Below are 144179 nucleotides of genomic sequence, written 5' to 3'. Positions count from 1 at the left end.
CAGACACAAGAGAGTTTGGCTGGGGGCTGCGTCTATGACACAGGTTCACGCAGTCTCGTGGCGTGGGGAGGGTGAGATACACTGGCAGGGGCATGGGGAGGATGGCCCCCTGGGAAGCTGTTCAGCTAACCCGCCCTCTATGACTTAGAGGGATGCTGGTCACACATGGTTCCAAGCAGGGGCCAGATCTGAAGCTGCCAGGATCAGGATCGAGGGTAGAAAGTTGCTCCATTCCCACAACCCGCCTCCAGCAAAGCATTTGGCACTCAAATGCTTCCTGGTCTCTTGGAAGCATCTGCAGATCTGTCCCAGTTTTGACATTTGTCAAACTCCTGGCACACAGACTGAAAACCTCCAGAGAGAATGACCCCCAGGCACGGGCTGCGTTCCACCAAAATCGGTTCTGGGGCAAATGCTTGGTGCAGCAAGCCTCTACCTTATGCCCTCTGGTGAGAGCTGAGAGGAATTTCAACAAGTTGCAGTGACCAACCACTGCCCGGCCCATACCTGGAAGATTCCAACATTAGAGAAGATTGGATCTGCCTGGTCTCATCAAAGACCCTTCTTCCTCACTTACCTTTCCAAGCACCATGGGTAAGAGAGATTTTATACACACATTTTTCTACATCTATTCTTTTTTTTTTTTTTTAATTTGATCTTTTCTATTTTCCCATTTTTTCTTTTCATTTCTATCTTATTCTATCAATGTGTGTTTGTGTGTGTGTGTGTGTGTGTGTGTGTGTGTGTGTGTTTCTTTTTTCTTTTTCTGATATCTGGGATCAAGCCCGTGGACTTGCACAAATTAGGTATATGCTTGGCCTCTGAGCTACAAGTTCAGATGAAAAAAGTAAATAAACTGAGTTCTGGTCACAACCCAGTTCTGCTTAAGAAAAGGGGGAATATAAGCTCCTAGCTAATGACCCATCCCCAGGCAGATTTAGACAGGGAGAGGCTGATGTCTCATTCCTGAGCAGATAACCCCACAGGGAAAAGATACTGACACAGCATCTTTGCAGGTTCTCTGCACTGATCACAGTCACATGTGATCAGATCTCATAGGATCGATAAGACCAAAGATAAGTCCCACTAAGTGTAAGTTGTGAATGCAGTCCCCACCCCTTCCCATGAAACTCCTAGATCTGTAGCAGTCTCAAAACAGAGGACAAAAGCTTTAGGCCCTTCAACATGACTAGAATAACCAGCCTCAGAATCTGTTTTCAAGTAATAGAGCTACAATGAACAGTACCTGTGGAAATCCTTAACTTCTGATATGGACTCTCACTCTCATAGTCAGAGTAACCAAAGATCCCGCATACTCTACATGTGTACATCACATCTGCCTGAAGTACCAGTGTCTCCACTCATACAAGACTTGAGGAGATAGTGGATCTCTCTGACTCCAAAATGTGTGCTCCATACCCCAATTCATGAATCACCACCAAAGAAGCTACAGAGAGATAACACTGGAGTCCTGTTGATAATAACCTCAATATCACACAACAAACCAACACCCAAAACATACTGACAGAAGAAAGTCCCCAAGAAGTCCATCACATAAAAGCAACATGGCTATACATACCAACAGTTGCACAATTCTCAGCACAGAAACACAAAAAATAAGATAACATGAGGTAATATGCCACCTTCTGAAACTAATAACTACATGGTAGTCATATTCAGAGATATTGAAGTGAATAAAATGTTGGACAAAGAACTTAAAAAGAAAATTTTTTTAAGTTCAATAAAATAAAGGAGAACAGAAACCAACTGATTGAATTAAGGAAGACAATGCATGAGACCAGCCTGGACAAATTGGTGAGACCTTGTCAAAAGGGGTGGGGGGCTAGAGATGCTGCTCAGTGGGAAAACACCCTTGGATTCAATACCAGTAAAGAAAGAAAGGAAGAAAGAAAGAGGAAAACAAGAGAAAGACAATGAAGGCAGGATATGAATGATCAGTTCAATAAAAAGTACCAAAGGTAAACCTTGGAAATGAAGTGCTTAATAAGTCATAGAAAACTCAGTTGAAAGTCTAAACAATATATTAGACCAAGGCAAAGACAGAGTATCATAGCTTGGTGACAAGTCTGTGGAAATTCAGACAGGAATAAAGAAAAAAGTAAGAAAGAATGAAGAGAACATGCAAAATCTCTGGGACATCATTGAAAGATCAATATCCACATAATTAGTGTCCAAGAGGGAGAAAAGAAAAATGCAGAGGGCATAGAGAACCTACTTGGTGAGACAATGTTAGAAAAACTTCCAAATTTTGGTTCTTTGGAATTTCAAAGAGATATGACTGGAAAAGAACCTGTCCTTAACTTATTATAGTTATATTGACAAACATGCAGAACAAAGAAAGAGTGTCAAAAGCTCTAAGACAAGTGCCAAGTTACCTTTAAAGTCAAACCCATTACACTAATAGAAGATCACTCAGCAGAAACTCTAAAGTCAAGGAGGCCAAGGAATGATGTATTTCAAGTCCTATAAGAAATGAACTGCCAACCAAGATGACTATATCCAGAAACCTCCCTCAGAATCAAAGAAGAAATGAAGACCTTCCAAGATAAGCGTAAACTTAAAGAATTTAAGATCACCAGAATTAAAAAAAAAAAAAAGATCAAGGGAAAACTACACCCAGAAGATAGAGAAAGATAGACACAATCATGACAAGATGTGAAAGAATAAATCCCACTAGAAGACTAGAAACACAAATGAGACACAGGAAAGAATCAAACATGACCAAGGCAGCAAGCCATCAAACTGTAAGATGAATAAAAGAAAAAACTAACAGAATATTCATAGCAATCATAAAAATTGTCATTGAAATGGCAAGAACAATACAAAGTGACTCTACCTGTCATGACTTTGACTTTCCACTTGAAAGACACAGACTGACTGAAAGGCTTAAAAATCAAGACCCAACAAACTGCTGCATACAAGAAACTCACATAGCTGCAAAGACCTGCAAAGACTGATGTGGAAAGGATGGAAAAATATGTTCCAAATAAATGGAATCCAAAATCCAGTAGACAAAGTTATAGTTTTATTTGACAAAATAGACTTCAAGACAAAATCAGAAGTGACAAAGAAAGTCACTATATTTTGATCAAGGGAACAATATATCAAAATGACATAACAATTCTAAATATATTTGCACTGAATGTCGGAGCACCATATTTTATAAAGCAAACATTAGTAGGTATAAAAGGAGAGACAGGCTGCAATATGGTAAAAGTGGGTGTATTGAATATCCCATTCTCATCAACAGCAAATCATCAAGACCCAATATCAACTAAGAAATTTCAGATTCAAATGATGTGACTGATCAAATGGACTTAACTGACATCTACAGAACATTCCAAACAACACTGTAGAATTCACATTCTTTTCATTAGTGAATGCAACTTCTCCCAAAGTAGATCATATATTAGGCCACAAAGAAAGTCTTCACAAATTTAAAAAACTGAAATAAGTTTTGGTACCTCATCTGATCACTAAGGAATAAAACTAGAAATCAATAGCAAAAGAAATTGCAAAAATTGTACAAACACCAGGAGATTAAATAACACACTGTGGAATGAACAGTGAGTCATTGAAGAAGTCAGAAGGAAAATAGAGAAATGCCCATAATCAAATGAAAAGGGAAACACAATATACAAAACTCTGTAGGAGACAGGAAAAGCAGTACTAAGAGGAACGTTTATAGTAATGAATGCTTACATCAAAAAAAAAAAAAAAAAATCCAAATAAATTACTAAAGTCTTGGAAAATCAAGAACAAACCACAATAAAAATCAGTAGAAGGAAAGTAATAAAGATTGAAGCAGAAATAAATAAAATAAAGACTAAAAGAACAATACAAAGGATCAATGGGACTAATAGTTGAGTCTTTGAAAAAATAAACAAAATTGAGAAATGATAGCCAAACTAATCAAAAGAAAGAGAAAAAATAGCCTAATAAATAAAATTAAGAAAATAAATAGGAGGCATCACAACAGATACCACTGAAATCCAAAAGATCATTAGGAAATATTTTGAAAAATTATGCCAATACATTGAAAAATCTAGAAGAAATGGATAAATTTCTTGACAAATATGGCCTACCTAAATTGAACCAAGTAGACGAAAAACATGAATGAATCAATAACAAATAATGAAATTAAAGCAATAATTAAAAGTTTTCTATTTAAAATAGCCTAGGGTCAGCTGAATTTACTACTAAATTTTACTAGAATTTTTTAAAAATATTTTTTAGTTGTAGATGGACACAATGCCTTTATTTTAATTATTTAGTTTTATGCAGTGCTGAGGATTGAACCCAGTGCCTCACACATTCTAGGTGGGCACATTACCACTGAGTCACAACTCCAGCCCCTTAGTAGACTTTTGATGAAGAACTAACACCAATACTGCTCAAACTATTCCGTACAGTATAAAAAGAATAAAGCCTTCCAAATTCATTATACACAGGAAAAATTACTCTGCTACCAAAAGGTCACAAGAACAAAACAAAACAAAAATAAAACTATCGATCAATATCCCTGATGAACGTAAATGTAAATAGCACACTAAAAACATCATACACGTTGATCAAGTTTCTTTTATTTTATTGATGCAAGGGTGGTTTAAAATATGCAAATCAATAAGCATAATACAGCACATAAATAAAACAAAGGTGAGAGTCAATATTGATTGTCTCAATAAAAAAAAGTCAGAAAACACACCTTTCATGATAAGATTTTTGAATAAATTAGGTATAGAAGGATCATACCTCATCTTAAAATGCTGTATATGACAAACATATAGCCAGCATCATACTGAATGAGGGAAAACGAAAAGTATTTCCTCTAGTAACACAAAATAAGGCTACCCATTCTCATTACTCCTATTCAGTATAGTGCTAGAAATTCTAGCCAGAGCAATCAGGCAAGAGAAAGAAATAAATGGCATAAATAGGAAAGGAGGCAGTCAAATTATTTCTACTTGTTGATGATATGATTCTATATATTAAAAATCTAAAGAATACATCAGAAGGCAATTCAGCAAAATAGCAGGATACAAAAATCAACATTTAAAAATCAAAGGTAGCTTTTCTATATACCAATAATGATCTCACTGAGAAAGAAACCAGGAAAGCAATCCCATTCATGATAGTCACAGAAAAATAACACACCTGGGAATAAACCTAATTAAGGATGTAAAAACCTCTACAATGAAAACTATAAAATATTGAAGATAGAAATTGAAGAAGATTCTAGAAGTTGGGAAGACCTCCCACAATCATGAACTAGAAGAATTAATATTGTTAAAATAGCAATACTACCCAAAGTGGTTCTTATTCAATGAAATTCCCATCAAAATTCCAATGACATTTTTCACAGAGCTAGAAAAAAACTTCGCAGAAATTCATATGAAAGTACAAAAGACCCCAAAGAGTCAAAGCAATCCTGAGCAAAGGAACAATCACAATACCTGATTTCAAAATCTACTACAGAGCCATAGTAACAAAACCAGTATTGGCATAAAACAGACCTATAGACTGAAGCAACAGAATACAGAATCCAGAAATAAATCCGTGCATTGTCACTCAACTAATTCTTGAAAAATGTGCTAAAAACATACATTAGAGAAAGGACAGCCTCTTCAACAAATGATGATTGAAAAACTGGGTTTTCACAAGTAGAAAACTGAAACTAGACCCATATCTCTCCTATCTCTGTATAAAAATCAACCCAAGATGGATTAAAGACCCTAATATAAGACCTAATACCTTGAAACTACTAGAGGAAAACCTAGAAGAAATGTTTCTAGATATTGGCACAGGCAATGATTGACTGAACAAAACAGTAGAAGTTCAGGAAACCAAAGCAAGAAGTGACCAATGGGATTATATCAGATTAAAATGTTTCCTCACAGTAAACAAAACAATTGACAGAGAAATCAAGAGTGGGAGAAAATTCTTGCCAATCATTTAACAGAGAATTAATATCCAGAATATATAAAGAACTCAATAATCAGAACATCAAAAATATTAATAATCTAGTCAACAAAGGGGCAAATGATATGAACTGATAATTCTCAAGAGAAGGACAAATGTCTGATAGATACATGAAAAAATGCTCATGTCTTTAGCCATCAGGGAAATGCAAATCAAAAACCACATTGAGCTTCCAGCTTCCCCAAGTCAGAATGGCTATTATCAAGAAAGTGAAATTAATAAATGCTAGAGAGATGGTGAGATAAAAGGAAACTTTATACACAATGGATGAGGATGTAAAATTAGTAGAGTTATTAAGAAAAACAGTCTGGAAGTTCATCAAAAAGATAAAATAGAACTGCCATAAAATGCAGCTATACCACTCCTGAGTATACATCTGAAGGAAATGAAGTCAGCATACGGAAGAGGTAACTGTGTCCTCACATTTATTGTGGTACTGTTCAAACAGCCAAGAAATGGGATCAGCCTAAGTGCAAGTTGACAGATGAATAAATAAAGAAAATATGGTATACATACACACTGGAGTATTATTCAGCCATGAGGAAGAATGAAATCCTGTCACTCGCTGGTAAATGGATGGAACTGGAAGACATCATGCTGAGCAAAATAAGCCAGGCACAGAAAGACAAGTATTGCATATTTTCTCTCCTAAGTGGAAACTGGAACAAAAGAAGCAAAAACAAAAAATGACCTGAAAGGAGAAGAGGGACTTTGAGGAGCTGGGGAGACAGTCCTGAGGAGGGGACAGAGTGAGCGAGGGCAGGTGGGAGAGAACAGAGGGTGGACGGCAACAAAGCACAATACTTGCATGAATGGAAAGGTCACAGGGAAAACCATTAATCTGTACAATCAATATAAGTTATTGTATAATAATAAAAACTGAAAGTCTTTGAGCCTAAAAGAACACTATCAAGAAATGGAAAATATAATACACAGACTAGGACAAAATATCATAAATATGTATCTGAGAAGCATCTAGAATTCAGGATACACAAATGACTTTTACCTCAATAGAAAAGAAAAATAGTCCGATTTTATAATGAGCAAGGTATTTAAATAGATGCTGATACAAAGAAAATAAACGAATGACTAATAAGTACACGAAATACCTTCAACATCAGTAGTCATGAGGGAAAAATGCAAATCCAAACCATGCACACACAAAAATACTACTTCACACCCACTAGGATGATTTTTTTTCTTTAAAAAAAAAAAGGAAAATAATAAATTTTGATGAGAATGTGAATAAATTGGCTTTTCGTTGTTGTGCAGACATACATCTGAGGAAAATAGCTGACAGAGAATTTATTTTGGCTTAGTTTCAAAGGTTTCAGCCTAGGGTAGGCTGGCTCTACTGTTTTGCGCCTGAGGAGAAGCATATCATTATGATGGAAGGGCATGGCTGCTCAGTGCATAGCTGCTAGAAAGCAGAGAGAGAGAGAAAGAGAGACTGGGAGGAGAGGTGAAGTTAAAGGACCAGGGACACGATACAGTCCTCAAGGGCACACTCCCAGTGACCTAGATCCTGCAGCCATGCCCCACCTGCATCCACCACCTCCCAGTAGTCCATTAAGATTTTAATCCATCAAGTGGATTAATCCACTAATGAGGTTAGAGTCCTCATGATCCCATCATTTACTAAAAACCCCATCTCTGAACATTACTGCACTGGGGGCCAAGTCTTCAAAATATGAGACTCTGGGGGACAATCCAGATCCAAACCATAATAGGGCACTTATATATTTAGGGGGAAATAGCACACTCAACTGCTCTCCAAAACAGTTCGGTGTTTCTTAGAAAGTAAAACAGTTACCGTCTGACTGAGCACTTACCCCCTTATGTATATACCCCAAAGAGTTGAAAACATAGGTCCATCTGAAAACAGGTCCATTCAAAAACATGTATACGCATGTTTGTAGCAGCTTTATTCATAATTAGCCAAGAAGTAGAAACAACCAAATGTCCATCCACTGATGGATGAATAAAGAAAATGCAACATATCCATACAGTGGAAATAAAATTCAGATATAGAAATAATGAAGTACTGATGCACAATACAACATGGATGAATCTTAAAAACATTATCCTACAGATAAGAAGCCAGAATGAAAGCTCAAATTGCATGCTAGTCCATTTTTGAAATGTCCAGAGTAGGCAAATCAGGAAAGAAGCAGAAAGTATAACAACAGTTACTGGGTGAGCTTGGGGAAGCTTGGAGAGAGACTGATAACAGGCACAAGAGGTTGTGTGTGTATGCGTGTGTGTGTGTCTGTGTGTGTGTGTGTGTGTGTAGGGGAGATTAAAATTGTCTATAATTTAGTTTAATTTATTGTGGTTTATTGTACATAGTCTGAAAAAATTGATATATATTCTTAAAATAAATTAATTTTATACTATGCACATCATATGCAAATAAAAATCAAAGCAATTAATAAAGTAAAATAATATTTCTAAAGTGAGGAAGGAAAACAAATCTGAATACCAGACACACACAAAGAATCTGGAAAAAGTTGCTGGACCTTGTCTTAGAAATAAGAATGAAATTAAATAGATACATGTAATACTTAGGTTGAACAAGTTTACTGAAGTCATACAAACAACTCTATTTTCAAGAGATAATTTTAGCTTGCGTAATCCATTTTCCTAAAATGAATTATGTGATCTACGAATTTTGATTTCCTTTGGCAGCCTGGATTCAAACACATGGACAACCAAGAAAGTTGCTCAGTTAAATACCAAAACATACCACAGTACAAAGAACCCAATCAATAAATGGGTCAAGGAACTGGACAGATACTTTACAGAAGAAGACACAGGTAATCAATAAATATTTGAAAAAGTGTTTAACATCTCTAGTAATTAGAGAAATGCAAATTAAAACAACTTTAAGGTTTCATCTTACTCCAATTAGAATGACTATTATCAAGAAAACAAACAATAATAGATGTTGGCGTGGATGTGGGGAAAAAGGCACACTTGTACCCTGATGGTGGAGTTGCAAATTGGTGCAGACACTCTGGAAAGCAGTGTGGAGAATCCTAAGAAAACTTGGAATGGACCCACATTTTGACCCAGTTATCCCAAAGGACTTAAAATCATCATACTACAGTAATGCAGCCATATCAATGTTTATAGCAGCTCAATTCACAATAGCTAGATTGTGGAACCAACCTAAATGCCTTTCAACAGATGAATGTATAAAGAAACTGTAGTATATAAACACAATGGAATATCATTCAGCCACAAAGAAGAATAATATTATGGCATTTGCAGATAAATGGATGGAGTTGGAGAATATCGTGCTAAGTGAATTAAGCCAATCCCAAAAACCAAAGGCCGAATATTTTCCCTGATAAGTGAAGAATGATATATAATGGGGGTGGGGGGTGTGGAGAGTGAGAGAAGAATGGAGGAACTTTAGATTATGTAGAAGGAAATGAGAGGGAGGGGGGTATGAAAAATGGTGGAATGAGACAGACATCATTACCCTATGTACATGTATGATTACACGAATGGTGTGAATCTACATTGTATATAACCATAGAAACAAAATAATGTACCCCATTTGTGTACAATGAATTAAAATGCAGTCTGTAAAATTAAAAAAAAAATAATTTTTTAAAAAAATGTCACAGTAATCAAAAGAATTGTGGTTTTGATAAATATATTAATTACAAAACTAATGAAACAATTAATTATGGAGCTGCCATCCTAGTCCACACCTTTTCCATAGGCTCCTAAAATACCCATGTATAGTGAATATTAGCATGAATGAATCTCATCCCTTGGGTTCCTTCAAACACAGTCCATGGAAGATTTTAGAATTTAAATATTAAGGCAAATAATATACTAGATGGAATGTTTCTTATAATACTCAGTATTGATAATAATATATGTTTTAGTCACAAATAAATGCTCTTTTAGACACTTCCAAGAAATAAAGTCCTAGGGCAACTCATAACTCTGTCAAGTTTTCATATAAGCATCAATCTCCATAGCCATTTTTTCATAATTTTTCCAATTTTTTAAACTTTAAGACAGGATCTCTCTAAGTTCCTCAGGGCATCATTAAATTGCTGAGGATAATCCCAAATTTTCAATCCTACTGCCTCAGCCTCTCCAGACAATGGGATAGAGGCATGCACCACTGTGCCTGGTGCTGGGGTATTTTCAAAGGTGCTGATGAGTAGAGAACTATCTAGAAATCATATACCACCACAGTTTGCGAATGCTTATGTCTCAACAATAAAGGTGTTTTGTACAATCTTTTCTGTGTTTCTGAATTTGTTAAAATGAATACAAACATGTAAACATCAAAGGTAAAAACAGGAAACTCTAAGTAGCTACACAGGAATCTCCAATTTCCAGGGTCAATTTCACAACATCAAGAGCCTCACAAAGGCTTTTATGGGTCATTTCCTAGACATGAAAGAAAATTCTAGAAATTCCAATGTATTCACCATGTAAATTTTCAGAATAAGGAACAGGAGGAAGAGAAAAGGAAATTTCTCAACTTTTTAAATTATCTGTAAATCATTGCTCTAAGGTATTTGTATGGTTTTTTTTCAATACCAGCAGAAAGCAACCATTTTCTAATTTGATATTCTCAAGCAGAAAAACAAAATTTTATCTCCACCTTCTTAATTTATAACATTCCAAACTAAAATAGAGGTAACCACAGACAGTCCTTGTTTTGCAAGGTATGCTGTGAACTGAAACTAATGCACACTGGAGCTGGGTGCTTGCTTTTCCCAGTAAGCAATATCAGTTACTGCAGAGCCCGTGGGAATGGAAGAGAGTGTTCAGATCAATCACATTTCAATTAACATGGTACTGTGCAAAGCAAGGACTGAGTAGATTGGTTTATTTGGTACATTCTGTGGTGATTAAAATTAAAGGAACAAACTCATTGCTGTGAACTGAGTGAGCTATTTGGATATTGCTTTCCCATAATCTAAGGGTCCCCATTTCTGAGAACACTGCCACACTGGTCCAATGGGCCTTAAAAATCTAGCATGTGTTGCTAAGATTCACTCTTTTTTTTTCAAAAGGAAATCCCAGTCTCTTTATTATGGAAAACTATCCATTCTGTGTGGGGACTAGGTCAGAGAAAAGGACAGTCCAGGCTTTCTCCTCCAGGTCCCAACACACAAAGGAAAAGTCTCAAGTTTCTATTCCTCCTTCTCTGGATCCCTACAAAATAGGGGGATCATTTAATACTATTTTCAATGATGAAAACTCTGCAGTTAAAGGTTTCTCCTTGGAACCAGTAACAAGTTTAGGCTTGTATTTTTTTAATGAATGCCACAGACCAAGCCAGAAGGACCTAAGGAAAGTAAGGGTCCTTAAGGAAAAATTCTTAGTGTTCTATACCCGGGCATGTAGCAGGTTTAATCTAGTCTAGGCTGTGCAGGTCCACTAAGAGGAATAATGGAACCACAGACTGGTGATGTCTGAGTAATGAACAGCAGTTTACACAATGACCCAACCTTGGAGGGAGACTATTTCCACCCCTGTCCTATGAGATCTCTCCCTTAAGGAAAGCGTTAGCCACAGCACGGCAGGGTACCTGACAATTCTATGGATGCTTCTTTAAAATCAGAAGCAGCACCCTGCCCACCCTGGAACAGTCAAACAGGGAAAACAAATTAAAGGCTGCAGCCTCAGGCAGCAGGGCCTCAACGGGTGCCTGGAATTGAGAGGAGAGGGAGCAAAACCAAGGCAGTGATCTTATTTGTCCTTCTTGCTTTCCCCAGCTGGCACTGTGGTAAGGGTTGGGGCCACAGACTGCTCCTCTGGGGTGTTGTTTCCAGTCTTTGATATCTTCTTAGATATCAAATTCACGAATTACATTCTCCTCAGAGAAGGTCCCAAGAGACAGCTTGTCCTTTCTTGTCAATCTGTGGCTGCCACATTACCTCCTTGCCACCTTGGAACAGGATCAGGGTAGGGAGTTGCTTGGTGAGGGATGATGTCCTCACTTTGTACCTGGTACTAACATCGGTATAGTGTCCAACATCCACCTTCCCAAAATTTAGCCCTGTACAGTTGTACTTGAGGGAGAGGTCAGCATAGATAGGAGCAAATGATTGGCAGTCATTAGACCAATTGGCAAAGAACTCCACAATCCAAGTGACCCTCTTGTCCCGCTCCAGTTCCTCGTCAATAGTTTTATCACTGAAGTACTTGATGTACTCAGGGTCCATATACAGAGGGGGTTTGCAGGTCATCAGGAACACTATGCAGAGTGTGATGTAAAGCAGGCCCATGCGAGTAGCCAGGCGGAAGAAAAGAATTGTGTTGGCCACTTTACTAAACATGAAAATGTTGCCTACATGTTGCTCCACGGTGATTGCAGTTCTTCATCATCACAATGGCACTGAGAAACATCAGGATCTCCACTTCTCTCTAGTCAAAATCACACGGATTACTGTCTTCGCGTTGGGTGGGCAAACCGTGGCAAAGCGGTGGTAGTTTCCTCACAAGTAGGAAAGCGGCAGAGAGCAGAGCAGAGCAGACAGAAGGCAGTAAGGTGGAGCCAGCCATCATGAAAGCCTCAGCACCGAATACCTAAAATTCACTCTTATTGAACTTTGTACCTATAACCTTGAATATGTGTATGATTTTAAAACCGATGGGTGTGCATGTGTTTATTTTACTTTATTTTATCTCTGAGGTTTAAATGGTATTCAGAGAAAACTTCTGTTAGAAAGTCAGCCATTAGCCATTTAGTACACTGCATGTTCTATAATTGTATATAAATGTTAAATAATCTTATATGACAATTGAATTTTTAGTAATATACTTTTAATCAATTCATACATGGAGGCAAAGATAACCAGCCAGCATTTCTGAGTCCTCATTATACCAAGACAGAGACATCAAAACATGTCAATAGCATCAATTAAGAGTTACCAAATGTCTGAGATTTCTCTTTTTAAATCATGAACATTCTCCATAATGAATTATTAGTATGTCAGCATTCTTTCTCCTAACAGATTCATGCTACTTAGTTCAGCTCTCATGGGAAATTAAACCAACCAAAATTAACTATAAAAAATCTTTCTGCATCATTTAATAATGCAAATTTGAGGTAACAAGGGTAAATAATTGTGCATAAATATGATATGAAACAGAGGATCTCCTTGTGCTCCCAGTCAGTTGATAATTCCACTAAGGGCTTCCATTATTCTACCTTTAAATATTACCATTAGCTTGGTTTTTAACTTTTGTATAAAGAGTATATTCGTTAGTATTCTTCCACATTTTTTTCATGCAACATTATATATGTGATATTTATGCTGTTGTGAATGGTAGCAGATTTTCACTGCAGGGTAGATTTCCATTGTGTGAATGTACCACAATTTTACTCTACCAGTGGTAGATCTTTGGGCTGTTTTTTTTTTTTTTTTTTTTTGCTATTAAGAATACGATAATTGGAACAATTACAGTGGGTGTATTGTGATTCTGCATAATAGTTAACTTTGCATTTCCCTGATGAGTGATGGTGGTAAGCACATTTTCATGTTTAACATTTGAACATCTTTTTGAATTATGTGCTTACTCAAATCTTTGTATTGTCAATCTCAAATCACTGTAGGAGTTTGGAATACATACTAAGCAAGCACAAGGCCCTGGGACCCAGCACAAAAAGTTATTCAAAAATAACTTTTGAAAAAGTTATTTTTATATACTGGGCAATGGTACTTTGCAAAATTTATGTTTTAAAAATGTCTCCTCCCAGTCTAACAATATGGTTCACTGATGAACATAATGGTGTCTTTTAAAAACAATAGTCTTTTATCAGCCTTCTTAGGTTAGTATTCTTTGGAACAATGTTCAGTAGTTTCTTTCTGTCCCAAGGTCCTGAGTATACTCTTATATTTTATTCTTGGAACTACATTTACCTTTAAGATTTAGGACTAGAATGCATCTCAAAATAGCAATTGTATATATAGTGATCAAGATTTGTTTTTATGTGAATATCAACTGATTTAGTACCATATGTTGAAAAAATAATTCTTCTTTCAACTCTATTATTGGCACTGCAATATTGTCTAATTGGTTTACTGCAAGAGAGTAAATGGGTATCTCAGAAATTATTTGCTGCTACTGGCTAAGCTTCCTACCCTTGCACCAAGGCAGCACTCTCTTCATCAATGCAATTTAAAATTAGCTCAATATTTGGTATTTTAAAATTAATTCCTTAGATGTTTTAGGTCCTTTACATTTTAGAATGAACTTGCCACAAGAAAAAATGCCGAGTGCTTGCTTGATTGAGAGACCATGAGATCTACATAAAGAAGGGCAGAACTGACATCTTTTTAAATTTTTTAATTAAAATTTTATTTTGTTCTAATTTGTTGTATATTACAGTAGAATGCATTTATACATTTTGATAGATCATACATAAATGGAGTGTAAGCCCTCGTTTTTCTTATTATAAATATTGCAGGATCACATTGGTCATGCAGTCACGTATGTACATAAGGTAATAATGTATGTTTCACTCTATTCTCATTCCTACCCTTTCCCTTCCCCTCCCTTCACTCCCCTCTACCTATTATAAAGTATCTCTATTTTTCCCTATCCCCCACCTTATTGTGAATTAGCATCCGCATATCAGAGAAAATATTCGGTCTTTGGTTTTTTGGGTTTGGCTTATTTCACTTAGCATGATATTCTCTAACTATGTCCATTTACCAATAAATGTCATAATTGCATTCTTCTTTAAAGCTGAGTAATATTCCATCATATACATATCATATATATGTGGTATACATACATATATGTATAAATATATGAGATATATATATATATATCACATTTTCTGTGAATATATATATCACATTCATCTGTTGAAGGGCACCTATGTTGGTTCCATAGTTTAGCTATGGTGAATTGTGCTGCTATAGATATTGATGTGACTGTGTCACTGTAGTATGTTGATTTTAACTCCTTTGGGTATAAACTGAGGAGTGGGGTAGCTGGGTCAAATGGTGGTTCTATTCTAAGTTTTCTTAGTAAACGTCATACTGCTTTCCAGAGTGGCTGTACCATTTTGCAGTCCTACCAGCAATGTAGGAATATACCTTTTTCCCCACATCCTCGCCAACATTTATTGTTGATGGTATTCTTGATCATTGCCATTCCAATTGGAGTGAGATGAAATCTTACAGTACTTTTGATTTGCATTTCTGTAATTGCTAGAGATGTTGAACTTTTTTTCCCTATATTTGTTGATTAATTGTATATCTTCTTCTGTGTCTGTTCAGTTCCTTAGCCCATTTATTGATTGGGTTTTTTTTTTTTTTTGGTGTTAAGTTTTTTGAGTTCTTTATATATCCTAGAGATCAATGCTTTATCTGAGGTGCATGTGGTAAAGACATCATAATAAAAGTGAGTCTTCCATTCAATGAGTATAGTATTTTTTTTGCAAATTTTTTTGTAAATTTTTTGTAAATTTTTTGAAAAATTATGTTTTAATTTCCTAATTGTTTAACAAAAATTCAATGTACTTTATATGTTTAACAGTGAATTTACTAAATTTGATTATTTCTTTTAATAATTTGCAGACTTTGCACAAATGATTATTATTCTTGCAAAAACAGATATCTTTTTTTTTTTTTTTTTTTTTTTTTGCTCTTCAGGCTGTTTCTTCCCCACTTATCACACTATTTAGGAATGTTAGCATGATATTGAATAGAAGCACAAATAGCGGACATCTTGTCTTGTTTCCAAGTTCAGGAGAACAGTGTTCAGTATTTTGTCCATATGTTGACATTAGGTGTAGGTTGTCATTGTCTTAGATACCCTTTATCACATAAGGAAGATCTCTCTATTACTTCTTAGCTGTTTTAATACTAAAATGGTATTAGATATTATCAAATGATTTTTCTGTATCTATGGATTTAAATCTTGTGATATTTCCCCTTTATTTGATAAGAATGATGAAGTATATTGATTAATTTTCTAATGTTTAACCAATCTTGCATTCCTGGAATAAATCCCCTTGTCTTATCTAGTTTAGGAATGTTCCCTTTCATTTTTGTTGATAAAAGTATTTAGCCTTATTTTACTTTCCTTGTTATGATATGATTTGGGGATCAGTGTTATTCTGGTCTTATATAAGAATATGAGAATAATCCCCTTCTTTCTCTATTTTCTCAGAGATTACATGCAACATTGATATTATTCACATTACGTTTTCCTTAAATATTTGGAGGGATTCACCTGTGAAGATACCTGGGTTTCCTGTTTTTGTGCGTGTCTGGCAAGTTTGTAAACCATAAATTCAATTTCTTTGAATTTTCTAAAATTGTGTTTTTCAAGATTTATGTATTTCACTAGTTTGCAAACATCTTAGCAAAAGGCCTTCATAATATGTTCTTTTGTGATTGAGATATAATTGTCTTGTTTCCAATTTTATCTTAAAGTGTAAGATTCAGTGGGATTTAGAGCATTCCAGGGTTGGGCAACCTTCACCACTATTCACTCTAGAACTTTTCTGCCATCCAAAGAGATCATGGCAGTCACTCCTTGTTCCCTCCCCGCCATCCCTCAGGCTCTGGAAACCACTAAGCTCCTCGCTGTCTCTATAAATTTGCCTTTCTGGACATTTTGTATAAACAGTCATACACGCCATGACTTTTTGAGTCTGGCTTCCTTCACTTAGTGTAATGTTTTTAAGGTTCACTGTGTCCTATCACTACTTTGTTGCTTTTTTAGGATCCACCAATATCCCATTGTAATGGTCCAGCACATTTTGTTTATTCCTTAGTTGGTGGGCATTTGGGTTGTTTTCACTTTCTGAATGTTATGAATGCTGTTCCTGTGGAAACTTGTGTAAAACATTTTGTGTGAACACATCTCTTCAATTTCTGTGATGAATATCTAAGAGAGTTTTCTGAGTCACAGTCCAACTCTGTAGTTAACATTTTCAGGAAGGGCCAAGCATAGCAGCTATCTCACCTTATGTTTCCACCAGAGGATTGAAGTCCTCATTTCTCCACTTCTGTACCAGAACTGTTTCCTTTATCATTTTAGCAGTCATCCTAATAATGTGGCTATGATTTTCACTTTGTTGACTACTAATCCTGAGTATCAAAGCACATCCCTGCTCTATTTTCATTTCTACAATCTGTGGTGGCGTTGTCTCTCTCATAACTCAGCAGGGCAATTTGTATCTTCCTTGTACTTTCAAATTATCAGTCTTGCCGGCGTGCTATCAGATTTTGTCAAACTTTAAAGAGCACACTTTCAACTTTGTCAATTTTCTCTGTTATTTACTTGTTTTTTCTGTTATATTCTGAAATCTCATTCTATTGACTTTGATTTACTGTTTTTGTAGTTCTATGAACTATAAGTTTAGGTCACTTTTTTCAATCTTTATTTGAATTCTACCGTATGCACTAAAGCAATAATTTCTCTCCAAAGCACTAATTTAGGTGAATCTTTCCCTGACCAAAAAAAAAAAAAAAAAAAAAAAAAAAAAAACCTAATATATTTTCACTAGTATTCAGTCAAAAACATTTTCTAACATACATTCTGAATTTTTTTGTTGACTCATGAATTCTTTGGAAGCTCATTGCTTATCCAGGTGTTTGGAGATCATTCATTTTTCTGTCATAAATTTCCAACTTGTTTTCACTGTGGTCAGAAAATATGCTCTAAATAATTTACATCTTTAGAGATATTTTGAGACTTGAAATTAATACCAAACATATAAAGACATCTACAAAATATCTTGAAATCAATGGTCATGACTTTTCATTTCAAGGTTTGAACCTAAAAAGGATCTAATTCTTGTTCTTTACCTCCTTCATGTATATTTATGTTTTTAAGATATTTTTGTAGTTTTAGATGGAGAGAATGCCTTTATTTTATTTATTTATTTTTATGTCATGCTTAGGATCAAACCCAGGGCCTCACATATGCTAAGTAAGTGCTCTATCACTGAGCTACTGCCACAGCTCCTCATGTTTGTTTGTTTGTTTGTTTGTTTGTTTATTGGTGCTGGGGACTGGACCCAGGGCCTTTTTCCAGCTAGGCAAGCACTCTACCAACTGAGCTATATCGCCAGCCCCCTCATGTATATTTAAATAAAAATATAACAATAACAAAACCTGTGCATGAACTCTGTGTTCCTCTATGTATATAAACATCTTTATTAGTTATGATTAGTTTATGATTATTAAAGGGGGATTTATTAGATTAGCTTAGATGATCAGAAGCTGGAGAGTCCCAGAGTGGCCTTCTGAACACTGGAGAGCCAGAGGACCCAGAAGTTGCTTAGTAGAAAAAGTTGGAGCCTCAGAACAAGAAGTACCAACAATGCACCCCACTCTGAGACTAAAGATCTGGGAACTCTGTGGAGCATCACTGGTCATTGTCCACATTGGACTGGTAAAGGAGCTGAAGTTCAATGTCCTCTGGTGATGGCAGCAGTAATCAACGTACCCATTCAGGGAGACTGGATCTTGCATCTGCCTCTGCTGCCTCTTTCTTCTGTCTTGTGTTCCATCTGAATCCTCAGTCTATGGGACTCTGATGCCTATGTTCAGGGCAGGTCTCCCCTCAGCTTGCTGCCCCACATGCCAGTCATCTCTGGAAACACGCCCATCAACACAACCCCAAATCTCTTAATTCTAGGCATTGCTTAATCCAGTCGATTTGACAATCCAGACTAACCATCACACCATCCTATAACAGTTTATCCTATAAACCACAGTGTTCACATCACTTGGGCAAATTTTAATTATTAAAAAGATGAATGAAGATTTTTCTCATTCAACAATGTAATCAAAACATCTGAATCTTAGAAATTATGTGGAAATTCTTTCTATATGATCTGACATTACTGCCAATTTTGTCCTTGAATTTCATCGAGTCAAGGTCAAGACAACACTTAATGGACATAACTGTATACCTTATTCATTGGCTCACAACATGTGTCCTAAGTCCTTAGAAGTCTTGTCCATCTTGTCAATGATTTTCCTATTTTTATTACCTTGTAACAAATGCTTTGCTTTCTGTATTCCTTGTTATCAAATCTACGTAAGAGATGGTGCAGAGCATATCAATACTGATACAGAGAATATATAACAGCTTCAAATAGAAAAGGGCAGAGAAAAGTAAAAGTGAAAGAGAAGCCACCAGTCTCTGTCACTGGTTTTTACAAACTTGAAATCAATCAAAACTCTGAGATTCCTCATTCAAATGACCAAAAAAAAACCTTGCAAAGAAATTGAGTCTTCACAGTTTTCAAAGAATAACATAGATTCTTAATGCATTGTCTTTGACATGGCTAGTGAGTACAAAACATAAAGTATTTCCTTCCACTTCTTTTACATGAGATTCTGATTTCATGGCTAATGTGTACTACAACAGGCCAAGCAGTATTGAGAGCCAGACTCCACTTTCAGGATAGGTAGCTAATGCAATAGAAAATGACACTATTATCTCAAAGGCTTAAAATAATAAGGGTTGTTTCTATTTCTTAGCACAAGTTGGAGAGAGGCTTTTGCTTACAGTATTCATGCAGGTCCAAGCTCAGGGATATGTGTTTCTAAATTCACACTGGCAGTAGAGATGAAATGTGGCGAATCATACAAAGGATATAAATTTTTTTCTCAGAAATGACATGTATCATTTCCACCATCATTTTATTGCTAAATAAAGTCATGTGACCACATCTAATATCAAAATATAGAGATGGCGAGGTACAATCTTATTATGTGTCCAGACAGAGGCCATGTGAAATGTTCGCGGCAGCCCTGCCAGCCAGCCGAGCATCTCACATGGCCTGTACTGCAGGTTTGTTGAAAGTTTATCAAATCATACTACTACATAGCCACAGCATGCCTAGAGTAAAAAGGCTAACAACACCAAACGTTGGAAAGTATTTGAAACCACCAGAGTTCTCATACATGGGCTAGTGGGAGTGTAAAACAACACAACCACTTTGGAAAGAGGTTTGGCAATTGCAATAAAGTTAAATACACAGCTACATGTTTTCCCTCCAATTCTAATCCAAGAGAACTGAAATCATACATCCACAGAAACTCTTGAACAAGAATTATCCACAATCGTTAAATTTATTCACGATAAATCAGATTCATTCACAAATAGCCAAAATCAGTCTACATGTCTATTGACAGGAGGATGGATAAACTGTCATATGTTTATATAGTGGATGTTATTCATTAAAAAGGACCAGACTATTATTATACCCCAAAACATGTGCTGAGTAAAAGAAGTCAAGAAACAAATAGCATTCAATACATAACATTTAGATACAGAATGGGCAAAACTAACTTAAAATGATAGTCATATGGATTTAGCACCAAGGATTTGGAAATTGACCAGGAAGGAACACAAGGAACTTTTTTGACTGACAGGATATTCCTTGTCATGAGTAAATGTGCATATGTTTCTCAAAACTAACTGAGCCATTCCATTAATATTTGAGCATTTTCTCTATGTTAATAATATCTTGATGTTTTAGAATTTAAAAAGGATTCAGAGGACACTTTGTTTATATAATTTTTATTTACAATTTATTTGACAAACAAGTATTCATTAATCATTTCAGGATATTCAGGTTTACTTCAGACTTTAAGGTAATGAAGTTTTTGGGGGACTGGGTTGTGGCTCAGTGGTAGAGCACTTGCCTAGTATGTGCGAGGCACTGGGTTCGATTCTTGGCACCACATATAAATAAATGAATAAAATAATAAAAAAGGTCTAACAACATCTAAAAATTTTTTTAAACAAAAAAGTTTTGGGACACAATAATACATTAATGAACTTATTATCAAAAATATCAACATGACTTTGATGGACTTGGAAGACAGTAAAATTTTCATATACCCTATCTCAAAGTATAAAACTCAGTGCAGTTAGTTGTTTGCTCAAATTTTTTAAATAAGGAAAAACTGTATTAAAAAAGACACACTGAGTTACGTAGACTCTGACACCTCGTGGGCATTTCCACCCTTAACTTCAACTGTGAAACAGCTTTTAACTAGTTACCAGCATCACTTAGGAAAAAGTGATGGAGATTCAGAGGAAGGTAGATGGAGGTTCTTATGTGGATATGCCGCCGAACTATCTAGCAAGATATTAAATTACTCTCCTTTTTTTTTTTTTCATGCTGAGAAATATAGAAAGCACCAAAATAGCATCTGGCACAAAAAGATAAACTGAATGAGCCTGCACTCGGTCTCGCCTCTGAGCACCCCTGATAGACACGCTTTCTCCTCCTCTCATGACTCCGCCAGTTCTTCTTATCCACTTTGCTTTTCATATTCTCCTCTTATTTCTGTTTTCTATGCTTTCCTCCTTCTTATTCTTCTTCTGGCTTTTTAAAAATATGTGACAAGTGGTGGGGACATGAGAGAAAGGCTTATTATAGATATTTATAGAATCTCTTTTCTGATTGCCTTCAAATAGGTTACCTAATATCTTAGTTTTTAAATAGCAATGAATTTGGAAATCATGGGAAATACCTTTCTATGACAAAGATGAATTCTATATAATTTTAAGCATAGAAATTTAAGCCTAGGAGGTTCATATTCAGATGGAGTTTGAACCTTTTCTGGAAATACAAGAAAATTCCGGACATTAACCCTTTGGGGGAAGGAACAAGTAAAGAATCTCTGGGCAGCTGAGAATGGGAAAATCAGTCTCCTCCACCATTAAATCCAACTCGACATGTGCACTTGCTCATTTGTCCTTAGCAAACAGACGTCAGGTCCTTGAGCCCAAGTCCATGACAACTTCTGCATTTAAGTTGTTCGACATGAAAAAAATTTTAACTGGGATCTCCGTTGTTTGTATTTTTAAATGCAGCTCCAATTGTATTATATTTTTCTTCTTTTTACTAACATTGCCTCTTGATGAGAATCACATTAAGCATTTTGGGGAGGAAATTCACAGAAGAGATGCTATGTTGTCATTGTCCTCTTAAGTCACACGTAATTGTCCCATTACTGGCATTAGCTCTGACCGTCCATGAAGGGGGCTCTGGCTGGGTTTTCTTCCTGCTGTTCTTTTGTTTCATTTGTAGGGAAATACTTTGAGACTTGGACACACATTGTTTCTCATTAAGTGCTCACCCATAGTTTTAGCATCCACTGATATTTCTTGGCTAAATTCATCATTATTCTGATTGTTTTCTAATTGTGATTATAACCCATTATTATCAATCTTGTTCAAAATCAATCAAAATGGGTCAGTGGGAATCTCTCCACGTGGATTCCGGGTCCTTCTGAGCCCACCCTCTCATTCATTGAGACTTTCTTTCTTTCTGACACAAAATACTGTTCCGGGTGGTTTTCCCTCCTCTGGCTCTCTGTAAGAGGCCCAGCACCTTTGATGAAGGATGTGTACGAGAAGTCACCATCTAGACAATAGCATGCTCAGTATTACTGGGGTGTTGCTATTCTCAGACAGAGCTAGGGAATGTGTGTTGTGCATACAGGCTTATTTCGGACTACTTTCCAATGTTGGAAACTGTCAGTTTCCACTGAAAGATCCATCACCCCAAGTTTATCCAGTGCGCTCCTTTTCTACTTTAACTCCTGCCTCTGACACTCATTGCCACTGTCCTTCCTCCCCAGTCTCTGCTTCCATCTGAGCTGCTGCATACTGCTGTCCACTGAAGCTCTTCTGGCTCCCCTGATTCCAAAACCAGGCGCCGAGGCCACCACACCTACAGGACTCCTTCTCCCACGGCTTCTCCACCCGGCTGCGAGGGGAGCAAGTCCTCATTCAAAAGTCAAAACCACCAAGTGATTCCCAAAGACTTATTCATCCATGTCCTACAAGACAGAGGCAGGTGGGAAGAGTGGATTGAATATGTTAGGATTTTGTTCAAAGAAATACCTGTGTCAGAGAAAACAGGGAAGAAGCCAGACAACCCTTGGGGAACGGTGGGGGTGCTGCGTCCATCCCTGCCATGCTCAATCATGGGGTGCAGACAGCCTGCGGCAAGGAATCTGGGAGCATCCAGAGCTGCCCAGCTGCCAACACCTCTCAGCAATTACACTCCCTGGGTCTGGAGAAGAGTGACGACATTCTCATGCTGCCCAAACTAATTTAATTTTTCCCTGATGACAGTTAGGTTACAATATTATAACTCAGAATAAAGTCAGCATTCCATTAAAATAAGCCTTCTTACATAAATGATACTTTAGAAGCACACCCAATTCGACACCATTTGCCAAACCATAGGCCCTTTATTTTTTTTTTTTTAATCACAACTCAAAGATGAAGACAATGCCACATTATGTTAACCCTTTCACAAGAAGATTTCTGGAAATGTGCAATTGAGGAACTTTCTAGAAAAGAGTTGTTATTGAATGACAGGATATTGCTTATCCAAGCCCTGAACCACCCGTCAGGTGTTATGAACCAATTCTAAACATGGAGGCTGAGCAGGACTTTCTAAAAGAATTTTTTAGTCAACTTTATTCCTTATCTGTGGCTCATATATTTCAGAACCTGGATCATTCATTTAGAAAGTTGGTGCTTGTTTCGAATCAAACATTACATTCCCACATTCATGAATAAGCAAATATGAACAATGGGCAGATTGTTTACATTTTGAAAAATGTAAGAAAGAGGGAGGGCATCGTGGAAATGGAAAGCTATTCTACGCTGCGAAATTTTATTTGGCACTTTCAGACATAATCCCGGACCTCAGAATTACTATTCAGCATTTTCTACTCTCCTGAATTTTACCTTTGAATGTAATTCTCACAACTTTAACATCAATTTGGATGAAAGCCACATGTTTAAGCTTCACTAACTCCGCTCAAATTTGGCATATACAGGGAATGTAGCAAGTAGTGGTAAGTATTGACATAAAACTAAATGCAGCAGACAAATATATGAAAAAGTAACATACCTGTAATAGCTTTATAATGAAAGTTTTGAAATCTCATTTTGACAAATATCTCTGAAATTTAGTTTATAATTCCAGTGGGAGAAATACACAGGGGGAAAGAATTTGAGAAGATAAAACCTAAGGCCAAATCATTATTCATATGATAAGGGAGAAAACTATTTATAAAAATACTTACAGTTTATAATAGTTAACACTTTGCCTATTTATTTATGTATGTATTTATTTATTTATTTTGCAGTGCTGGGCATTGAACCCAGGGCCTTGTGCTTGCAACTGAGCTATATCCCAGCCCACTCTGCCCATTTTTGATGAGTGCCTACCATGAGTCAGACACACTATTAAGAGACAATAGCCTTTAGTCACATGTATTTATTGAGTCATTAAATGTGGCTAGTTCCAGCTGAAGCTGTACTGCAAGTATAAAATGCCACTTAGATGTCAGAGACTTGAAAAAATAAGAATGCAAAATATGTGAAATAGTTCATTAACATTTTACACTGATTACATGTGAAATGAAAATATTTAGAATATTTTGGGTAAAATTGAATATGGATATGACTTAACAATCTTTTTTGTACTTTCCTAATGTGGGCACTAGATAATTTAGAATTACAAAAATATAAATTCCATCATATTTCTATTGGGAATTTGTGATTAGTTCTATCACAATACATATTCATGATTTTTGCAGAACAAATCCATCTTTCCATCCTTCATGGAGCCCAGTAGGATGGCTCGCCCTCCCTCCCTTTGAAGTTAAGTGTGGCCAAGAGGCTTCCTTGAACCAAAGGGTTTTGAGAAGTGTCACTTCCCAGAAGAGGCTTTGAGAGCCAGTATGCAATTACCTCCCCTGGCTGCCGTTACTGCAGGAGCATGTCGCAAAGAGGTCCCTGTCTTCCCAGCTACCTTGTGACTAAGATCAGAATGCTCCACCTGCATTGTGGGCACAGAGATTGAGGCAGATAAAGGCTTTTACTAAATACTCCAAAAACGTGCAATAGAAAATAGCCTGCCCCAAAGAAGTAAAAAATAATTACTTAAAAATCAATTGTGTGCAGATCTTGGATTCTAGTCCTATTCTCCAATTCTTCCTTGAAGACAGGACTGATTCTATGCGTGAAGGAAGATGAGCCTGCAGCCTTTTGTTGAACTGGAAAGTAAGAAACTGTGCAAAAGAAAAAAACCAAAGCCAACTTGAAGTGCTCCAGATGGCCAGAATTGAAACAATTGAAATAATATCATACTTCATTGTATTTCAAAGTATAAAATAAATATGCCCAAATCCATGCTGACATAAATTAATTGTTGAATAAATAAATGAATGAGAGAGGCAAATTGAGTTTTCCCTACAGAGGAATTCTAAATAATTGACGTTAGCAGAGGTGAAGTTCAACTCCTCACCCCCAAGTGTGGGCCATGCATACTATTTGTGTCCAGATAATACAGAATGGAGACACGCCTGTGGGAAACTTAACTTCACATGGAGAAGTCTGAAGAACACTAGGATTTCCAGGTGGCCACGTTCACGCATCGATTACGAGTCATATTGATGGCATGTGTCCTGGACGGATGTTGGGAACAGTACTTCATCTTCGTGGTCTTCCTTGTCAATAATTATTAATTAATAATCCTAATAATAACCCACCTAATCTGAGGGGAAAAAAACCATGAGGGTCATTCTGTAAGATACCACACTGAGACCTCTCCAAACTGTCAAGGTCATGTAAAAGCAAGGAAAGGCTGAGAAACCATCGCAGCCCAAAGCAAGCAAAGGAGACACAACTGGCCTCTTAAACAGAATCTAGGAATAAAAAGAGAACTTTAAAGAAAGCCTAGTAAGGTCTAAATAAATATATGAGCTCAGTAAATAATGTTATATCATGTATCATATACTCAAGAGTTGTGCCCGTAGCATGTGCCATAGTAACAGGAGATGCTAACAGCGGGGGAGGGGGTGGGGGGGGAATGTGTGTGGTAAGAGAACTTACAATACTGTCTTTTAAGAGCTTTCAGTATATCTGAAACTTCTAGGCTAAAAATTGTATTTAAATATCAAAAAGTTTGTAGCCACTTTGAAAATGTCCTGATTCCTTAACTGTAAGACAGATAAGCAGGATTCAGGTCTTTCACCTCCTGCATGACCTCCTAGGAACTTTTCCTGACCCCGGAGGCAATCGCACGGGTTAGAAGCTTCCCTCATGAAGAGAGAACAGGAGCCTTCACTCAGGAAGATTTGGGGTCTTTGTATTGGTATTTGTTGTTTCAATTAGCCTTGAAAAAAATCACAGAAATCCATAGTTTTTAGGAATTAGGCTAAAATTAGTAAAACAAGAACATATGAAACGATGTTTATTGCCCCCATTCCTTCAGTGGAGTTAATTCCTTCAGCTTTGTTCTGAATCTAATCAAATTTGGATGAAAATTTTGCTGATTTTTACCTATAAAATGAGTTTCAATCCATGCCCCTGCAAATAAACTGGATGATAGAAATGACTTCCCTCAAAGTCACTGTTAACTCATTGGTATAAACATATGTACAGAGTGGGGGTCCTGAATGGATGTTATTTTACATTATGGGGTTAGGATTTTATACATACATTTGCATCCCTAGTCATTCTCATAAAACTAAATTCAAATTCAAATCAAATAACCTTAGGATGAGGACCCCACCATCTTCTCTTTCTTTTTCCCTTTGCCTTCTTCCACCATCCCTCTCTCTTCTTTCTCAAATTTTACAGTTTTTTTCTTCCCAATATTTCTCCATGTTTTGGAGAGAAGCATGAATCGGAGGTTTCCAAGTACCTCAGGGTGCAGGTTGCTGGGTGGGAAGAGGCGGAAGTACAAGCACACCCCCATAGCAAGGTGTGAATGGGCAGCTCAGCAGCAGCATGACCTTCACTGTGCATCTACCAGAGTCACATGTGACCTGCAGCCATTGCTCACGTATTCCGCCGGAACCCTTTATCCATGAGCTAAGAATGAAGGAGGAAATGGAAAAATTACTGTGCAAATTATTTTCCTCAATCTGCTCTCACTCCACTTTGCCTTCAATGATTCGTCTCAAAATATTTTGCTTTCTTTCCATTTTCTCTTTCTGTAAAGCAGAACCACTACTTAGTGTTGGATTCTACATAAATACACATGCAATACCAGAGTTGTACCCACGTTTCCTTCTCTGTGCAGGGTTACCTTCTTATATGCAACTGCTCATTTCTCCTTGTGTGAAATACCTCTAAAACTGTCGTTTTAGGGACTGGAGGTGTTACTTAGTGATAGAGCACTTCCCCAGCATGGTCTCAGCACTGCAAAAAATTAATGTTGTTTATGCAGCCAGCATTCTAGATTCTACAAGATGAATAATTATACACTCTATTTAAAGGTGAGTATTCAGTGTTTGACTAAAATTTATAGTAAATATATAAATGTTACTTTCTTCTACATAAAAACTATTCAGTTAAAATAACTTAGTCAAAGAGAACTCTACATATTCGTCAACAATGTCAGTTTGGAAAATAAAACAAGGTTCAAATTATCATATTATCTTAAAGTTCAGAGTCAGAGAACATTCTTAAAGCAAACAGCTAGAAAGAAAAACAAACCTGCTGAAAATTGTCTAAAATTCACTTTCTCTGGTAAGGTTAAAGTGAATCATCCATACAGAAGTTCAGACCCAAACTATTCTTTCTCCTTGTAAATAAACAGAATAAGTCCTTAAAGAAATTACTCAGATCTAAACCATATAGTAAATATTGTATTATATCAGTGGTTTCTGCACTTTAATTTGTAAATGTCTGCCTCTTAACTCTGCATAATTTTTTCAGTTATCAATGCTTTATTTTCCCAAGTCTACCATATCTACATATCCAGGCTATTGGATTAGGAACCATGGAAGATAAAAAAGAAATGTAAGATGCAATTTCTACCCTTTGGGAGATGACAACATTTTAACATAATATTATGATATAAAAAGAAGAAAAATTCTACTGTCATAAATGTTAAGCAGCTCAGGTAGATCAACGGTAAATCCTATGATCTGCTTATCACACCCTTTTCCAGCCCCACCTACCCACATTGAATAGAAACATCACATTGAGCAGAAATAATGGAAAACTATTCAAATTTTTTTTCCCCATTTATACAGTGACAACACAGGCGTGACCTCCATCACCTCCCCTGGTCCTCTTTCACTCTACATCCAACCTGGAGTGGTGATGAAGGTCAAGGCCCCTGGAGGGTGCCTGGCTTTATCTCTTGGGAAGCTTTGTGACTTTAGATGAGCAATTTACTCATTCTGCAGATCCAGTTTCCTCATCTAGTAAATTATGCTAATGATAGACTTTACAGCATTATTGTAAAGTTTAAGTGAAATTAATAACAATACTTAGATAATGGTGTTTGGCATATATAAGCATCTAAAAAAACAGCGGCTATTGCTTCTGATCTAGGGTTTAACCGCATCCCTGGACTTGGGAACCACAACTTATAAGACAAATGCCCTTTGCTTCTGCAGTCAGATTGCATTAGGGCAGCAGTAGTCCATGGCTTATCACTATGTTCTGGGACAGAGAAATTCAGCAAAAGGAGAATGCTTTCCCAGTCTAGGAGAGTCAGATAAATCTTCAAGGCAATGCAAACCTTTCCCACACAAACTCATAATTATATTAAATTCTACATACACGATGCTTGCTTCCAAATTTTGAAGTAGACTTGCTTTAGATACAAAGTGAAATAACACTTGGAAGCATTGGCCAATGACGCCTTTCATGAAAATAATTCTAATATCTGACCAAGTTTCATCCTTGAAATTTGACTGAAATGTGGTTCAGTCTTGTTCTTTATAACTCACGTTAAATATCACATTGAGTTAGAATTTTGCTCTATGAGCTTATGATTGTGTTTGGCTACAAACAGCCTCAAGTTCTGACCCAAGGGGAGGTGTCACAGAAGATGGGGAATTTGAATGATAAGAATTCTTATTTCTTAGTAAAGTCAGCAAGCAGCAGGTCATGCATAAAAATATGTTCTATTTGTAAATAATTTCAGTTCTTCCAACATCTGAAATAAAGCCACACAGAAGAGAACGCAGCCTTCTCTAAAAGGACAGGCATGGTTTGGCTTTGACTGATAAGGATAATTCACATCAGTTTACAAATTAGCAACCAGTATGAAAAACATGAAGCCAGTCAGTATGTGACATGGGATATTACTAAATAAGTGTCATCTTGTAGTATGTTTAAATTAGTTAATTTGTTTCAATTCATTAATTTTTAAATGAATCGGTTCTATATTCTTTGGCGAAAAAACTGGAGTGATTTTCCTACAGCTCAACATTGCCCTCCCATGGACTAAAAGCCATAGTATGGTGTTTCTAGTATTTAAAAAAAAAGAAACAAGAAAATTATACTCCTGTGGCACAGGCTTTTTAAAGATGCAAAATAACTCTCAGAATTCTGAATAGCAGCACACCACTGTACCTAGCATTCCTACCAGGACTCTCTCATAGCTAAACTTCCTCCATGGATCAGTCTTCCCTGAACATTCCCAACTCTAGACCACCCTGTGGTCTTGTATATGGGCAATTACCACATAAAAATGAGCAACATCATGATAAATCAGTAGTTACTTATTGAGTCTGGTCAATTCTTAAATGGGCATTCCAAAGTAGTTTTGCTTTCTGAGTATTGGATGTTATCTAAGTGAAAAATTTTTAAATACTTGGTGGATATCTGGTAGGTGTGGTGAGCTAGGAAATAAAGTAAATATTTCACTAATTAAGAGAAGAAAAAAAATTTTTGTCCATTTTCTATCTGGAGTGCTAGATAGAAATGAGTCAGATTTTCCTAGGAACCCATGTGAATTTGTTGCAGACTTATATTAGTGGAAACCAGGCCACAGTGCAGATTAGAAATAACTTATGAGTCTTAGGATGGTATTGATCAATCCAAATCAAGCAAAAAGAAAATGGAAGGGGGTTGAGAAATTGATTTGTTTAAACAAAAGACCATTTAAGAATTTCATTGTCCTTTTTTGACATGACACAATTAAGAAAATGTTTGTAGATGATGTTGAAAAATAGTAAGTGATCCATTAGCACCTTCATACATAAAGGACATAAAAAGAATATTCCTTGATCATTATAAAATAAACTACTGATCAATTTGAGGTAAGTTGTTTTAACTGTAAGGAAATTTCCACAGAACCACGCCGGACACGGGAAATCACATAAGGGAGTTTATTAAGCAAACAGTGTCTCCCTGCAGGGTAAGAGAGAAAATGAGAGGAAAAGAAAGGGAACGAGAAAGGGTGCGCACTAGAGAGAGTGGAAAGCAAAGAGGATAGAGAAAGTGAGTAGGACAGACAGAAGAATGGAAAAGATGGCGGGGAAGCTACAGTAAAACAGTTGAATTCCGCGGGGCTAACAGGGGACCAATATCCGAGAAGGATACTTGCAAGCTGACTGATGAACCAATAGCTAGCTAGGATGTTCACAGATTGACAAGTGGTTGGGAGGCGGGGACAATGACTGCACCGGATGGGCTGGGGAGCAGCTTTATACATTACATTAACCTCTCTTAAACTCTCTTTCCTCATCTGTGAAATGGCATTTTTATTCTTATTTTGCCAGTTTTAAGGGGCTGATGAGAAAGAACACAGGCATGTCCTTGAGCACACATCTTGGTATGTTTCTTTGAGACTTGAAATGGTTACTCAATGCATCTGAGATGTAGCAAGGGGCAGACACCATCAGCACCTTCAGAAATCAGCTTCTGCTCCAGGGGAAGAATGAGGTGGAAACAGTGGGAAGATCATCCTTAATGTCACTTTCACCTTTGTTGGATATACCCAAATAGACTTCTTTTCCTAATGCATAAACCCTAGGCACTGTTAAAGAACAAGAAACACTATAATTTATCTCAGAAGGGAAAAGCATTCAGAAACAAAGAACATCCAGCCAATTAGAGGGTGAGAATCCTTGACACAGTCACTGAACCAGAATCTCCTAAAAGACTCATACCCTAAACATAAATCCTGCCTCCAGAAACAAACTTTGTGCCAAATTGGTGCAGACTCCTTCCATAAGGTGTATTCAAAAAATGTTAATAGAAAAATTCTCACCTTTCATAACACTTTTGATAACTCTGATTTCAATTAGATCTATAATGCTACAGGGTGCATTTTAAACATGCTTAATGCCCTTGTGACCCTGAGCTTGACAGGAAACATGGAAAACTACTTGGAAGGAGGTTCCTTGTAACTTTTCCTTATTTCCTCTTCGTTCTTCCTGTGACTTAGAAGGACAAAGTAAAACTGACAGGGAAAGGTCACAGGGAGCTGAGACATGGAGAAGGAAGGAATCTTAATAGAGATCAGAGGAAGAAAAAATGTATTGAATAAAAATGGAGAGAGGGGAAAATGGAGAAACAAATGGGAAAAAAGATGAAGTGACTAAAAAGTCTACCAGTCTCTATTGTCTGCAGTTTTGGATATCATTTTAAGACTTACCAGAGCTGGAATTGGTTGAATGGTCAAGTTTTGGCATCATGAGTTTTTTCAGTTGCATACTTTATCACTTCAAAAGAAGACCCAGATGTAAAGGAGGGCAGGAGGCCCATATTTTTTGTCTGTCATCTGATTTTGAGGATGCCATGGTTAAAAGGGAAAACCAGCACCTAAGATGTGGAAAGAGACATGGTGTGGGAAGGCTGCCACTGACAAGGAAAATCTGGAGAAGCAAAAAGTTCTGGTTATGCTAATTAAGTCTGGTCTTGTACTAAGGTTTTCCAGCTTGTCTGCCAGGCTACTGAAATGGAAATAGAAATAAGATGTAATTACTGGTTTGCCCATTGAGAATTACAGACTTATTGAGATGTAAGGAAAGTAACTGAGAGATCACAAGCCTGAACTCCCTTAGGTCGCAAACCTGAGGGCTCACTGAGGTCCAGGACTTGGATGCAGAAGGGGCCCCCACTGTGGTGATTGGACGCATCTGCATGCCTGTGTCCCTTCACCTCTGATGGGTTTCACCACTTGAGCACCCAGGCTCTGCATTGCCAGGTCTTCTCACTTGTCAGCAGAGACTGGAAACACAGACTCCATGTAAAACAACCTCGTGGGTAAATGCTCAAGATTACCTGACTACAGGCATGAAGGAAAGGTAAAAAGGAGAAAGAGGGGCACAGGCAGCTGTTAGGCAAATCAGGTAAATCACCTCTGGGGTATCAGAACTCTGATGCCGTGCAACATTTCAGAGGTGAAACCTTTGACCAGGGAAGGGAAGGGGCTAGCCTGAGGTCACAGTTACCTAGGGGTGGAGCCAAGAGTCAGGAGGAAGGTTCTCTTATTACCAGCTCCGTGCCCAGCTGGCTTGTAAAGTTTCCAGTGCCCTCACAAATTCACACTGAAATTCATACCGTTCTCTGAGCTTGGCATGGCCCTGGTTGTGTGCTTCCCTGTAGCAGATTGTTTGAAAAGTCTCCAGATAAACTCCAGCTCACAGCCCATATTACTCTGGTCCATCAAGTCAATTTTCCCTCCATTTAGGCCTCAAGTTGGAAGAGAAGGTTAAACACTTAATGTTTTATGGAGGTCCAAAGAATTGAAGTCATTGTAACAGAAATCTTTACCCCATGCCAGGCTTAATGTCTTAGAATCTGTCTTTTCTTTCTGTTAAACACTTTAAAGGGATGGTGCTGAGCTGAATGTAAAACAGCTCCAGGAAGATAAAGATTTATCAAAGATCAGAGTTCTTAAAAATTACTCTGACTTAAATTGTGCAGGTCTGAATTACAGCCAAGGATTCCTTGAGAGAGCCAAAGTTCTAATTGTCAAAAGCATAAAAACGCTGCATGATATGAGGATCATAACAGGTTGAAGGGACAGTAAGGTGGTGAAAAATGAGACCCAAACATCAGTTATCCGGAATATACAGGAATTTCACACTCTTAGGTAGTCGTATTATTTTATTGTACTATAAATATGGTTTCTTTCTGTAGTAAGAAAATCCCTCAAAACACCTTCAATCATACAGGAGAAAAGGAAGTTTTAAGACAGTATTTGAAAAGTAATGATGTAGAATAAATGGAAAAGCATTTACTGATTTCAGCTCCTTCAATGTCATGCTCATTCACCAACAGCCAGAACCACAAGTATCTGTTTATGCACTAGAAACAATTCCTACATATGCCTTTTGAGGAATATTTAGAGAAATCTCACACACAATCATGATTAAGAATCACAACTGATGTAAATTTAAATATTTATATTATGTCTACTTTTGTACCAAAAATATTGAATGTGTAAACATATGGGAGAGTTAGGGAGAGAAATATCTGGTAATACATGAGAACAGCTGATCCAAAGCCCATAGTGCTACTTTCCTCTTGGGGTCTGATGTAGTGATAGCCATCAGGGGTCTCCTCCAAAGCCTTGGAGATTTCAGTAAAAAGCATAAGGAGTCATGCATAAATGGGAAATTCTTTCATTTGCTTCCAACTAACAGAATTGAATCAAGCCAACTCTTCAGACTTGTCTGCTACTATTGATGGCGTTGATCAACAAAACCCAAAAGTTTTGGGAAGGGGAGGACACAAGTAGTATTTACTGTTAAAATTGAATGAGGAAAAGAAAACTTAAAGTGACAAGGAAATGGGATTACAAGTATTTTTTTTTCTACTAGTATTAGTAAACATTCTGCATTTTCAGTAACCAGATTCATTTCCAGAAATTTCATTAGGTAGTACATGAATGTGTTTCAAAATGCAAATACCTTAATCATACCTTCTCCTTGGTTTCTTTCTTTGTTTGGGGTGTCCTTTCCTCTGACCTTGCTCACCTTGGAGGTGGCCTGCGGCTCACCTGTGTGGGAGGCATGACCTCTCCTAGGATGACTGATGAACACAAGGCCGGCCCTCCCCCAGCTGCTGCTCCCTGGGGACACTTGTTTTCCAGTCCTGTCTTTTGCCCAGAACTTAGACAGCTTCCCCTCATGCCCTTCCTAGAGGAAGGATACCACCTAACTGCCTTGGTAAGTTCAGCTTACACATCCGTCCTTAGTAAGAAAAGTCCCTTTCCTGAACCAGAGGAACTCCAGATTCACTCCACTACAATGGTCTCAGCATCTCCCCATGAACACAAGCATGCTTTTATCCAAGTGGACAGAACCACCTTCTGCTCAGTTGCCCGCAACAGAACCTGGCTTCTAAGCGTCGTCTCCGCTCTTCCTTCCCTGCACTACCGATTTCCAATCAATTATTCATCCAGCAATCTCCTGTGCCTACAGCTGGCCAAATTTTCTCATACTCTCATTGGAGCGCCATGATGTTTTCTGAATTTTTGCCATTTTCTTAACTGGATCTCCTTTTCATTTCTTTTTAAAAATCCACTATAATTAGTTCATTTCTGAAGGCAGATTGACCGAAAAAATTATAATACTGGTGATGTTCATCTGCTAAAACTTTAGAAGTTTCCCATGTTCTTAAGGTAAAATTTAAGCCCTCCGTGACTTGCCCTGCTGACATGACCTAGACTACATTTACTATATATATAACCAACTATGGCAACTTAATAATAAGAAAATATTAATCGAATTTCAACTATAGGCAAAAACTTAGGCACTTCTCAAAGAAAAAACATAATGGCCAATGAACACAGGTAAATGTGTTTGACACCTTTATATATCAGGAAAATGCAATTTATTATGAAATTGAGCATTTAACTCATCTATCACCCAGAAATTCCATCCCCAGGTATTTAACCAAGAGAAAAACAAAACAAACTAAACACAGTAGCAAATTAAAACTGAGTGGGAGTTTAAACAAAGTATATGCCACAAGAAAATGTATATAAAAATGTACATGGAAACTTTATTCACAGCCACCAAAAGCAGAAAATAATCAAATCCATGAACTGTGAATTGATAAATAAATGAGTTTTTCATAATGTATTAATATTCAATAGGAAAAAACTAATAATTACCAGAAACACCATGTAAGAATCTTAGAAATATTTTGCTGAGTTCAATAGACCAGGGACAAAGGGGTGTATATTGTATGAGTTCCCTTAAATGAAGTCTAGACAAGAGAACTAAGCAGAAGTGAGTGTTTGTTTGTGCAGAGGTAGTCACAGAACAACTAGGATAATGCTTGAAATGTTTTACATATTAACACAGTGTGAATTATATATATGTATCCAAACTGCAAATTGTACATTTTTAAATCTATACATTTCACAACCTTTTAGTTATACTTCAACTAATTTTCTTTTCTTCATATTATCCAAAATATAATTACAAAGTTAAATGCATTTATTTCTATCAAGCCTCAAATTAAACACAAATATCCATTGGTAAATTTTTAAATAAAACAATTTTTTTACTTTTAGCACATCTCAGTTATTAATTTATATTAATAAACTTCAGTGAATTTTTATTAATTTGGTACTGAGAATTGAACCCATTGCCTTGTGCATGCTAGGCAAGCCCTCTACCTCTGAGCTACATTTTTAGACCTATTAATGTTATTTTAATGAGTTTATACTTTGTACATCTTAACTGAGTAAAAACAAACCAACTCTGGTAGGTCTGGGGGTTATTGCTTCCTACAAGACTTTGAAGAGGCCCCCAAGTAGCAGGTGATATCACTTGCTTTGGCTCAACAAGGGAGATTCTTCTACTAGTTCTGATACTCAACTCCTGCCCTTCCCCTTCCTGATTGACAGAAGCTGACAGAAGAGATTAGCATCATGCTGTGTAAAACAACCCACAAAGTAAACTTCTGCCAGTTAGAGATTTCCTTGAAATTTTGTTATTGTTTTCTATAAAATGGGATTGGCTGCCCCAGCCTCAGTTCTCTGATTCCTAAGAAGCCTTCTGAAATAAACTCATCTTGAGGCAAAACAGCACTTTTCATCTGCTGCCCTGAAGAGCAAATTTAACAACCCACAGCTCTTGTTTTCTGAGGCAGGCGCCTTCTGAAATAGCTGGTGTCTCTCATCACAGATGATTACCTTTGGAAGAACAGTAGCAAACAAAAACTGGGTGAGATTTAAAACAAGAATATGAAGTGGTTTCATATAAAAAAAAAATGCTATATTGATTATTCAAAGAAAATAAAGCTTTTCACGCTTGCCTGAATCCAGAGTATCTAAAACACCACATCTTTTGTTCCATTGTACATGGAGGTACAGAATCGAGGGCATCTTCACAATCTTTTAAAATTCCATTCTCCATAATAATAGGCTTTTCATCCAAGACTGACATGGAAATTCCAATAGAAGATTGGAAATTGAATATTTCCACTTTGCAGTCTCAATAGGGGAAGAAGAGAAATGTGAGCCCACATCTGCCGGTAAACTTTGACATTTGGATGATTTCATGAAGAAAGAAAGATGGCTTCAAAACTTACTACCTAGGAATGGAATTCTTCCTCACAAATGTAGAGCACATTAGCTTTTCATAAAGTAGGCTTTCGCAAAAGTTTTGGTCCCCACTTAAAAAAATAAAAAGACAGGAAACAGATGAGCTATGTAAATTGTTTAAATAAAAATATACTGTGGTGTATGCAGAGTTCTTTACAACAGTGTCCATAAAACGTTGTTCTCCAGAAAGGACAGTTGATCTCTCAATAACACAGGCCATATGCTGGTCAGATGCTAGATATATCCAGACTTGACCCCAAATGTGACTGGGCTGTTACTGTGGGCAAACTGGAATTACTGCCCTCTACACTGTATTTAACCTAGGCTTATACATCTACAAGTAATGGTACTCTATGTCTCAAAAATGCATGGATGGGAAACCCCAGGATGGTCTGCGTGGCACAGATTATGGGCACATGGGCTGATGAGTTTCTCCAGGGATAAGCAGTGGTGAACTGAGGCCACAATTAGAACTAGATTATAATGTGATAAAATGTGTAATGATTACCTTTTCAAAAGTGGATTCCTGGTCAAAGTTCAAGACTTGTGAATATAAACTTCCTCCTCTTGTTTACTACCTTTTGCATCCTACATATAGATCAAGGCATCAAAAATTCTATGACTCTTTTCTAGAATCATTACTCTATTTTAGTGAATCTGATGTTCTAAACTAATTTGTAAGCAACATTTGCACTTTATGTTCCAGATGTCAAAATCTTTGTTGTCAAAAGTTAAATCATTTTTTAAGAAACACATATTTTGCTCTGCATTTCATTAATACAAACTTATTAACCAAAAGTCTAAAGGGAAAGAGATGAAGTCTTTTGAATTATGTCCAATTTTAACAATTAACAATGGGAAGCAGTTAGGAGTTCAATCAGGAGGATGAGGTTCCATACATGAGACATTGTTATGTGCCCCCAAATTATAAAAATTGTTTTCTAACTAAAAGAAGCCAGAAGTGTAAATAAATGAGGATCCAGATAACACCTTCCTAAAGACAGAGGTTATGTCTCTAATATAAATACAGCACAGGGACACAGCCTGGATTCTCACTGTAAATCCAGATTCTAAGACTCCCAACTGCTCTCCCACAAATAGACCAGAGTTTGAAAAATGAAGGCAGAGAACATTTTTCTTGAATGAAACTTCAGAAAGATGTCCCATTATACAATGTCTTGTTTTTCTTCTCTGTCTTTATAACCCCAGGTTCTCCCAAAATGCCTCTTCTTTCTATAACCACATGTCTGCCTATGAGCAAAACTTTAAAAAAAAAAAAATTTCACAGACTGCATTTTGATTCTTTGTACATAAATGGGGTACATCATTTCGTTTCTATGGTTGTGCACGATGCAGACTCATACCATTCGTGAATCTTGAGAGGTGATTAAAAGGGAAAGAAAAGGTTAGAACAACTTTACATGCTCTGAGTCATGTTGAAGATGCCACAAGAAGAATGTTTTAGAATGCTCATGGAATAATAGTTCTATATTTATTTCTGTTTAAAAATTAGCAACAAATGAAACAGCTGACAGATAATCCCTAAATCCGTTCAATTATCCCTTGGGAAATCCTAGTACATGAACCTATCAGAGGCCTCAGGAAGTCCTGCTGTACAAGAAGTTTAGGGTGCCAAACATTTAGCACAAAGTTTCCCAACTTTTCAGACACTGGAGAACTTCTGTTTGGGGCAGTGTACTTGGGGAATTGCTGAGAATGATAACTTAGAAATGGGAAAATTGTTTTCTGACAAAGTCGACATGTTAAAATGTCAAGAGTATCACGGCCGCTACACAATCACTACACAATCATGAGATCTCCACAGAATGCTTTCAAATATACTATTTTGTTTTACTTTCATAAACATCTCTGAACTACAAAGGGCACACATGAAGCTCACCCATTTTGAAGACTAAGCAACTTACGTCCACTAAAGTACAGTGAGGGTTCCAGATCTGAGGAGGGTGAGGTGAGCAATTCCACTGTCACTCCAACCTGGTGGACTCAAAACTCCTCGCAGAACCTGTGGAGCAGCCATACAAGGACTCTGAAAATAAATGGTGGCAGGTGGCTCCGGGAAGAACTCCAGAACCCAAGTCCCAACAGTCAGTGAGGAGATTCCTTTTCTTCCCTTTTTCCATCCATAGCTCTTGCCTTTGAGTCAATGCATAGTCCAGAGGAGGGCACCAGGTATGCACAGGAAGAATTCCAAGAGACATTCCTCCTTTTGGGTCTCTGTACTGGGAAGTAGAATCTCTACAAGGCAGAGATGAAGGGGGGAAAGTCCTTGACCTTTTCTCTCTCAACTTTGCCTCCAACAAACCCTACTCCCAAATCTGCAACCTGTGGAGGCTGGGGCAGTGGCAGTCAGACAGGTACCCAAAGCTCTGAGGAAGAGAACGGTGTGTCCAAAAAACATGGAGGAAACAGCCTTTTTCTCTCTTCCTCCTGCTACTTGGTTCTGGAGGCTGAAAGAGTCTCAGGACACACAGGGCACATGAGGCCACTAACCAGAAAGCCAAGAAGGAGGGACCCTAGGAGTAAGACAGTCTATAAGAGATTATGGGGAAGAGAGGACTCAAGAAAGGAGAGCCTCAAAAGTTTTATATGAACCTTTGGGCATAACCCAGGGTAAAGTGGTGGATCTGACTCTAAAGTGCGTACCAGAATTGTTCTGGGAGTACTGAACCATTAGGTAGTCCACCATCCAGGTCTCAGACTATTCACCAGGTGGCTCACATGCCAAGGAGAGCTGAACAACAAACACAGCAGAGAATTTGAAAAGCACAACTGACCTTTGAATCACTGTCCACACAAGGCAAGACAGAAATGGTACCCAGAACTAACTGGATCAGTTGCCTCCTAAAGCAAATAAAACAGGAACAAAGCAATCTCCGTAAGAATTACTTCGGACTCAGACTCATAACTCAATATTTAAAATGTCTAGTATCCAATCCAAAATTAGTCAACATATAAAAGACCCAGGGAATTCTGACCAAAAAAAAGAAGAGAAAATAATTTCAGTAGACATCAACCCAATACGAACCAGATGTTGAATTATCGAAGACTTTAAAGAAGCTACCATATATATAAAGCTCAAAGAAGGAACAATAAACATTCTTAAAGAAAATGGGAAGATATAAAGTCTCATCAGAGACATTGGTGTCATGAAGGAGAACCAAATGGAAACTGTGTTACTGAAAATCAAAACTGCTAACTTTTAAGTCTTAATTTAAAAAAAAAAAAAAGGATGGGCTTAACAGCAGAATGGAGACATTAAATGAAAGAGTGAATTTGGAGCTAAAGCAATAGAAATTATCCAACTTGAACAAAAGAGGGAAAAAATTGAAATAAAATGAATAGAGTCTCAGGAACCTGTGGGCATTACCAGAAGGTCAACATTTGTGTACTTGGAATTCTAGAAAGGTATGAAAAAAACTATGGTGCAATTGACAAAATTTTTTTTTTCAGTGGTATTGAAGCCAGGCCCTGAACTCTTGGGCTCAGAGATGCCCCTGCCTGAGCTTCCCCCTCCTGCCTTAGCTTCCTCCTGCCTTAGCTTGCCTCAAACATTCTAGGCAAGTGCTCTGCCACTGAGCCACACCCTAGTCCTGAGTATTAAAATAACACTTTCTACCTTTCAGCAATATTCCTTGTTTCAACATTTTCAACCAAGTGACTGCACTTTCTCTTACTGAAGGTTCCAGGTTTATTTCTCCAACCTTTTCCTTGGGTTTAGCTGTATTACTTGCTTTGGCAAAAGAAGAAGGTAGACGTGATCATGTGGCCGTTTCAAGCCTAGACCCAACGAATCCTTTTATGTTTCCACTTGTGCTTGCTTTTCCTCTAGCCATGAGGAAAACATTGCCAAGGTTATTCAACCAGGCCTGGGAGGGAGACAAGGGGCTTAGAGCAGAGAAAACCCTACGAAACTGGGCCCATGGACCACCGACACATGAGATTAAATTATTGTCATTCAAAGGCACGGTGTTTCATGGTGGTTTTTTTATGTCGTCTTTTGTGTGGGAGAGTCTAACTGGTATTTTTGTAAAGTACAAGTTGATTGACTTCTCAACCCTAATTGGACCAAAGTCACAGGGTAACAGTTATGAGAATTAAGATACCTCATAGGGCAATCAGACAAAAGGGATGGGACGAATCCAGTTCGAGTTAGTGCAGTGCAATGTATGTCCATGAAACAGACCTTGGTTAACACATCTGCAAGGAAAAAGCCACACAAGCTCCAATTCTTTACTTGTCACTTGGCCTTTTGAAACCCTAACTCGTGGAGAGCACTAGAACTCAGTGTTGAAAGCAGGACTGAGCCACTTGGTGAAGTTCTCATAAATACAGAGAGACAATCTGATGGGTGATCAGGGAGAGAGGAATGGCTTTGGGGCAGTTGGAAGAGGCTTCCAGAGAGATGACCCTCAGTGTCTCTTGAGCTGGCCATCAAGGGACCTTAGTGATAAGTGTTGTGTAAGATTACAGGAAGTTTTTCATCATTTCCTCTAAGTGCTTTCTGGTATTTCTTGTCTTCATTTTCAGAATCTTAACATTATTCCTTTGACTATCTAATTCATCTGAAGTGGGTGTGACTGATGCTATGCATATCAGTTTATACTTTTAGATCATGAAATAGTGCCTTCCAAATCACACTTCACAATCATCGTCAACATACTCAGGATTCCAATAACAGGGGTATCGTATGTGGGCTGCTGCTTGCCTTTTAAATCAAGGGCTAATGGTGTCAATTTTTATGAAATTTTATTCACTGTACTGCAGACCATCTTATCAACTCTGGAGAAGAAAATGATTCTGCCCAATGACTAAGGGGTGCAAATTTGAAACACTGTGTTTGTTCCTGTTAACTCTTATGCAACACTGTGATTGATTTTAGATGTGACAGATGGAAAGTTTTCTGCCAAACTTCCTGAAACAGTTCTTTTAACAGCTGAAGGATATCAGAAGTTGGAGTAATAAAAAAAAATGTTTATTTTGATTATGTCTTATAACTCTGTTTTAAGTAAAAAAATGAACCAAGTTTCATAGCATTAAATCTTGTTTTATTTGGAAAGATTTTAAATTTGGAAAAGTCACTTTTCTATCCTGTGTAGTAGGCTATATTATTAGTTATTGCTGATCATTCAAGCCTGTGCTCTGAGTGATCTTAAAATACTTTTATTTATGGTTCATATATCCAAATTATATTCTACATAGACTAAACAATATACAAAATGTTAAATTAAGTTAATCCTCATGCTCTTTCAAAACTCTTTCCAAACTTTTCTATGTTACTATTAAAAAAAGTAACTTAAGGGTTCTAACTTTGTTAGAGTTTGACCTTAAAAAATTGTATTTGGATTGGGCCAGTAGTATATGCCTGTAAGGCCAGTGGCTTGGGAAGCTGAGGCAGGAGAATCACAAGTTTGAGGCCAACCTCAGCAACTAAGTGAGGTTTGCAACTTAGCAGAACCCTGTGTCAAAAAAATAAAAAGGGGTGGAGATGGGACTCAGTGATTAAGCATCCCTGGTTTCAATCTCTAGGACCAAAAAATAAATAAATAAAGATATATTGTGTCTGGAAATACTGGAAATACTTCAGCAGACATAATTAGAAAAGTGCTTTCATATTTATATTCTATTTAATCAAAAATTATATTTACATACACTTTGAGAGTAACTGCATATAAGAGGAAAACTCATTTGGTTGCACATTAGAATAACTGAAGCAACAGAAGAACAAACTGGACACAGCTTTCCTATGTGAATATATGACCAGTATAACTCCATGTACCATGTACAACCACAAGAGTGGGAATTTATACTCAAAAAAAAAAATCACTGAAGTACTTTTTAAAATATCTGTTCCTAGGCCCTACCCCCTGAGAGTCTGGTCAAGACTAGAAAAGGATGTCTGTATTTTTGTTAAACATCTCCAGCTATTCATGTGCAACCTGATTTAAAACCATGGATTTTTTAAATCATTGTGGTGTGACACCTACCCAAGATGAAGAAGTCGTAGCTTCATTTCTACAATGATAATTCTTGGCCGCATGTCTGCACAGATGAGGGAAGGGGTTCCTGTCAGAGGGATGGGCTGGCTGTGAAGTAAAAGCAATGAATTTATCAGAAATAATGACAGAAGACAGAATTATCTTAAGAACAGGGACATGACTGAACTATCCAAAGGGGTCTGACTCTAACAAAGGAAGGAGCTTGCATTTGCTTTATTTATAGGGTACAGATCAAAAGGGACCGGTAGGAGCTTCTTCTTCAAAAAACAGGATGCAGGGTGGAGGTAAGCAAGCCATTTGGCTGTAGCGGGTCACTCCCACATCCGACGCTTGCATTTGAACTTGGATGGTGAGCTAACACAGGATAACCACATGACTCAGGCGTTCTTGAACAGTTATCAATAACTGTGAGTTCCTGGGGCCAGAAACTCCTGGTTAATGGCTCAACTATGCTTGGTTCTCATACAAGCCATGGATGGCTTCCTGCAGATAATGACCATATCGAAGGAGGCTACCAGAGCCATTGCAATAGCCAGGTGCTTCTGTGTCCTACTCCAGGAGGCACGCCGTCAAGTGTGATGCTGACTCAGGAGAGATAAGCAGGGAGACCTAAGGACATGATGGTGACGTGGCTGCAAAAGCCCAGAATTGTTTATCTTGAAGAGCAGATTTAGGAAGGGTATAATCCATTGCTAACAGAAGAAAAGGCACTGAATTTGATCTGTGTTCCTTTGTGAGGCAAAACTTAGGAGCCAATGGAAGGCAGTCAGGAAGGCAACTGATATCAGGAAGAGCATTCTGATAACAAGAGCCTTTCAAGTCCAATGAAACATCTGCAAAATGCTTGTGCTGAGCCCAAGTGTTCTGCTATGGACATGGGGAGGGAGGCTGGACTATGTGATCTTTTCTTTAATACTGCAAAAATAATCTGAAAGACCATTTTTAAACTTTGCAGAACTCGGTAAATCATCAAATTGGGGTTGGTCTTTCTGAACAGTTTGTAAATTAAAGAGGTACCATTGGGAAAAGCTTGCTCATCATGTAGAGAACATGAGCCAGAAGGAGATTGGCAAAATTATGCTGAGTAAAAGAGTCAGCTTTCACAAAAACTGCAACAGTCTAAAACTACAATTTAAAACCAGTAAGGTGAAATTTAATTTAATAGCTTTTTATACTTGACTCAACAAAAACAAGAAAGTAAGTACTGTGAAGTGAAGTTATGGCTTACCAGTTTCTAATATGAAGCTGAACAAAATTTTACCTGATAAACTGCAAATTGTGGGCAGTAAAATAAAATTGACCACCCCCCACCAAAAGTAATTTGATATGAAATTGTATTAAAAATATAAAACATGAGTAACTCTTCTCTTTGTTTCTGTATCATCTACATCTAGCTTTACCTGGTGTGTTGAATGCAGATCTGACGATACTTCCTTGAACACCCTGACAGAGCCATGTGTAAAGGGGCCTGAGCTGATGTTAGCACTGTAAAATCAGCAAGCCACACTTAGGCAGAAGGCGTGCCCAATGTGTGCAGAGACTGGCAAGGAGTATGAGGTTTCTAAGTGGGGAAAAAAAGATGGGGTGAGGCATAGGAGGGTAAAGGGAAGAAGGAAATAACTATGACTTCTGCTATTAGGTATACTTAATCCCATATTAAAAGGCTTTAATTTTTTAAATATCATTCCAAAATGTACAAACATAAACTTTAAGTAGAAGTCACAAAAGACAGATTTCAACAGTTACCAAAAAAGGAGTTTCCTATCAGACGTAACTTTCATATGTTCATATATGAATACATCTCCAGTGAAACTCCACATCATGTACAACCACTAGAATTGGATCCTAAATAGAATAAATAATACTCCATGTATGTATAATATGTTAAAATACATTCTACTGTCAAGTAGATCTAAAAAGAGAAAATTAAAAAATAAATTTAAAAAAGAGTTTCCTGCCTGCCCTACAAGATGGCATCAAATTCACATTTAAAACCTCAGGTACAATGATGGACAGACACCCAGTAAGCATTTGCTAAAGGAAGTTTTCAAGGGGAATCTGAATGGTCAATAACTAGGAAAGCTTGAAAAGGGATTTGTTTAAGGTGAAGGCAGGACAGAGCTTGTTCTACCCAGCTTTTAAGACCATTTCCAATCATCAGATTCTGTTGTTGATAATGCAAATTAAATCATGAAATCATAAGATAACCCTAAGATTTTATTATTTGAATATGAAGGTGTTTCTAAATCTATCTTCTCTGAAAAGTTCAGAAGTTCCTCAAATAATGACACAGTTGCATCCCAATAAACCCATCATAAACTGAAAATATTCTAAATTGAAAACACATTTAGTATACCTAACTTACTGAGTAACATGGTTTGCAACACTTACTCTGTGAAGGATCAGTTATTTACCCTCAAGATGCTGGCTAGGAGTTGTGGCTTCCTGGGGCTGCTCAACAGAGAGAGTATTGCACTGATTGTCATTAGCCTGGTAAAAGAAAAAATTTCAAAATTTGAAGTAGAGTTCAATGCATATTGTTGAATGCATATTGCTTTTCTAGGTCAGAAAGTTAAAAAAAAAATTAAATTGAATTATCTTCACCATGGACTGTCCCTATGAGTCTTCTCATACCTGTGATTGCCATATTAGGTTAAATGAAGTTGTCTTGCAAGTTTATGGCTTAACAAAAATCTTAATTTCTCACACAAATCTGTGTGGTCCTGGAAACTCTTAAGGGCAACACCTTCCAAATAGTGACTCAGAGATCCAGGCATGTCAAGATACATGCTTCAAGGGTCTCTAAAATGGACTTTTAAGTGGTTGGCTTCATGCATGATGCATATCACTTATGTTCATTGGCCACTGGTCAAAGGAAGTCAGTTGGCCCCACCTCTCTAGAACTGGACAGAAAATGTGGGAAGCATATGTAAATCATCATCTAAGATTAAGATCCAGGACCATAAGCATCTGAGAGTAGACACCAATTAATTATGTCACAGAGACAAACACTTATTTCATAATTCTTCTTCTGCCCTACCCATAAAAAAGTGTAATCCTAGGCTAATATTTGCAAGAAAGTCTGCTGGAGGATGAAACTGTCTGAAATGTAGCACAGACACTATGATGTCCAAAAATAATAACCTGAAGTCAATGCTCCAAATTACTAGATGAAACCTTTCTCACCAATGCCAAGTGGGCGTTGGTGTGTGTCCATTCTTCGTATAGTTACTTGAAATTATAAAATTTAAACCCTGTTATTTATCCCATTTCTAAGTATACAGAAGAGGTGTTAAGATGATGTTTGATCTAAATCAACAGGCCACACCCAGTAAGCAACGTGATCCGTAACCAGTGTAAACACAGGACAGGGCCACACCTCCCCTCTTCACTTTCTACTGCTATAGAAATGTTTTCTAGTTGAAAACTAAGATAAAACACAGAATTTTTTTAAACTCACTGTACAGACATAACAAAAACAATCTGGTGTGTTAAGCACTCAGAGAAAGAGGACCCATCAGGGATGCAGTAAAGACAGTGATTTCTGTGCAGTTATTGATCGCTGTGTAACAGAGCACATGGAAACTGTCCTTATCTCTTAAAAAGCTCTGTGGGCTCCCTGGGATCAGCTGGGGGGCTTGCATTGGGAGGGGGTCTCACATTGGATGGTAGGCAGATGTTGATAGGAACTAAAATCACCAGAAGGTCTGACCAGGCTTGATGTCCACTTAATTGATTCCTATGGTGGGACTAAGTGCGAGGGCCCCCCTCAGCTGCTGGCTGCTTGCACGTGGCCTTTGCATGCAGTGGGGGCTCATAGCAGCACAGCAACTGGGTTCAGAGGGAGGGAACACCCTAGAAGTGTTCCAAGAGCTCACAGCCACGAGGTCTCCCATAACTGACGTGGGCGGTTACACAGAGTCATTTTGACTGCAGTATTTACTTACTGAGGGTCCACTGGGAACTATCATGGTTTCTGGAGGACGGTGTTTGGAGACTTGCTTATTCCTAGCACCAAATCATTTCACTAAAACACAATTTCCATTTCCTCTCCTCTGGGCTCATAGAAGATCAATGGGAAAGCTGACCTGGACAAAATGAAAGCTAAGGATTCAGACCGGCAGCCAGGGCACAAGACGCCCCATGGGAAGGAAAGAGTGATCAGCGAGAATGTGTGCTCAACATTTGAATTTTATAAGTCTGGCACAAACTAGAACTACCTTAGTGAACCTCCTGTTCCTGTTTCCTGATGTTCAATAACATCAGGAAAAACACATTTCACTAATCCTCAAAAAGTCAAAACAGAAATTACAACTTTCAGTACCTGAATCACCTCAATATTATTATTATTATTATTATTATTATTATTATTATTATTTTTGCCACAGGATGATTGTCCTCCATGGGCAATCACCAGTCCTGTGTTGGTTCTGAAGTAAAACAACAACAAAAAAAATGTGATTTACTTCTCCCTGACACATGGCAATTAAAAAAAATTTGTTTTTATGATAGAACCCTGTGGAACTGCTCTAATATTTTGTTGTTATTTTGTGTACTCCAAACCAATTTGCTTTTTGCTTATAACCAGACCTACTTGTATACTGATTTTATTATTAGATTATTAGATACATTCATATCTTGTATTTACATGAAACAAACCATTTCATCAGAATTAACTGGAAATATACTAGCTACTCCTTATTTCAGGAACAAGGGGCTACAATTCCTCCTTTTAAAATATTGTATGAGGGCTAGGGAGATAGCTCAGTTGGTAGAGTGCTTGCCTTGCAAGCACAAGGCCCTGGGTTCGATCCCCAGCACCACAAAAAAAAAAAAAAAAAACAACTACTACCCTAAAATATTGTATGATACTGCACAAATACTAAAAAAGAATCCCTGAAATAATCCAATCTTTATCATTTTTACTTGTATTAGCCTTCAAGAACATTTCTGAAAGCATTTGAAAAAAAAATCTTGCATTTTGTTTAAAATTTAGACTTATTAGTATCCATTTTGACCACAAGGTGGAGCTATGATGTCACAATTTGGGGATATTTAGAAAATACATTAATTATGCAAACATAAATAATTTAGTAAAACAGTTTAACAAGATAATTTTTCAAATGTTATTGTGAACTAATTAATCATTAATTCTTCACAGAAAAATATACTTTTAATGTGTCCATTTCTCATTAAGCTTTGTCAAATATAAACCTATAGTGAGCAGGTATGGAATCAGTGTGTGATGCCTTAGAGATTTTTTTCTCACACACCACATTACATTCCCAAAGGAAGTCACTAAATGTTAGACCAGTATTAATAAGAATGTCTTTAAAAATCATTTTGCTAAAATTATTGAATAAGTAAGCACATATTAGTTCATTATCCATTCCAATATAGATTTTTTAAAATTCTTCTGGTTGCTTTAATTCTATTTTGTAATCTAACAATTACTTTTGGGTGAGAATTTGAAACAAACTATTTTCTTTGTTTCTGTCATGATCTTTTCCATTTCATCTGTTACATTTTGAAGGTGATTTCTTGTGTGTTTTAAATAAACAAAAATCCTTTTTATTTTTGAAAAGAATGTAGCATTCAGATTTTTAGCCAAACATTTTACAGTGAGAATATATCAGCTTGCCAAACAAATCATTGTCACTTATCAAATAAATATTACCACCACCTTAGTCACACCTGTCAGTAATGAAACCACTTTTAGAAATAACTGTTTTCTAACTTAGTCAACTATATTAAGAAGGAAACAAACATATTAAAGCTAACCATTAAAATTTTAAAAAAGAATGTTGTCAGGGAGATGTAAGAGTTCAAAGTCCACAAATCCTAAGGTTATGTTTTCATCCTTCCAATTATTCTAATTTTGTCAAAATAATTTACATAGTACATTGCATTTTTAAAGCATATCCACATGTATTGTTTTCTATTCTCTTCATTACTTATTTCCTTTTATCCAAAAATTCATTGCTTTCATTAAAAGCTTTCATACATTTCCCTCCATTTTTCACCCCAATGGCTTTTTCTTAACAATTATTCTAAAAGAAGCTTGTAATTGCCATTTTCTAAGAGTAATGAAAAACTGCTATGTGACAAAGTCTGAAGACCTTAATTTTCCCAGAGTCAACACCGGGTCCAAGAGAGGCATTTACAGAATCTCAACTGGGAACAGAATTTTAAAATTCTACTAGACTTTTCTGCAACTTGAAAAGATCTAATGTATAAATTATGCCATATTCCAAAAGAATGGCAGTTCCCCCAAATATCATATAACATAGGAATTAGGACTAAGGAAGCCGGAAAATGAATAAGTGCATATGCAGGCAGGAAAAGAGAGGAGGGAATATAGGGTCATCGCTAAGATGGATGAACAGTCTCACACATGTAGTCCTTCCCGTGTTTATATTCCATAGAGGGCATTCACCTCCTAGGTAAGTTACCAGTAACTGACTAGTGTTTTTCAAAGTTGAAGCAAGATGGAGACTAAAAGACTGGATTATTACTGAAATATCTATACTAGGGAAAAATATGCATGTTGTATATTAAGAATAAGAAAGAAAATGGGGCTGGGGGTGTAGCTCAGATGCCGGCTCTGTGAGGCCCTGGGTTCAATTTCAAGCATCGAGTGGGAAAAAAGATACGATTAGGAAAATTTGCCAGAATGGTGAGTGTCTACAACCCTCTGGTAACATACCCCCCGCAAAGGAATGGTTCCTATTGACATCCATGTACTTCCACTTATTCAAACTTAATTATAACCCCCTTTTCTTTGTCCTCTTCTTTATTAAATAATTAATATCCAAATAAATTTCCATAATAAAAGATTTCAATAACCCAGAAGTACAAAATGTAAAAAGCATAAATTCTATTTCCCCCTTCTATGAGGTCACACTACTATTCAGAATATGTTCTTTCCTAGAAAAGATTCTTTCCCAGAGATAGCCGATTGTGGGCTTTATACATTTAATTCTTTCAGAAGGCTTTTCAATACCCTGCAAAGTGAGTGAATTCTACCACAGACTTGTCTCCTGCTTCCAGCTGCAGTTTTCTCTTCCCAATCTACTTGTTTCCCATCTTTCAAATTTTCTGATCTACTTAGGGGAGTTTTCCTCCTTGTTCTTCACTAATTATAAATCCTCCTTTTTAAAAATGCATTTTTTATATTATTTCATGGAATCTGAGATAAGAGCAAAGATAGAAAAATGTGCTCAGTCCACAGCCCTGATTCAATTTCTGGAACCGGGCATCAGATGACAACAGTTACAGTAGGTGGCCACCTACCACGCCACAGCTGAAAAGTGCTGGCCTCTGGTGGGCGTCTCTCCCCTGAAATTCACCTCAAGATGTGAGGGTTTGTGCTGCAGGGACTCCACCTGTTTTGCATCCAGAGTCACTGTGACAGTTTGGCATCCACTAACAACACCCCACTTGCTATCCTGAAAGTACAATTACGTAATTCACAAACCATCAGGACAATCATTACTTAAGTGTTTCCTCACCTTGTTGATGGATAGGAATATACTCTGGGTATTAAGGAGCACCAAAGAGGAGAACAGAGCTAGACCCCAGCTTGCTTATTTCCCAAGTCTGTTTCCCAGTGAGAGAGCACCTGGGTGATCCCATATGCTCACCTAGCCCAGAGCAGACACAAAGCGCCACCAAATAAACACTTAAATATTGAACAATCATGTGGCCTCTATTTCCTCACTTGCAAAACCAGTCCCACCAAATCTCTAATCATCATGAGACCAAGATTTCACAATTAATTTATAATCCAATTAATAGAATTTTGATGCTATATTTTCAAAGATTCCAAACAAAATGAAAAAGAAAAAATGGCCTTGTGTTCAGAGGTTCTTTCAGGCTATTCCACCATTTATTCACTTCTAAAGATAAATCACCAATAATAAAGAAAACAACACTTTCTTATTTTAAATAACTTTATTTTTCAAAATTCTCTAACACATGGTGTTAGAAAAGTGAATTTTGGCACCATGATTAAAACTTCAAGTTTAACCTTTAAATTAAAAACAGTAGCTACAATAAGAACATTTACACCTCACTCAGATAAACGGTAATAAATGAAGTCAACAAATTTGCCGGGGGAAACGGGGTTATAAAGTGAGATAGAGAAGAACTAACAGACTAAAAAGAATAAAATAGAGATTATAGCCAGAAGGAAAAAGTAAATAACCCTCCCCCTAAAAAAGATTAAGGAGAGAGACAAAGGGCAAAAGGAAGAAACAAGGCTCAACAACTTTATTTTCCTGATAAAAAATTCAAGTACTTAAAAAGGTTTATAAAAATCATAAAATGTACTAGTCTCAACAAAAATTTTCTTTTTCATTACCATTTTCCACAATTAAAAAAAAAATGAAACTGACAAAAACCCTGTTTTGACATAAGGACACTTGCGGATTTTAAGTTGATACTTTATGTACTTAAGGAACACAAAAACTGGGAAGTTTTCCTAGATTCGGTGTCTACTTAATATTGCCCACTTTAGCTGGTCCGTAGGAAGGAACACGGGGTTCACGGGTTTCTAATACAAATGTCAAGTCATCTAACGCTCTAGACAACAATGTTTCCAATGGATTTGCTCTTGGGTTGCATTTGCACTGTTTCTTGAGGAAAACACTGATATTTTCCTTGTATCATCCCAGTAACTTCTACAGAAGGGACCCGCATAGGTGATCAAGAAAGTACTTACATAATTGCACACAAATTCAGTTAGATTCAGATTTTCCAGATTTCAAAACTTGCCAATTTTCATTTATACCGTTTGTTCTACATTTCCCCTACGTGTTGATAAATAAAATTCTTCTCAGGCTCTTCTTAAATAAGAAAACATTATTAGGCTTATTTGTTACTTGTACATTTGTACCTGAATATTTTATCAACTTGAAATACAAATTCAGAAAATTGTCCTTATTCTCAGAGACAGTGAAGCATAGAAATAAATATTTTCTTTAACTTTTTTTCTGTCTTTTCTTCTTCAACCTGTGTCTTAAGGCTCAGAGCAGACATTAAGAACTTTTTGTAAAAAGAACTCTGTGTAAGAAGTTTTTTGAATGTTTGGCCCAAAGTGAAGTTGTTCTGTTGAAGTTATTTAAATATTCCTCTCATCTTCTCAAGCACAACTTCAAAGGTGTGTTTGTGCCAGTCATCCATTCCAGAAGAAAATTCAATTCAATGAAAAGTAAATAACTTAGGGATCTATAAATGACACTGCGATGTATCTTGTTCCATTTTTAACAGGAAGTCCTTCATGCAAATGTGTGAGCCTCCCAGGATGCATGAAGCTCCAGCCCTTTCTCGGGGATTCAATAGAGCAATTGTATCTTAGAAATTTGCATCCACCTCCCTAAAAATGTAAAAAGAAAAAAGTATCTGCTTATTATTTTCAATTTTTAACCAGAGGTAAAATTCAAATTACAGCATCTTAGCAGAATCTAAGAAAGAAACAAATTCCTTTTCAGAACACCATATTTAGTTGGAAAACTCTAAAAATGTGAGTCATGCTTACCTGAAAATCTTCTCCCACATTATTGAGAGCAATGTTAATAGTAAATGTTGAGGCGTCGTGATGAGGGCGGAGAGACCGCTGTCTATCCGGGGAGTATTTCACTACGAAATTCAATAGTGCAAACCCCTAAAAAAGCAAAGTCGGTCAGGAGATTTGCTTAACAATAAAAACATAAAAAACGTATTTTTGTAGAAAGGGTCAGGGAGCAAGCAGGAGGGGTGGGAGGATAAGTACCCTTGTATAATAGCCTGCAAAGACCTTCAGTGTAACCGGTGCAATAAACTCCCGGATAAAATGAAGCCACACATTCTCCAGATCAATTTGCTTCATGTGGATATCGTCGGTCGGGACATTTTCATAACCACCAGATATACGGCTATCCTGGAAATAGCATTGAGGCATCATAAAAGGTAGCTCATGCGTAATTCACATTTATATTACCTTGGTATTTTTTTTAAAACACAGCTCGTAATAGAAAATAAAAATAACAATTGCTCGGTTGTGGTGTACCATGCACTTTAGTTATACAATGGTCAAAATTACTTAGATAACACAGTTTTGCAAATGCAACAACGATGAAGCAAATTATTGCAGGGTCAGCAGACCCCTTTCCTACATACTAAATGTATATGTGAGGTTTAAGCTCAAATCGGCCCTAAAAAATGACTTTTCATCATGACTCTTCAGGGTCTTGGCTGCTCAGTGGGCACGCATTCTGCATATCTGTCCTCTGGATTACCAACTGTGGCAAACAGGTTTTCCTGCTTTTGTTTTGCGAAATCCCAAGTCTTTCAATGATTTTCTTCCATTATCCCACAAGAAACTGACTTCAAGTTCCTCCTTATATTGTGAACTTTTCTCTCCCTCATCAAGTAAGTAGCTGGGGGATGTTAATTGGACAGAGGCAGTAATATTCCAGAATGTTCCACTACAATCCCTTGGTTTTGTTAGGAGCTGGCATCAGGGTTCTCAGGGGAAAAGAAACACATGGAACCAACACCAGTAATAATCCCTACCAAGTCTTCATACATGAACATAAATGCAGAGCAGGATTACACTGAAGGCATTTGAAACCAATCCTCCTTTCCATGTTTACTCCACACACACACATACAAAAAAAATGTTTGCATTAGTATTTTTACTACAGCTCTCTGTGAAAATGCAGGGAATAAAAGGTGGACTTAGGAAGCATACCAATCAGTAACTCGTTTTACCTAAGCCACTCCAGCACTGGGACACTGAGACACTGGCCCATAGGGACCAAATCCTGTAATTACATGCATAAATGAGAAACTGAGGCCCAGACAGATAACTGACTTCTTAGGTGTTAAAGGATCAGCTGGTCGCAAGGCAGGCTGAAAAGAGGGTTTTCCTGATAGCCTGACCAGCTCAGTTAGGTCAAGGACACAGATGCATGACAAATGGGATACAGCTCCTTTGAACTTGAAGATCTACCCAGACCCTCCCAAAACAGACACGCATTCTAGGTCTTTGTGTGCAACTTACATGATGCTTTCCCCCAGACCACTGGCCATAGTGCTCCATTTCTTCCACCAACTCATCACAGGCTTTTTCAGAAAATATGGGGAACCAAAAGACATCTGGACAAGGCTATAAAACATGGCGCTACCATCAGAAGACATAATAATATCTGTGTCTTGATAAGTTTAAACAGCTCTATGATATGCATAAAAGTTTAAAAATTTAAACGACTAGAAAATATTACCACAGTTTAATTTTTCTTTCTCATGGTACATAAAATAATGGAGTATCTCTGAAATAATGATAGCTGACACTCTTGAGAATCAGGTATGAGTCAATTTTGAACACTAAAATAGAGTTTATTTTTTAAAAGGTCTCTCAGAGAAAAAAATCTCTTAGAAAGAGTGCCCAATGTCTTTCAAAGATAAACTTTTACTGAAAGAGTTCTATACCAGAGATCTTTCAATGATTTCTTATTTTTCAAGGTATCATCCAGCCAAGAAACTTAGGAGTATGATTTAAAAAAAAAAAAAAAGTATTATCTTAAAATATATCTTTAATCTCCATTTTCACATCTATGTGATTCTGAGGCTGCAGAGTTGGTAATAAGCAATGTGAATTTTACACAAAGAAAAGTTTCTCGAATTTCACATTTTCCATTAAAGTACTCTTCCACTAGAAATGCTTCCTTCTGGAAAATACAGCAAACTGCTCTACATGTCACGGTAACTATTAATACAAACCTGCTCAACTATATTTTCTGTGAAAATTTTTGGATATTCACGGTTTATATACTTCTCCTTCCAGTCCTATCAAAAAAGAATTGCATATATTAACATAAATATCTTTTTCATAAATACTTCACTGGCAAATAAGAGGTATATATTTTTCATAAATTGAACAATTTGTAAATGTTTGTGTATGATCAACAAAACAGAAGTTTTCAGAAACTAAGCTTATATTCTAATCTTTGCCTAATTCTGCATATGTTCACATCATTCCAGGGGACATTTTTTAACTTATAAATGTTTCATGCTTCAGAATAGTAAGACCTGAATAATCTTACAATGACTAGCATTGCATACTATATTTTATGCATACACAGAGGAGTTACTAAATGTGTAGCATTTAAAAATTAAAAATAGGGCTAGAAGTTTAGCTCTAAGGTTGAGCACAAACCTTAGCCCCAGCACCAAAACAAAGGATAAAATAAGGAACAAATTTCTACCAATAAATAATAGCAAAAAACAATTAGTGAATTAATTAACTGGGGTATTATTTATTTTTTATAGTGAAATCTTCTAATTTTTTAATTAATTTAAAATTTTTGCCTTCCCTTGAAATTTTAATATTTATTTTAAAAATGATTATGGGATTAGTAACAATTTCATATCTTTCAGCTAACAAAGTTAAGGATTAGGTCCTTATATTGAAAATGGTTCTTCTTCATCTAATTAATAAATTTTATTCTCTTTGACCAATCGCTGGCATAATTGAGAAAGTTTATGGTAAAATACAGAGTGCGTAGGTATCCCTCCCAATATTTTCTTAAATGCACTTAGACTATTTTGAAAAATTCTTAATTTTCTTTTTTATAAAGTACAAAAATAGGAAGCCACAGCATAAGAATGGGCTCTAAATAATTCTAATCAAAACATGTTTCCAGAAATATTTGTATTAAATATATCTTTGAGTCTGGATTTCAGCAGAGCTGATAATTTATATCATGCTAATTTATATGCCATTCTTAATTTTGCACATTTATGTGGAGCCTATTTTTGATAGAGAAGCCAAAGCTATCCTCAAATTCTTTAAGGAATGTCATTTAAGGTGTACAAATATGAGGACACAATTTCTGTATTAGTTCATTATTTTCTATAAGATTTATTCACTTTCTGATTCTAAAATATGAGAAAAATGTAAACAAACATGAAATTTATGAATCTATTTTTTCCTATCATTTCTTTTATTTCTTCAAAGTTTAAGGGAAAAAAAGTCCCCAAAAGTTTTACATGAGAGCATTAATAGTAACTTTTCATTTTAGACAGTCTTTCAAGTCACTGAGCAAATTGTGATTGTACTAATTTCTTGGGAATTCTGATAATGGGTGACTAAGTATTTTGCCACGAGACAGCTTTCAGTGTATCCACAATTAGACTAATTTACAAAAAGAAAAAGAAAAAAGAAAACCATAGAAAGAAAAGTAATTTCTGTTCAGTTCTGACATTTTCATTCTATCCTCTCCAGAGACCAGAACTCTTACACAGAGATGCAATTCAGGATATAATTAAGGGCATCTTACCAGGAAGTTAACCTGGTATTCGAGAAGCCAAATAATTCTACACTCAAAACACTAACAGATTCAATAAACTGTGAATTCCACCCTCACATAAAGGGCCTCTTTTCAATTCTACTCCTGTGAATGACGAAGACACACAGCTAAAACCGGGCAAAAGTACTTTAAAAATACCAAAATGTCAAAAGGCATTCTTTCTTTATGTAGCAGAGTATTCAGGAACTATTGAATTTACCATTGCTGGAACTCTGCTATTCCCACAAAATAAAAGACAATTTTCATCAGGCGGAGTGAGTCTTTATAATTGAAAACTTTTACTACTGTCAGGGGGAAAATCTTAAACAGCAGACTAACAGAAGGTGTCCCTTGAATAAATGTGTGGAGCTTACTAAAAGAAAGAAATCATTGTTGTAAAGCAAAAACAGAAGCTCATTACTATCTGATCAAATCTTTAAGAAAACAAGAACAATTTTTTAGACTTTAAAAAGTAAATTCTTTCTTCAACTTAAGACTTTCTTTTATGCTGAAGGCAGTTTTCTCTGGCTCCCTCAGGTGTACATTCACAAAAGTGTCAATACAGATTAACCAAGTGATGAGATACCGTGTATTTTCCTTAGCTAATTCTTGAATTTTCTTCCTGAAAATCAAAATATTGTACATAAACCATTTGTAAACTTTTCTCTGAAATTGTGATTAAAGTTACAGGGACCTTCTGGATATATAAAACAAAATATGGGAGAAGCCAAAGAAACTGATAAATAAGTTCCTCAAATCTAATATATATCTTAATGATGCAAGTTCTTGGTCAAGTTTAGATCTACTCTATAGATCATTAAATACAATTAACTATTTCATTTTTTAAATGCCCCTTAAAGTATTTTCATATTATTTGTCAACTCATTTACATCCAGTTAGACTTACAGGAAAATAAGTAATAAATGAAGTTGAATATGAAACACATACCACAGGATTTTCAAAAATCTGCCAGAGGTCATTGTGATAATGGGAAGTATTGTAATTAGCAGTAGATAACAGTCGTCCAAATTCATGTCTATTAGAAATGTACATAAACACACCCTATATGCCAAAAAATAGGAGTGTTAATCTTAGAGGAAGGTACCAAAAATAAACTTAACCATAGGAAAATATATATGTAGGATATATTAATTTCAACTTTCATAATTTCATTCAAGAACATGCATTTCATTTTTTTCCAATAAAACGTGCATGATTTAAAATAAAAGAAATAAAATTTTGATTATAAATTCAGACACCACACAAAACTAATAGATAGCACTGACACTCAACTGAAAAAAAGAAGAATGGATTGTTTTTGTGCCTTTCTCTTTGCTCCTAGATGTAGACATCGGGAAAAAAATTCCTGTTTGAAAGCAGAAATATTTTTGAGACATCAAAATGCAATGAATTAGACCTTCTTTTGGCTTCTTTCCCTTTCAAAGGAGACAATGTTACATTTTTAAACACATCTATAAAATGTCATTAGTAGGGCATCAATGCATTTCATTCTCTTGTTGTTCTAATGTTTAAAAATAGAACACAAAAATGAGTCATGCATTATAAAGCCAGCTAAAAAAAAAAAAAGAATGAGTCTCATATCCTTGCCATAAACCAAATAAACATGGCAAATGCAACTGAGGCAAGGATGTTGCTCTTTGTACCTGTTTTAATGGTAAAAGGGTTAGTGATTGATAGAATAAATCAAGAAGAGCTCCTAATACTCATTTCTTTAATCAAGATGCATTTTATATCTACTTGTATTCCTTTTCCCCTGTCCCCCCGCCCACACACACAAATAAAACCCAAAAAACTTAGTGCAAGAAACTTGGATTTAGCTTTTTCCCTTGTCAACTCTAAAATATAAATCAGCTCAAAGACCCAAGAGTTAACTTCCAATACCCTGCTCAAAATCGCACGTATCACACACGCACATTCAGATTACTAACCAGTGAACACCAGCATTACATCAAGCTAAATGCAAAGAAGGTTCTTAAATAAACTTTACTTCTAGGCAATGTACCATATTTAATATTAATTACATAAACAAAAATAAAGAAAAAAAGAAATAAAAATAACACCTTTGGGGGGCTGAGCATTTGGAATGTTTCCGGAGTAGGGGAGTCTTTTTCCCTTTGTAAAGTCTAAAATGAAGAGAAGCATTGGGTAAGTTGACTGCACACCCGCTCTCTCAGGTATTCTTTGGTAAATAAAAAAAAAAAAAAAAAAGCGGCTTTTGATGAAAAGCTGACATTCTGAAATGTCCTTCACAGACAACATGCAGAACGAGCAAAGCTTATAGCGCACACAAAGAAACATGTCCAGCCTTTTCTTTCCTTTTTTGGGGGTGGGGGCAGGGAGGATCAAAGACACATCCAAGCTCATTCCTAAGCAAAACTCATTAGACACATATTTCAGACAAAGGAAAAAATAAATAAGAGGCCATTCCGGGATGCACTGTTGAGTGAAATTAGCCAAACATGAGCACAAAATACAATCACAGGTACTGAGGATATTCAATAATAACAATGCACATAGATTTGTAGGAAAAAACAAACAAATTCAAACAAATCATGCTTTGTTAAACTAAGAAAAAAATACTTGCCAACTTTTCTGATTTTTCTGAAACCACAAATGCTTGTATAAATTTGGGACAAAAGTTAACTCAATCGTTTCTAAACTAGGAAATCACATAAATCCGTTTTGAAACATCCTGAAAAGCAAACTATTTTCTATAACTGTTTAAGATTTATACTGAAAGCATATTTGTAGAATAGCAACGTATCATTAGTTTTTCACATTAGATTAAATAGTCTACATATCTTGACCTTTCTCCCAGTTCTGTGATAAGGAACCTGCTTTTTTTGTTGTTGTTGTTCTTTTCAGTTATACATGACAATGGAGTCTATTTTGACATACTTATACAAACATGGAGTACATCTTATTCTAATCAGGATCCAGTCTTGTGGTTGTACATGATGTGGGGATTCACTGTGGTGTATTCATATATGAAATACACCATATCTTTGTATTTTGTATATATGAGAGTTATGTCAGATTCATTCCACTCTCTTTCAAAGAACGTGAGGTTGAGAACTGTAGTGTACACCTAGCTAGAAAAAATATGGGCATCACTTTCTAAGCATCTTAAAGGTGTAATGATCATTTTACCTAACTCTTAACTAATTAATTTTAAATAGATTGAGTGAAAGGTTTAAAATTTCAAATGGAAAAAAGGATGTATTCTTAAGAACAAAGCTGATCCATAAAAATTCCATCTGTATTTCTAAATCTCACTATGGCGGGTTTGAGTCAGCCTCATCAACATTTTCAAACCAGTTCTACAGGTAACTGTTCACAAATGATTCCCCAAAACCATTCTCAACTTTTTCAATGTAGTACCAAAAAAATTGGCTAGTATTTACAAATTAGAGAGAAAAAAAGGTATGAAAACATAACTGGCCAAGCAAGTTGTCTTATGAAAACATTCGAGGAAGCTGCCATTGGGTATCTTACCATTTCTCTAGCGTTTCGGCAAAGAGCCATATCAGGATCCAATTTATCACGAACAAAATAGTTCCTTTCATTCATCTCTGAACGGAGTGTTTTTCCTTTAATTAAGTACACGTTAGCCATGTATGGGACATTCCATATTCCTCTGCAAGTAAAAAGGACACGCCAAAATACCACAAATTCAAAAAATATGTACATGTTTTTGTTTTTTTAAAAAAAATTCTTTCTGCATGTTTAGGTTTTGTATGTATAAGTTATAGGATCAATGCACAAACATTTAATGTTATTTAACCTGAGATTACTTGGTATATGCATTTTTTATGAGATTGAAGAGATAAATCACTAACTCAATTTAAACAGGGTGACAGCAGCTTGGCATTTTTGTCTGGTCACAGTTATGGTTGTTAGATCACAATATTTTATTTTATAGAATATGTGTCTATTTAAGATTGAAAAGTTTGATAGAGAAACAGACGCAAGATTGCAAACACTGGCCTCCAAGAGCTGACTGTTGGTTCCATGTCCACGGTTTGTGATTTCACATTGGAAACTTGAATCAGACAGGACAGTAGGTAGAATTTCCACCACATAAATGGGAAACGCTAACGTCGGGGCACTCCCCCATTCCCAAGAGCCAGTTGTTACTAGCACACCCTGGCGTAGGGCCTAAAATTCCCTAAATAATATTCTCTTGAAGTACAGTAAGCTGTGTCAAATCTTTTGGGGAAAAGGGAAGATATGAAGAAATACAGCTGAAGTATGTGAGTGTTGGGAGTCTCTTCCATGTCATTCTTTCCAACACCTACCTCCTCACCCCGGACATGACTCATTTCCTAGGAATGCAACAAAAATCTTTGCAGAAGGACTCTGCCTGTTACTTTCAGAAAAAAAAAAAAGGAAGATCTTGACCGAGGAGATGGCGTTGGACATTAAAGAAATATAATTTGTCTTATTAGATCAGCCTGAAAGAAAACGATCTCAAGAGGTATGCAATCCGTTAGCTGAACTTGGAAATTAACCACGGCTGGAGTGGGCAGTGTCCGTTTGAAGGGAAAATGCAGATACAGACATATACATATGGAGACGACATTCCTTCCCACAGTTCTTAGAAGTACCCTGTAACATGAACTAGATCAAATGCCTCTACCAGACTCTTTTCCTTATGCTTTTGACGATGACAGGAGACAAGACAAGAAAATCACCAGTGTCTGAAGCAAAAATAACAGCATGCAACCAGAAACCACAGACATGAATTCTCTGTATCTGTTTACCTTCATTTTCGCTGTACCCATGAGTCAAGCCGGACACATGTTTAATATAGATCATCTCAGAGTCAGTAAAAGTACTTTGAAGCAATAACATATTACCTTAATACTGTTTTGGCAACCTCACATGCTTTTTAAGTACAGCTAGCAAAAGCCTTTATATATTTACATCATCCAAATATTAAGGTTTTTATGCCAATTAATATTTTCACAAGGAAAGCATCTTTTCCAACTCAGCTAACCAAACAAAAGGTGGGATTTTTAAAATGGCACTTCTTTTTAGTTATGAAAATGCTTCCCCTTTTCATCTGGTTGACATGTTTGGGAACTAAGGCAAAGTAAAAAACATCTCAGTCCACTGTCTGTATGAAAAAAAAAATGGTATTCTTCTCTGTACTGCTTTAGCAAAAACCTATTTCAGTTGTGATAACTTTTAGTTTTAAAAATGTCAACCAGAGTCCCTGAAATAAATATCACTCATGCAAACATTCTGCAGCACGTATATTTTTGCCAAAATCTAGAAATGGAAGTCAGATATTGATGAAGAAATCTGTCTTTAAAGTAGAAGATGAACTATTTCAAGTAAGAAACAAAACAGAACAAAACAAAAACATATAATTGGGAATACTAGAAAAGTTTTGACTTTATGTTATTACATGCTTATGTATAAAATTTAAAGGTTTATATATGAATTTTTAAAACTTGCATAAAAGTCAAAGAAACCCTTAATCACATTAAATAAATTAGCTAAACTAAATTTCCTTTCCGATACTAAAGAGTATTGCTCTGACATCTATCATAAAATACATGTTAACCATACATTATTGCTTAGCATTTTCTTCAGTAATGACTTTGTTCCTTTAAAGATTCAGAAATTCTAAAACAACTTATTAAAATATTAAGTTTTCCACTAGTGCTTCAGAATCCTATGTGGTCTCAAATTTCCACTAAACATAGAGAAAAAAAAATGATAAGTAAAAAATTTGAAGTATATTAACAAGCCCACATTTCTAATTATGGAATTATATGATAGAAGATTAAATCAAATAACTTACACTCTATTCCCTTGAACAATGTCCACGTAATCCTCAGATCGGGCATAATACCCATCAGGACTCAAAGCTCCCCAGAAGTTGGACCACAGCTTTCCATGACGAGTTACCAGCGGAGCGATGATCTTTCTAAAGGGAGATCCATCAACATCACTACCTATTTTTAAATGACCACAGTGTTATGTGTTCTGAGCTTAGCATGACACCTAACACAATAAAGTGCACTTAACATACATGTGGCTGATCTGAAAGACAAAATAAAATAAGAAGAGAACTCTGTTTCCAACATCTTTTCTTAAATGCGAACCTGCTCATTTTCAAACAGTTTATAAAAAAGTGCAACAAAAAGGAAAGTCATTTAAAATGTTAATGAAAGCATAAAAATGACTTTTAAAGGACTTTACATCCTAGAGAGTAAAACTACCTTATGCGTGTGACTATTATTTTACTTTTATTCCAGTATTTCAGAAACTATACTAATTGAGGTCAAATATTTTCCTTCTTATTGGACAGAGAGAGAAGCCCCTGGGGCATTCAGGTAGCCAATAAATATTTGTTGAAAAAAGAAAAAAAATGAGGATGGACTGAGACATTTTGTAAATAGGCCAGTTTTCCTAAAATTAAGTCCCAAATTGCTTTTAAGTATGTTTCCATTTTTTATGACTTTTTAACATGGGTTGTGGTTACACTGAACTACCTGCAAAGGCCTGTACGTCCTCCCACAGAACTCATGCTGAACTTAAGGGCACTGAGATGGCCCGCACGGGGATCCTGAGGTCAAGGGCACCGGCCCATGAATGCCTGAGGGGCCTGGTCTTGGGAGTGGGCTAGCTGTGAAGGGGGAGGTCTGGCCCGTGTCCACCCTCCCTCTCCCCCTCTCTCCCTCTACTTCCCTCTGCTCCTCATCTCTCTCTCAAGTTCCCTCATCAGGGGATGTCTTCAGTCATGTTAAGAAGGAGCAGGAAGGCCCTCAACAGATGCAGCCTCTGTGTCTTGAACTTCATAGTCTCCAGGGTTGTGAGCCAAATAAACTGGCATTCTTTATAATACTCCGGGTCTGTGGTATTTTGTCACAGCAGCAGGAAATGAATTAAAACACTAGCCTGCTTTTCCCTTTCTCTATATACCAGGAAAGTGGTTCCTTTGAGACCAGCACACTTTATGAGTTCAAAATGTGCCAGTTTTTCACCTAGAAAAACTTAATTACAATGTCAGTGTTTTCCAAGAGAAAACAAAACCTGAGGTTCCTCTGAATTACTTTTTATTTTATTTATGATATATTTATTTATTTAGGTATTAGGGATTAGACCCAGGGGTGCTCTACCACTGAGCTTTATCCCCAGTCCCCTTTTTAAGTTTATTTGGAGACAGACAGGCTAAATGGCCCAGGGTGGCCCCAGACTGGCACTCCTCCGCCTATCCAGGCCCCTGAGCTCTTGTGATTACAGATGAGCACAGTCATGTCGAGCTGCAGTTACTGTTTTATTTATTATTATTATTATTATTATTATTATTATTTTTAGACTGCATTTTGATTCATTGTACACAAATGGGGAACATCTTTTTGTTTCTATGGTTGTGCACGAATGTAGAGTCACACTATTTGTGCAATCATTCATGTACATAGGGTCCTGACATATGTCTCATTCCACGATTTTTCATACGCCCCCCCCCCCCCCCCGCCATTTCTCTCTGCTTTTTAAATGCAGTGGTGCTTTATAAGAAAAGCTCATACAACTCCTCCAAGAAGTTTTTGGGCCAACCATTTCTCACACAAAACCTCTTTCGCAATACTCCAACCTTGCGATGGGCTCTTTCTCCTATATGCACAAAAGTTAAATAAAATAAACACATGTCACTTGGCGTGGTGGCACAGGCCTGTAATCCCCGTTACTCAGGAGGTTGAAGCAAGAGGGTTGCAAATCGGAGGCCAGCCTCAGCAAACTTAGCAAAGTAAAATTTTAAACAAGGGTTGGGAATACAGCTCAGTGTTAGAGCACTTGCCTAGCATGTGAGAGGCCCTGGGTTCAAACCCCAGTATGAAAAATAATAATAATAATATTAAAATAATAAATTACATATAATCACACAAAATAAAAATGTTGATTTATTTTTCCCAGTACCCTTTAAAATAAAAGATTACCAGGAACACATTTTTGTTTTGTTTGGAATACCAACAATATTGGAAATAATAACATGGATTAGAAGCTATATATATGCTAATTTGGGGAATAATTCTTCAATGTCAATAACTGACAAGCTCAAGCAGAAAAAGAAATTGCAATTTATAATTTCAGCTGCCTTCTAAAAAAGAGTTGGACTGAGAAACCAAGAAAGCCAAAATTCATGTGCAGTGGTCCTCAATGTTTTAAGAATGGATATGTAAGGACCACAGCGGAGAGAGAGTGAATTTTCTATGCAAATGAAGGAGAAGAATTTGAAGCAAGGAGTAAGAGGCAAAGATGGAGAAAGGAGGGAGAAGAGAGCTGTTGGCACACGAGAGAGTCGCAGCCTGCCCCTTGACCTTCCATCAAGTCTCCTGTATCTCACATGTTTTGCTATGTGCAAATTTCTTATGGAAATGCATGCTTGGATACAGAAGCCAGCAAGCACCAGAGGAATCCCTGGAACCTGCGCCTTTGGTAACTAACAGGAATTCACAGAATTGGAAGCAGTGAAGCTGATTCTTCCAAGAGGCAAGGACTCCAGATGTGAGTTGAGTTCCTTATGAAGGAATCCTGTCAGAAGGTTAAAAACCTTCATATCTAAGGTCATTTTCTATATATAATAAATGTTTATTTACATATTAATATCTATATATTAAATATATCTTAAATATATGGTATGCTTTCTTTAAATAGCTCACAAAAGGAATAGTTATTAGGTATCTGCCAAAGTATCATAAAATAAAACACATCTAAATATTACCAAAAGCATATGTGCATTGCACATTATTGCATTTCAGATTGAAAGGATAATGATAATGTATATTCATGAAAATATTACTGAATTTCACCGGTTTTAAAGAGTTAAAACCAATGTTCAATCTCATATCTGTATGATATAGCACTTGCTTTTCCTTGCTAAATGATCAAAACCTTATTTATGTTTTCAGAAGTCACCTGCAGCTTATAGTGTTTAACTTCAGTAAGTATCTATGGATAGTTATATGATGGGATGCATATGCAAATTACTACTGAGTGAACTTAAAGATTCTGAATTTAAAACTAAACTTTCAAGTCAGTGCATTCTAGTGATGCATCTGTTCTCTATGAAGTGGGTTAATATAGCATAATACATTTAGTTGGCAAAATGAAGAGTCATTCTAACATTTCATCTATTCTACTTATTATGGAAAATAATTATGTTAATGCATATAAATGTACTTGAATACTTGGTACTTAATACGTACTCTATAAAGGTGATCTATTAGTAATATTAACAACAATAATATCAGTAGTGGTAGCAAAAGTATTGACAAATTAAGATTAATATCATTATAAATGGGTATATGCAGTGTCTTTTTCCCATTTCAATTCAATTCAGTGGAAACAGGGAGTGTCCAGTGATAACTAGTTTAAGAGTAAATAAAACTATGAATAAAACTGAAATCATCTGTTCCTCTGAAATTTCTTTCAGATCCTAAGAACTACATCTCCATGCACTAACTTTTTAAGTCAGAAGTTTTGTGAAATTCTGCTTTAAAAATATAGAGAAAATAAAATGGTTCTAAATTTTACTAGTATCAAATATATCAGAATTTCAACTAGCTTTAAAGAAACGACATAGGTCAAATGTAAACTGACAAACGACATTTGTGATTGTAACTATTATTAAATATTGCAAGTTACTTAGGTTGTTATTTATTACTCCTTTAAATGGAAAGTAATTAATTAGAAGCTTATGATGTATAGAAAAGAATGTGACTTACCTCAATATACTAAACACAAGTAGTACAGCATGTCCACAGTGATGTGGAAAATTATCATTTAGTAATAAATTGATATCTAATCTTAGTACCTGTTTTGTTCAATCAAAATCTGTAAAGTCTTTGGATTTGTCAAAACAACATCTGCATCCAAACTAAAGTAATAATCACACTTTTCATCCTGACGGCAAAAATCCCTGAGGTTGAAGAAGAAAATGAAAAGAGAGATAAAATCAATATCTCCTGGTTGAAATATGTTAACACTGCATTTGCACATAAGATAAGGCTTCTCTAAACACATTTTCCAATGTGAATTCTATTTCAGAATGGTTATCTTATTAACACAGACATTCACAGGTAGAACAACACTAAAATTGTAGGCCTGGCAAAATATACTTTAAGCCACTGAATTTTTTAAGGCATAAAATATTCAGTTCCAATGGCAATTTGCAATTTAGTATCTAATGCTTTCTAATATTGGGGAAAATAACTTACCCCAATGTATTTATCCTTGTAAAGTTCTTTTCTCACCAATCAAAATATTTTTTGCATGCACATGCACACACATACACACACAATATGAAATTGTGCATCACTCAATTTTCAGTGAATTTTGTGACACAAGTGTATGACTCTTGAGGTATCAATACTTTTAAAACTTGATTTGCATGGAATTCTTTCTATAATGGTTATTCCCTACATGCTTATCAGACTGTGATGTCTGCTTTTCCAGCTGGTCTGTAGTGTTATGAGCAGGAATACCAAAGAAGAAGATGCTCAGGATACCACCATTACATGTGAACTGTTCCACATGTGAAGGCTTTGGCATTTGGGGTCATCTCCTTCCTAGGTCTCAGTTCCACCCCCTCACTGTTGGTCCTTCTTATCACCTTCTGTTCTTGTCACTGTGTATCTCCATACTACAGTTTTTTCTAAGCAATTATCAAGCAGGACACCAGAAAGGAAAATCTATTGCAATTGTGCTAGAGAGAGAGAGATAGAGAGAGAGAGAGAGAGGGGAGAAAGTTCTAAATGTGTACACCAGACATTCTCCAGTGGATAGACTATAGAACCATTAGTAAGAGCATCTCTCTGGTTTTTAGAGTCCTCTTTTCCTGCCATTCCTGTTACCCCAAGCCTAGAAAGAATCATAACTCTGCCCCTGAGCCTGCACAGCATAAGTACTAAGGGCCAGTAGCAGACAGGAATATCTCCTGTATCTCTTGATGGGAAGGCACCATGTCTTCACCTTATTATTTCTTAAAAACTGCTGATTTAATAACTCACTGAATAAGTGGTGGTTCTTACCATAACAGAGTAAATAATAAAAGAGCTAAAGAAAGGACCTACAATGGGTCTACCAAGGATTCCAGGCCTGTCTAGATCAGGAGGCAACTGGAAAGTGGGATCCTCCTTTTCCTGTTTTGAAAACATGGTTTTAACACACAACCTTCAGACACTGAAGTCGAATGCAACGGTCTTTGCCATAGAAGTCATACTCTTCATTTATCTGGGCTTTTTTTCTTATTTATATTGATCTGAAGTTCATTTCATAGTTTGATTGAATACGTTGGCTCCTGTCATTAGAAGAAAACTGCCAATAGCTTTGGTCGCCTTTCACATGCAAATACACACAAACCCAGAGGTCTAACAGGAGGCTCCTACTACTATGCCCATAGCACACGTGCAAATATCTGACACACGGATTAATTTAGAAAAAAATAGTGTTTTTTCTTAAAGTTTCTTTAGGAGAATAGTTTAATTTATTTAACTTAAACATAATAAGACGTACATTCCCATGTTTCTGGCTTCAGCTTGACTTAGATTTTCTTCTGGTCCTACTATTTTTATAGTGTTGATTTCGTGTTTTGCTTTATCGAAAAACACCTTGATGTCCTTTTCATGATAAACTTCCTGTAATGTATTTTAAAAATGAAAGATTAGAAAATAAGATGACTGAAATATGCATATGTAGAGACTGCTTCACAAAGTCATATATTCTAATAATTTAGAATTCATTCAATTAGACAAATTGATAACCATATTAAATATGCTGTACTTCATTATCACCTAAATATCATATGAAGACTCTAAAATACATATGAATCAATATTCTCAAAGAAGAAGATACTTTATAATTTGAAGTGCCTAATCCCAGACAAGTTCTTACATAAATATTTAAATTCTCCCCAGGTCATTGCATAAATACCTAAATCTTGGGTAATAAATAATGTTTTTAATTCACAAGGAAAAAATGGCTTATGGCCAGAAAAACTTAGGCATGTGTTCTAAAATATTCAGAAATGTCACTTAAATCTAATGATATCGATATATAAATTACATTTTATAAAATAAAATGTTACAATATTCTCTGAAGCAAAGATAACACTTGTCTCATAGAATAAAGAGGAAAGTTTAGCAAAACCTTATTGAAATATTAATAATGGAAAAACCATCAACTCAGAAGTTATTTATTTATTGTGACACAAACATACTAAAATTTGGATAAGATTACTTATATTCCTACGACATTTCAGAGCTTTTATGTGTAAGTCAAAGTTTTCTGAAAAATGATGCTTTTCACAGCTTGTCAAAATTGCTTACCACACAAAATCTAAAGTTCATCTTAAACAAAAGGAGATTTAAAAACGCCTGCCATCAAGGACTTTAAAGGCCCTATGAAAGCGTCCTGAATATAACAATACTAAAAATAAGACACTTTCATGTAAGAACATACCTTACAAAACATGTCACAAGCCAATATTCAGTATTGCACACTTTAAAACTCACTGAAGCTGGCTTTCTGAAAATTTAAAATATTCTCTGGAAAAAGTAAATGACTACCTGACATGTAAATTGGGAAGAAAGACCAACAGGAAACAAAAAAGATTATGACAAAGAGGGAAGCAATTGTTGGGTTTTTCTCTGTGATATTAAATACCAACTTTTAACAGGAAGGAGAGAAATACATGAGACAATAATTGACAAAAATGTCTTTAAGCTTAGATGATATGTGGGAGGTACTTGGGAAGCTCTGGATATTTTTGAAGGAAATGACAGAATCAGAATTCCCTGGGGAAGAACAGGTCATCGTGAGACTAATCATAACCATTCTCTATCTGGAATCTGTTTTGAATTCTGATGTTAGGTATTAACCATGTTAAACGAACAAAAAAAAAAGTTAATTCTGTAAAAGAAACCAAAAGACCTAACCAAAATGCAAAGGAATGTAAGGCCCTCTGACATAGTCTTCATTAAATATGAAGGTGAGCCACATGAAAATGGAAAACAATCAGCCATTTTTTTCAAACATTGGCAGTTTTCAGTAGCTAAAGACTCTAAAGCTCTAAAGTCCTTAGGTCCTAAAGAGATAGGGCAGTAACTACTGGGAAAAAAAACAAAACAAAACAAAACAAAAAAACTTCTAATTTATTTAGAGCAATAAATTTTGTTAGACCCAAGTAACAGATACTTCCCAAACACCACCCAAAATAATTTTAACGTAAAATATTCACTTATTGAATACTTACTTTGTTATGAATGAAGAGTTTAAGTGCTTCTTTTGGGTAATCCAGTGTCAACAATATGTCCAGAAATCGAGGTAGGAAAGGAGTTGGTTGCTCAATAAAGACACCTACTGTTACATTTGGATGGACCTTTGTTTTACAGCAAACAAAAACAAATGATTATTAATGTGATTTTATTTAAAACTTTATTAAAATCTTATTCAGTAACACAGAAAAAATATTATAGTCTTGGTTCAAGATAATCTGCTAAATTTGACTGGCCCGGCGGCAGTTCTCTATCACTGGGGAAAAGGTCTGTGTACTCTGTCAAAACCACTTATCTGAAGCACGTGCTGGTTTTCTATGTTTAAAGAGAAGACTACCCTGTCTATGCATGGATGTGAATATGGATACAACTTCCTCTTGGGGTCAGTGATAGCCCTTCAAGAAACTTCTTCAGATCTGAAGCTATTTCGAAGCTTCATCTAAGTAGCCAGAATGCAGATTTCGTTTTCCTTGTTTGTTCACATGGCTTGAAGTCAGGCACTTAATCTGTAGCCCAGATAAAACAATCATGGAGGACTTTATTTCTAACCTCGAATTTCCCCTTTTGTTTCATTTCACTAACAGGTTTTTAGATTCCTTCATTATTATATTAAGTATGAGGAAAGCTACTTTCTTTCATTAGTATATTTTATCTTAATGCATTCTATCTGTATGCATTTCCTTAGATCCTCTTTAGGTATGTTTTGATGTAGTGTTTATCCTTCATGCACTGTATGAAAATTTCTGAAATACCCATTATATATGTTAGTCCTTGTGATGGGCAACATTTAGCACAAGGAACAAAAGGTCCTGGCTTGAAAACTAACAACTAGATGGGGAAACAGGGACCCACTCAATCACGACGTCCTGGTGCTAACACCAGAACAGAATGAAGGTTTCTTACAGCGTCTTTCAAAGACTGTGTCTTAAAGTTTGAATTTAAGCATTACCATTTTTATTTTTATTTTTTATTTTTCATGTGCTGGGGATTGAGCCCAGGGCCTCAGGCAGGCTAGGCAGGTGCTCTAAGACTAAGTTACTTTCCCAGCCTAAAGAATACAGATTTTCTTTAAATACCATATGTGTTAAGTGTCTTTATACACGTCTTATTATAACTTAATATTCGCCTGCACAGAAATACAACTTATACACTTTCTACTTTTTTTTGTCTATCAATTTGTTAAATCACCAAACCTTTAATCTATTGCTTTATCAATGCACCAAGATATTTATTATTAAATGAATAAACACAAAAACAAAATATCTACCCTCTAGGAATTCTCAATTTAATGGAGGTGATAAGTAAAAGGTAGATCCCAACCCTCCTGTCAAAAGTAGATCATATCTCTCTCATACATTTTGTTCAATTTCATAACAGCCTTAGAGGTTATTTATTATCGCAAATTTACACGAGGAAATGGAATTTGGAGAAGTTAAACATTCCAGAATACATAGATTGGTAGGTAAAGAGTTGAGTTTCTACACATTAAATCTCAGTTAATCTGTTTATTTTTTTATAATACTGATGATAATACAGTAGTTAAGGTTTATTAAAATTATAAAAATGTACACTTAAAATATTATTTTATGTATTTCTTATACATATGCATCATGTATGTGTGTAAAATTTCAGCCTAAAATTATGCTATACGTGAGATCTTAGCTCTCTAGACAATTTTAATTTGTATACACCACTGCATAATAACTACACATAAAAAGCACTGATTTCCTTTTATTTTTTTGCCTTTAGAAAGAGTTTTCCTTTCCAGCATATGTTAACAGGCTATCAGACGAAAGAGCCTAAGAATCAAGTGACTTACTCCTATGAGCAAAAAAATAAAATAAAAAATATTAATGCAAATGTTTTCTGTCTTTGCACCAGAAACTTTACACAAAAAGAAACACAACAGATAAAAAGCATTAATTCTCCCTCCAAAGAACATTACTTTCTGCAAAATAGATCAAGATGAATTTTTAAACATCTTCATGATGCAGCTTCATTCAGAAATATCCTGGCACTTTTTCCAGATAGGAAACATTCAGTTTGTTATTTGAAAGCCTGGCCAAAAAGTTTTATTTTCAAGTGAAACAGGGTTTTATTCAGAAGCTTCTCAATGTAGACAAGTTACTCTTTATCCTCCCTTCAGACAGTGAATTAAACAGAAATCATTTAATTCAGGAGCTTGAGTACATTAAATTGAAAATATTCTGCACTTGCACGGACCCATTAAGTATCAGAAGTACATTACCAGGAGTTTTCTATTGTCCTATATTGCTTTTACTTAGCGGGCATGCTGCATATAGTCAATAAACCTATGTTGGATGAAGGGGAAAATTAGTCTTAATGATAAAATCACTCTGTAGAATCCAATTGTTCATACTCATAATATTCTTCCAAGTTACTAGAGCAATCTTGTGGAAGAATAATGTTAGTACCGGATGTTCTAAAATTGCTCCATCAAGTGATGGAACAAGGAAGCATAAAAATGTTTTATGGCCAAATAATAAATTTTCCAATTGCTTGGACATAAGTGATAAATTATAGCTACAATTCACAGTGAAATGTCCATAAGTAATACCAAGTTTGGGCGTACAGTACAACATATCATGCAGTGATACACTGGGAGTGGTGGCACATGCCTGTAATTCCAGAAGCTGGGGAGGCTGAGATAGGAGGATTGTAAGTTTGAGGCCAGTATCAGCAACTAAGCGAGGCCCTTAGCAACCTAGTGAGACCCTGTCTCAAAATAAAAAAATAAAAAAGGGCTGGGATGTGTCTGAGTGGTAAAGTGCCTCTGGGTTCAATCCCTGGTACCAAACAAACAAACAAAATAAAGACACAAACCCAAGAACTGTGCAGGGTCAATAACACACAGCCTAGCTCTACTACCTAAATTCAAATCCATATTCATATTTGTCCCTAAGCAAGTTACTTATTACCTTTAAGGACTTCAATTTTCTCATGTAAAAATGAATCACTAATACTACCCACTTTAGGCACTTATGATATTTAAAGGAGTTAGTTTGTAAAGTATTTAGAACAGTTCTTAGTTAGATAATCACGTTACTTTTATACATGATCAAATTTAAAACTCATGCACAAATAAAATTAATCAATACAAATTTTGAAGCAGTGTAATTCAATGCTTTGACCACGCCAACAGACTAAAATAACACAAGAGCAACCAATCATATCAAGTTATTAGATATGAAAAATCAAGTTCCTTTTACTGAGTTCAATTATTACCTGACTTTGCTTTCAAAAACAGTTCAGAAGCATAACTCAAGCAATTTTCTGAATCACTCTGTCTTAACATTATAAGCCTATTACCTACTATACAATCAAAGCTACAGAATAATTTGCCTTTTTTTCCCTATAAATTACTGCATTATCATACAATGCACTTTTTATTACTACATTTCACAGTTCATTCCACTTACATCTACTGCAGATAAGTCAATTGTATCAAGTTCACAAAGAGTACAGCCATTATCCTGTGTCCATGAATTAGGAACATAGTTTCCAAAATAATTCAGGAGGATCTAGTAAAGGAAGGAAAAGGAGATGAACATAAAAAAGCCTCACCCATCAATGTGCTTTCATTCTATAATCATCTAACTTGAAGAGTGTTCTCTGCACTAGGGACATGACTTTAGTTACTCTAACAATATTTATCACTTAGGTGTGCACAATGAAGTTTTTTGTTAAACTGAATCATTAGGCAGGGCAGACGGTCTAGAAATGTCAAGACGTGTCATAAATCATGAAGGTTATTTTATTTCATATCTAAGGAACAATAATGGAAGAGACAATTTAAAAATATGTCAAACAGTGAAATATGGTTTTAAATAGCAAATTAAACTTATTAGCAAAAACACCAGTCACGTGAATGCTAAGTTAGTAACAAAGTAAATATGTTTAAAGAGCTAGCACAGAAAGCCACTCACAGGGGCAAAGGGACCTCTTACCAGACTTCTGGCATTGTTTCAGGAAAAGATTAAAATAGATCCTATCAACAAATCCCATCAACAATAAGTTAAAGTAAGACATTGGATTAAAATAGATCAATCAACAAATCTTATCAATAAGTTTAAAAATTTAATTATGGCTTCCTCTATTGGCATTCATTTTACCTGCAAAATCTGTGATTTTGTATTTGTATGTGATTTTTTTTCTGGGGAGACGAGACTGAGGGAAGTGAATGTGGTAGAGAAGTAAACAGACTAAGATTTTCTCTGAGCCCTAAAAATATCTTGAATAGCCCTTAGAATAGAACATTTTAGGGGAAATTCTGACAATACATAAAAAATAAACAAATAATAAGTTATATTCCCTCTATAATTTAGTACCAGTAGTGACAGAAGCTTTCATAGATTTATTGATTTTTTTTCATCTCCAGTCAGTGAAGCTGTGATAGAACTTTGTGATTTTATACTACTGTTAAAACAGCTAAAATCCTCATTATGCTTATATGATAATTAGCTTTTCATTTGAAAGGTAATATAAAATCAAAAGAAAAAAGTTTATATATTAAACATGAAGGCTAAAAAAAAAAAATCAGAGAAATGTGAACTAGATTTTTCTAATTTCCTAAGGCCTTAAAAGAGACGATATCTTCTTCTCTCTTTCCCTTTCCCCTTTCCCCCGAGCGGACACGTTTTGTCCGCTTGAATAAAAGTTCCTCGTGTGAAAAAAAAAAAAAAAAAGAGAGACGATAGTTAAGGTAATGAATCCAGGGCCAATTTCCCAGATTCCTCCCAAATATTTGGGATTCTGTCCAAACATTTCTATTGAACTAAGTCTTTGACATAAATGCTGCTAAAATAAGTACACTATGAATGAAAAGGAAAATCTTTGTGCTATAAAGATACTATAGATATAGCTATAATTAATGTTTGCAGTACAATCAGAAGACACAGACAAGTAACTCATTCACATTTCTTTGGATTACATGATAATTCGGGAAACAAATTACAAGGCAGGAAATATGTAGTCATGACATTCACTAATGACATTTCAAGAGTGAGCGTGGTCAGTCTAATGTGTTTCTCTAACAAAAACAGAAATAAAAGTGTACTGTTGACAGTCAAATGACAAATGCAAACATTAATGTAGCTACTCATGTCCTACAAAATATTATGGTTTGTAAGAAAGACAACAAACAGATTTATGTGAAGATGGGTCCATTACTGAGCATGATTTTTAAAATGAGATTTTAAAAGGCAGGCATGAAATGTATAGTTTTACTAAAATATCTGGGAAAGAATTTTTTTATGGGAAGGACCCCAGATACTTGGTCATATTTAAAATTCCTATCACATATAAAGACTAACACTTTCCCCATCTTAGGAACCTCAGAAAAACTAATAATTATTTATATAATATTGATCGATCTATTGGAATTCCTATGTCAATATGAAAATGATCAATAGTTTAAAGAGATGAGAGCATAAAAAGGCACTGCTTTGAGTTTTCTGAATTAAAACTTGATTTTGTAACTTGACTCCTCTCTGCGAGGCACTTCAGCTTGTTTCACAGGTAATTAAGACTTCTGGAAACAATCCTTTTGAATGCAAACCTCCCTCATTTGGGTCTCTCAGCGCCACACAGGCCGAGGTGACCCACCATCAATTCAGCCACCCCAGTTCACATCTGTTTTCTTCATACAAACTGCAGACACTTCTGCTGGCAGCTTTGGAAGGTGCGGAGAACTGTTTATGTACTTGGGCTGCTCTGGGCACTCCCAGCTACTACGAGGTGGTAGTATTTTACTGACTCTTCTTTCACCATACCAAAATATTTCCAGGCATGATGTCATTGTCATTGGCAGACAGACTTTTCCAGACAAGTCCTTTCCTTCTTTCCTTCTTTGTTTTCTTCTTCTTAAAATATCATGCATTACTCAAGGACACAGTGACCCAAGCGCTGTTCACTATCTTTATTACAAATCAAATTAGTTGCAGAAATGACTTACCATGTGCAAAGCAGGTGATTTGGTCTTGCCCTGTTTACCTAATCTGTTTATGAAAGTACCACCAACTTTATAGTGATTACTATTAGATGTGTATTATCTGATTTTAGACAGCAGTCTGAGCATTAATATAAGGATCTCATGGCATCTTACTACCAATACATGAACTTCAGGAACAAAATGTAAAGTTTCAAACCAAAGTCATAAATATGAGCAAAAATTGATTTATATTTGATTGTACCTAGAAAGGCATGAAACTATTTAGAATAAATACAGAAATTTTTCAAATGTAAATTTAAAAAAAAAACCACAAAACTGTTTATACACCATTATGAGAAAGAAAGAAAAACATGAACACATGTGGATAGTCACCAAGAGGACAAAAAACTGAAAGCAGCCACATGTGAAAACGATATGAGAATAGGTTACAAGTGATTTTTAAAATTACTTACAATTTTTAAATTATTCCAAAAACATCAGATTTAGAAAAAGAAATGAAATCATTTTTATATACATTGGTACTGTAATTTATAATTTACAAAATACGTATTTTAAAAAATTAAATATGGCCTGAATTATTATTTAGTTCAATATTATGACTCAAAACTATTGACATCATAATCATACCTTACTACACAGTAAAGCCAACATAAAAAATTCACATGAAAAATCCTTTGACTTTTATGATGGCTAAATAAAGTTTTTAGTAGTCTTTTCTTTCCCCATCTGCCCGAACAGGGGAAGTAAATGGTATCTGCCTATTAATCTACTTATTTTTAACACACTTGTATGGATAAAATATTGTTTGCTTATATAACTTTTTGTTTGTTTATACAGTTTAATTAAACAACTTTTTTCTCAAGTTCTTATATTACACCAAACAGTTTTTAAATGAAAATTGCTTCATGTTTTGCTGTCAAATAGAATTATTAGAAAATGCACTAGACAGGTTGGGCGTGGTTGGGTATGCCTTCAGTCACAGCTACTGGGCAGCTGAGCCAGCCTGGGAAGTTATCAAGATCCTGCCTCAAAGTAAGAAATGGAAAGAGTTGGAGCTGTGGCTCAGGGACAGAGCATTGGCCTAGTATGCACAAGGTCCTAGGCCTAAACAAAAAAGGAAAGGAACTAGATGGGATGATGACCCAGAAAATACAACAGGATCACCACAGAGCTTGAAATGCCAGACACACCGACCACTCAAACGGAAAATGTGTCCTAGAATACCCAAAACTTCTTAGTATACAGATCTTTCTAAACAATGGAGAAGTGGTGTTCCTGTGCTCATGACCAGTCCTTTAGCCATTTTTATATAGCTTCTGACTGGCAGCGCCATCTGGAAATTTTGAAGACACTGAGTCACAACAGAATCATTGAACATCAGGTCTCGAGCATAATAGCTAAATTCTGAGCACCAAGTTCATCTTTAAAGACTCTTAAATCTGACTAAGATATCATATCCCCAAGAAGGAACAGGACTCTAGTAATGGGAGATACTAGGTTGTAACAGCCCGTGCTTAACTGGCCCTGAAGTTATCACGAAGTTAAACAGACATTACACAGACAGTAAGGACTCCATAAACAAAATCTATCCATTTGTCGATCTTGCCTATAGACATTCCAGAGGCTCACGGTAATTTTATGACATTTTTACCTGGAAAAAATAAATAAATAAATAAAATTTCTAAAAAATCTTTCTTATCACTCCCAAGAATAATGTTAGGCCAAGGATGGTTTATTGACTCTAACATTCATTTAAAACTTGTGAAAGGCTAAATAAATCTATGTTTCTTGGACTGGACCTGGGAGAGACAAAAGTGAATGGCAGATATGATTTCTGTGATTCCTAGGCTAAAGACCCCACAAGAACGAGGGACGGGAACACTGCTAAATCCCATGTCTGCCCAGTGTCTGGCATATACTGTGATGGAAGAAGAAGTTGCAGGAGTTAAGAAGCCCACAGCAGGCCTGAGGAGCCAAGACTACGCTCACACCTAATGAATGAACAGGAGGTCACAGGTAGGGAGGCAGGAGTGGAGGGTTCCAGAGGGGTGGGAGAGTGGATATGGTGGCAGACTGGTGGCCACTACGCAGGAGAGCAAGAAAGGGTCGGCTATGACAAGATCAGGTGTGGTACTCAGACCAACATCCACAGAGGATCGCTCTGCAGAGAGTGATGTGGCAGGGCTTCTGCTTCCGCAGAATATTCTAGTTTCAGGTTGATGGGAGGGCATTGAGCAACTGGTTGCTCAAGGTTGCCAGTGGCCTGAACCAAGGAAGTTGCTAAGGGCACTGAGAAAATAAGACAAAAACACCATGAGCAAGAGTTAGAACAGGGAGGTCCTGGCATGGGAGCCGGGAGGGTCCAGAGCCAAAACAAAACCCAGATTCTGGTTGACCAGCCTGCATGACGGGAGGCTGGAGTGTACGTGAAATCTGCCAATCAGCATTCAGACAGGGAGCTCTGGAAGAACCGGAGGGGGAGTCAGGACTGAAAAACCATCGCATTAAGAGAGAATTTGATGACGGGAAGGAAGCAAAGTACCCAGGAACACATGGAGAGGAGAAAAGGAAGAGGCCTTGGACTGGTGCCTGTGAGCACTGACTAACTAGAATGGGGAAGAAATCAACAGGCACACACACTCAGGCACACCACACACACGCACACACACACTCTCCCACATGTAAAGTTGCCCCAATGTACATTAAAAAGCAAAAGAAAGAGACTGAAGAGGAAAGACCAGAAAATTAGTAGACAAAGCAGAGGATCATGGGAAAGAGTGCTTCAGGTTCGACCCAAGAGGATCCACCTTCTCAGATGCTGACCAGGACTGGAGCGGTTCCCCTTGTGGTGTGATGGGAGGGGGTAGAGGGGACAACAGTCATGAAGGCTAGTCATAAAGAGGAGGTGAGAAGCCCGGACCTGGGTGGAAGGCAGTGTGCGCCCAGGGGTGGGATTTACTTCAACTGGGTTTTTTGTTTTCACTTATCTTTCATTTGTTTGTTTTGGTTTATTCATAGGAAGGAAAGACGTGACGGTCTTTAAAACACTGATGAGAAGAGAAGAGAGCTTGGAAAACTGATTATGAACCGAGAGAGGAGAGGCCGTGGGCAAGCCTGCTCTGCGGGAGGGTGGAATCGAGGAAGGGAGGGTGGAAGCCTGGTGGAGGAGGACGCTCCTCCCAACTTCCTGCCATATATGCAGCTGTGGTGGGAACTGGGCCCCTCCCTCCTCTGAAAAGGCTCCACCCACCTCTCTTCACACCTGTGGCTCTCTTTTCCAGGTATTTTGGGTAAACCAGGATCAGCATGACCAACACTGTATTAAGTACAGAATTTATATGTTTTTCTCAAAGCAGTTTATGTTCCACTTTCATTGGACACATACAAACTTTTCATCCATAAATCTTGTGGTCCATGACATTTTCCGCAAGCTCCACAATATATATTTGAAAAAGTCAGCATGTTAATTTCATGAATCAATTGTATCTGTCATGGGCTGGGGAGATAGCTCAGTTGGTAGAGTGCTTGCCTCACAAACACAAGGCCCTGGGTTCAATCCCCAGCACCGCAAAAAAATAAATAAATAAAAGTAAAAATTGTATCTGTCATTAACTCTGAAATAAAATGAGTGCAAGAGGAAGATTCAAGTTACATCTCAACAGTATTGTTAACTTTAAAAAGTGGTGAAGCATGGAAACAAATGATCCTCAATGACCTGAGTAATTCTTGTTCAGAGGATATGGAATGCAGGGAGATGGGACCACTGACCAGCTAGCTCTTCCAGCACTATTAAACAAAACACTGAAGTGCAATATGCTGCAGGCAGAATAAAAGGTCATCACCCTGTTGAGAAGAACCTTCAATTTGGTTGATTAATGTTAAATCAGACAATATACTGTATAAAAGACAAAGCCAATCAGTTGTTCACACCACAATTAACTTTTTGATTTTTCTAAAAAGATGATGACATTCCACATATTGCTCCACAGTCCACCTCCAAATATAGAGAGCAAGGTAAAAGTCAATGCAACTCACCTTGGTGGGGTCCGTTTCCGTTAATCACCGCTGGTAATGTTTCATAAAATGTATTCTTCACTCTGGATTTGCCATTTTCAAATTTTAAAAACAACTTCATCTGAATTAAAAGAGAACAGAGGTTTAATAATGTGTGTTTGTGTGTGTGTGTCTGTGTATGTTGTTATAAAACTTGCCATAGATACAACTCGCCATATGTTGTAACACTCAGAAAGGGTGCCTGCTCCACGTCAGCAGGTCCCCATAATGAGGGCCGACACCAATAAAGACACACACCTACCTGTTCTAGTGCACCTCACTCACTCTGACCCCACATGGCAAAATGAGCGAGGTGCTAAGCCCTGGGCTGTGCAGAGGCAGCAAAGAGCCCTCACACCTTGATAAGAATGGGAGCAGCCCGTTCACCTGCAGAATGGACCCATGCCTGCCCTGCAGGTTAGTGTGAGGGAAGGGAGAACAGAACGCTTGCCTGGCCTAAGCGAGGTTTTAACTGGCCACCATTGGTTGTTTCTCCAGTTTTGGAAATCAGACCTCAAACAATAATCCAGAGAAACACAAGGAAGAGAGGAAGGGAAGCCAGGTTTGGTTCACATTACTCTTGTATTCAGAGTCCCACCTCCAGAGCACTCCACACTAATGCCTTCCACGCCTGCAATCTGTTTACTCTGTGACTGATAGGAAGAACTGTACCAAATTACAAAATATTTTTTCATCTTTAAAGTAAGAATGCATTAATGGATTAAGGTACTTTGATTTTAAAGGTATTCATTAATTATTTTAGGGTATTAGTGTATTTTTATCAAGACATATCTTGGGTAAAACGCAGGTAGACATGCATGTGCAAGTGTGTCCATGGGTACATGCAAACACACTATTCCACAAGCCTCGCTATATAGTTTTCACTAATTACTAATACCCTAATTACTAATTTCACTAATTACCCTGCAGCTGAGTCAAAAGGGACTACTCTCATATTCCCAGGTAGTTCAGATACAAAGAATTTAAACTGAAAAAAAGGTGCAATAGTGAGGTGTAATTAAGTCATAAATCTATCTACAATTCCCAGAGAGTAAGAGATTAAATTTCAAGTTACCTAAGCCAAAAAGTTTATATTTTCACTAGTCTTAGGAAATGATATCAGCTAAATATATTGAACTTTATCCAGATAAGTTGAAATCCAATATGTCTTAAAGGTTGCAATATACATATTGCAAATATCAGTCACAGTCCCAAATGGATATAACAAAGGAAAGATAGTTCAAAAGGCAGGTGTCCAGTTTTAGACATATGGATCCAGTATTAAAAAGCATACCTACAGCTCCATTTAAGGCTGGAAAATTTTGCACTTATGATCCAACGTGATGTTAAAAGCTTCCTAAAAATTAAGAATAGAGATAATATTGAAAATGACAACAAGAACAGCAAACACCCACTACATGTGTTAGCATGTTTGTTATTTGGGAGAATTTGTGACTTAAAATTCTTCTGTTGAGTATCTCAGGAAATATTCAAATGACTAAAATATTTAGCTAAGACAGAGTCAGTTCTAACTGCAAATCACTGCAAAATATGCTAAAATTAAATTTTTTCCCAATGATAACACCACAAATACATAATTCCAGAAAGTTTAGAAAAATTATATTCATTATATATATAATTATGAAACATTAGCTTATATTATGCAAATATAATAAAACATATTCTGAATAAGTTTTTATCACACTGTAATTTAAGTCGATTTCAGGATTTTCTTAGGCCCACAGTAGATTGTTGTCCCAACAATCTCCCCTAACAGCAGAACTCAGACCTCAGGGACAGCACATGTGCTTGAAACAAAGAAACAAATTCCCTTTGTGTGTCGTGAGCCAGCTATATAAATATGTTCTGATCACAGAAAAGTGTGAACAAGTATTTTGTGAGACTTCTAGAAAGGCTACTTAAAGAAAAAGAGTTGATGAAACTGAGATGGCCGGTATTTATTATTCTACCTTTCACTGCCCAGTATGTACAGATGCAATGGTTGTTGCTCCAGCTATCATTTTGGATAAGGAGGGTTACTTTGAAAATAGGAGATGCAGGTTCATAGTTAGGCAGCAAAGAGCTATCCTGACATCACAAATTCACACTGACAGCCTTGTGCCCCCTACCTTTTATTTTTTTTTAAATATGACAGGGGGAAAAAATGAACACACAGAAAAAACATTTATTTTACTTAGGCCACTACTAATTTGAATTGTCCTATTTGTGACAGTTATTAATCAAGGTCATAGGCTCTGCCTACACAGCCCTGTGGATCCTCAGGCCATAACCTCTCTGGGACTTTACTTTTATCCCTTTACTCCAGGTTCCATATTCTCAAAATTCTACAGCCTGAAATTGGCTCTAACGCTTCCTGGGATTCCAGCCAGCCTACCACATCTGCAGACACTCCCACCTCTGGAAATAGATTAGGGCTCTGTCCTCAGTGTTTCTCTAGTACCCTCCATCTCCATGTTCCAAGTCTCATAGGGAGGTCCCCGTCTTCCACAGAGTGACAGCTAGTTTTAAAATTAAAACTGTCTTTTGAGCGCTCTCACTCACATACCATTTCAAAGTATCAAAAAAATAAAATAAAATCCCAGCACCTCGAGAGGCTGAGACAGGAGGATCATGAGTTCAAAGCCAGCCTCAGCAAGAGTGAGGTGCTAAGCAACTCAGTGAGACCCTGTCTCTAAATAAAATACAAAATAGGGCTGGGGATGTGGCTCAGTAGCCGAGTGCCCCTGAGTTCAATCTCCGGTACCCCCCCCAAAAAGGGTTATTTTATAAATTTAGTCAACTGAGCACATTAAGTCAATGCTGCAATTACATGAAATAGAGGGCAGGTCCTGATTTTGGTATTCAGGAACCCAAGATTTGCTTCCTACAATTATGACGTGGCCTCCTTCTCCCTGGGTAAAGTGTGGATACACAGTCTGGCTTCTCACTTACTGAGGAACAAAGAAGCTCCTACGAATACAAAGAGACCTTTGAAAGGCTGAAAGACTTACCAGCAAAATGTACTATATTTTTAACACTACAAAAGTACATTGGCAATCAAAGTGCTTCAGAGTATCTATAGAGATAAAAGATTACAGCTACAAGATAAAGTGAATAAAAGAATCTACAGTCCTAATTCTTTGTGTCTTAATAAATGACAGCTGTTTAAAAATTTTACAACAAGCATTCTCCCAAGAGTCTCTGGAACTTTATCCCTGTCTCTTTAAATCTCCAGGCTCAGCAATTTTGATGACATAATTCACTCTGCTACCGCGAGACAGCCTGGGAGTGGCGGGCAGTGGAGGTGCATCTGTCATGCTGAGGTCAGGTCTCCCTTTGGTTCCTTTTATCAAGCCGTTCAATATGTGTTTCAATAAACGACAGCAAAAGCAAAGCCTTATATCTTCACTTTTCTTCTCAGTGATCCACTCAGGTTGGACAAGGTGGCTGACTTGGCCTCAAAGTGGAGGCAAAAGGACGGATGAGCTGGAACTTCTCCAGGTGAGAGGACCCAGGCTCCCGCACTACTCGTGTGCTTCCTTGACTTGTATTTAAAATATGTCATTGACAAGAACATGTTGCAATTCAGTTTCCCAACTGCCAATCTGTCCATAAAATCCTTTTGTTTCTGACCATTCCATATTAACAAAATCTTGAGAACGCGCAACCGAGACAATACAAAAGGAATTAGAAAGAAAAGAAAAACGCGGGCTATTACCCTTTTCAGTGGATCGATGTAGATTTTTGTGGTAAAAGAGCTGATCATCATCGTTATCCTGGAGATTCCACTGTTGAACTATTCGGTTGATGGATGGAGCATAGCCATGAATCCTGCAACACAGCAGAAGCAGAGAATTGGAAACTGCAAGACCGAAACTTATGCTACGTTAATTCCATTGAACTGTGAAGCCCTGAGGCTTAAGCTTAGGCTGGAGGTTCACAGATCACCAGGAAAGAAACATGAGCTACGGGTGCCCCTTGCTTATGAAGGAGAGTTCCTGGCCAATTACAGAGCAGAAATCATTCCCAAAATTAATTGACACAAGAGAGGAACTAATGTTTCCAATGCTACTAAGGGAAAAAAAGACAAAACTGGGAATAGAACAAGAGGGAAGAATTTTCTCTATGACCTTCTAAAATGCTCTCTTGGAGCCTCTGCAAAGGATTCACCATTTCTGAAGAAGAAAATCTCTAAGACTTTAATGTCAGTATCAGAGATGCTAATGCAATCGAAGGAATGTGGGATTTGTCACTGCAAAAATCCCAAAGAAATTTTATATCTAGGACTTTTCCATTACTTGACCCACTCATTACTGTGCCTGCTAAAACATTCTCTGGCTAGGTTTTGTCTGCCATAGTCTGGAAAAAGGAAGTCTAAAATTGGATTGTTCCCTTGGCCTTCAAGCATGAGCATTAACTACTCCAATAACATTTGTCTGAAAAAGGCATAGACAACAGGATCAGCTTTCCCATTTGAAACCGCATCTGAATTTCAGAACTGCAGCCAAGCTGCTGTGTTTCACTGACATACAAGACTTTTAAAAGAGGCTGGTGTTACTCCTACAAATTGAAAGGAGATGTGATTTACATTTTCAAAATTAAAATTCTCTCATAGGAATAAAGGAATTAAAAGAAATAGGTCAGGGATGTTACAGTTATCTAGAGAAAATCAGACAAAATGAAAACATGGCAAAACCACCACTGGTGTTCTTTTTTTTGTTATTCCTGCCACATTAAAAAAAATTCTAAAACACTGAAAGATAATGTGTGTTTAATTTCTGCAATTTTGTGGTGAGAAGTGTACTCAACAGTGACACCTAACATTTGCCAATGGTTTATGTTACTGATTTTGAAAAAATTATGTTTCCTTATCATTTTTATGAAGACAAATATCCTCAAATAAAAAACAGTAATATCTATTTTCATAATATGTGATACATACCTCATATGATATATATTTTATTATTAAAACTGTTTTTTAAAGAAACAAGAGGAGAAATTCCATCAAAACAGAAGATCAGTGGAGTAGAGAAAGGGAATTGAGTGGAAGAAAGGACAGGAGGGAAAAAGAAAGACAGTGGGATGAATCTGACCTATCTTTCTCATGTACATACATGAACATACCAGAGATTCTCACGATTACGTATATCCACAATGCACGGTTAAAAAAAATATTAAAAATGTTTTTTAAAAATAACTGACACATCTATAAATATATCTCATGCCCCTTAAATGACTGTCAATATATCACTCCTGAAACAATACAAACTTACTAAACATATTTATGTTTTCTATCACCTAATAATTTTGACCACAGAAAGCATAAGGCTGATTCTTTGGTATCCCTTAACAATCACTTTGCCACTTATGAACAATGTCAGCAACACCCATGCAGATCTCCCAAAAAGTCCCTTTTCCCAGTATGGCTTGCAATTTGAATCCAACTGAACTCTCCTATTTGCTACTCTGGCCATATGTTTATACTAAAATTCAATCTAAGAGAACATATTTAAAGTCAAACATTACCCAAGGTCAGTTTATTTTTATTTGTTGAGGCAGTGTGATAATTCATGTTTAGTTGTGGTGGTATAGACAATAAAGCACTTACACAAGTATACACAGAAGCTCAGTCCAGAATCCCATGACTACTGATTATAGGAGAAACCACTTATGTATTCCAATATATTTCAAAAGTAGATCAAATTAACCAATGCTCACTTTAAAAGCTACATGATTATAGATTGAAAATGAACTTTTTCCCAAGAAGGGAAATTTACAAAGCCTATGATACTATAGCTAGAATATGATCAGTAAAATTAGTATCAGACTTGGATCCATCCCTGTTGTTTTACCCTGCCCAATTAAATGTCTTTAGGGGAAGTTCCCCAACCCAGTAAGTTCCAAGCTGTCGATTCTAAAAAACAAAATAGCCATTCAAATATTATTTCAAAGTTACCATAGTGGTATATTTGTTGCTCAACTGAAATTCATATAGGTGGTTCACATCTACAATCATGGGGAAAAATGGATTTTATCTGGACATGAGTTTCCTTGCTTTCAGGCAGAAACTGTAAGATCCACACTGCGTAGTATTGTCAAGAGTGTCAAATATCACAATACATGGGAAAGGCTTTGTCAACTCTAAATGTGCTGAGGATTTTAGACTGCTATTTCTATGATAGTCATCAGATGGTGGTTATTTAAAACTTCATGTCTATAATTACTATACATTTTTAAATGGTGATTCATCAGTATTTAACATTTATTCAGACTGGGATTAAACTTTTTCCCCATGTGCCACCCACCTCCAGCATTAATGTAGCGCTTCCCAATGTGCACAACGGGATACTTGTCTGCCAGCCTCTTATCCGGCCACAGAATTCCATCTGCTGCAAAGACGACCTTGTGGTTTGTCTTTTGAAAACTTTTTTAGAACTTCTTCTGGACCACCAGCAAATATAACATCAAAGCTATTTAATGAAAGAAAAAATGAGTTTAAAATACATATGCTGAATTTAGGTATGGTTAACCAAGAAAAGATTCTTAAGAAAAATCAGGATTTAGAATCCAACACAAGATTAATACCAGCTATTTACAGAGGACATCAAAAAATTTCCCCAAACTTAAATTATATGGATTGAATTTTACTGTTTACCTTACATTAGCCAAATAAAAGCCCAATAAAAGATAGTTTTTGTAGTAATAGTCTTGATATTATTTAAAATCACCACCAAAATAAAAACTCTTAGAACAGTATTGAAATGGTAGAAAATCCAATTAAGGTTATGTAAATTAATATACAGACACATTTAACAAAGTTGCTATTTTAACTGCTTAATATTTCAATTTGTATTAATCCACTATCATTTATGAAGAAATGTCATATACATTTAATATTTCAATTATTATGCATACTGCAATCTTAAAAAATGTTCTGACAAGCACATCTTTTACAGCTCAACAGATTTGAAAAAAACGTAATTAATAAAATCGTTTAACTTTTATTATGAATGGACTTATTTCTCAGTTATTCACAGAATCACAATGACTTAACAATATTCAATGTAAAAGCCATCATCTAAATATTTCTGCAATGCAGTAAGTTCCCTATTCACTACAACCTCGAAACCTTTGCATTTTTTTTTTTTTTTTTAATATCAGTGGATCACAAGCCCACATGTTTCCAAAGAGGATATTTAATGACTTGTCCTAGGTGGCAAGCAATCAGAGGGAACAAATCTTCCCAAATTCAGCACTAGGCCTTCCTTAGAGTCAATATTCCATATGCACTGCTAAGATATTTGACCAGGGAGGTGAAGAGGCTGCTCCATATGCCTCTTCCAGATGGACTCACTCTGAAGGAACCAGCTAATATGCCAGGACAACAGTTAGACATGACATAATATTTATTAAATTATGACATATGTGAATAATTTATCAAAATAAAACACACCATTGCCTATCATCGTTGATGATAAAAGCCAGTAAATATTTTTTTTAAAAATACATTAGCAAGAATATTGGAAATTTTTACTTATTAAACTTGTGGCAGAGATGCCAAATGACCCCATGTACATTCTCATGGCCCAGATTTTTTACAGTGAAATTCACCAAACGTGAGGTAGTCACATAGTCATCCTGCTTAGAAGTTACTGAGAAGTTCCTCGTGGCCTTAAGGTCAATTCTGTTCAAGGGAATATGGGTGGAACTAGGATATACAGTCCTATGCTTTAAAAAGGAAGTTGGCTGCTCTCCACTTCCTGTCCTTCCCCTTAGTGGAGAGCCAGAGTTCACACCCTCACCATGTAGTTCAATTCTACTCTTGAAAAAAAAAAAAAAAAATCGAAATAAATGGATGGAATTGGAGAATATCATGCCAAGTGAAATAAGTCGATCCCAAAAAACCAAAGGCCGAATGTTTTCCCTGATAAGTGATGATATATAATGGGGGAGGCAGGGTGTGGGTGAGAGAAGAATGGAGGAACTTTAGATTATGTAGAGGGAAATGAGGCGGGGGGGTATGAAAAATGGTGGAATGAGAGAGACATCATTACCCTATATACATTAGATATTACATGAAAGGTATGAATCTACATCATGTACAACCATAGAAACGAAAGATGTACCCCCATTGTGTACAATGAATCCAAATGCAAGTCTGTAAAAAATAAAAAAAATTAAAAACAAGAGAGAGGTTAAATGTAGAGAAGTACACTAAATTTTGTTATTTGCTACTACACTGACTAATTTTTAAAATATAAAAAACAGCATTGGGATCAGGGAGACAGATTATTTCTTTTATTTCCGAACTGCTCATGGGGGAATTAAATTTATCATCTGTTATTATTTTAGTTATAAAAAACAGCAGTTCAAAGATTAAAAATATCTGTATGTAGATATCTGGAAACAGAAAGGGATACGCACTACACACATTGGGACTTGCTTTTTATTCTCCTTCCAGGTTCAAGAGGTAAGAAAGTGCTAATACTAGGAACAGAACTCATCACAACGCCACTCACAGCACCAGTCTGAGGTCTGCAGTGGAGTTTCTAAGGCCAGCTTTGCCACTTGCTCTAAGGGTAACTGTGGACAACTTATTGAACCTCCCTATGATTTAGTTCCTTTATCTATAAAACGGAGGGGAAGTAGTATCTACCTCATCAATCAGTTATAAAAAGAGACTAAAAACTAACAAACCCTGGAGTTCTAAGCATCAGAGTTACCCAAAACTAAGATCATTATCAACTAAAAAGGAGGCTGCCAGGTCAGGGGAGGCAGAGGACACCTCGTTTTTAAGTTCGTACCCATCTGAAAGTTAAAATAATTTAATTTTTATCCAGACAGGTATTTTTAAAAATATAAGATTATTCTGATTAAACACTCAAAACAACTTTTCCACACCCATTTGTTTTAAAATCAATTACTTTGACTTTAAAATAAATAAGTTTCTTCTCTTTTTCTTCTAAGCACACCTGATTTCCTCAGTTCTGTTTTGTTAACAGAGGTAGTTTCCTCTATTAGCTGTTGGTAATTCTTTTAAATATTGAAGATTAAAACCTAACACCAGTTTTTATGGGTAATTGAGCCCCAGTGCTAAGTCAAACTCTCTGAGGCAGACACTGCCCTGAGACCTGCAAAGGACAGAGGAAGCCAATCTCTTTTTCAGAAGTGGGGTTGTGGAGTATGCTTAGTCAGAGAATCTCATGATAAAAGGCTTAGGCAAACCGATTCAGAAAGTTTGCAGGTAACATCACTGATTCCAAAGCTCTAAATGCAGTTTGGGAAAGTGAATACTACATCTTTGAAATCCCAATGAACAGTACAGATATACACATTGTATCTCAACTCTAAAAGTCAATGTTCTGTCATGGAGCAGTCCTGGCAAGTTTTACATGAATAATTACTTATAAGCATGAATTAATTTAAAAACATGAAATTATTTTAAAGAACAAAGTGAAGGGAAAAAGTATTTTCATATAATTCAAGTAAGATTTTGACTGCATAAAAATAGAAAACTGCTGAAACTTTTCCCCTTTCAATCTAGGAGCACTGTTATTTTGTGTTTAAGTACTTAGAAACTTTTTTTTTGAATCTATTTAAAACTTCTCAAAGGGCAAGAAAGTTTTTCTACTTAAAGTCATTTTGGCCACAAAACTCAAATTTTGTTTTCAAAAAAGAAATGCACAAGGTCATAAAATAACTCTCATAGGAACTCAGGTCACTTAAATATGAAGAATAAAACAAAACTTTCCACAGTTAACTATGGTAAATATTCCTGGGTCCTGCAAAAGCCATAAGATTCCACTTTATGTGATCATCTTGAGTCCTGTACCAGACATGTCAGAGTTCCATCTCCAGCAGGTCATTGAGACTGACACGTGTTTGCCCTTCTGCATCCCTGGGTTCTGTGGTAGCATCAGCCACTCGATCGCCAGATTGAAAACTTTCTTACAGCCTGACTCCTCCCTCTCCATGGCCCTGTCATTAACTCTTCTGCCAAACCCTATTGATTCCATCTCCTTAATCTACTTAACATTCGGATCCTCTACAGCATCTCTAGAAGGCACTGTCTAGACTAATTAAAACATCCTACCTGCGCCAATCACCCATCTCATCACCCACGTCTAATCAGGACTGTGACAAATCCTCCTCGGAGTGCCCGTCCCCAGACCCAATCAGTGGTTTTCAATATGACCTAAAGCAGGAGTCAGCAGACATTCACGCTCTCATCTCTCTCACCTTTTACAGAAAATAGTTCTATAAACTATTGGTAACCCTGCCACTGTGGTACAAAAGCAGTCACAGACTATATATAAACAAACAAGCATGGCCACGCTCCAATAACACGGCTCTACAAAAGCAGCAGTGGCTTAATACTCAGAATACACCAAGAACTCAAAAATCCTAACCCCCCAAATAACCCAATCAATAAATGGACAAAAGAACTGAATATAAAACTTCTTAAAAGAAGAAACAAAAATGGCCAAATATATATATGAAAAAATGTTCACATCTCTAGCAATTGGGGAAAATGCAAATAAATCTACACTGAGATTTCATCTCACTCCACGCAGAATGGCAATGATCAAAAATTACAAACAACGATAATGTTGGCAAGGTTGTGGGAAGAAAGGAGCAAACACACTTGAACGTTGTTGGCGGGACTACAGGATAGGACACCCATTCTGGAAAGATTTCTCAAAACGCTAGGGATGGATTTATGACCCAGTTATCCCACTCCTGAGTATTTTCCCAAAAGATATAATTGGGCATTGTATAGCTATAAAGTCACCTCAGTATTTGTAGCAGCACAATTCACAATAATAAATGATGGAATGAACCCAGATGGCTGTCATAGATGAATGGATTAAGAAATTGTGGAGTGTGTGTGTGTATTTTATATGTGTGTATTTTATTTACATATATATACATTTATATGTATATATAATGGAGTTCTACTCACCATCAAAAATAATGAAATGTGGCATTGCTGATAAATGAATGATGGAAATGGAGAATAGTGTGCTAAGTGAAATTAGACAAGCTCAGAAACTCGAAAGTCAAATGTTTCTCTCACATGTGGAAGCTAGAATAAAATAAAGGAAGGGGGGAGATAAGGATAGGATAACATAAAGAACAACTTAAGCATCTATTAAAGAAAATAAAAGGAAGTCTGGTAGCATAGAGGAAGGACAACGGGAGAGGGCAGGGAACTGGGGAGGGAGAGGGAAGGGTCAGCAACTGAAATCGATTCCAGGCATGGATGAGGTTGTCAGGGTGAACCCAACTGCTCTGTATAACTATAAAGCTCTAATCAAAAAAAAAAAAAAAAAAAATAGGCAGTGGACTGAACCAGAGTTTATTGGCCCACAGAGGTGAAAGTGAGTCATGTGCACATTTCCTCCTCTTAGCATGTATTGTCCCACCTGGGCCCATCGTTTCAAGGTCATTTCCAAGGACACCTCCTCTACAAAGCTCTCCTTGATAAACACTACGGGAAACATCATTTCCTTCCTCTGAACACCCTCGCTCTGTTCCTCTCTGCTTGTACCACAGGTATTATTTTCTGTCCTCATGCTAAGAATGCTTATCTCATATTAGACTAGATATTCCTCCTTCAAATGCTAGATCCATGTCTTTTTTTTTCTTCTATCTATTTCCTTAGCCTTGGATTTGAAGATAGTCAATAGTATTTGTGGAACAAATGAATGATCAAGGAATGAATAAATCACTCCAAGTCTCAACAAGAAGCAAAAGCTACCCGTAGCCATAAATCAAAGCAACAGAAGTCCTTTCCGTCTCCTTGTGTTATTCTCCCCCATCCAATATTTTCATTATCACTACCAGCATAAACTTCAATAAAAATTATAATCATCCAAACTATTAGTAGTTAGTGTCTGAAAGCTTAAATAAAGTCTAATGAAACTGAAGCTTGGAAGGATTACACACAAAAAAAACACCTGAAAAGTCTGTTGTCTGTCACATCTTCACCTCAACTACATCAGAGATAAGTAGCACCACAAACCAAGGCCAAGGAGTCACCCTTTAACAGTCCCTAGGCACACACAGGCAATTAACCAGTTTAAAATATCCAGCCACATGTACTTGTAAAATAAATTATGATAAAATCACAGTAGAAAATGATCACATAAATTTTAGCCACTTTGGAGAGAGGAGAAGGGAGCTAGTTGGGGGACTATTTTAAAAATCAAATATTATTTGATAAATTTTCCTCATAATGGCATATGATTCCATTTACTGAATGTGAACTTCTTCCTGAGGTCAGGTAGAAGCAGGGTCAGTAAAGACTGCCTAGCTGGAAGGTGGCTTCCCATGTTCTGGAAAGTTCCAGCCCAAGTGCTGAAGCCACATCTGGCAGGGAGGGCAGCCCAGGAGAGAAGAGGGGCAGAGAGTGGGCTTGCACCAGCTGCAGCTCCCTGTGGGACCATGGGGCTTCACCTGCTCCTGCACCATCTCTTTATTTGGGAAATGATATGGTTAATTAAAAGAAAATTCCCCTCCAGTGCTAAAATGATAATTCAGCTTATCTCTGAAACACCAGCACTTTGAAAGCTGACAAATATTTAGTGCATAAGGAGTGTTCATTAAATCAATGGAGAAATAAATCTTTTCTTTTTTTTTAAATTCCTTATACTTGTTGTGACACAGGTAGAATGCCAGATACACCAAACACAAAGCTGTTGAGCAAAGCATGTATCCAGAGGGTTGGACTTCCACCTCAGTCCGTGCCCCTAGCCACAGCAGCTAGTACCATATTTTAACCTATAGGTGCTTAATACATGTTTACTAAGAGAGCAAGATTCAAGGGCAGACAGTCTGGGTTAGAAACACGTACAAAGCAATGACAAAGGAGACAACCCAGGGACAATCAACCTAGACTGAGATGATCACCGACTCCTCCACCAACACCCCTTTTTTTATATCACATGCTGCTTCTTTCCTCATTCCTACACGGCCACGACTGTGCTCACTCAAACCTCAGCACCAAGACATCACCAAGGAAAAAACCAGCATCACTCATTTCCCCCTTCATTGCTAAGTACAGTGTACACTATCCTAGAAGAACAAGAAGAGGGTGTCACATATTTCAGTGACAGCTAATGATTTAAATCTTTTCATTAAAAAAGAAAGAATGATGGGCGGGGGGGGGTGTGTCGTGGCTCAGTGGTAGAGCGTTGGCCTAGCACACGTGAGGGACTGGGTTCGATCCCCAGCACCACATAAAAATAAATAATAAAATTGAGGTACTGTGTCTGTTACGCCACCTACAATTCCCCTCAGTGCTTGAAAAGGATTCTGCTGAGTAATAAAGGTGTTTGCAAAGTCTCATCGTGTTGGGAATTGGGTGGCGGACTTTTCTTCCTTGCTTGCTTAATATGTGTAGGTTTACTATAAATATTTTATGTGTTTTCCCTGAAAACAGGGTCTTAACAGAACCAGCGTTAACACATAAAAAACAGACTTCTAATGGAACAGTGATTTCAGATTTAGACATTTGTAATGAAACTTTGAGTAACCAAGAATGTTATGAGAAAAATACAAAAATAGATTCTAGCTGCCGATGCCCTGTTGACTACTCTCAGATGACCTGAAGTATGTAGGCAAATAACTCCGACCCCATCAGGAATGATTAACAGGAACAGAAGAATAAAGAAAATAGAGTTCCTACAGTTAAAACACCTTATGCAATGCTTATTTAATTAATGGAAAGTCGTGACAGCCTTACAGAGGAATGCCTCTTAAGCCCCTGGATTTAGACCCTCCTTTATCTCCCACAGGATATTTAGATGTAAAATTAGGACATGTTATAATCTGGTTTGAAAGTATACATACAAGAGTGCAAGATATTCCATTTCTTAAAGATTAGGATTTACTAAATGCTGTAAATATTATGGGCCACCTATTCCCCAGAGAAAAAGTTACTCATGATAAGTCACACAGTAGAAGATGATGTCATATCATTGTTAGCTTAAAACTGTCCTGGCACTTATTAACCACAGCAGTAGCCACACAACTGACATTTACGCAACCCTGCTGAACTTGCTTTAACCTTTATGATTAGTTAAGCAATATTAATATGCCTTATTGTTTAGTTATAGGTTACCACGAGTAAGCAATTACTAAAATAATTAGAATACTTCATTGCCTGCTCTAGTAATGATTATACAAGATATTTTGTTATTTTTCCTCGTGATCTTTTTCTGTTCTGGAAAAACATGTGTAACTGTCAACCTTTAATGTATAAAAAGCTGGCTGGGAGAAATAAAAATTTAGAACTTAGCATCCATTCCTTGAGTTTGTGTTGCTTTGTTCTCCACCTCACCGATGCCTACTCCATCACCTGTGACCTCTACAAGCCTGCTAGGGCTGGACCCCGGTATGTGTCCATCTGCAACTCAGATTTGAAAAAAAGAAAGAAAGAAAAAGAGTGAATGAAACAGTATAGAAAAAGGAGCCATGATGTGTCCTGGTTTTCTTTCATGCTAATGTGATGAAAATGTGGTCCACTGGTAATGACAGTTCTCTGTGTCTGCACACTCCACCTGTCATCACGGCCAGGGAGGAGGAGCCTGTTAAATAAATCTACCACTAAAATTAAAGACATCATATTGGAAGGTTTTGCTTTCTGGTTTTTATCTACATAAACTGGTAAGACAAAACAAAAGGCAGGCATACATGTACACAGTAACTTGAATTATGAGAGGTATGAAATATTTCCTAGAAAACAAATACGATAGCTCTAATCACTTTCAGAATAATAGACACAATCGTGCTTCAATAACAATAACAAAAGCTGGGTGAGGTGGCACACACCAGTAACCCAGCGACTTGGGAGGCAGAGGCAGCAGGATCTCAAGGGCAGCCTTAGCAACTCTGAGGCTATAAGCAACTTATCCAGTCTTTGCCTCAAAATAAAAAATAAAAAGGGCTGTGATGTAGCTCAATGGTAAAGCACCTTGGGTTCAATTCCCAGTACCAAATACTAATAACAACAACAACAACAAAAATCAGAAAAGTAATCTTTTAACAAATAATTCCCGAGGTTCCCCCCTAAAACATGACCTTGCACAACTTACTGAGGTACATGATTCTAAAGTGTAGATCATGCCAACATTCAGGTTGTTCTGAAAACACACATCCTGAGGTTTGTTCGGTCTTGGTTGCAGCACTGGTATGATACAAGTGAGAATTCTGTGGGGAGCTGCACATCTTTCCTATAATGTTACGGTCAATGCCCAGATCACATTTTGTGCTCCAGAGAAAAAACTGGCTCCCTGATCTCAATTTTTCAGTAAAATAATGGCTCAGTGGAAGCCTAAGGAAACAAACATCAGTTGACATAAGAAAGATCAGGAGCAATAGCATCGTATTCATAGTTTCTATTTGAAATTCAATTTTTAATAATTTTTAAATCCTTCCAGATTCAAAGGTCCAAATGTTTTCTGTCTTTAGAATTCATTTTAATTTTCCAATGACAAAAGAAAAATAAGCTTGAAAAACAGTTTGAAGTACTCTACATATTTCTCCTTTCTAAGGTCTGTTTCTCCTTGTGAAGCAACTCACTATTACCCACTATTTATGGATGCCTTGCTATGGTGCCCCGAAAAGATATAAATCTGGCACGGTCCCTAGCTTCATGGTACGGCACAAGAAGTGACCAAATTCAGCTGTATAGGACCAGTGATAAGGCACAGTGTGTACAGGAGGGATTGGTGCAATTAGATTGCTCCTCCATTTTTAGCTACTGTTATATTTATCTCAGATCAACCTCCTCCAGAACAACCACCTAGAAAATGACTGAAATAATGACTTCGCTTTAGATTTGTTCTAATTATATATATATCAGCATTCACAGGGTAGCACTGATACCATTCTACCTTTCTTTGGTACTAGAGATTGAACCCAGAGGCACTGAACCCCTGAGCCACGCCCCCAGCTAAACTGCTTAGAACCTCACTAAATTGTTGGCTTTGAACTTCCAGTCCTCCTGCCTCAGCCTCCAGAGCCTCTGGGATTACAGGTGGGTGCCACCGTGCCCAGCCTATTCTGTTCTTTTTAAGTTTAGTTTTTCTTACATTGTCTTCAGTTGTCAATAACCAATTCCTTCATCTTATCTCAAAGGTTTAATCACGTTTAAACAGATACATCAACGAACCGGAAAGTTTCTACATACCAAAATCTTTAAGTAGATGCTTTCATAAAAGAAAACACTCCTTTGTCATGAGTCCAATAACTACCACCAAATAGGTCTTCTAAGTATCACATATATCGTGAGTCTTTAAAACGGAGCACATTTGCGTTCTGAGGAATTGAGCTGTACACATAGATGCCACTGAAATTCTGCCCTGTCCCAAATTCAGACTCAAGCAACTGCACTGACATATTTCTACTAGTCTTCTTCAAAATAATTTTCTTAGTTTAAAAGAAATTTTCTCAAGTCTATAAGAATAAAAGGGTCAACATTTTTAATAAATGACCTTATCTGACACTCAAAACTCTAGAAGAATGATTCCACCTCATGCTTAGGTTAGGGACTGGGATGTTCCTGGCCTCTGTTCCACTGTGTGCAGCACAGCAAACACTATGTGAGAATATTCAGTGTGTATCAAATTTACTCCCAAGAACACCACGTTTTGTTACATTTTAGTTTATGTACTGTCCCTCGGAAAAAAACGGGAAACAACAAACACACTGGTCCCCATAGGAAAATTAAAGCTGATCATCTGTCTTCAATGTGACTAGAGTAAAAGAAATACATGCTTTATAATGCAATTCTACAAGCAGCACAAAGCATCTTATTATAAATCTCTTCCAAAGAGATAAAGGTGTTATAAAACCATTCTGGGATAATGTCTCTCCCTGAGGGAATCTGCGAGCTTCCAAGTAACAATATTTGTCCTCCAGATTTTCAATACTTTGTTTGAAAAAGAACACATTCATCCTTTAAAAGTCACTAAATGCATTGTATATATCACCATGGCTCTAATCAGGTATCACCAAGCCACATAAATTACAAAGAAAAAGAAATACAACGTGGTGCACGCGGGCGCGCCGCGCAGCGCGCACACACACACACACACACACACACACAGAACTTTAAGTAACGTTTGTAAAAAAATGTTAGCTGCACTTTCCTAGGTGGGGAATCCTCAGTTTTAATTTTCTTTTGAAAAGAGTCCAAAACCTTGACTACTATTTATTTTTATCTAAATTAATACAATAAAACTTACTCTGCAGAGTAAGTTTTTTTTAAAAGATCCAGACTCTAATTTTAATGTTATAAAATTCAATTCAGAATATACATTGTAATGAAAAACAATATTCTAAAATTGTTTCTAAACTAATTCACAAATGCTAGCTAAATGCGGACAAAGGACTCTTATGGGGTATTAGAAATGTTCTAAAATTGAATAGTAATAATGATTACACAACTCTTAAGTATATTTAAAAAGCACTGAATTTTACACTTAAAATAAGTATGTCATGATATAAAATTATTTTAAAAGGCCTTTGTCAACAAATAATTACATAAATCTGTGTATCTTTATATAGTAGTGACTTAAGCTTCCACAAAACTAATTATCACAATTGAACCATCCCTTTAAATAATCACATGAAAAACAGGTCTTTGTTTGCTTAAAATGAACATATTCTGAAGTTTGAACCCTGACCAGGAGATTAGCAATTTTTTAATAGAAGAGACAATAATTTAATTTATAAAGAGGTGCATTCATCTCTTCTGGGCCCAGTACATGATACCTACAATGTTCAACTATATTAACACGCTGCTTTCTTAAAAGAGTGTTGTTCTAAAAAATAAGAGGAAAAAAAAATCCCTGAAACGAGAGCAATTGCCGGGTCCTCTGTGCCCTCCTGGCTACTTGCTCCTGTGCCCTCGATGAGTCACAGGACGCAGATTTCTGGGTGACGGTGGAGAAAACCTTACTGAATCCTTCTGGACGTGGGCTGAGCTGAGCTGGTCCGTGGTCTTTCCAGCTGGCAGTCTGTTCTCAGAGGTGTGAGACATTGCGTCTGTCTGGCTCATGGAACAATCTCAAAACTAAGAGTACCTCAAGGAGGCCGGCCTTCTGTTAAAATGCTGCTGTTGTTTCTGTCCAGCTGGATTAAAATCGCATCTAGATGCACAAACCCAACTGCCAGCAGGCTCCAGATCACAGGGTGACATGGTTCTCATTAGAAAGAAAACTGGCCTCACTTCACCAGTTTTCCAAGGCTAAAGTGTGGATGGGCAGAGAGGTAAGAGAGAGGAAAGGATTCTTCCTAAAACCCATGAGGGGCCGAGGAATCGGAATCACTGTTGGCTCACATGTGGAAGCTTTCCCAGGGTGAATCTGCTTTGTAGTCGAAATCCAAATGTACATTTGGCAACTTCAAGCTCACTGATAAAGTTATTGGAAAGCTATGATATTGAAACCAAAATATACTCAATATTAATCGAAGCAGTTATATGATGAGATTTTTATTTATTCTTATTAGGGAAAAATACATAACAACAGAGAAGGTAGAACAATTCCAGCACACAAGCTCATCCCACCGTGTCTCCCAGGTCCACCGTGCCTCAGCACACCTGGCCAGAGAAGGTAGACACAAGCAGAATGTAGCTTTTTGTTTAGGAGACAGCAGGGAAATTCTAAAGATGCAAGTATTAGAGATTCTTTCCAAGTTTTTAGGTGCTGATGGCACGGGAACTTCATTATTTCTATTTTTATTTTCAAATTTATGTCTCTTATTTACATCGTCATATTTTAAAAAGTACTTTTAGTTGCAGATGAAAATAAGAGTATTGTTCCTTTTTTCAAAATAAAAGATATAAAAGTCTAAGTTGAAGAGTAAATACAAGGGAATTTTAAATGTGTGATCAGTAACCAAAAAAAAAAAAAAATGAAAAAGCAAAGAACGTGAGAAAGAAGTGACAACTAATGAATCATGACACTTGATGATATATTTTAAAAATGTAGAAGCAGCTAAGAGAAGTCAGCAAATACTCCAAATTAGCCAGGACAGTGGAATACACAAAAACAATATGTATGGGCTAGAGTGATAGCTTGTGTTAAACCATGCTTTGAATGAACAAGGTCCTGGGTCCAATTCCCAGCACCAAAATAACAAAAAGATTGACACATTGGGAAGGTTCTTCTTTCACTACAACACGGGCTTTCTTAAATTACACTTGTGTTTATAACTCTACATGATCTTTTTTCTGGTAATCAGAATCTGTTGAGCCACCTTCTTATTAGAAAAGTTCAACATGACCTTTACTTCAAGACTAAAACATGAGTTTCACAAAAACGTTAGCCGATCATGTTTTCTCATTAGTGTTGTTTATAGCAACTAATTTGGAATTTTTTGTTTTATTATTTATTTATTTTTTCTTGTGCTGGGATTGAACCCACAGCCTTGTGTATGCTAGGAAGGCACTCTGTCACTGAGTCCTCTTTATTTTTATTTGAGATAGGGTTTCACTAAGTTACCCAGGATAGCCTCAAACTGTGATCCTCCTGCCTCAGCCTCCCACACTGCTGGAATTACAGGTGTGCACCACATCACCAAGCATAAAGTCCTCAACTTTAAACAAATTACACATTATGTCAGACTATGGTTTTAAAACAATGAGCAAAATCTACCTTTTTAAAACAATGGCTCCTTGTCAACTGGATAATTTAATGTATAATGTATAGATATAAATCTCAATCTTTTAAAAAAAAATAATTTAAAATTGACGGAAAAGTCCACAGGGTATCTCTCTTACCATTCAGTGAACAGGATGACCAGATCATCTTGACTGGCGTAATGTTCCATGACTTCTTTCATTAATCTCACTTTCTGGCCCCCTCCAATACTATTAATTCCATCTCCCCCTCTCCACTCTTCTCCTTCACCAAGGACCTATCAAAGAAATCAACATTTCAACCCTGAGCAAACAAATTAAATTATGGCAGCACCGTAGAAACTTAAAATCATTGCCAACTTTACAGTACTACCCCATAAACACTCTCCACATGTCACATTAATCATGATGACAGAAAGAAGAAAGCTTAGTGCCTAGATCATTCATCATAATTCTTCAATATATTCGCCCCAAAATGCTATTCCAATGTTATCATTTCCAAAGTTAAGTCTGCTGCATGCAGGTGGACTGAGAAAATATTTCTTGTATTTTATTACTCTTTGTGTAGCCTAAAATGAAAGAGAAAATGAAAAGATTTTCCATATCACTTTTTTCAATCTGGTAGGAAATCTGTAAGATCAAGACTGAAATCCCCTAAAGCCCAGTGGCTCCTGGACTGGGCCTGAACAATTTTCCTACTGAACCAAAATGGATGATAGTTCAGGGAAATGCAGAGAGCATCAAGTAACGGGGCACTTTACTTACTTTTTAAATCTTAAAATGACATGTTCCTGTTAAGAATTTATCAGTGCGAGAAACTGCCTGCACACAATTAGCTGGAGCTACCCCTGTACCCTTGGCCTCCACTATACACCTGTACCCTTGAGCTACAACCGGTACCCTTGACCTCCACTGTGCCCATGAGTCTCCACAGGGCCTCCTGAATTGAAACAACTGCTGACCACCCCTGGCTCTGAGGCAGCAGGAGCATAAGAGTGTCCCTCCTCCTCACACACATATATCTTTTACCATTATTTCTTCAAAACAATGTCTGAAGGTGCTAAAATATTGATGCTGTAGGAGATGTAGGATACTAAGGGGGAACATTACTAAAAATACAGACAAAGAAAAAAAGTAAACTAAAAATAAATCAACACTGTGAGTTCCAACTGTACCTAACACAGAGCCAAATATAAATCTGGTTGGCAAAGCCAGTGGGGCTCCCAGCCTCAAATCTCTGAGAATTTTTTCGTCTTTCCCTGTAATGAGGCATGGTAGACAAATTCCACTCTCACCTCGTGTGGATCTGGATTCAAATCATTTCTAATCTAGCAGAATTACTGGTTTTTTACCCTGAGATTTGTTTCCAACCTTTCTGAAGGCTCTGATCCTGCAACAGCAGCTGGCCTAACCACCCTGAGCACTCACACAGTAGGCTATCAGGCAAGGCAGTGGGTGCCAGACCTCAGAGTGCACCAGAATCCCATGGACAGCTGGGGAAAGCACAGACTTCCGGAAGCCAGGCCCAGAATCTGTTAGACAGCCAGTCTGAGGTGACCTGAGAGTCTTCCTTTCTAACTAGTTCCCAGTTGATGAGGGTGCTGCGGTGTGAAGTCCACACTTTGAGAACCACTGCATTACATAATGGGAAGCCAACAGAAGGGTCATAAACTCCAGAGCCCGTCCAATGGGGCTGGAGTCTAAGACACCACAGGTTGTAGCTATGGACCCTGGGGCAGGCTCTCCTTGTGCATAAATAAATATGTACTTTTCATTGTTCATATAATGATTAAGAGGTACCATATGAAAAGTTCCTAGCCAGGTGCATTGCATATAAGAGTCCCAGGTCTGAACTCAAATGATCCTCCTAAAGGATTTCACAAATATTTTATCCTAATTCTTTGACATCAGTGCTTGCTACTATAATTCTCATCTCTCTTAACATACTTCTAACATATTTCCATTTATCCTTTATTAAGCACCTACTTGTTACCATCGGGTCTCCTTCCCTGCAAATGTCAGTCTCTTGAATAGCTGCTCTGCTTCAACATCTGCACCTTCTCCTCCAGAAGTTGCATAAGGAATATGACTTTTTTTTTTTTTGTATTACAGACAAATATGGCTCTGTTTCTTCCCAAGCCAAAGCAATCTTTCCCCTCTTTTTCTTTTTTTAATTTCCTACCTAGATACTTCCTCATTCTCTTCATCTTTGGAGAAAATATCTGGCTAGCATATCTTTGTATCAAATGAATGAATCAATAAAAATACTAAGACCCTCACCCCTCAGTTTAATAGTTCTATCAACTTCCTCAAGTCTCCTGTGATCATGTACGAGTGAAATGTCCCCTAGAGACATCTTCTAAACTTTGTAGTGTTCCCAAATTCCTCTAAAGCAGACGGACAAACAGCAACAAGATAGGAAAGTAACTCTTAGGGATGGAAAAGAAAGGTCTCTCCTCCACAGCCATGCTTCTGATTCCCTGTAAACAAACACACCTCTGTGGGCATCCCATAATAGGAAAAATGACTCCAAGTCAGTAAAGAACACTACTGTCTCATCTTTGAACGACACAGCAAATAAATAAATAATTATTTTTACACATAGATACACATTTACATATTATTTTTGTTTTGTAGAACGTGCTCACATCAAACATTAGCAAATATTAACCAATTATTGTCTGAGTGACAGAGTAGTAGTGTAAGGGCCAAAATACATATTTAAATATGCACAGAAACAGCAATTATACAAACAAATTTCATCTTTCTTGCTTGGATTACAGATTTTGTTGCTGCTGTCATGAAAAGTGTACTTTGGGCACATTTTCTACCACTTCTGTAAAGTAAAAAATATATACTATACCTTCACGGTATAATTGAAGTATTTGGCTGACTGCATAAACCGGTGAAATCCGTCACTTTCTTTTGTTGCTACAGTTATGACTAACAATTTATCTGCAAAGATAGAAGGACATAATGTACGGAAGTTTACCAAGAGTTTAAATGCTAACACTTTACAACTCAATATAGTGATTAGAAACCTCATTAACCCATGGGAATGTTCTTGTGTGTTAGTCTTACATAAGATGAAACAATGCGCTATTGAAAACCAGGCAATTCAAACTGGTTGCATTACTGTCAAATGACTAGCTCATCAATGACAGATTATGTTAATGGTAAGAAAAAGTTCATTGGTGTTGAAGGAAAAGCATGCCCTCAACAGAATATTTCAACATTAAGAGAAAGAAAAAAAAAACCTCCATAAAATGCACATTTTTAAAAATCTGTAAACTGTAAGACCCTTAGACACTATCTAATCACCCAGCTTCACTGTCACCTGTAAATCTTCCTAGCTTCATGACACACATCAGTGAGGTCCACCAGCAGATTACAGTTTGCTACCAACATGTGGCAAACAAAGAATAGATCTAATCATAAGACCGATCTAAATTCTTTAAAACGTGACAAATTGGAAGTTAGTATTTAAAAATGAAATCTTAATTTTTCCTTCTTACCCATGAATTCTTTACAGTCTCAAAAGTCACAACATTTATATCATTTCTTTATTGTTTTGTTTTTTCCTTAAAGGACTGGAACCAAGATTAGCACTGTTAATACTATCATTAGTAAATATGCAGTTTTTAGTTACAATCTTATAATAAAATTATTAATATCCATCTAATAGCTCTCCTTAGCAGAAGTAGGTAGGTTGAAGGAGTTACTTCTCAATACCTATGGAGCTTCTAACGTAACCCTAATGTCTTGCCAGTCCTGCAAGTCAGGAAAGGCAAGTTGGAAATGCATAAGAGAAATAAGTACATCAGCAAATGACAAATGGGCTGCAATGTTTGTTTTTGTTTTTTCCAGTCTGAAGATTGAGGAGGCTCCCTGGACTAAGAAAACCCAAGTAGCTGGATGTGATGGTGTATGCTCTGGAGGTGGAAGCAAGAGAAGCACAGGTTCAAGGTCATCATTAGCAACTTTGTGAGGTCCTGTCTTAAAAATTTTAAAAGATCAAAAGCACTAAGGAATGAGGATGTAGTTCAGTGTTAGAGTACCCCTGGTTCAAACCCTAGCACTACAAAGATTAAAAAAGAAAAAAAAAAAAAAAAAAGCAAAACTAACATCTCTTCAACATTCTAAGCAGTGAATAATAACATTTGATTCTCCCTGTCCATTAGGAAAATATTCAGAAACTCTTAAATGACCCCTAAAGCAATAGACAGTCACTGGTCAGTCATTAACATATATATTACTCAGTTAAAATAATTATGTAGGAACCAATGTAATTTTCCATCATTTGAAAATACTAAAACAGTACAACAAAAATAACTATAATATAAAAAAATAATAAATTCAAACATTCACTAGTCAAACAAATAAGAAAAGCATTTCAGTGAAAATAAATATCCATTCTTAGATGTCTTTCAAAAAAGAGGTTATCGCTTAAATAATTTTCAACATAGGAAATAAACATTCCAAGAAAAATAAAGTCATTTTCATGGTCAAAGCCTAAATACATATTTAAATATTTTTAAATTAACTTCTTTACAAAAAATCAAATTATCCTTTATAGAGTTCCTTACAAGCCTTAACAGATTAAAAGAATTTGACATGATACCAATTGTAATAATTTCAAACTAGGAAATACCAGATTTTGCAAGAGAAAAGCGCATTATTTTAAAAATGATAAAGCTCTCTGTAATAAAAAGACTATAATAGAGGTAACTTTCTTATTTAATTTTTTCTACATAAATCATTAAGAATTAACGAGAAGCTTAGATTTTTGATAGGACAGATTTTACCTTTATCATTTCCAGTATAAAATTAACAGCAAGAATTTCATCATCCTTAATAGGAAAAGTAATGTCATCCAGACCATGTGGTAATAAAAATGTCACCAAATTCAATGACTCAGAAGGCAAAGCTTAAAAAAACAAGGAGAATGACTGTGTCTAGCAATCCTGTGCCAAATAAGGACTCTTAGCATCTGAGCACTGCTGCTAATGACACAGTAAGGACCACGCAGGTGTGTTGAAGAAAGAAACGTCAATGACGCTGCATAGGAGCTGACCCTCGCCCGCAGTTCTGCACATCTTCACGTGAGAAATGACCTTACTCAATGGAAGAAGGTGCTGAGATGTTCCCTCCCATGTCCTATCAGGCAGTTCAGAGCCCACTGCCCTCACCTACCAAACATTCTTCTAAAAACAGAATTAACCTAAATTGAAACATGCTTAGGTCCCCTGATAATCAGCCACTGAAATTGACTACAAATAAAGGGGCAGACCATGATGAGTGACAGAAAAGAGACACCGTCAATGAAATCCAGAACATGAGAATTTCTACAGAATCATGGCCAAAGGGACAAAGGGAAGAGAAATTCACTTATAATTTGTAAGATGCATATCAGCTCATTATAAATCATGACTGTAACTGAGTCCTAACTTGAGAAAACTCAAGCATAACAAGGCATTTACGAGAAAATTAAGTGCTGATGGAATATTTACTGATATCCTGAAATTATTTATTTTTAATAGGCTGAAGGCATTTACGTTTTTTTTAAAAATCACATTCCGAGACACCTACTGAAGTATTTACCTAATGAAAAAGTATAGTATTTGTGATCTGTTCTTAAACTTATGGCAAGTAAGAGGCAATGAAGGAAGAAGACAAAGATTAAACAAGATGGGCTGTATGTGATAACTGCTGGAACTGGATCAGTTTTGTACATGTTTCCAAGTTCCTATGATTAAAAACAAAGAATTCAACTTCCATGTGAAGTTTGTAATCTTGCAATCATAAAAATGGAGAAAATCATGTAATGTGATTTTTAACTGTCTGAATCACCTAAGTAAAAAGAAAGATGAAATGCACAAATTGTTATAACAAACAAGATTATAATTCAAATAACTATAATTAATACCTTACCCAATTTCCCCTCAACAAAGTAAGATAAAGTAAGATGACGAAGGAGATGGTCTTCAGAGGAATACCCACCAACCTCTATGACCACTCATTTGTAAGAACAATAGCTGGGGAGAGCGGTGACTCACATGGTCTCTCTGACTCCCTCATGGTTGTGTTCTGCTGGGAACTCCCTGTGCAAAGGGGCAGGTCAGGATGGCCCAGTTGCTGTGGCGATGCCTGGCCCAAGGAGGCTCCATTAAAGGCACAGAGCTGTATCAGTCAGAACCTCCAGCTTAGGCGCCACCTCCCAGGGATAGAGAATTCTGAGCATAACAACATACCCCTAATGTCTTGCCAGTCCTGCATCCTTCAGACTGCCTGCTTGGCTGAAACTTTCCCATGCATACTCTTTTGATGAAACCTATGTAATAAACATGCTGTACTAGCTCTGAGTTTCTGCTCCTCCACCAGAGGTAATGTCCCACTGAACCAAGTAGTCAAAGCCTTATTACAGGAAACAATTCCCTGATTTGGACTGCCTCACAGCCTCCAGAGTGACAGTGGAATAGCTTTCAATTCAGATAACACTCAGAGAATATCCAAAGCCCTAGGCATAAAACACCATCTCCACTGTGCATGAGACCCCAGTCCTCAAGAAGGGTAAAAAAGACTAATGACATCCTCAAGAGTCGTCTAAGAAAACTCACTCAAGAATCCCACTACCCATGGCCTAAGGTGCTTCCCCTGGTCCTGCTCAGAATCAGGAACACACCAAAAACAGTCAGTCCATTTGAGTTCTCATATAGGAGACCATTCCTAAGGAATAATATTCTTAATGACTCATATCACAAAGTTGTCCAAGTTTCAAGCTTAAATCTGTAAATATCCCATATCTGAGCCAATCACTTCTCCACCTCTGTATAAGCCTGGGGATCTAGTTATGCCATACCTTCAAATTCCCCCAAATAAGACCCTATTGGAAAGGACCTTTTCCTGTAATCTTCTCTACCCCCCTCTGCATAAAAGTGCTGGGAGAGGAGAATGGATCCACCACTCTCGGGTTAAAGCCTGCCATCCTGAGTCGACTCCCAAGGAAACATCTTCTTCCCAAGGAACTGAGGAATGATACTCCTGCACTCTGACAGAAGACCTGAAATATCTCTTCTGTAGAGACAATAATGATAAGTAAACTTTTTTTTCCTCTTCATTACTGTAGACAGACCCACTGAAATTAACTTTTTTTCTAGATTGGGCCAAACAGCATGCCACCAGGTTACAAAAAGATAATTACTGGATATGTGGACTATTACCCCTTTCCAGCACTCGGACTGCCCTGGAGGGTATCCCCCTTACAAGGAAGGGACAAGATAAATTTACAATCCTTAATGTTAAAACAAATGGAAGAGAAACCCTCTTTGCAAACTGCTACTCATGCCAATGTTAATTTATGGCCTATAATGAAACTTTATCACAACCAGGTCACGGAAAAGTTTTCACTTTAGGGCAGACCAACCTTCAGAGCTCTACACCTGTTAAGTCACGTGCAGACCCATCCATTTCCCACTCTCCACCATCACCACCAACGTGTCAAAGGTATAGGACGGTTAGTATCAGATCTGGGACACATATTTGTGGCTTACACCCACCATTGGGCATCTAAACCAAGAAGCCCCAATCTATTAGGAACAACATAACCACACCTATGACAAATGGCCTAATGCTACTCGAGAATTAGGATGGACCCCAGAGTCACTATGGCAACAATTGTGATTTTATAAGCCAATGATTGGTTTAGGACTAACTGATTCTCTGGACCTGAAATTAGCTGGCCAGCACCCAATGGGACTCAATGGATGTATGTAATTAACTTATGGCCCTGGATTCCCGCAGGCTGGTTAGGAAGATATACTACGTGGTACCCCTGGATGCAAGGGAGATGGAGCCCAAATATAGAACAGCCAACGAATCTCCCCAATCTCAGACATACATGGGGATAATCTGTGTTTTGGTGGTATGATCATCTAGCTTCACTGTTTTATATTCCACATATTGGTTTAGAAGATATTGAAGGAGACCCTCAACAATTATGCTCAAACGGCCCTCCCTGACATTGAGGAAAGTATTTCTCTCCTTAACACGGAAGTAGCATTCATGAGGAAAGCCGTCTTACAAGCCCAGATGGCTCTGGATGTCCTCACTGCAGCCAAAGCAGTACTCATGCCATTATTAGAACTGAATGCTGTGTTCGCATCCCTGACAACTCTGGCAATGGGACTGACATCCTTGAAGATCTGCACCCTCAGCTGGAGGCCATGTCCCAGCCAGCCTTGTCATGGGGACAAATCCTTAGTTCTGGTTCTCTGGCTCCTCCTGGAGGAAGACACTGTTAACCCCTGTGGTCACCATCATGCTCACGGGTATGTTCCTATGCTGCGGCATTTATCATTGTATTAATCTCATTCCAGTTGTCATGACTTCTTGTTTTCTCTTACAGACCACCCATCTCTCAAATGACCCTCTAGCTTATTGCTTCTGAACCAGACTTTCACCACAGACCCCTCAACTGACCCGATTTCTAAAAGGGCGCTCCAAACTGCTTGCCCCCACACTACCCACTTTCAGCCCAAAGCAGCCAGAATGGTCGTCATCCCATTTCCTTACAGCAGCAAGGAATTCCTAAAATTAGGGAGGGAAATGAAGCAAGAGCAAAAGACAGGCAGTCAGTATAGACAGGTGATAGGATTGGATGGAGAAAATGGAGGCTGATTTGGGTCCAGGAAGTTGGAGACCGCCCCTGGGAGATTGGAATGTTCATGTCTCCAGAGCCCTTTGATTACCAAGATTACCTGCCTACACCCCTCCTCCCAAAAGGTGGTGAATAAAACAACTCCTGAGCAGACAGGGAGCTGCTAATCATGCCCCTGGGCTGCTGCTCCCTTCCTGCCCAGCACTCCACCTTGGCCTTCCAGCCCACCTGCTTGCCTCTGGCCACCCACTAGCATCTCCCAGTTGTATAAGCAAGAAGAGAGGAAATGAACAAGAGAAAGGAGAAGAATGCAGAAGGACAAAGGAAACCTAGGTGTGTAAAAAGAAACCGGACTTCCTCATCCCATGGATTCTGCCTTTGGTCCCCTTCTTCCTCCCAGGAATCTGTTTTAATTTCTTTAAATAAAACAACTCACTTTCTCCTCCTCGCTTGCCTCGGTGCTTCACTGGTGTTTGCACTGCAACACTTGAGGAAGCAGAAGGTAACTGCAGTAGCACACCACCCAGACCAGTTTTTTCTGTGTGTGTCTGTTTGTCTTTTCTCAATTTCCCATCATCCCTCATTCTATGTTTTCCTGAATTAACGGCCACAGCTACAATGAGGTTGCCCTAGTTGGCACACACAGTGACATGAGGCCCAGGCAGTTGGCACCCGAACAGGGACTGGACACAGTGAACTTTAATGATTAGATAAGAGATGCTCCTGAGGACATGTGTCAGATAAAGAAAGGTGAGGAGTGAAAGTTTTAGCTGGTATAAAAAATGGAATGGCTAGGATCAAAGAAAGGGGTCTCGATGTCGCAATGCTTAAGACTACGCTTTCTTAGCTTCTGGAGAGCGCTATATCTTAGGCTTGCATCTAAAATGTAAATTGCAGAAGCAATTAGTCAAACTGGTCTGACAGCCAAAAAATTGTTTTAAAAGGGTGTCACTTTTAAATTCAAGCTGCTGTAGCTGCCTATCTTGTCTGCTCTCACTCTACGGCCCTGCCTTCTTAACTAGTGTTCTCCCTAATTGGATGCAAAAGTAAAATCTGATCTGATAAAGACTATTAATTAAATTTGTTTAATATCTTGGTTTTTACAGTTAAAAAGCAGTAAAATTAGATTTAACATCGATGGGATCAATCTTCGTAAATGTTGTTTGTTAAAGGAGACACCCGATTAACTTGCAAAGTTCTAAACATCAACTGCTAAATACAAAATCAAGTATCCTCAACTTCTTAAATTCGCATAAGGTAGCATATTTAAATAGTAAATGTGTTTTCATAAATTGGTAAATGAAAAATGTTGAGATTGCTTTGTGTCTGTCTTTACTAAAACAAGCCTTACTAAGGGCTAAGATTCTATCAGCTGTAATTTTATATACAAAGAGTACAAAAGGTTTTAGTTAGGTTTCAACTAAAGTACCATAAAAAAAACAGTATTTCTTCTTATTAATGTGGAGTAATTTGTCTGAATTTAAAAACTCCATAAAGATTGTTTCTAAATGTAAATTTTAAAGGAAGGAAAGAGATGTGAGAAAGGTGTGTGAAGGGAAGGAGATATAAAAAGTTTGTGAAGGGAAAGAGATAAAGAAGGATTTTTTTTCTGTTTTTTTTTCCTCTTTATTAAATTTTATTGTTACAGACTGACATTTTGATTCATTGTACACAAATGGGGTACAGCTTTTCATTTCTATGGTTGTGCGTGATGTAGATTCACACCATTTGTGTAATCATATGTGTACACAGGGTAATGATGTCTGTCTCATTCCACCATCTTTCCTTCTTCCACCCCTTCCCCACCTCATTTTCCTCTACAAAATCAAAATATAATGTAATGCTGTATTAGCTCTGAGTCATTATCCTCCATCAGAGGGTAATGACCCACCTAGCCCCAGCTTTTTCTCTCTATGTGTGTCTGTTTGTCTTTCTCAATTCCCATCCCCCCCTCATCGTGGTGTTTTCCTGACTTAACAGCGTGGCTGAGAGATGGGGCCGCGTCAAATAGCTACCTTATCATCCTCTGGTTTCAATAAGACAAATGGCTTCCTGACCTCAAAGAACAGGCAAATGAAGTACAACTGTAACCATTACCTCTGGCATTGCCTTCTGACTCTAAGAAAATAGATGGATAAAGTCTGCATGGGCAAGAAATGCATAATGCATGTTTACAGTGGAGTGGATTTGAAGAAATGCTTACCAAATGCAAACTACTTCACCACACAAAACACATGCACACTTCTGTGATCTCTCTACATAGCCACCAAAATGTCCACCGCTATCACAAGCATCAATAAATGTTTGGTAATGGTTGAATATTTAGCTCTCTAACAAAAATTCAAGTACTATTATCATTTCTCCCAAAATCAAGAAGTCACCTGATTTATGCCAAAGAGCACTATATTCTCTCTGACAAAGGCACTACCAGCTTATAGAGATGGGCATGCTGTGTTACAAGGGTTAGGGTTAGGGTTAGGGTTAGGGTTAGGGTTAGGGGGTCTTTTTTCCTCCTCCAAATAGTTGCTGCTATTAGAGGAGAATTTATCAATACCCAGTGGTAACCTAACTTCCCTTTTCATATGTGAACAATGAGTTTAAAACAGAAAGTCACTTTGCTGTCACATCCGGATGAAATATACTGTTTTAATGATGACTCACATTAACTAGCTAAGCAGCAGTCCACACCTATGATACCGATCTTTCCAAAGTACCTTTATATACGCAGGTCTTAATTTTTATTTGCAAAAAATCAAGAAAAATACTCCTATCAGAGACTCTGATACACTGTTTTCACTCTACAACTAACTCATCTTGTGGTCAGACACAGCCTTCATCTGTACAGGTTAATGGTTCTCAATTTTCTACTGAAGGAACATGTTTTCTCACTAGTGATTACTAAGGCAAAGGGGGGTCAGCAAATTTTTGCTGTAAAAGATCAAACAATAACTATTTTAGACCAGTGGGTAACATACAGTTTCTGTCACAGTACTATTTATTTCTTTCTCTTTTTCATTTTTACAACACTTTACAAAACAATTTAAAAAAAAAAAAGGACATTCTTAGTTCTCTGGTTGGCTATATAAAAGAAACATGAACCTGGTTTGACCTTAGGGTCACAGCTTGCCAGTGTGGTTGGCCACAGGGATCTCAAGACAAACTACTTTGTTTCAAGTTCCAATTCTAACATTTATTGTTTTAAATTAGTCAGTTACTCATACTCCTTGTCTCATCTGTTTCTCTTCTACAATAAGTGCAAAATAGTGGCACCTTAAGTGTCCTGGGAGGGTTACAGGAGCTAGTGAGGGACACATTCTTAAGTCCTTCCATGTGTGTTGGTCAGAATCTTATTTTTTTTCTACTCAAAAGATGCACAGGTAAGATAGTTTGTAGCTGATCTGAAAACCTCGGTAAGTTTAATATATATCTTTATCTCTATCTATCTATCTATCTAGATGCAGAGCGCCATCCATGGTCCGAAAATGAAACCAGTCTTGGTTGACCTATAGACATGGAAATCTGGCTCTCAGGAATTGGCAATTATGAGAAATTGTTCCAGATTGCCTGTAGTATGTGGTTTCCATGGAGATTGGTTCACTGCTGGAATTCACAGGCCCTCGATGTGCCACTGATCTCCAAAAGCAAAACAGCTTGCTTAACTCCAGCCCATTCTGTTCTCAGGGAAGGAGCTCCTCCTGGACCCCCTTTGATCTGGACCACTATAAATACAGAGAGCGTGAGCTCCTCCATTTTGTTAGAGCCAGACCCTTTAGCATGGCTCAACCCGTCGCACCCCCATTCAAAGATAATTCTCACTCTTAGGGTTTTTTCTGATAAATAAATTTCTTAGCGATTAGTTCACAGCCAGCCCCTCCCTCCAACAGGAACACTTTTCCTCAAGCATGGGGGACATGCAGTGATATATATATATATATATTCCATCCCTTTCTTTACTAGAGATCCATTAAGATTTATTTTGTTTTTTAAGCAGTCTTAAAAGTGATCATTCAAATAATTTACCGAGTACCAGTTAAGATGGCTCAGTGGTAGAGCACCCCTAGGTTTAATCCCAGTACCACGAAAAAAAAAGAGAGAAAAAGACCTCCAATTTTTGGCATTTCTCTCCATCTCAAAGCAAGCTATAATTCTAAACCCATGACAATTATCCCTTGCCTAGGCATCTACCACAGCCTCCCAAACCCATTTTGCCCACTCTAATCATATCTCTATAAAACTACCAGAGGTCTTTTCAGAACACCTAGATGTCTGGTCAAGGCACTCCGCTGCTAAACACCCTCCCACTGACTGCTCCTAGGACAGCGGCCAAAGCTCCATTACCACATTGTGGTCCCTGATGACCTCTCTCCTCTCCAATCTCGTCCACTTCCTCTCTCCCCTCTGCTCTCTCGGCTCCAACCACGCTGAACTTATTTTTTTTAAATTTCCCAACACTGTCTGCTCCTTTCCACCAAAGAGAAGAGCGAGTGCCAGACCATTAATTAATCTCCCTCCATGATCTCTGATATAGATTGAAATTTTTAACCATAGGCCAATTCTTAGACATCTGACCCTCCCCAACCTACGGGAATAGGTCATTACCCATTACTCATTGCACTGTACTCCCAACCTCTCCAGAGCATTTACCAGAAACTATAATTGCAAAGTAAGTTGTACAGTTAATATTTAAGAGTAAAATTCTATTTCCAACTAGACTACAAATTTCAGAGAAGCAGGATGTCCTTTTTCTCACCATTAGTTCTCCAGGGTACTTAGCATAGTCCCTCATAATACTCAACACACAGTAGGGTCTGAGCATTTTTTTTCTTTTTAAGTTTTAAAGTGACACAAAAATGCATAAAACTGTACATCTTTAATAAGTGTCATGGATCTATGTATATATTGTGTAATGTTCAGGCTTTTCAATAGTGGACTCAGGAACAAATGATACTATACATTTGTGTCAAGTATATGTGTCCTATAAAACAAGGGAGTTTTAAAACAAAATTCCTATATAGTTAGCACTGTTATCTTAAGACTCAGTGCTGAGGAGATAGAGTTTTAATTGGTTAATAATTTAGGCCAAAGTCACCTGACAAGTTATTTGCAGAACCAGGAGTTATGCCTCAAAGTCCATTTTTCCCAATATTTCAGGTGGCCTCACTTGGTGGCAAAGGTCAAGGGGCTAGAAGCAAACTTTGAGATCTATTCTTCGTGCAGAAAAATGGCAGCAAGTCTGAGACTTCTGTCTTCAGAAAGACCTGCTCCCAGGGTTGGTTCTTGGCTGGCATCCGGAAAGTTGGATCTGAGACACTTATCAGATGGCTCTCCAATGGGGAAAAGCTGCCCCTATTCCAAGATAGAATGGCTCTCCTAATCCTGAACAGCACAAACAATGCAGTTCATGCTAGACACTGCGTTTCTCCTGGGAGTTTGAATTTGGGACACAAGTTGCATTTGTGGCCAATCCTCAAGGAAAACCATAGTCTCAAACTCAGCTTCCCTGATAGCATTTCACACATATTGTCACAAGTAGTCCCTGGGGAAATTAAGCACAACGCTGCTCAACTCCACTGGGAAAAGGACTACTGGCAGCTGGCCTGGCTTTCCAGACCTCTCCCTTGTGCCTTTTCCCTTTGTTGTTTTGCTGTGCCTCCTTGCCTTACGATAAATCATAGACATAAGAAGACGAATGCTGAATCCTATCCGTCTCAGTGCCTCACTCAACCTGGGCACGTCTGGGGAGTTCTGACATACTGTGCTTCTAGCAACAGGCAGTAAGCTTCTTCTCAAAGAAGTACTTTAGGGCTAAAGGGGTATGTATGTGACAGACAGTTGGGCACAGGTTCTGGGCTCAGAAGGCAGGCTAGAGATACAAAAAAGACTCCAAACAGATTCAAGAAAAGGAACATTTGACCCAGATGTCAATCCATTCTGCTCTCCCCTGACAGTCATCTTAACCCATTTTGAGCCATTGTCCCAGATGAGGGGACACCTAGAAAGACCATATGGTCACCTTAAAATAATATTTGAATATTTATATGTTTGCAGAATTGAAATCTTGGGACTTAATGAGTTAAAGCGGGAGAAAACAAGACATGTCCATGTTCTTACGCCAGATGGCAACCAATTTAGAACTGAACTCAAGATTCACACTCACTAGAAACAATGGTTTTCTAGGGCTTTTTGTACAAATGTGTTGTTTTATTAAATACTGAGTCACTCAAACATTCTGACAAATAAACTGAAACCACGCAGTCGAGGTGCAAGGGAACAAATTTTATTTTCGTGGATTTGTTGAAAGAAAGTCAAGACAAAAATTCCTCAAGAGCAATTCACGTCACAATTTCAACAAGGAGAAACCCTAAAAGGATGTGTCAGAGAGACATCAGAGAAGTCCCTAGCATTTTTGTAGGCAGAGAGGGAGAAAAGGGAATGCTTAAAAAGAACCAAAACAATGACTTCCTAGGACAGGACATCTTCACACATGGTAATGCTCAACTGGATGCCTGGGCTTCCACAGCGGGCTCCAGACAACCTGCAGACAGACAGAACATGAAGGATGCGGGAGGGGACGCAGGTGGGCGGCCTTCCCAGTGTGCCAGGCCCAGCAGCTTCCCAGAACATGCAGTTTCATTACGGGGGAGTCCTGGGCAGACCAGGGGAGGCTGTCACAGACGACAGCAGTGGGCACAAGGGGGCAAGTATCACAGGTGTTTACAGAAAGGTTACCTGACAACAGATCCTGGAGGAGCAGAAGTCAAGGATGAACTCTTCTGGAACCAGTTTAATGCCAACTAACAAGGGAAGCAGCACCTGATTAAGACTACAGAAGTGACTGACATCGAAGAGACCATGGAGACTATCTCCACCCTTCACCCAAACTTCAAACTCTAAAACCTTCTTCCAATGAAAATGAAACATGTGCCGATATTAAGGACATTGTTTTACACTTCCTGATTTTTTGGAGTATCGTGTTTTCCGGTGACATACGCACATGTTTATTTTATCTACTGGGTAACCACATATTTAATGGAAGATAATTCATGTCAGAGCTAAAAGGGAGGTTATTTTATGATCAAGAATTCCTAGCAGCTAGCAACTTTCACCGTGCTATAAAAGGCATTTAAGAGAAAACATACAAGTAGATCACTATATTACAAAAAGTCAAAAACGTATTGTAGTCAATAAAGTTGGAATAATTATTAGGCAAAATGGACATTTCAAAATAAGAGGCTCAATTTTTCCTAATAGAAAGGTATAATTTCTAAATAAATATCGGGTACTTTTATAACCATATTAATTACAGGAACAATTGATCAAGGAAATTATAATGTGAAAACCTTGACGAAGGACAGTGACAAATTTAAATAAACTTATTTCTCCTTATTTCAACAATATCTACATACTTTAGAAAGTCATTAATACAGACATCTAAACCATATAATTTAATCTGCAAAAAATATGCTTAATTTAGAAGCACCGTGTAATGACTCTCTTCAGTAAGGTCCCACTCTCCCCCAGCCACCCCGTCTGCTCTCAAGAACTATGAAGACTTAAATGCTAAGGACTCAATCTAAACATCCTAAACAAGACAGACAAGTACAAAGGAAGGCCTTTACTCCACATCCATATCATCCGCTCCCAGAAACATGGACATAAAAATGCAAGGACTGTACGGCAGCCAAGAACTGTCCACCAAGTTCCAGCAAATTCCTTCCCGTGTTCCAAAGGAGGAAACAAAATCCAAACAACAAAGGATGCTCATGCCAAGGGAGGGTTCGATCAGAGTAAGTAAAGCCTGAGTTAAAAGTATATGATGGGCCTTACTTGGACAGAAATTCCAAACAAGCCAATAACTGAGAGCTGGCCAAAACAAAGGCAGAACAAAGGGATCCTACCTAGAGAGGTGGTTCCCACTGTCAACTCCATAGTCAATGTGTGAAAAGGGATGAGAACCTGGCCTGCTATGCTAAGGGAAATTTTGGCAATATGGAGTTTGGCTAGCATAGTAAGAAATCTGGCAAATATCATATATTGAATAGGTAAGGAAAATTTTCTACCTGGAAAAAAAAAAAAAGAAAAAAGATATGCTACCTCCCAACCAACTCATCATATTTGAAGGAAAAAAAAAGAAAGAGAGATTTCCTCCACATGATTTTAGAAAAGAGGGTTGGCTGGGGCGTTGGGAGGCAAATTAAGGGGAGGCAAATTCTGGATGAATACAACTACGATAAAAACCATCCATGATGAATGTGCTGTCTTGGAAAAAGCAGCGTGTTTCCTATCTTTATAAATATTAAAAAAAAGACCATTTTCCAGAATGTATGACTTGGAGTATTTGACCCCTCCAGATATATGAAATTATATGCTAGATATAATTTTAATGTCAAAGGCAAAAAAAGATCTACCACCTTCATAGACAGGATAGAATTAATTCTGCTAAATTCCAAGGGTTCAAAGATTTCAGCAAATAGAAAGATGTACCAGTAATGAGAACCTTCTTCCACTGGGATGGGGTAACCCATCTGCAGGCCAAATGCTTTATCAGCAACTGTGAACTCCCTGCCAGAAATCTGGTAGCAAGGTTATGTAGCTTGTTGAAGCATATTTGATCTGTTACTGATTATTCCATATTTTGCACAGGCATTAAAAGTACTTCCTATGCTCATATGCAAAGAACATCACTAGTAATGTTAGTAACCAGGACAAAAGAGCAGAGACTAAGATAATATACACCCCTGCCAACTCACACACAGACAAGCAAAGCTGCCCTCTGCCTCCTGCAGTGGGACTTAGGCTAAGCAAGCCGTGATCTGAGACAAAGTTCTAAGACAGACGGGCCTGAACCAAGATAACCTTCACTTCTCCATAATGGAAAAAAGGAGACTCTTTCTGTACAAGCCGGCCTAACCTAAAGGAATGGAAACAGACGGATCTGAGATGAAAACTCAAAAGCAGACCTGAAAAAGTATGGTGTGGCTGAAAAGGAACGAAAGAAAAGATCTAGCTTGCGTTTATCATCTTCAATTATAGGGAACATTGCTTCAATTATAGGGACCCATTGACCTGAATACATTCATAAAATTATTTTGTAAGGGTGACATTGTTCATTTTATCTACCTTTCATAAAATGAGTACATTTAAAATGGGCAGCAGCCTTCCTCAGCCTGACTTGAAAGCTTATGGCATTTGTTGGGTAGCTCTGAATTCTCCCCCAACAACCTTGTACTACCTTCTCCACTTTGTAAGACATTACTAAAAAATTGAACTGGCATATTAGATGATTTGGGGACTTAAAATTTAATGAAGATTTTATTAAGTCACTTATAGATATGGTCTTTTATGGAATTACTGTAAGGCTGCACAAAATATATCTCCTTATTCACTTTATGCTACAAATTGTCTTACACTCTCATGTTTATGTAAGATGTCTTATCTATTTTGGAGTATAACCCAGAAAACATTAGAAACCTTCCTGCATTCACTGTTCCAAAACTAGAGATTAAAATATATTTATACACATAAATCATTTTTCCTCCATTATCGTTTGACTTTGGAGTAGATAATGAAGTAAGAAATGATATTGTTTCCAGACATCTGGCTGACTTCCACTCACCAGACGAAGATATTGGGTTCTGATTATGCTTCAAGAGACATTTCAATGCATATAAGTGAATACTTTATAATAGCACATGTGAGCATACTCTATGCTCCAATCTAATCTTCCTTTTTAATTTTATATATCTTAGAGCACAGCGGCACACTATTCTAGTATACGGATGAACCATGATTTAATTACCATCATGCTGGCAACATAATTAAGCTGTTTCACATCCATTAAAAAGCTACAATTGATAAAAATATACATAAATAAATTCTTACATATAGTACAATAATTCCTAGTAGAACTCCTAGAAGAGTATCTTCCTTCCATTGACCGTTTAGCTTTTGACTTCTTTGTTCTACTGCATGAATTAGCCAGATAGAATTTTCTTTTTTATATGATTTTTTTTTTTAATTAGCAAATAATTCTTACATCTTCTGGGTTGGGGTCTCACCTTTCAGAACAACCTTCTACATGTTACAATTACAAAATAATTCTTCCATATTTTTTTCGATCTCTTCCAGAGATTCATTTTTTGTAGACAGATATTTTTTATATGTTGATACTGGAAAAACAAAGTGCTCAGGCTTTATCTCATTCTAAACAATGAAGTCTTTTAGTTCTATTATGAATTGCCATGCCTATGATGAATTAATATGTTACAGCTTTAATGAGAAATATTATTCATTTCAACTCTGATTGCAAAATGTCTTGTGGTTTAAAAAAAAAAAAAAACAGAATTAACCAAGAAGTATTTTACATGTCAAAGCATACAGACTCTGAAAACACTAAAAATAATAGATGATAATACAACTCAGTAATTTATTTGCTTCTATCTAAGAAAATGACTTTATAACACTATTTTGATTGGGGGAAAATCTCTATCTGTCACATTTGCAAAAAATCCAAGATGTATGGCCACTGATTCAATCAGATCCCTCTTGTCCAGGTAACTAATTTTCCTTGCTTCCTATTTCCTCCCTCAATTTTCAGTAGTGACCTCCTTGAATTGTGAACCAGAGCACATGTGAAAAGGTATACAAGGACCACTCTCACTGACAAATCTGGTCTGTGTCTGATGCTCTTAGAACTTTGAGAAAGTAATCCCCAAAACCCAACATAACCTCTGTCACCCAGCATGGCTCATCAGCCCGGTGATGCTGGCCACACGCCCAGATCTAGGCTGATTCCATGAGATGGGATGGAGGCAGCAGGTAAGCATGCACCTCAACTTGGACACAGAAAGCTTGAAGGACAGCATCAGAGCATGAGAAGAACAGTTTTATTTATTAATTAGGAAGGAGAGAATCAAAGAGGTCTGGACTATATAGTGAACCTACCATGTGATTAAAATGACTATTCATAAACAAAATTACTACAGTCTTTACTTTCAGTCCATTATTTTCCAGGCACTGGAGAAAGAGAAAGATGTCTAAAGTGTACATGACCTATTTTCAAGTAAAATATTTAAACTGATGTGCAGCTAGCAAGATACTTTGTTGATCTTAATGACTTATGAGTAACTTGCCCCTCTAGACCCTAATCACTACACCAGAGGCCATTTAACCTTAGTCAGGAGAACACATCAACCTTACTCTCAGCACTTTTGTGCTCTTCCTATTCCAAGCTCTTCTGCAGAGATGTACCCCTTTCCTTAGTAAGTTAGTAGCCTTTCCTTTACTTTCCTCCATCAATGTTCAGTGTCCTATCACAATATATCCCTTTAAGAAAGGACTAGAGTCTGGTTTTGTAACTTCTTAAAAACTTAGTTTCTATCATCACATTCTAATCTCAGAGTTTGTACCCCAAACATTCGCCATGCAGAAAAGGCCACTGGGCTACCTTATTCTTAGGCTTCCCATTCTCAAACCTTGCCCAATGCTAACTCTCAGATCTTCTGAGATCTATGCTAATTATTTATTTCCAACATTTACTCAAAAGAAGAAAGTTTGGGATCACAGATTTAAGCACCAAGTAATAGATTTCCATTTCTCTGAATGTCCTTGATCCTGTAGAGGTATCTCCAGTTTCTGATATATTTCATCGAAATGTGACTTTGTTACTCAGTCCTGGAACTTTGTACCTCGGGCCCTCCTAATCTTCAGATTCCTTTCATTCCTGGGGATGGTTGAACACTGACAAACCAACTGGACCTTTATCTTAGATATTTCCAGTCTTGTTTATCATGCCATGTCCTTGTTCAGTGGTTATCAAACCTTAGCAGGCCTCACAACTACCCAAATCCTTGTGAAAACACAGATTGCTGGGTCACAGACCCAGAGTTTCTGACTCAGTATTTATGGGATGTGCTGGGGAAAAAAATTCTGAGCACAGCATCAGCACCAGAGGGCACTGATGACGCTGAACCATCATCCTAGATATGTGTGTGAATATAATATATCATTGTAGATATGCCAAGGAATGTCAGATTAGTCATCTTAAGTACTTTAGGATGTATGATCCATCATCCTAAATATGCTAATGAATGACCACAATTAGGCATCTCTGATTCTAGATAACAGCCCAATGAGGAGGTTAAACAATGAGATGCAATAATGCAGAGCAGGAAGAAATCAACAACAGTCAGAGTTAAACCAGAGAAGAAATAAATTTTAGGTTGGTCTTGAAGATAAGATATAGATATGCAGAATTGGAGGGGGGGAGTATTACCATCTTCAGTATTCAAAAAACCAGAAAATGGTTAGCTGGAAATCACCCTTTGGAACTGTGAGAGAGCAGCTAGAAGCCACAATGAGGAAGACCATGAAGGTCACAGCCAAGAGAACTCATGGGCTCTACAAGGGAAAGATGCTACACACGAGGTTTTGCCAGAGAATTAACATTCTGAAGGTGTCATAATCTCATTAATTCCTTTAATGAGATTAATTCCATTAATTAAATATTAATTCCATTAATATTTACTATGTGCCTACTATATGCTAAATGTTGTTCTAGAAGCGTAGGATTTCAGAGTGAAAAAAAAAAAATGAATAATAAATTTCTGCCATCATGAAGTTTACATTCTAATACAGGAAGCAGGCTCCAACATATAGGGCCTGAGAGAGAAGGGACACAGGGACCCCTGACTGTGCTGTGATTATGGATCCTATCCAGGTTTCACTGAGAAGGAGGTCTGATGCAGAGGAAGTGAGCTAAGCAGATCCTGGGGGAAAGCATCCCAGTAGGAGGAAACAGTAAATACCAAGAATCTCAGAGTGTCTGTTTCTGGTCAAGACCTCATATATCAGTAGGAGAGAGGGGTGGACACCACAGGCATCCAAATGGCCAGAAGAGACTGATCAAGAGAAAATGAGAGGAGTGCAAAACTTGGAGTGAATAAATTGTGCAGAGCCCATGTGTCTCTGCAAAGGCTTCTGCCTTTACTCCAAAGCACAGGAAGCTGTTAGAGGATTCTGGGAAAAAAGACAACATAACAGCTTCTAAAATAAGACTTGACAGTAACAATGAGGTATAGATACTATTAACTAGTTCATTCCAAATACTACTGCTCTTCCAATTTTTCATTTGAATGTGTTGCCCAAAATTAAATACAGAGTATGTGGCAGGGCCCAGATATGATCCCAGACAGACTGGCTCTGGAGTCTGTGCTCCTAATTTGAATGCAGCATCTCCTCATCTGACTGGAGTTTAACAGGATTACTCTAATCTCACTAAAAGAAGTCAAGGGGAAATTAGGGAGCTTGGTTCAGGGAGTATTTGTAGCAATATTCTAGAAAGGCTAGAGATCACGGTGCCACCGACCAAGAACAGTAGTGAAGAAGGTAAAAGGTGGCCAGTTTGGACACACTTCAAATTAAACAGGGTTGACTGAGGGAGAGAAGTGAGGAATGGCTCCCAAAGTATTTAGGATGACTAATCCGAAAAGCTGAGCCTGCTGCATGGATAGAGCACGAGAAGAAAATGTTTAAATCAAAAGAACTTACTGTGAGCTTCTAGAGAATAAGAAACCCAAATGCCACATTCTCTACCTAAAGGGAACCCAGTCTCTGTCACTTCTCCTGTTGATACTTGTTTTCTCTTGGGTGAGTTGTGGACACCAACCAGCAGACAACCTTAATGTACACTAAGAGTTTGATTATGATGCATAAGACGAGATAATGATTAAGCGCATCCTAAAATGTAAAGGTGTGCTGCACTGCACAATATTTTATTTAGATCTTCTCTAAACTTAGGCAGAAATCAACATGCAGACGTTTTTCTCTTTTCTTAAAACAATGTGTAGAATAAAGAACTCACAGTTGCACATTCTTGTATAGATGCCATCACTTTAAGTCATTAGTAAGAAATTTGCTACAAGGATTACAACATGTACATTGAAACATAACTGAGGGAAAGAAAAACTATTTTGGCAAAGAGCACCGTTAGAAGGAGGTCACTGTGAAAAAGTTGACTAATACCTCCCCCTCTTCATGGCTCCCTTCTTTCTCTGTGCCCGGTACAACCACATCCAATTAATTCCCCACTGCAGCACATTAGAAACGAATGGCTCGCCAATGGTTTCTTCAAAACCTATGACTGTTCCAGAAAACACAGCAAGGAATTAATTAGTCATAAACAAAGCACATATTTAAAGCAGATGTTCAGAAGATAGCTCTGCTTTGAATGCGAACTAATCTCACCAGTATAGATCCATTTGGGGCAGGATGTTCGTTCCCCATGTGCTGCTGGGTCAGGCTGTTCTGCATCTCCTAAGGGAAAGAGTGAGCATCTTCTTTTGTGAACTTCTGTAGCAGGAAATGTGCAGCCGATGTCACAGGGGCCAGTTCCTAGCACAGCTCCTTAAACACCTACGCTCTGAAGACTTACACCACTGAGTCAAATAAGCAAATATTCCCATCGCTAAAAGGCTCATGCCATTGCTAAAAGGCTTATGTGAAGCCTAGCTTCACTGTGACCTCGCAGGGGTAGCACTCAGTGTTTAGCCTCAGTGACAGCCCCCCCGCCACCCGGCAATACACCTCGATTTCAGAATTTTTCCAAGTAGAAGGAAACCGTACACGAGAATCTATGTGGAAATAATATATAGCGTCTAGATTCAACTATCCTCTGGGTATTCTTTTCTTCAGAAATATGCAATATGGTTTAAAGTAAGAAGAGAAATAGTCTCTCAAATTCACAAAGTCCTCTGCATTTTTTGTTATAAAACATTCCAATCAGTTAAACCACACTGCCCTTGATTTTCCTCTAAAAACTCTTTAATAGAAATCGTTCTGTGAGATACCATAATTAAGGAAACAAATACAACCTCTTCTTGAGGTCTCATGATCATTTCGGACACCATAATTCCCCAGAATGCATCAAACCCTACAGGGACGCTTAACCCCATAATAAGGCCCCAGACAGAAGCCTCTTCGCCCGCTGCTTCAGACCTTTAATTTCTAGGTCTCCCTTTAGTGTCTCAGGGCCACTGTGCTAGCAGGCTTCTTCACTCACTGTTACAATTTTTATGATATATAATGGCCCGAGAGGTAGCAAGTTCATTTGTTCACGCTGTATGTTTAATTAAGTTACTAAATGGCTCTCCTAGCTCTAGTCATAAACAACATTAAAAATAGCTGGATGTGTAGTTATGAGCAAAGTACAAAGTTAACTATACTAAAATTAAAATCCCATGAATGTTCACCAGTGATAAATAGATCACTTCCACACACAGTCTTCAGAGATTTATCCTGCAGCTGATTCAAACTGCGTGCAGATCCCCAGACAGTTTATAGGATACAAGGCAAACTAGGGAGGTCCTCATTTATAATGAAAGAAGTCAGACTGACCTAAAACTCTTCCAGGCAGAAGCAATGAAAAATACCTCAGGCTTCCATGGCATTTGGTGAAAATTTGTGTTGCTTTGATAATTATTGTAACGGCATGGAAAAAATTCAGAACTCCTAGAGAAACACACATACACACACCCTACCGGTTCCTCTGCCCAAACAAAAGAAAAGAACCTGCACACATAAACATTATCTTCTTCCCTTAGGATGCAGTTATGAACCCTGCACCCATAACAGACTCCTCCAGAAATGCTTTAAACGGACAGATGCCTAGGACCCACCCAGATCAGTGAATAATTCAGAATTTCTGGGCTATTCCTAACTCCCTTTTCAGAAGAAAAGATCACCATGGTCAGAGAGAAACTCGTGAGCACCAAAAGGGTACCCCAGGGCAAGTCCCCTGTAACAGGGGAAAAGGGTCCTCAGCCTCAAGGAAAGTCTGTGTTCCTTCACTGTAAATTTAACCCTTGACGCCACTCTACAGGCAGTTCCTACAGAGAGTCGTCAATGGGCTCTCATCCCATTCTTGCAACAGTTACCCACGCTCACTGTGAAACAGCACTGCTTCATACTGGAGATGAAAAGTAAGCCCTGGCATTCAGAAGAGTGTACACCCCAAATGTGTCCCAAACTCTAAACTCACGGCCTCTTTCTAGAAGGATTGATCCCTGCTTTCATGGGTCTTACCACAGACTGGGGATGGAACAAAGCAAGCAAATCCACGCACAAGTAGAAGTGGGAGTTGCCATAAATAGTAAGAACAAATAAAAAAGAAAAAGAAAAGAGCATGATGGAAGACATTAACAGAGGTGACTGTGTCCAGTTAGAACACTAGGAAAGTAATCCAAGGATCCCCACAAACACGGAGACAGGAAGGAAAGACACCAGGTGAAGAAAAAGAGAAGTCAACACGAACCAGCAACATGGACGGCCCAGAGGCCCCCTCTTTGCTATTCTGGATTTTTCCTTTTCTGTCCTTGGAGTCCTTTAACTAAATAATGGACAAAAATTTGCTGTGATAAAAGCAGTTATAAAGTTGGAATGGAACACACGGACCCAGGTCTTGTGGGTGCAAGACCAGCAGCCTACCTTGAACTGCATCTCCAGGCCAACACATAGTTTGTTTTTACTTTCAAAATTATGAAGAAAATACTGATACCTTTGAAAGTACCTCTACATAAACTACAATTGAAGTTCATTGTTTTACTTAAAGTCCATTATTAAAAGGAAAAAAGTATTATACAGATTTTTGTTGCTAAGAAAAATATTTCCTAAATCAATATGAACATGGTTTTTTTGTTTCAGTAAATAGAAAATTATGTGACCCAATGAATTTCTCTGTTTGATTAATTTAGCAAAGAACTGTAGAGCCTAATTCACTGTCTAGTTGAATTAATCTATTCCATGCTGGTTTATCTCTCTACCATTTTATATTCATGTCTGCCTATTAACTCTCAATAGTGGGGTTAGCACATAATAAAATGAGTAAGGATTCTTTTCAACTGGATGGAGCTGAATTTTTATGCAAAGGATGGTCAGTAAAAGTACTGCAAAACCCAACCCTCCAGTATTACAAGACCAATCTTCTCGCTGAACTTAATGAATAGTGGAGGGGGGGAGGGTCTCCTAGTGCTTGCCCTTAATCACATAATTTAATCATAATAAATTACAAGAAATAGAAGCTGAATTCAAAATACAGCTTTTTAATTAATATACCACAATAAATTATAAGAGAGGTGCAAGGTCAGCACATTCCAATCTCCCATCAAATTAAACACACTTGATGCTTTGGTACAAACCAGAGCTGACTAAGGGGCTCTGCAGCACCACTGATCCTAGAGTCCTAAAGTCAGATATCTCCCCTCATTTGTTCCCCTCTTTCTTGCTTTTATTATACGACAATTTCTATAAACTTAAAGGTCTGCTTCAAAGGACTCTGTAATTTTTCAGCGCTGTAACTAACATTTTGCAGAATGCTGTCTCCCAAACTCAGCACAATGAGTCACAGCAGCTGTTTCTGGCCTTCCTCCAGGAGTTTAACACTCCAACGTCCGTCCCTTGCAGGATTTCTGTTTCAGGCGTCTGTTTTTCAACACCAGCACCCTACTGAATAAACACTTGGATAACATTATAGACACACAAAAAAAGTCTATAAATGTTAATACCAGTGATTATTAAAATGACAATAAATTAGTCACCAAAGTCCCTCAAAAATTTCCCACCTCTGGAATGGGAGAACATGGAGTGTGGCAGGCAGCATGGCCCCTCCAGTCGATGAAGACTGAATGCAAACTTGAACTTTGAACATGCTCTTCATGTTCTCACATTACCCATCCACTCTGCTGGCAAAATTCTACCAGCATTACAGAACCCCGTTCCTCCTGCCCATCTTTTTTGGGACTGGCCTAAATATGGGCACTATCATCTCTTTCTGGTCTACTGGGACCATCTCCTAAAAGCTCTCCCTGAATTAACCCTGCCCTGGTCAATCTATTTTTTACAATACCACCAAAACAATATGGCGAACACTGTATCAATTCAGGGTCACAATGTATACAGTTTAGCAACTGCAATGCACAAAGCCACCTTCCAGAGGGGCCCAAGGAGAGCATGGTTAAATTCCAGTCTGTGCTGTATTCACTGTCCACAGGTCCAAATGTAATATTCTTATTTGTAAAAATCTTGTCTCTTTTCTCCTCAAAGTGTTCCAATGGGTTTTCTCTTGCTCTTCTTGCCACAGTGCCCAAGTCCCTATAACCCTCCTCTCCAGGAAGCAATCCCTTCCTGCAAACTTCCTCCAATGTAAAGAAACGGGAAAACCTTTCCCTGTAAACTACCTAGAATGACACCCCCCAGCCTCATGGCTCCTGCCCCTTCTTCTGATTCCTTTATTGAGCTTTCTCACCAGGCGGCACTCTCCACTCAAATGCAACTGCCACTCACAGGAGAAGCCATGGGGGGTGGGGGTGGGGGGGAATGATTTTATGTTGGCAAGCAAAGAAATGAATAAATCACCATAAACTTAACAAATCAAAAAGGGAAATAAAGAGAATCAAATACTATTCTCTTCTCAAAACTGTAATAAAAGTCTTTTTAAAAGTACTGCTGCCAAGAACTCCACACAACACACCATCAAGTTTCTGGAGAGTAACTTGATAATTACCTAATAAGAGATATAAAAATGTTAATCCTGCTTGCCTTCAATATTTTTTAACCAATTCTATACAAATAAGTAAAAAAATGGAAACCAAAGTTACTACCAATAATATTCCTACAATATCATGTCCAGTAGTGCCAAATAGCAATAGTGAGCTAACAGTCATATAATCTCTGGTATAATCCTGAGACAGATACCAAAATGTTACTTAAAAATCATGGCTTGAAAAGTATTAAATGCTAGGAGAAATACATACAATATGATGTTTTGTAAATAAGGCAGAGTACAAAATTGTTTTCAACGTTTGTCAATGTATGTGTATCCTGTACTTATAAAGAAAGCATATGAAGATGCAGACATAGAAAAAAATTATCACAATGTTTTATGGTGTTTACAAGTTGATAGTAGGGTCATGGACAGACATTCACTCTTGACTTGTTTTCAGTTATAAGCATTCATTTTATTGCAATGAAATGTACAATTTTTAGATGAAATTAGGCCACAATTATTAAATCTGTTATATTCTTGTTTTCACTGATTCCTATTGGTTCTTCAAGATTTCTTAGAAGAGTTTTCACAGCAACTTAGAGATGAAACGTCTGCATACTGGACTAGTGTTGTATTAGGAACCTCATGGAAATAAATTCACATTCAACCAAGATTTATTTGCATGTTCATCAAAATGAAAGAAAACATTTTTGAGATGTACCATTTTAAATACACACACGCAATCAGAAAGTGAATATCCTATAGCAGCATTTTGAACCTACTTAGGTCTTAGATGTACGTCTTGAATCCACTTTGAAAGGATAGAGAAACCATGGCACATACATGCAATGCAATACTATTCAACCATAGAAAGAATGAAATCCTGCCACTTATGAGAACATGGATGGAACTGCAGATCATTGTGCTGAGTAAAATACTCAGGAAAAGAAAGACCAGCACCACAAAAGCCCACTCCCACATGGGATCTAAAGTTGAGAACGGAATGGTGACTAGCAGCGGCCAGGGGGAGGAGAGAGGAGAAAGAATGGGTGAAGCTGATCAATGGGTACTGTTTCAGTTGGATATGACACAGTTCTGATGTGGTATTGTACTGGTCATAGATCACAATAATGAACATTTTATGTCAAAAAGCTAGAAGAAAGAATTTTGAAAGTTTTTGTCATAACTAATTAATAAATGTTTGAGAAAAAACTTGTTTCAAGAATATAAGCAACAATAAATGTTGGCAAGCATGAGGGACTAGGAGAGACATACATTGCTAGTGGGGCTGCAAATTGGTGCAATCACTCTGGAGATTCCTCAAAACACTCAGAATGGAACCACCATTTGACCCAGTTATTCCACTCCTCAGTATGTATTCGAAGCATTTAAAATCAGCATACGACAGTGAGACAGCTACATCAATGTTTATACTAGTTCAATTCACAACAGCTATGGAACCAACCTAGGTAGGAATAGGAAAGACCATGGAATGAATCTGACATAACTTTCCGACGTGCATATATCAATATACCACAGTGAATCTCGACAACAAGTACACCCACAAGACCAGGATCCTAATTAGAATTAGTTATACTCCATGTTTGTATAAATATGTCAAAATAGACTCTACTATCATATATAAATAAATAGAACAAATAAAAATTTTTTTAAAAGAAACATGTTTAATCTGATATAAACATTACTTACATGGTACTCCCTTAATATGTACACTTTAAACTTTTTATGCCCTAGTTAAAAATAGATTTGAAAATTATAAATTTAAAAAGCTACATATTTATTTATTAACCTCATACATCCACTCCCAATTCAGTTTTGTTTGTTCCTTCATTTATCACTGAAGCATACCTACTTACCACCTGGAACTGTCACAAACAAATAAACAAAAACAAAAAAAAATGAAATTTTAAAATAAATGTGTATGTGTAGTTTGAGTGACCTAGAAGAGTAAGATTAAATAGTATTTGCATGTCCCAATTCAAAGTAATGAGAGGAAGACCAACTCTCATTGTAATGCAAAATACTCCTCTGCAGATTTGTTCAGTAGGCATTTTTGCCACAAGCTTATTTATAGTATCTGCTATGAGCAAACAAACGACAAGCAGAAAAAGCAGTCACAGGAACACCAGACTTTCAAATAAAAATCATGAAACATTAATCGATGATTACAAAGTGCGGCTCTGGTGGTTGGTATGCTGAGTTTGCCTTTGCACTTTTAATGTCATGAGTACTTAAGAGGCTGAGTCAAATTAATTCCTTCCCAAATGAGACACATTTTTTCTGTTATCTCTTGACCTTCTCAAATTCCAGAACCCTTGAGCAAGCCCCAGTTGTTTCATCTCGGAAAAGTAACATTAGTCAGCTAAATATTTACCAAAAGTTAACAGGGTGTGATACAAAAGGGAAGCACAAGAAAATAAGAAAATGAATCAATTACTGAAAGTCAAAGAAACACTGTGAAATTGTGAACACAGATAAACTATACTACACTGTCCCTCGTATAACTTATGATCCGTGAGCTTAGAAAATGAGGTGAGGAAATGTGAATTCCTATTACTTACTTTTATTTTAGAGTTTTATTTATTTTTCCCATCACTTTCTTCCTCAGTTGTTCTTAAAATTGACAGAGCATGAAATAATCTTAGCACTTTGTCACAGATCTCCATATCAATAAGAGGAGTATGCATTTTGTGTAAAGCTGAGCCCCTTCTGGGGACCCTATAGTCAAAAAGACTTATTCATATAATTCATATAAAATTATTGACTGATTTGTCAAACTTCAAGGAAGAATTAATAACTAAAGAAATTTCCATAAAAATCAAATGTTAGCTGGGCAAGGTGTTGCATACCTACAATCCCAGAGGCTCAGGAGGCTGGGGCAGGAGGATCCTGAGTTCAAGGTCAGCCTCAGTAATTTAGCAAAGCCTTAAGCAATTCAGTGAGACTCTGGTCTCTAAATAAAATATTAAAAAGGGCTGGGGACATGGCTTAGTGGTTAAGCACCCCTAGGTTCAATTCCAGGTACCAAAAAAAAAAAAGAAGAAAATGTTAAAGATGCATTTCCCAACTCCTCTGAAAGTTGAGTATCTAGATGGAAATTACTCCCCTCCTTTGACTCATTCCTCTGAGATATGAAAGACACATGGTTTGGTTCACTACTTTCAGTCTTTTCTTTCAGTAAACGTGGCAGAAAGATAAGGGTTACCCTATGTTAGTAGTTCAAGGTTGGCCTTTTACTTTGAGGCAGCTGAGAAGGAAGGTGGAGAGAGGAAAAAAGAAGAAGAGAGACACATGGACAAACAAATGGCAGAGAGAAAGGCTAATTCTGCATTCTAGAGCCCATCGCCAGCCTCAGGGGCATAAGGAGACAGGCAGTGGAGACAGCTTCCCAACCCTGGATTACATTTATGGCATGTATTCCTGAACCAGGTGCCTCTAGGCCGCCTGCTGATCCCCTTCAACTGGAACAGAAGCAGCAGCCTCCTCATTTGGTCAGCTGTCTCATGTTCTAGAAGTCACTTCTGAGATCCAAGCTAAAATTCACTCTCTTCCAAGCTTTCCAAAAATTGTGTAGTTTCCTAACTACTTTGTTAGAGCTGCTTCTGCTCAAGGTATTTGAAATTACTTTTTCTGAATAGAACCCTGGCCAGTCTAAGTGTCCACTGTTCACATTATTTATAAGTGACCTCCCTGTCCCTCTGTGGGGCCAGTAGACAAAGAAGCTTCTAGAGGCATGGGTGCCAAGGCAGAGCAGTTTACAGACTTCATGCCAACAAGAGGAGATGCTGCTTCTGTCCTCTTCAAGGTTGAAATCCACCTAGGAATACAATGTTTTCACTTGAAAAGGTGAGAATAGCATACTACATACATGATTAAATAATAGATTATATTTTAGCAGAATTGAGCATAGAAAAGAGCACAAGGAACAGGGAGAAACCCTGGATGTATCACTTAATATCTCTAGATTTAGTTTCTTGAACAATGAAGCAGGGATTGTAGGGGGGGAAAGTGTTAAAATAAATCTTTAAGGAATTTTCCACTTCTAAAGAAAGGATTTTTGGAGAATAGTGTGATACAATGTAATCATAATTTTTTACATCAGAGAACTAAAAATGGAGGCCTTAAAAATGATAGGTAGGGCTGGGGATATAGCTCAGTTGGTAGAGTGCTTGCCTCAAATACACAAGGCCTTTGGTTCAATCCCCAGCACCACAAAAAAAAAAAAAAAAAAAAAAAAAAAAAAAAGATAGGGAGAACTTTCCATCGAGGGACCTGGAAATATGACCAGAAGGGGTTGGAAACTGGGCAAAAGCATGACATCCTGGCTGGACAGCACAATCATAAACCCCACATAAATACCAAACTGGGAAACAATGACAAACACACTGGATGGAAGCAGGGTGTGGAATCGGACAAGGGCCATCAGATGGGAGCATTTCCAACCCTAGCGTGGCTGGCAGTTAGGGCAGGGAGTCCTTTCTGGCGTGGCCTGCTGCACACTGTAGGGTGTTTCAGCACACGCCTGGCCCCTTACCACATGAGGAGCACCTACCACTAATGACAAATGAAAAGTCCACAGACTTTACCAAATACCGACTGGCTAAGAGCCACTGGACTCAACAATGACAGTGCAAGAGAGACAATTTAAGAATCATCATCATTAGTTGCAAAGAGATTGCAAAGTCCATTAGTGGAGGGGCCGAGTGGGCACCTGGGGCCCAGGAGGGACAGGAGTGCACAAGCAGCACCTGCAAGAGGGCTCTCCCCAGGCCGCCAGCACTTGCAGCCTGCTGGGAAGGCAAGTCCAGGGTTCCTAACAGGTTTCGTTTTCTGTTTTTCCACCCAGTGAAGAAAACCAGATTTTTAAGTAAATTTCTTGATTTCAAAAACATCAGAATTGGAGTTTTCTGAAATACAGTGTGTAGACTGAATTTGACTCTCAGGGTGCCAGCGTCCTGCAGCCTGCAATAAGGTGGTGACAGCTCACAGGGCTACTGAAGAAAAGAATTCCGTGGATCCTGATCAAATAAACTAACTATAAAAAGGCATTTTTGAGAAAGGGCTGCAGAAGCGAAACTGAATGGATATTTGCGGACAGCAAGGAACCTCTGTTGATTATGATAACGGCACTGTTTTTATAAAAAGTCCTTACCTGTCTCAGCTATATAATGTCAGAAACACAAACACATGCACACTTTACTTTCTATTATAGATTAAACAAAAATTTTAAATGAGAGAGAGACTAGTGTGTGCAATGACACTCCTGAGTATCAAGAATAAATCACAGGAATGAGGAAAAAATTAAGGCTTTGAATGTGCGTAAGTCATCAAAGCACATCACCAAAGAGACTGATCTGCACTAGGTAATGTATTACTTTTTTTCTATGGGTTTCCCTGGAAAAAGCTGCCTTTATATTTGAATTGTTTCAACTTATTGCAAGAATTCCCTGAGAGCCTGTATGTTTCTCCTCCATTATAAGATCACAAGAATTAGCTCCACTCATTCTAGGTTCCACTTTAGGAGAATGTTAATTATAATCATATTGTTTAAAATGATAACAACTCTAGGAGCACACAGAAAGCAATCTCTGTTTGCAGGTGCTGTGCCAACCTTCTTACAGGCCCAAATTATCACATTTAAGGCTCCAATCAGCCCTATGAAGCAACTACTATTATAAAGAAAGTATGATAATTCAGAGAAATTAAGAAACTTGGTTCAAAAACAGCCCATGAAAAAGTGGTAGAGATGGCATTTAAATTCATATGTCTGATACTTAAACTTCTTCCTCTTAACTATTACCCTACACTATCTCCCACGGGGTTTCTTTAATGGTGAGCATGCAAGCAGTTGATGAGTATTTGATGTTGAAATAAGCCATGCAGCCCAGCAGTCCAGGCAAGACCATAGGCACCTTTAATTCTCTCGTCCCCGTCCTCTACAGAGGACCCTCTCTGCCTGTATCTAGAAAGAAAACACTCTCTTCTGTATTGCTTTTGCATTTGTCCTGAAAAGCGAAGTGACATCACCTTAAATTCTCTGTCAAATGTTTAGTCAGAATGAAAGTGGAACAGCTCTCGAGATCAATCAGACCCAACAGACCTTGTGCCTCAATTTATCAGAAGTACCAAGAGATGTGAAGTGCCTTTGTTCACTGTGATCCACACATGCTTGCACAGAAACTGTTCTGAACCTCTACTGATCACCAAGGCAGCCAGCTGATCTTCTGCAACCACATGAGAAGCAAACAGTACTACACTGTCTCAGGGTGTATGTCCCACCAGGGCCCAGAGACACCACACCACAGGCTGAGTGTCATGTACGGCAAAAACAGCTGGGATCTTCCATTTGTTAGGGTTAATATAACTGCCATGACTTCAGTTCACATAAGCCTGACAAATAAATCTCTAGGCCCAAACTTGCCAAATCATATTTCTGCTTAGGATAAAATCAGGTGTCCAATTTTCCATTGCCAACACGGTGGCTTCTAATTCAGATTTTCTTAAATATCTTACACAATCCACTCAGTCATAAACCACAGAGCTACTCTTGTACTGGTGTAACAGAGCCATTCAATGACCTCTATGAAAAAGAGGAGCTTGTCTGCTAACAGATTATCTATACTATGAAAAACGTGCTTTCTCTTGAGGGACATAAAACTATCAGGTACATGATCCTGAACAATAACATAAGGGTAAGTTTGTCATTTTAATAAACCAAGCTCTTTTTAACCTAATATATAGCATAGGAGCAACAACTACCAAAGTTTACTTGCTTATTCAATACATCCTGGTTCATTCGTAGGACCAACACTCTAGCTAAATGTTCCTGTGATTTCTGATGACCTCCCACGAAAAAGCAATAACTGTATCTGTTGTCAAAATTAAGTTACACACTTTCCCTCCAGTTGTTCTATTGAACTACTTCCTTCAACTTACATAAAATCCTTCTGGATACTGTAGGAAAAAAGAGTCAGAAAAAGAGAAAAGGCCCTGGACAAAACCATTTCCTCCAAGGAGCAGGTAGTAGGCTAGTCTCAGCATACTTTCCATTCCAGAGCTGCAAACACATGTCAAACAAATTCAGCTAGGACAATGACCTAGCAGCATACCAAACAAGGAAAGCCCAGATCGAAAGCCACTCGTGCTTTCTGCTCTATTCTTCAGGTTTAAGAGTAATCTCAGCGGCTGGCGAAAGCATGTGCGAGTACACACAGCCAATCTGCGTCTGCAGCCAAGTATTTTCTCCCTTGAACGCATTTCCTTTTAACTTACTGTGGTAAGTTCACAAAAGGCCATCACGTTTTAAAGATAGTCAGCAGATCTCAAAGGTGCATGCAGGTGCTCAGATTTCAGTAACGCTGAGGAGCACACATCACAAAAGACTTTTTTATAACTTCTGAAGTTACCAGTACCATTTTTCTTAATCTATGTATGATTTAAATAGAAAGGTAAGAGGAGAAAATGCACTTATTTTTTAAAACAGCTCACTCTATTTAAATGTACTGAATAGTATATGGTACCTCTCAGGAGACAGATAAAAGCTTCATATGAACACAGGGCTGTTTTTCCCTCTCATGTAAAAACACTTGGAATATTTTAAAATGTAAATTTAATTCTACCTATTCTTGGCCTCCCTTTCTTACCTCTAAGTCAAAAGCTAATCGGCAAAAAAGCAACATCACCTTCTAGCCAAATCCAGATCCTCATATAATAACTAGAATCAAAAGTAGAATTGAAAGTACAAAACAACCATGTGGTCAAGCTTCCTGTGACCCAGAGTAAACTAAGAGCAAGTTTCCTGGAGGCTGCTTTTCTGCTTCATGTCTCTACCACTTAGACTGATGCTCAGAACTTAAAAAATTCCAAATAACAAAGCCAGAAAGATCACAAGTGACAAGTGGCATCTGGAGGGGTTCAGTAATGGGGTTGAGGTTGGTGGGCTGAGGAACTGGACCCTAGTCCCGATGCCAGCTGTGCACACATTTCCCTTAGATTCATCCTAAGCCATCCCTGACTTCTGCATTTTTGCATGTGCATTATTTTCCTGTTAATAGTCTTAGAATTTCAATGTGGAAGAGGAACTGAGCCTGGTGTGCGTTTTGTTTGTTTTCCTTTATTTTTTAATTTCCTCCACACAAGGCAACAGAACACAGACTGGTCATTTGATAAATACTCAAAAGTTTAAATACCAATTGTCACACTTCAGTGTATTATACAATGGAAATTATTTTTTTGCATACATTTGCATCAAAATAGTTACTGTACTGTTGGTTACCTCTTCAAAAAAACGTATGAGGGGAGAACTTTTCACGCTTAGTTAATTCAAAATAAATGTGGGTTCATTAAATTATATAGATTTAGAAAAGCAATTACAAATTCATACTCAGAACCAAAAATGAAAGCAATCCAAAAGGAGTTACAGAGTCAGATATGGTGGTACATGCCTCTAATCCCAGCTACTCAGGAGGCTGAGGCAGGAGGATTCTAAGTTCTAGGCCAGTCTGGGGAGCTTAGTAAGGCCCTGTCTTAAAACAAAAATAGACAAATTAAAAGGGCTGGGGATGTTGCTCTGTGAGAGTACTTACCAAGCCCTGGGTTCAATCCCCAGCACCACCACCAACAACAAAAAAGTTGGGCAAAACATAAAACCTTTCACCTACTCAGGAAAATGGAGTGCTTAAATGGAGCACATGGCAAGGGTCATGCTATTGGCCCCAAGAGATTATAAAAATACAGTTTACAACTATGGAGATGAGCTACCTATGTGTATAAAAAAAAAAAAGCCAGTCCTGGTGGTACACTCCTCTAATTCCAGTGGCTTGGAGGCTGAGAGAGAATGATTGTAAGTTCAAAGCCATCCTCAGCAACTTAGTGAGGCCCTAAGCAACTTAGAGAGACCTTTTCTCAAAATAAAATATAAAAAAATGCTAGAGATGTGGCTCAGTGATTAAGCACCCCTGGGTTCAATCCTTGGCACGAAAAAAAAAAATCTGTGGGAAGAGTAGGAGTGAGAAGAAGGAGTGAAGGAAAAGCTAGCCAAGGGCACAAAATTTATGGACCCCCAAAAATGTTCCAGGACTGTGCGACTCAAACAGTACTGAGGTCAGGAAAGAGTAGGAACTCTGTCTGTCTACTTGGTAAGTCTGTTCATTTCTTTGCTTTGGTGATTTTCCAGTTCGGGTTTTGTTTTGTTTTGCTCTTGGTTACCTAGTAAAGTCACTGTTTAAAAAATTCCAACCTCGTCTACACTGAACTAAGAAGAAAAGGAGAACTGTCCTTCTCTAGACGTGGCTGCAAGGAATTTCGGAGGCCTGGATGAGTGGGGCATTCTGGTCAAGGGGCTGGTGCCAGCTGAAGGCCAGGAAGGAGCAGCATGGCTGGAGCTGGGGAAGGGACCTCTGGAGACAAGGGGCCTCACAGCTGGCCCAGGACTGACTGGAAAAACCCCACCGGAGCCCACTCCCCTCTGCAGAAGGACTCTGCCACACTTTTCCAGGAGATTGAGTCAGGGAGGTCACTTCAGCTCGCCTGCAAACTGCTGGCCAGTTCCTTCTTCTTCTTCTTTTTCTTTTTTTTTAAGATTTAAATTTTATAATTGTAGAATTTGTTTTTTGAAATGAAATGGCTTCTGATGTATGGAGCATACTGCTAGAACTCAGAAGGAAAGGTTTCAGCGTTTAGAGACTCTGTTAGAGAATGCATTTAAAATACCTAAAAATAACTCGTTCCCTCATTACCACGTTTGCAGCTACTCGAAGCAATTAGCACCCTACAGTCCCAGGAGAGTCAGGGCTTCAGACCAATTAAAACCGAGTAGTCAATGACAGACTTGCTGGTGGGACGCTGTCCACTGGGGCTCTGGAATGAAGAAGGAAAGCTTCCGACGATCTGCTTTTCCCTGTAGAATCGTGTCCCAACATCAGAAAGCTAGGACTGCCAGCAGCCACGTAACTGTCTACTTGTTGAGTCTGTGGGAGGGTCGAGCTGTGTGGCGTGAGGCATGGCCAACATCTCTGCATCACACCTGACTGCCTGGGACGGACCGGCTACAGTAGAGAAAGCAATCGACTGTATACGCTTCGAGAACTTTCATCCCATAAAGAATTTTTACTTGACCAAGGCACAGGAGTAGGACCATGGCATTAAAGTCAGGGGAGAAAACTCTCTCCTCTTGTGCCTTTTGGAAGGAACTCTGAAGTAACTTGGCAGTAACTGGAAAGCAAATGGGGAATTCCTCTTAAAAACCTGTGAATGTAACAAGCTAAAGAAAATAAGCTCACACAATAAACTCCAGGATGTCTTCTGCTTCCAAAATAACAAAAACAATATGAAAATCAATAAACCATCAGTATAACTCATGAGTTTAATTTTAACTCTGGCAAAGTTTAGCAACTCTCCCAGGTTTGTTAGAAACACTTTCCTGACCACCCCCACGTCCAGCCCCTCGTTATTGGCTATATGTTTACAAAAACCCTTATTTGTGTTCACAGTTTTTTTAGAGAATATTTATAGCAATAATCATGTTATTTGAATGGTATTCAAGTTTTATTTATGTATTTATTTGCATTTCTAGTGAAGATTTTTGATTATGGTTCTCCAGCATTGGAGGCCCTCAACCCAAAAGGAGAAGACAGTATACTCAGCTCTGTCTTGGAGAGAGTTAGGGATGCCCGTGATTACTCAGAAACTTGCATAAGACTGATACTTTCATGAGAAGAGGGGTAATCAAATAGGGCGGTGGGGAAAAAGAAAAAAAAAAGATTTCATTGTTGACTGCACTTGACAAGAAAAGCAAAGAAAAGCCTACCCACCAGCTCCTTCTCCATTTTTCCCCGGTTGCACAGAATTTAATTCTAAACCTAAATAAACAAAACTTTAAAACAAATGTCTCATGGCAGAATATAATACTAAACATGAGTTGTATTTCCAAACTCACAAATTAAGCATTTTCTTGATCACATCTCCTTTAAGAAAAATTTAAGAAGAGGGGGTAGCGGGGGACACATCCCTAGGTTAAGTCAATATGAACAGGAAAGAATTTCCTAAAACTGCTACAGTATGCTAATACTTGGTTGTATAACCATGACTTTAAAAAACTTAAAAGTCAACCCATAACTAAAAATGCAAATGCTCTAACCTGAATTAATGTTTTCTTTTTAAATATGGAGGTTTATATGTTTTAGAAAACTACAATTATTAAGAAAAGTAGATTGCCCTCTTTTAACACACAAGAAAATACGTAGTGGAAATCTTTCCTTTTTAAAATCCCTTCAATTGTAATTTTTAAGAAAATTATCCTGAATGAGAAACATTCAACTTACTTGAAGTTACTGTATTTTAAACTCATGAAGGGCATCCTCTGTATAAAAACTCTCCTCACTACAAACACAGACTGCACCTTGGCCGTCATCCTATACAAAGAGCACCTATAAAAACCTGTGAAATTTTAAAAGACACCTGTAAAATTGCTCAAAGTAAGCTTTTGTCTTGTGTCATACACATAGAATGATCTGCCACATGAATTAAGGTAGTAACAGAGACAAGAAATAGTAGCACACTGTCTATTCTACTACTACAAGTAACTATTTTTTGACAACTACAATTGCAATAGCTAAGAAAATTAATTTTACTAAGTTTAGTTTAGTCAGATAAGCACGCCACAGCAAATGCAAACAAAATTTTAAAAGATCATGTCACTTTAAAAGCCACCGATTTTTCAATTTAGCCCGATTTATAGTGATAATTAAAGAAGAAATAAAGTGCTGATAGATAAATGTGCTAATTATTTCCTCTGAGGAGCCAAGTCATGAACTTATAACCAAGTTTTGGGAACAAATTTGTAGAAAATACACAAACTCTGGGGAAGAAATATACATGGTCCTTCCCATTGGCTATGAGAGTATTTTATTTATTTTTGACCATGTGAACACTATTACACTAAAGAACATATCTAGTTAGCTTCCAGTGCTGCGTTTAAAATGATGTAACAGAGAAGCTCTATGTTTGAATTCGGAACACCAAAGGAATCACTGGCAAAGTCTAAAATGAAAAACAGGCCTTGGACATGCCCAGAGCCAGCTGCTACTGTCCAAAGCCCAGCTCTTTCCAACAGAGCAGCAGATCTGCCTGAGTCACAGCGTAAGAGGGACCATCACCATGTACAGCAAGGTCAGCACAGCTCCCTGCACCGGGCAAGACAGCCAGTGTGTGAACTCTGCAGGCCACACACAGGACCCCTCCCAAAAGCACTCAGGAAGCCACACACAGCCAACAAGCCTATGAACGTGTATGTGCCAGTAAGACTTTAATTCCACATCATGCCATTGTAATTTCATATAATTTTCTTTTGATACTTCCCAACTATTTTAAAATGTAAAAATCACTGTTAGCCCACAGGCCATATAAAAACGGGTAGCTAGCAGCTAGGCATTATGATGTACTCCTGCAATCCCAGACTCCAGAGGCCCAGGCAGGAGAATCACAAGTTCAAGGACAGCCGTGGCAACTCAGTGAGATCCTGTCTCAAAATAAAAAAAATAAAATGGGCTGGTGATGTAGCTCAGTGGTAAAGTGCCTCTGAGTTTCTGTCCTGAGTTCAATATAAGAAGGGTCAAAGAAAAAAAACAAAACAGTAGCTGGCTGTGGGCATAGTCTGTCTCCTGGCCTCAGGCCCGCTCTGCGACAGGCTGTTAACCCTATTCCTTCCCCTGTATCTACATAAACCTACAAATCATGTGCTTCCTCTTTCAGCAGAGCATTCCTTTGCCTATATAAGTCACTGATGCCCTGTCCCTCTTTCTCTCCCTTAGGTCCTAAGAGTCCAACAGAACAGCAATGAGGTCAGGAAGAACAGGAGAACAGGCCGCAGAAACCTCACCAGCCCCTCTTCTACTGCTTTCCAGCTGTGTGATCTTGAACGAGTGATGTGGCATTCCAAGTCTCCATTTCACCAGCGATAAGAAAGGACTATGGCACCCAAGCACCTGAAAGCAATAGCACAGGCGCCCCCTTCTATCAAGTAAGCCGGGAGAACAACTGCCAACTGCAGCTCAGAAGCAAGAGCCTGCCTGGTCTTTCAGTGAAGTTGCTAGGTCATGGCAGTATCTGGGTCCCTCAGGAGAGAATAGTTAGTTACAGTCCCGGAAAAGGGGGCAACTAGTCACCTCATGGACTGCATGCCACTTTCCAGAAATCTCAGAATGAGGCCTAGGTTCAACACACATGAACCGAGAATCTCTCTGTGGCAAAGAACAGGGCAGACATTGTAAAGAGCCTAAAAATGAATCAAAATCAGCCCTTATGTCAAAAAACTTACAACTTCTTCAACAACACCCAGAACACAAAGCAGGTTTGACTTGTATAAACCAACTTTATTAAGAATCTAGAAAGAAAGAGAGCCAAACAAAAGACAGGGGAAGAATTCCCTAGGAGCCAGACTTAACAATGGGTAGGGTTTCAAGAAGAGGCACAGAAAGTACCCCAGGGGCAGCCTCTCTCTTCCCCTTCCAGCAGTTTCCCCAGAACATTGCTCTTTCCCTCTCCACCCTGTAAATTGCTGGTTTGCATCAGTAGATAGGGACAAAACTTTCCTGTCCTCCTCGAATGTACCACAGTAAATTAAAGAGCTTATAAATGAACATGGTTGAAAAATACTAGTCTTGACAGGAACATCTGAAAACATTTCCTTCATGTTTGCCCAGAACTTGGTATCTACCCAATTTAGATCATAAAATAGTCAAGGTGCCACAGAAAGCACAAACAAATCTTGATCCAGGTCTGGAGACCTGGTTGCAAAGAATTTGGCCAGAATACATTCATCCCCTACTACTCTCATCTAGAACACAGAGTGTAGGGGAAATAAATCAGGGCCTCAACCTGATTTATTGACACTGATGAATTAAGAGTTCTACCTGGGAAAGCTCTCATAAGGGAATATTTTTCACATACATTTTCTATAAATGTTCCTATAAATGATTCTAGGAGAAGTTGGGGGCGATGGCACATGCCTGCAGTCCCAGCTATTTGGGAGGCTGAGGCAGGAGGATTTCAAATTCGAGGCCACTGTTAGCAACTTAAGGAGGCCCTACTGTAACTCACACAGATCCTTTCTCTAAATGGAAAAGGAAAAGGGCTGAGGATGAGGCTCAGTGGTAGAGCACTCCTAGGTTCAATTTCCGGTATCGTGAAAAAAAAAAAAAAAAATCCTAGGAGAAAATGATTGTTTTCAACTGAAATCTTGTTCAGATTCTCCCCATGCTAAAAATAAAGTGACAACCAAAAAGGGCAGCAACACAGTTCACAGCTGAAGTCTCGGAAGATGTAACACAAAGCAGAGTTCTCAACACTCTGATCAACACATGGCACCGAAGCTGGGAAACACTATACTCCAAAAATGGATAAATGGGAAGCAAACACTGTGTTCCCTAGCACAGTGGAAAAATGGAAAATGACTATAAATATTTGTACTTGAAAAAGAATTGCTGCCAGATTCGGTGGTACTACTTATGAAGCTGAAGTGGATGGTCACTCGAGCTCAGGAATTTGAGGCCAGCCTGAGCAACAAGAGGGAGACCAAGTCTCAAAAAAAAAAAGTTGTTGTTATCACTCCAGTAACACTATCATTCTGCATTGCTTCACATACATAGATTAATCTAGTCCAGTGATTCTCAAGCCTGGACCATTTTGTTCTTCAGGAGACATTTGTTCATTTTTTGTCTTGAGATATTTTTTGATCTCAGATTTAGAAGTGGATACTATTGGCATCTAGTGGGCAGAACACACTACAATGGAAAGATCAGCCCCCAAGAAGAAGTTCCTGGCTCAAAATCTCAACAGGGACAAGAAATTTTGATTTAGTCCATTTCTTAATAACTAGCTGGGACATAGTGACAGATATAGAGGATTAGAGATGAGAAGTCATCTAAATACCCACTATTAATCTAGGACAACTTAGAATCCTAAGGAAAAGTTTGATATTCATATAGTAATTTCATTTGTAATATCTAAGGGATAAAATAGACCACAGTCCATGATTCTGGTCATGTCATCTAATAGCATATCTTTTGCATTTAGGAACTTACAACATAACTTATAAGAAACTCTAATACAATAGTTGGTAATCAAATTGATTACTCCTGGCTCCATCTATTATAAATTTACATTTTCCCACAATTAGTCCATAACTGAACTCCCTGTGCCCAGCTACTAAGTAACCATTCCTTGAATGTTATTTAGTCTTTTGCTGAGGGAAACATTCATATCTGAAATTCCCTTTCCCTGATGTTACAATCCATTAAAAATTGACTGTCCAACTTCATGAAATTTAAAAGACAGAATGCGGAAGAAGCCGATTTTGACTATAAAGGCAACTACAAAAGGAAGATCCTGTAGAAAGTAAATGTGCTTAATAGACGGAATGAAATAACAGGGGGCTGAAGAGGCTCCTCTAAAAATAACAAAGCCCTGGTGGCAATTTTTTTCCCCATAAAAGTTTCCTAGGGTGTTTCAAAAAAAAAAAAAAAAAAAAAAAAGTTTCTGGGAAAGTTTTCTAACCTTTTTTATTTTGATGTTTCGTGTCCATTTCTGTTTGCTGAAAGCACCGCTGTCTATTTTCTAGATATTGTGCTTAAGCGGAATATTTTTGAAACTATGACAAAAGTAAGTTCAAATTTAGAGGACTCAGGTTCAAATATCCTTTCTAAACCATCAGTATTCCTTACAGAAAGGAAAGGGTTCTGTAACTGACAGAAATTCACCTGAATTCCACCTTTCTGCAGCTAACAAAGCCAGCACTGTTCCAGGTAAATGGAGAAAGATAGGCAGATTAGTCCGCTTGAGTTTTCCCAAACACATAAAGATGAAGACAAAACTACCGCTGCCTGAATGACCTGGTCTTTGCACCAAGTGTCACTTTCTAAACAACCTTGAAGTTAAAATGTCTGTCCTCAGGCTTGTGGAAAGCTCAAGCAAAAAAACACCCAATTAACTTAAGGGGGTAAAAAGATGCCAAAGTGATTTCCCCCGCCCCCTCAAAAAAAGAGCATCTCAGAAGTTCATTTAAATGCAATATCCAGTTTCAGAGAGTTCAACAGAAAAGCACGTAAGTGGGAAACGCCAAGGATTTCTCCTTTACAGCAAATGCAGCAGAAGAGTGTTTAGACAAACATGTGCTGAGTCTCTCTTGGCTAAACGTAAAATGTTTTGTTTTACATGAACTTAACTACACTCTTCGCTGCCGTTTCAGCTTCCGAACACAAGTAACAGCCAGGGCTTGGGATAAGGGTGTTAAAGGGGAGAAACTACGTCCACAGCCTCCTCTCCAAATCCCAAAGGAGGAAAGCTGCCTCCTGGAGGTGCTGAGTAGCTAGCTGGGAAGCCTTACAGAAAACCACCAAGGTTTCTGAGCGTTGATTTTGGCAAAAGGTAGGTGTTACCGGCAGCTTCCTGGGGCACTGGAAGGAATGTGTCACCATCAATCAGAAACTACACTGAGCCCCCTGTTTAGGTCACAAAGCGGGTACTGCCTGGTCCAGATAAAGCATGCCAACTCCTGAAAAGAAGCAGGTAAGGTGTTGGTGTCCAGTGATCCCAAGAACCAAAAGACAACCCCAACATACTCTGAAGCAAAATCTGTCGTGCTCAGTTTACAGAGAAACTCCGGGAGTCGACGAGGGTGGGTGTTCCCACACTTGCGCGGGCACCAGCGCCTCCCGGGCCCATTTCTGGGGACGGTTTCAGCTGTGCTTGGGAGGAGGGTCAGCCCACCCACTCACCTTGGCGGTGCAGGGCAGGAGAGACAGGTCCTCCCCTACTCACCTTGCAAGCCCGTGAAAAGGGCGGGAAGATGAATGAACTACCCATCCGACCGGGCCCCGGGGACAGCGGCGGACTCCGGGGATGCTCACCTGCCGGGATGCTGGCGGGCTCCTCGGAGTTGGCACCAAGGCAAGGACTCCAGGGGTGGAGGACAAGCGCCAGCAGCAGCAGCAGCAGCTGGGGCTTCCCGGCGCACCTCCCCATCTTCCGCCCCTGGAGGGCCCGCGCCGGCTCCCGCACCCCCTCGGCCCCGCAGCCGCGCACTTCTCGCGAGAACCCAGCGACCCCCTGGCCAGTCCGAGGTTGGCGATTGCGGACCGGAGCGGTCGGGCGAGAGGAGCACGCGCGGCGGCCGCAGCCCAGGCGGGAAGCGAGCGGACGGGGCCGGACGAGGCGGAGGCGCGCAGCCGCGGGCGCCGGGGCCTTATAGACTCCCCGAGGGGGAGGCGACAGGGCGGGCCGCGCCCTGGCTATTGGCCGCCCGCTGACCCGCCGCCGCTGCGGTCGCCGGCGCTGGCCCCCCGGCCCCACGTCTGGGATGTGTGCTCAGGTCGGACCCTATTTAGGGAGCTGTCTGCGGCTACGTGTGGCGGCTCACGCAGCGTCGCTGGCTGGAACAGAGGACCTTGTACTTTGGTCTGCGAGTGGGCTGGAGGGGGAGGAGCCGCCCGGAGTCTGGCTGGCGGGCAGCGCCCCCCTCCCGCATCCTCTCGGCTGCCTGCGCTCCAGAACCTTCCACCGCAGCCCGGAGGCTGAGCATCTGCTCCTCGGGGAACCTGCGTGCGCCCCGCAGCCAGAGGGACAGCAGATGCCCTGCGATCTTTGCCGAAGGGGATCGTGCCAGGCTCTACGCTTTGGAAATGGGTCCCCCGACCCTTTAGCTCAGAGGGCGGGTTTCAGCACCCTGTAAGGGAAAGGCCGTGTTCCTATGTTACTCTGTTAAAAAGAAAGTTTTTATTGTCCAGCGAACATTTCTTCCTCCGCCGCTAGGGCCACGAGAGCCGGAGACTCTTTCCAGTAATGAGGCTTGTAAATCCTGCGGAATCGGAGCCCAGCGTGTGTAACCTGGGGCTGTTCCCTACAAGATCTCCGTCCAGTCCACATGGAAAAGTACTCCCAAGATGTAGTCGGGAGCCGGCTGCCGGCTCCGCAGCGCCTCCCCCATTGCTTCCAGTTTTGCTTAATGTCTAACTAGATTCCTTCTTTTCTCTCTTCCCTCACGTTTTAGCCAGCCCAGGGTTCAAATTGTTGAAGTAAGCAGAGGCAAAAGTACAGATTATAGCAAAAGTTTGATAACTGCCTCTCATACATTCGTGCCACAAGCTATTACATGGGAGAAAAAAAGCAAGTCGTAAAATTCTAGAATCTTCCACCTAACGCTTCCAGAAACTTGGAAAAACACACTCTGAAGCCAACACCCATTCTAACTCAGAGCCTTTGAAATTGAAACAAAAAAAAATTATTGAAAAAGATATTTTCCATTGTGATCAC

The 144179-nt window shown here is 37.8% G+C and overlaps 1 protein-coding gene and 1 pseudogene across 1 annotated transcript; both read right to left on the bottom strand.

The window, feature by feature from the left end:
* Nucleotides 1–11730: 11730 nt before the first annotated feature.
* Nucleotides 11731–12358, bottom strand: LOC124993338 (thioredoxin-related transmembrane protein 2-like; annotated as a pseudogene).
* A 38229-nt stretch (nucleotides 12359–50587) lies between these two features.
* Nucleotides 50588–143324, bottom strand: Plod2 (procollagen-lysine,2-oxoglutarate 5-dioxygenase 2). The gene is given in 23 exon segments (XM_047564054.1): nucleotides 50588–51718; nucleotides 51881–52006; nucleotides 52115–52261; nucleotides 53387–53491; nucleotides 54106–54171; nucleotides 56622–56735; nucleotides 57755–57817; nucleotides 59190–59331; nucleotides 61507–61632; nucleotides 65524–65628; nucleotides 67224–67345; nucleotides 68962–69087; nucleotides 72424–72525; nucleotides 72635–72642; nucleotides 78990–79089; nucleotides 80302–80364; nucleotides 82726–82755; nucleotides 82757–82838; nucleotides 85309–85430; nucleotides 85432–85477; nucleotides 98800–98936; nucleotides 101522–101613; nucleotides 142778–143324. Coding segments are annotated over 23 exon segments (2295 nt in total). The 5' UTR covers nucleotides 142893–143324; the 3' UTR covers nucleotides 50588–51562.
* Nucleotides 143325–144179: the final 855 nt, after the last annotated feature.

Source organism: Sciurus carolinensis, chromosome 9 (genome assembly GCF_902686445.1).
Source record: "Sciurus carolinensis chromosome 9, mSciCar1.2, whole genome shotgun sequence".
Classification (NCBI taxonomy): domain Eukaryota; kingdom Metazoa; phylum Chordata; class Mammalia; order Rodentia; family Sciuridae; genus Sciurus; species Sciurus carolinensis.
Note: the sequence above shows the minus strand (reverse complement) of the source record. Positions and strands in the feature narration are given on the sequence as shown.